Raw genomic sequence first — 144,179 nt, 5'->3', positions numbered from 1 at the left:
CTTGTAATCAATATGTTACTGTTGATCAACATGAGGATGTTGAGCATTTGGACTTCTATAGTTGTCTAAGTTAGAATGATGTCTAGTTTGGCTTGTTCAAGCCATTCTGCCCATGGGTACATGTGCATTGTAATGTTGAGTCATGTCAAGTGTAAGTCAAGTCTCAATAGTGGATGTAACAGTCATAAAGTATGATGAGCCTCATCATTGGGTAATTATATGGGCCTTAATTAACCTTCTAGCTTAGTCAAGCCAACTTTTGTCATGGCTTATTACATTTTTTTGATTATATTTTATTTATGAGGTGAGTTAGAGTTGGATATTATGCTTTGTGTTCTAATATGCATTGAATTCAGGATTAAAGGATAAAATCAAGGAATTTTGGCAAAGACTAAGGTCAAAACTCGAATGGGACAAGGGAGAAGGATTGTAGGAGGCAAATCATCCTCATTTACTACTCCTCCATTCAAATATTCCTCCATTCATCACATCATCTTGGAGTGAAAATAACCAAATCATGAGGACTAGAAGGCAACCGAGTAAGTGAGAGACAAAGCACTAGTTTATCTCAGGTTTGAGAGCTAAGCCTCCCTAATTTTAAGGAATTCATTGGGGAATTCAAATGTATAAGTAGAAAGGCCTCGGACCTCAGTAGGATTTGTTTTTTTGATTGTAAAACTATAAACTATTTTCGAGCTGCAAAACTTGTGACAATTCTATTGATGTAATTTGTTGTTTTGGAAATACAAATGAGTTTTTTTTTGAGCTAGCACTAAGTTAACTCAGAGGGCTGAAGCTCTTGGGTTAGGACCCAACCCTAGCAACCAAGGGTCCTCTTTATTGTACATGTATGTTTAGTGTAGATTCATAGTTGCATTGTTAATTTTGTTTTTAGATGCATTTCCATCATAAGTAGTGTAGATTAGATTGGTTGTTTAATAGTTTGCTTCCATTTGTGCCTTATTTCAAGTAGCAGGTTAGTAAGGAGAAAAAGGATCACCACAAGGTTGTTAGCAAGTGTCTCAGCCTCACTTCCTCCCTTTGGGACGATGATTTGAGTAAGGGACCCTTAAGCAACCGCAAAAACACAGATTTCTAGTTCTTTTATGAGCTTTGGAGTTTGTTGTCTTTAATTTAGAATTTGGTTAATTTTGCAAGGTAGATTTCATTGTCATCTTTCTCATCTCCATTTATGTAGTAGATGTTACTCATGCTTTCATTCCTTTCAACAACTTTCTTCATGCATAGTATAGGCAGTTGATTCATTAATTCTGCTTTTCTAGTATATGAAAATGTATCTTGTTGCATAGCTTCTTGGAAGACACACATGTTTTATGCAGGGCAGGTGCTTCAGGAGGAGACTAATACTTCATAGCCAGCATCCATCTTCCACTTAATCCACCTTATCCATCCCTTGTTTTCATGATCACCTTCCCTAGTTTTTCATCATTTTTCATTGAAATTCTCCCAAACACATTGAGCAAATGTAGCCATCTATTATCTTGGATATTGACTCCTGAGTGACCCTAGACCTTATACCACTCCATTCCACCCAAAACACACATTTCCTAAGCCTTCCATCACCTCAAACACCTCACATTTAGCTATCGGTTGTATCTTGTAGGTTTCATGTAATTCCTACATGGTTCTCTTGTAGGTTGCTAGTACATCCTGCAGGTTTTCCTGAAATGACCTGTTTTGAGGCCGAATTGATGGAAAACCTCTAGGAAGTCACCAAAATCCTCCTAGGGACCCTACACATGATCCAACCACTTCATCAACCTTCTAGCCATCCTTAAACACCCTTAATCCACCTGCCACATCCATAAGAACAATTAGTTTGCATACTTTACTTTTCATAAAAACACCAAAAAAAAAAAAAAGCATATTTAGTTTAGTCTCTTTACTTGCACATTAGTATTGTTTGATGCTACTTACTTCTGCAACTTAGATAGTAGCATTTTTTTATGTTGATTTAGCATTTTTACCTAACATAGCTTCTTAAAGGGCGAATTAGGGTATGGTGTGGTTTAGCATTACATGTTGACCTTCTCCATTAATGCAGTAGAGCAACTCTCTTAGAGTAGATTTACATTTCTTCCATCAAAGAATCAAGCTTCTTCTGACTCCATAGAAGTTTGGCTTGGAACCCCACTGGTCTCTCACCAGCTAAACAGTGACAACAGGTAGAACCATCACTTTTACTTATGCATACAACACTGTCACCTCCAAGTTTGTACGAACCTCGGGTTGATAAGTAAAGCTGGTAGCCTAGGAGTTGCAACATCCTTGCTACAATACTGGTTCTCATCAATTTTTGGCGTTGTTTCTAGGGACGTGTCTGAGTAAAATGTGATTATTGGTTTCTTTTCTTCTATTTCTTGTCTTCAATATTATGCCATTAGTTCATTTCTGTAAAAGTAATCTAGTTGTTTCCTTTCTTTCATTTTGCATTGTCTACTTTCCTTTCCATTTTACAAGTAAGATTTCAATTCAACAAGTAGATTTTTCATTCTGTCAATAATTTTCATTCAATCAGCAATTTCAATTTTGCAAGTACTTTCCAGGTTAAAAAAAATACAAAACCAAACCAAAAATATTTCCTTTCATGCCTCGTAGGAATAGGGACAACTTAGGGAATTTTTTTCCAAATACCCCCATTGCATCTAACAACCAACCTTCTCTCTTCTTTGGTGACTATGAACTGGAGGAATCCTTAAGTGAACAACCTCAAATATTTGAAGAACCTACAGGGGAAGAAGAAGAAGAGGAACCCATTCCTACTCAACCAATGGCTGAAAACCGAAATGACTGAGGGAATAGAGAGAGATTTGTGGGTGCCTTCCCCATCAGGGAAACCAATGGGGACACTAAGATGAAAAATGTAAGCCCCTATGCCCTACCTCATATCCATGGATTGACCACAGAGGACCCTAATACTTTCTTGTTTGATTTTTTTGTTATATGCCGAACCTATGTCTATATAGATGATGAGCAAAAGATAAAACTATTTCCATCTAAACTCAAGCATGTAGCAGTGCGCTGGTTCATGGTTTTACCTATTGATAGCATCACAACTTGGGCTCATATGTAGCAGGCCTTTAAGAAAAAATATCGGGGCTACTGTAGGTTAAAGGATACTAAAGAAAAAATTTTCAGGATGACCATAGGCAATGATGAATCCTTAGGATTACAAAGAAAGATTCCAGCATAGTTACAAAAGGGCCAGCTGCACACTTGACCCTGAGTCACTAAAGTTGGTCCTGCTTAGGCGAGTAAGAGAAGATCTTCTGGATACCTTACATTTGTTAGCAGGAGGAGATATCTACCAATTACCATATGAGGATATCAAGACTGTCTTTAGAAATTATTCAACGACAATTAGGAAAAAGGGTATGGGTAGTCAACTTATGGCCAGTACATCATCTTCCAACTCATCCATCAAGGTTGAAATTGGAAACATACTGGAATATTTCAAAAGTGAGATGCTACAAATCCTTGCCTTACAAATGGACACCATGAGTGTTAAGAGGAAGCAGGAGGAAGTAGAGAGAGCCTTGCTCATTTTTTGTCCTAGATGCTCCAAGAGGCATCCTAGGAATGAATTTCCATTGAACTCTATTGAAATTTTCTCAGTCTGTGAAGAAAACCATTCCACATATAAGTTCCCTTCTTTACCCAGACTCAAAGTTGTATATCAAGGAGCTAAAGGGGTCACTAAGTAGCTTTACTACATTAACCAAAGGAGACCTCATGGGCCTAGACCATACTAGTAGGGCATGCGAGGGTCTTCCCATGAATATTACAACCCCAACCAAACCACATCCATACCTTCTTGGGGATCCCCTACTCATCCTTCTTGGTCTACACCTCCTCCTTGGTCCTATAAATATTAGTATCACTCCTAGCCAGCCAACCAGTCATTTCAACCTTATACTCCACCACAACCTCAGTGGAATACACTACTCCAGGGGTGGAGGCCCCAATACAACAATGCTTCAGCTCTATTGCCTCCACCACCTGCCCAACCATATCTCCTACACTCTTCTCCACCCAATCAACCCCAGATGCTTGCCCATCCAAACCTCCACCCGAACAATAGGCAAGATCAGCAAGTATACAATGGAGAGACATCATATCCAGCTTATGCTGTGGAAATCTCGGAGATTAAACTAAGATCTAGGAGATTTCTCCCAGATAACCAACCTCCACCTCTACCTAGGGAGGTTGAGGAAGAAAGAGAGGTTCAACCTTAAAGTAAAACCACCCCTTCCTGACAGATTAGCCAACCACTCCAGCCTACTCCAGAAGAGACTAAACTTTTGGGAGAATTGAAAAATCTATGTGTAAATAACCCACTTCTCGAAGAAATAAAAGATGTTCCCATTTACAATAAGTTGATTAAGGAGAAGTGGTTCAAGAATCTAGGGAGACGAAAAGGGGATGCCCCTACAATTCATGCCATTGGGTAGCTATCCAACTTAATGCTAGGGCAAGTAATCTGTCCAAAATATTTGGACCCTGGAAGCCCTGTGGTAGATGTGCATGTCAATGGCACCATTGTCCCACACACTCTAATCGATCTTGGCGCTGCCATTAATGTGATGACCAAGGACACCATGCTCAAGCTCAACCTCTAAGGATCATTGAGGAAGACCACAACAATTTTGCAACTTGAAAACCATTACACAGTAACCCCTAAGGGAATTGTGGAGGATTTGATGGTATCAATTGACTCTTGGAAGTACCCTGTAGATTTCCTAGTTCTCCAGACTAAGGCTAATCTTACTGGTTACCCTCTCATCCTTGGGAGGCAATGGTTGGCCACTGTGGATGCTTACTTTAGCTGCAAAGCTGGGAATATGACCATCAAGAATGGGCACATGTCCAAGCAGTTAGTCCTATACCCTCCTACTCAACCTTCTCTAGAGGATGACTTACCTTTATGGTTGGAGGAGGAGGAAGAAGATAAAGTTTATTCTGCCCAACTTTATGCTTTAGAAGCAACCATGGGAGGAGGACAACAGGATGAGGATGACTTGATTGAACACATACTCCAAAGTCCAACTCCTGGTTCATTATCCTTAGAAGAAGCAATAAAGGAAACCTAGAACAATCATCCAATTGACTTATGTTTAGCCGATTCCAATCCATTCCATGTCAAAACCATAGAATTCAGCCCAGAGAGAACCTTGAAAACCAATCCATCTCTTTTTGCTCTCCAAGAAGAGAATTTAGGCAACATGTTAAAGGAAAATCTAGAATCGTTTGCTTGGATTTACAAAGAAATGAAGGGAGTACACCCTTCAATGTGTACTCACCATATATACATCAAAGAAGGTTGCAATCCCGTCTGACAACCATAAAGGAGGATGAATCTATCTCTTAAAGATATAGTCAAAGAAGAACTGCAAAAACTGCTAGATGCAAGATTCATTTACCCTATCTCCAACAGTGAGTGGGTCTCTCCTTTGGTGTTAGTTCCCAAGAAAAATGGTAAGTGGAGAATTTGTGTCGATTATAGGGAGTTGAACAAAGCCACAAAGAAGGATAATTTTCCTCTACCCTTCATTTAGAAAGTGCTAGATGGCCTGGCAGGGAAAAGGTTTATCTCTTTCCTAGATGGATTCAGTGGGTACAACCAAATCTAGATCTTCCCAAAAGACTAGAATAAGACCATATTCACTAGTCGGGGGTACTTTTTCCTATAGGCTCCTTCCTTTTGGCCTATGAAATGCTCCTACCACTTTCCAGCGAGCAGTCTTGAGTATTTTCTCCAAATTAATCCATGATGTGGTGGAGATTTATATGGATGATTTTACACCTTATGGTTGTGATTTTCAAGAAGCCCTATCTAACCTAGGCAAAGTACTTCACAAATGCATTGAAATGAAATTGCCTCTCAGCCCTAAAAAATGTGAATTCTTAATGACTGCAGGGACCGTGCTAGATTATTCAATACCTCATCAAGGGCTACAAGTGGACCTAAACAAAATAGCTATCATCCAAAGGGTCCCACCTCCTCAAAAGCAAAGAGATGTCAGAAGTTTTCTAGGGTTAGCTGGATACTACCGAAGGTTCATAAAGGACTTCAGCAAGTTGGCCTCTCCTTTATTTGGTTTGTTGGCCAAAGACTCTGAGTTTATATGGTCAAAAAGCTGTCAAGAGGCCTTAAACATCCTAAAGGATAAGTTAACCACTGCACCGATTCTCCGAGGCCCAAATTGGGCCCTCCCCTTTCATATTCATGTTAATGTCTCACACAAATCCATAGGAGCAGCCCTAGGCTAGATAGATGAAAAAATTCCTTATGCTATCTATTTTATCAGTAAGAATTTATCAAAGGTTGAACTAAATTATACAGTGACAGAAGAGCAACTCCTGGCTGTTGTGCATTCATTAAACAAATTTAGGCATTATATTACAGGCTATCAAACATTTGTGCATACTAACCATGCTGCAATCAAATATTTAATGAACAAACCAGATGTGAATGCTCGAATTATAAGATGGTTACTTTTATTACAACAGTTTGATCTAACAATTGTTAATAAGCCTGGTAAGGAAAATGTGGTTGCAGACTTTTTGTCTAGAGTAAATTTTCCTGCAGGTGAAGAAGGAATGGTGGATGAATAGTTACTGGATGAACACTTATTTTCTATTTCAGTTCTCTCTCCATGGTTTGCTGATATAGCAAACTATTTGATACCAACACAGTTCCCACAAAACTTGTCCTCCAAATAAAATAGCAAGATAGTCAGGAAAACCGCCCCCTTCACTTGGATTGGGGGCAATCTTTTCAAACTTGGCCTAGATCAAATCTTGAGAAGATGTGTCAAGGAAGAGGAAGTATTTGACATCCTTCTGACCTGTCATGATGGGCCTTGTGGAGGTCACTTCACAAAAAAAAGGACAACATTCAAAGTATTAAAAGCAGGCTATTATTGGCCCACTCTTCATCTGGATGTGAAAAAATACACTAGTCACTGTGATCGATGCCAGAGGATGGGAAGGCCTACTTCAAGAGATGAAATGCCTCTGCAGCCTCAAGTGACTTTCGAGCCATTTGACAAGTGGGGCATGGACTTCATTGAGCCTATTGACCCTCATTCAAAGAAAAAATAGTACATTATTGTGTGCACTGATTAATTGACTAAGTGGGTTGAAACCAAGGCAATTAAGGTAGCAATAGAAGAGAAGGTGGCCGAGTTCGTAAGGGAGAATGTATTCTACAAATTTGGGTACCCTAGAGAGCTAGTCATAGACCAAGGCAACCAGTTTACCTCCAACATGATTCAAGACTTGCTCAACCATGACAAGATCAAGTATAGAACCTCCACTCCCTATCAGCCACAAGCTAATGGGTAAGTCGAGGTGACTAACAAAGCACTAGCGGGCATATTGACCGAAGTTGTGAGTAGTAGTAGGAAGGATTGGGTAGAAAGACTAGTTTAGACCACATGGGCCTATAATACCACATGGAAGACCACCATTGGATTCACACCCTATGAGCTGGTCTATAAGAAAAAGGCCTTGTTATCCATTGAATTTGAATATCACAGATTAAGGATGGCAACCCAACTAGATCTGGATCTCAACAATGCATATAAAGAGAGATTGTTCCAGTTGAATGATTTGGATGATTTCAAAATGTAGGCCCTCCTACATACAGAGGTAGTTCAACTTCAAACGAAGATCTGGCATGATAAAAATATCAAGGAGAAGCAATTTCAGTAAGGCGATTGGGCGTTGTTATATGATTCTAGGTATAAAGACTTCAAGGGAAAGTTAAGGACAAGATGGCTTGGACCTTATGTTGTGGAAAGATGCCATGATAATGGTTCAGTGAAAATTAGAACCATAGATGAAGAAGCCATTCCTTTGCTTGTTAGTGGACACCGATTGAAAATTTAGAAGAGACCTTTATCAAAACAAGAGTTCATTGATGATATGAATAAAAAAGCCATGATAGTGGAGCAAGTTCCAGCTCCTCCCTCATCAAATCACTGAGAAAAAAGGAAAAAGAATAAGGACTGAGGTGAAAACCTCCATGAGGCGTCTAAGTGCCATCATTGGGTTGAAAACCTGTTGAGGTGGCTTAGTGGTGTCAAAACAAAAAAAAAAAAAAAAGAAGAAAAAGAGAATAAGAAATATCCCTGGGTGAAAACTTTTCTTGAGGCACCCAGGGAAAACAGCTAGGGTGAAAACCTCTCAGAGGCAGCCTAGTTTTTCTTCAAAAAAAAAAAAAATTAGTCATGAAATTTCCATTTACAAGTCGGAAAGAAGGACAATCAAGGAGCAAAGGAGGATCTGAAAGAGACCCCTATCATTCACATATTTATTTTTCCACTCATTACCATGTATCCCTCCATCATTTTTGTTGTTTTTTTCACTCCATTGCTTCATTTTATAAAAAGACTGTGTTTTCTACATGATCCCCTGAAAACCTATAGGATGATCTGGTAGAAATTACAGTGACCCAGAAACCCTACTGGAAGGAGTCCGAAGGAAAATGATGGACTTGGTAGGCCCCTAAAATTCACCCTGTTCATCATCTATCACCACACATGGTCCACCATCATCATCCATACACTCACCATTAGAAAAAATGAGTCTCAAGAGTATTTTTTTCTAGTCTTCGAAAAAAGAGAAATAGAGAGGAATAAAGAGCATCACCTGAATAATATTTCTTTCTCTCCACATTCCCACTCCTTCTTTCCATCCACGTCACCATCCTCCCAGCCCCAACAAGAAGAATGATTAAAGAGTTATGAGGGAGAAGCATCTATAGGACATCCTGTAGGAAATCGTGTAGCAGCCTATCCCACAGAATACCAATCACACCAGCAACAAGCCTTCAGCATGATGATCCAGGAGCTCCAAAGCAGCAACATCATATCTTCAACCACAAGTACCTGCACAAAAAACAAGCCATTAGTAGACAACAAGAGGAGGAAGATGAATAACAAGCAGAAAATATACAGAGCAACAGCTCTGGTCTTCGAAAATTGCATCATAACATTGGAACCACGGGTAAGTATCCCACTCGCTCTCTCATATGCATCATGTAGTCAAAAAATGTAAGGGTTACGAGATAGTTGGTTTATAAGTGAAAAGGTGGTCAATTAACTTGGCCACCTTCGTTCAGTCAACACATGCACAATCGGGTGTCCTCTCACACATGGTTGCAGTCAACTCAAAGACAGAGAAGGAGTAGGACAAAAAGTGGTTAAAACTATGGATCCATAAGGTGGGAGATAATTACGAGGAGTGGGAAATGATGAGGTGGTAGTGGGGACCAACGGTCCAAAAATGGAAATGTACCTTTGCTGCCAGCACACCACCTCACCCTGAATCACCATAAGAGGAAATAAAACATCGTTCCCATGCATTCATGCATTTCACTTCCTCGAAATGCCATCACTCAAGTCACTCTCATACCCAGGCAACCCACCAGAAGCAAAACTCCATCATTTCACTACATAGGAATTCCTACAGGATTGCACAGGAATTCCAACGGGACCATGGACATGAATTCCTATAGGATACACAGAGACTGTCTACAGGATTTTCAGAGAAGATTTCAGAAGGGATATCACGGGAGTTGGCCATTGGAAACAATCTAAAGAGGTAGGCTCTATAATTACATCCCTCTTTGCAAGTAAATGAACCAAAAATCCTCTAGGTTTGAGTGAATTTAGAAAATGTGTAAGGGAATTACATACATAGTCATCTCCATTTTGGTTCTACATTTGAAAAATTGTTTCAACCCTCTCATTTTCTCCTCAAACTTCACCAACAAGATGATAGGAGGGTTTAATAGGATAGATCCCACGAACACTGTGAGAATCCAACAACACCCCCAAGTGCTTGAAATATTCACAAGACATAATTGGATGGGGTTTTTCGAAAAATTTAGAGGGTATCATGATGAGGTGGCTCAAGAATTTTCTCTCTCCCTCACTCCACTCACCAGAATCCATGCCAATATTGTAATAAGGGGCCTCACTATAGATCTCACCCCTGAGCTCATCAGCAGAGTCACCATACATGCCCTAGGAATACCATGGAGGAAAGAAGAAAATGGACATAGCTAGGTTTCCAAAAGAAAATTCCTTTTAGAAGGTGAGGAACCCACTAAGCACAAAAATGGAGTAAGGAGGGAAAGTCTACCATATCCATGGAATGAGGTAGGCTAGCAACTGATCAAATACATCTCATGTGAGGGTAGATATAGTGTGGTCTATGGCTATCATTCCAGGATCTTTGAAGAATTGAGATTTGGAGCAAAAACACCCCCTCACCAAAGGCTCGGCATACCATACTTCCTGCTTCAATCACTCATAGATGCAAGCATCAAAGTGAAGGAGGGAAATTCCCAACAGTTAGCTCACGATGGTTTATTAGGATCCTCATATAATATTCCCTCTAAAATCTCAGAACTTCTATTACATGGTCAGTTTTCAGAGACATGCCAGCAGAGGATGACATCAAAGCTCTCACTTATGGTATTAGTCCTACAGTTAGTGAAGAGGAAGTAAAATAGGAAGAGGAAGATACAAAAGGAGATAAGGATGAGATGGATGAAGAAGGAGCTAACATAGAGGAACATGATGAAGATGAAGAAGAAGAGGGAGAAGAGAAGGAGGATGATGAAGAAACAGAGGAGGAAATTTAAGGAGGAAACTAATAGAGATGATGAAGGTCTACAATAAGAAGAAGATAGGAAGGACATAGAGGAAGAAGGCAATGGAAAAGAGGGGATAGAAAATATGGAGGAGTAACCTAGGTTGTGTCTAGAAGCCACTGAGAGAGAGGCAGTAACTTCCCTCACTGCTCTTAGCACCCCAATCAAGCAAAAAGGAAAAAGGCATAGGCATACCCCATTATATTTCAAGACAAGAAAAAGCATAAAATAAGACAGGGGAAGCCCCAAGCATCAACCAAAATTCCTATTTTGATTGAAGACTCCCATACACAGAAAGACAAAATTCCTTCCCCTAAGTCCCCTATCACCTATGTGAGGAGGCCTACTACTAGATCAACTTCCACCAAGGGAAAGGTAATCCTATAGGATACACAACAAAATCTATATGAAGCAGAAACAATCCTATAGGATACTCTGCTGAATCTACAGGAGGCACAAAAATTGGAAAGGAAGGTAGGGGAGTAGCAAGAAACTAAAGAAGAGGAACCAGAGAAAAAATAATCCAACCCCCAACCTAACATGGACTCCTATTACTAGTTTATTGAAGGAGGCAGGGTCATACCTCAAAAATTTTCCATCCCATTGTTCTTCGATCTTGAGAAGGAGAGGGACAAAACTCACCAATGGATGTAGATCACCAAATCAAAGGGGGTGGAAGACATTGGGCACATGGAAGAGAAACTAAAACAGATGGGCAACGAGCTAAGTGGCTTGAGGGACATAGAAGCTATAATGAAAAATCAACTAGAGACAAAAAATGCATGGCTGAGGGGACAGTTGCGGGAAAGAGAGACTCAATTGTCATGTATGGCCAGTCTCTCTTTGGAAGCAATCCAATGTAGTATTCCAGCTAAACTATGTTATCTACCTCAAAGAACAATGGCTGCAGTTTCATATTAAGACCCTAGCACAGAGAGGCACCATGCCATTTTAGGACTACAGACAATTTATTGATCTTTGTGATCAAAGTACACTAAAAGATAGGGCCAATATGGCTGAATTTTTTTTGCACAACATGGACCTCACAGACATGAATGTATAGGACCCTAATGCCAAGCTAGGAGATATATAATTATTGGCTTTGGCATCATGGATGAACCATGAGGAGTCAAGAGCTACAGAGATGAAAAGAATATTGGCAAGAGAGAAAACTGAACCTCTTTTGATCAGAGCTAAACAATCAAATCCCATGGCCCTCATCAGTACCCATAATTTGACTGCAAATGATCCTCAACTGGCACTTAGGTATCTTGCTGCCCAAGAGCAAGCAATTTCACATTTTGAGGACATGTTTAGGTTGCTAAGAGATGATAGTATACATGCTTGCCTGAGAAGATGGAACACCTTGCCATACAACTTAAAGATAAGAGAATATACCTCTCCTCAAAGGTTGAGAGAGGCACTCAATAGGACACCTATGTATAAGAAATCTATACAAAGGTTGAAGGTCAATTGGATAGGCCTAAAACTCAGTACACCACTACTCTTAGGGATGCTAGAAGGGAGAAAAGAAGAGGAAAAGAGGTAGTGGGAGGAGGAAGAAAAGAAAGTAGGCTTCTATCAACAAGAAGAGGAGACCACACAAGAGGCATGGGACGTGAGAGAGGCCACTAGATAATGAAGGATATGGATGTTGATTAAGTTGCTCAGAGGATGAGCAACACTTTCAGTAGGGGGTGATGATGAACCTCATCATTGGGCAATTATATGGGCCTTAATTCACCTCCTAGCTTAGTCAAACCAACCTTTCTCATAACTTATTACATGTTTTTGATTATATTTTGTTTATGAGGTGAGTTAGAGTTGGATATTATGCTTTGTGGTCTAATATGCATTGAATGCAAGATTAAAGGAGAAAATCAAGGAATTTTGGCAAAGACTAAGGTAAAAACTCAAATGGGACAAGGGAGAGGGATTGTAGGAGGTAAATCCTCCTCATTTACTACTCCTCCATTCAAATATTCCTCCATTCATCACATCATCTCGGAGTGAAAACAACCAAATCATGAGGACTAGAAGGCAACTGAGCAAGTGAGAGACAAAGCGCCAATTTATCTCGAGTTTGGGAGCTGAGCCTCCCTAATTTTAAGGAAGTCATTGGGGAATTTATATGTATAAGTATAGACGCCTCTGAACTTAGTAGGATTCATATTTTTGATTGTAAAACTCTAATCTATTTTCGAGCTTCAAAACTTGTGACAGTTCTATTGATGTAATTTGTTGTTTTGGCAATAAGAATGATTTTTGTTTTGAGCCAGCACTGAGTTAACTTAGAGGGCTGAAGCTCTTGGGTTAGGGCCCAACCCTAGCATCCAAGGCTCGTCTTTATTGTAAATGTATGTTTAATGTAGATTCATAGTTTCATTGTTAATTTACTTTTTAGATGCATTTCCATTACAAGTAGTGTAGATTAGATTGGTTGTTTAGTAGTTTGCTTCAATTTATGCCTTATTTCAAGTAGCAGGTTAGGAAGGAGAAAATGGATCACCACAAGGTTGTTAGTAGGTGTCTCGGCCTCACTTCCTCCCTCTGGGACCATGTCTTGAGTAAGGAACCCTTAAGCAACCCCAAAAACACAGATTTCTAGTTCTTTTATGAGCTTTGGAGTTCGTTCTCTTTAATTTAGTATTTGGTTAATTTTTCAAGGTAGATTTCATTGTCATCTTTCTCATCTCCATTTCTCCACTAGATCTCACTCATGTATTCATTCCTTTCTACAACTTTCTTCATGCATAGTATAGGCAGTTGATTCATTAATTATGCTTTTCTAGTTTATGAAAATGTATCTTGTTGCATAGCTTCTTGGAAGACATACATGTTTTATGCAAGGTAGGTGCTTCAGGAGGAGAATAAGACTTCATGTCCAGTAGCCACCTTCGACTTCATCCACCTTATCCATCCCTTGTTTTCACCATCACCTTCACTAGTTTTTCAGATTTTTTCATTGAAATTCTCCCAAACACATTGAGTGAATCTAGCCATCTATTATCTTAGATATTGACCCCTGTGTGATCCTAGACCTTATACCACTCCATTCCACCCATCACACACCTTTCCTAAGCCTCCCATCACCTCCAACACACCACATTTAGCTTTGGGTTGTATCTTGTAGGTTTCCTGTAATTCCTATAGGAACATCCTATAGGTTTCTAGTACATCTTGTAGGTTTTCTTGAAACGACCTGTTTTGAGGCTGAATTGATGGAAAACCTCTAGCAAGTCACCAAAATCCTCCTAGGGACCCTCCACACCATCCAACCACTTCATAAACCTTCTAGTCATCCTCAAACACCCTTAATCCACCTACCACATCCACAAGAACAATTAGTTTTCATACTTGATTTTGCATAAAAAGACCAAAAAAGCAAAAACAGATTTAGTTTAGTCTCTTTGCTTTCACATTAGTATTGTTTGATGCTTCTTACTTCTAAAACTTAGATAGTAGCATTTGTTTTATGTTGATTTAACATTTCTACCTAGCATAGCTTATTAAATGGTGAATTAGGGTATGTTGTGGTTTAGCATTATATGTTCACCTTCTCCATTAATGCAGTAGAGTAACTCTCTTAGAGTAGATTTACCTTTATTCCATCAAATAATCAAGCTTATTTTGACTCCGTAGAAGTCTGGCTTGTAAACCTAGTGGTCTGTCGCCAGCTGAACAGTGACAATACGAAGAACCATCACTTTTACTTGTGCATACAGCACTGCCACCTCCAAGTTTGTACGAACCCCGGGTTGATAAGTAAAGCTGGTAACCCATGGGTTACAACATCCTTGCTGCAATATTGGCACTCATCAGAGTAGGTTAAGGGTCATGAGGGTATTGAATGGTCAAAAAGGGGAATGTCAAGAGTCACCCCACCCTTTGTTATAAATAGTCCCTCATAACTCATTGTATGGGCTTCTGGTCAGCCAAGCTTCTATTAAGACTACCTTGAATAAAGCTTGGACAGTATTGTAATGTGCCTTGGCTTCTCCATTGCACAGAGCTAGTACATCTCTTTGGAGGAGCAAGTAGATGTGGCTATAACGTTTCATTGATGGGGCTAGCATGTTTACACTGATGTATTGTATGATTGGAACATACACTTCTTTATATAATAAGAGCCAATACATTTTCATGCATATGTTGTTATTGTAGTTGGATTTTTCCGGTTGCCTTAAGGATATATGTTGTTTAACTTAAGTTTTTGTGTATGAACTGATTCGTATGAAATTATAAGAATCCTGTTGTAAATGTGTTGTTGGTTTAACCATCACTTTGGATTGTCGACTATTTTGCTTTCCATCTTGTGATGCATCCTCGCTCATATGTTCCCTTCCCAGTTGAGTACTGATATAGGTTGTCAAGGGGTGAACTCATCTCACACCCTTTTTGTTAGAACCTTTCATGCATCTTTCCTAACTCACTGCAGTGGTCACACCCTTGCTACTAATGGAGTTATCTTACATGCCTATGTGTGACATCGCGATTAAGCCATTACCTTACGACCCATTGCTGGGACTCCTACACCAAATGGTCTGAGGTCTAATTGGGACTTCGTACTAGGGAGATCCCCTTGATATGTTTGTGGGTCCAACACCGTCAACATTTCTGGCGCTAGAAGGAGGGCCCAATGACAAGTTGTGTCCTCTCATCTAGTTTTGAACCTTTGCACATCTTTCATGGAGTCTTGGCTCTTCTTCCCCCACGGTGTTTTTCAAATTGTGAAGATGTCTTCATCATGGGGAAGCTTTTCAATCTCTTGTCCATTCACATTTATGATGGTGAAGTCGAACTAGCCTGGACTGAGAACTTACATAACTTTCTTTCCATGCTTCATGAGGAAGATGAGTTTTTTGACCAATAGGCCGGTTTTATACTTGCATACACACTTTGCAAATCTCCATTTCATTGGGTGCTCAGCCTTCCGGCTGACACCATGCACTCATTCAAGAACTTATGTGGTCTTATTGAAGACACATTCTATCATTTTGATCCAGACCATCTTGACTAGAAACTGTTACAACAATGGAGGGCTCTGCATGAACCAATTATTGATTTTTGGTAGCACTTTCGGGACTTGCAGTTTCAAGCTCTAAGGAGCCAAATGAAATTTTCTTATCTTTGGGATTGGTTCAATTATTACCTTAAGAAATCTGCCCGTCCCAAGAGAAAGCTTGAAATCAAGCCTCGCTCAACATTCTTCATTGGTGGAGCTGTGCAATCTCATGTGGATGCGGACACCATCTCAACTGATTTTCTACCTTCCTCTCATTGAACAACTCCACCACTGCCAAGTGATGCTGAAGAGCATACTCACATACTTGTTCATCTTGCACAGTCTCCCAACATCACTTCACTCAATTTTCGCGCAGATTTGTTAGTGATTCCTTTGAGTTCTCATATTCATGCTTGTCTACGACCTTCGTCTTCACACTGGGGTGTTCCTTTGGATGATGCCATCTTGTGTTCATCCATTCCGGACTCTTCACTTGCTATGAATGAGGAGCAACCCATTGATGGAGTTGGTGTTGCAAAACCAACATGCATTTTAATTCATGAAGAGTATGAGTGGGAGCTTGAGCATCAACACACACCGAAGGATGACTCCCTTCCATCTAACCCCCTCCATTCTTTCCTAACCTCTTTGGTGAAACTGCCATCTAGGATTTTGCATGTGTGTCTTCATCCACGGATGCACCCATTATTGATCACTCACAGGACTCATCGGATGTTTAGTCCATCATTCAACAACAAAGAGGATAAGTTACTCATTGAAGATCCAGTTGATCCTTAATCTGTCTTTTCTGGAGATACAGAGGATGAGTTTTTTCTCTTTCCATCTACCCCCCTGTTAAATTCATATGATCATGAGGATGTCGAAGAATTCAATGATTTTTCTGATTGTGGCAGTCATGATCCATTTACTTCCATTTTTTATCACGATCATGACTCTATCGCAATTGATCTTTCGAAGCCACCTATTTATGATGATCCACGCGATGATGAAGTGGAGACACCCAAGATTGTCAAGCACTTCACTCTGAGCTGATGCTTATGTTAGGTCCTCGCTCTCTTGGGGTTATTCTCACTTTTGATCATGAAATTGTTCAATCACACAAGGCTCCTCATCACTCATCTGTATGCATTGAAGATCCATCTCACTCATAGATCACACTTCCTCGACTTGAACTGCATGACCCCATTTCTTATGCATTTGAGGAGTCTTACATTGTAAGAACTCGTGCGCGTCACAAGTTATCTTTGTTTCTTTCATTTGCTTGCATGTCACAGTCAAGAGTGTGCTTATGCTTCAAAGTTGCACGTGGTGTCACACAGCACCATGGTAAGTCCACGGACTGCCCGTCATGCACATGCACTCACTTATGTCCCGTGGGCACTTTGAAACCTGAAGTGTGGTTGTCTTCATTGTTATATCTTTCTTGCTTGCTGGTTTGCACAACTGGGTTGCTCGCAGACCAAGCCTTCACCAACATGGGTCTACTAATGCACTGGTGGCTGCATTGGAAGTATCACATCACTTGATCAAGCCCATGCACCGTTAGTGTAGGAGTAGGAGTAGTGTTTTCTTTCAGTTGTTTTCTTGCATGATTGTTTGCTGGTTTGTTTGCTTCCTTGTTTTCTTACTTGCTTTGCTTTCTGTTTTTCTTCTACTCTTGCTTTGCTTCATTGCTTGTTAGTTTTCTTGTTTTGTCATAGGTTAGTTTTTCATGAAACCATATATGACTCTTGAAACGAGCTGGGTAAAGTACAAGAGGGGTTGTACAACTATCACTACTTGGTTATCTTTCATCTTTCCTCTATATGATGAGTTTGTTACTTTTAGTCCATGATACATCAAAGGAAAATACATATTGTTCAAAGTGAACCTTGGTGAAAACACAATGTTTGCGTGCTAACTAGTGTCACCTTCTCTAGTCAGTTGTTTTTGGGTTAACCCTTGTCAGCTCAATCAAGTAGAGCAATGTGAGGGGGAAAACCTTAACAGACACTTCAAAGATACAATAAACTAATTCTCTGCTGGAACAACCTCTTCTGCTCTCAATATGTCAGGATCCCTCTTCTGCCTCCAAAATGAATAAGTGCTATGCACAGTGAAAATGAAAAATGAAAAGTAAAAAAATTTGAAATGAAAAATGAATAAGGTGAAAGAAGAGAAAGGCTTCCTATGCAGGGCGGTGATGCAAGTAGCCTAGTTGGGGTACTGACCAGGCCCACTGGAAATGGACCCATGCTTGTGTTCCTATGTGAATCCACTGGGGTAATGTCCAGGCGTGCTGGCAGTGTAGCAACACCAGAGATGAACCTAAGACTTTGACGACTATATTGCTTGTGCACCTATATACCCCTCAACCCCAATCAAAAAAATTGTGTTTCCTTGGCTTTGAATGTGTGTCAATCGACCAAGAGTTTGGCATATGCTACTTCTTTCAATCAAGATAGTGTGAAGCCAAGATGAGTTGAGAACTGGACAATACTTCCGGAGGTGTTAGACTTGCTTTTCACGAACAAGGTCTATTCAGAGAGCTATAGTTCTACTAGTGTGTCGCCAAGTGTTCTAGCAGCTACAACCACCCTCCAAAATTTTTCCTTAGGCTGTTTTGGAGCCTCCCTACAAACCTTTCACAACACTTTGTCTTTCTTCGTCAAGTACTCAAGCTTCAGTGTTTTCCTCACACAAAGGCAGCCTGTTGATCATAGTTGATCCATTCCACTCACAGGATATTCACCAGGACTTGGTCCAACTGCAGGTTGAGCAACTTCCCCCTAAAAATTGCACATTTCAGGAGGGTAACCAGCCTTCCCTCCAGAAATGGTGCAATCCTCTCTGGTAGCTTTTTGGGCTTTAGGATTGCGCAATCCCGCCAACCAAAACTCCCAGTAGGATTTGCGTAAATTTCCCCAGCAGAGCTTCTCAACCCGAGATTTGCACAAATATGGGTAGCAGTCAGCTGCTCTACCTAGAAATTGCACAATCCTCCTGGGTAGTCAGCCCAGCTCTCAGCCAGGAATGCGCATTTTTCCAAGCAGTTGCGCAACTGCCTGCATGAATAGTCTGTTTGACTGGTTCCAATTGGGACCAAGGAAACTTGACTTGCATGCATGCATGACTTGCTCTTCTCAGAATAGCAAGAGACAACATGAAAAAGGAATCCCATGATTTAGGGAGCTATTTTTAGCAGCCATGGGTTACACGCAATTTTTTTTTTAGAATTTTCCCTCTAAGTCTCTCTTTTTCCTATATTTGTGGCATGCGCATCATGAGAACAAACTTATTTATTTGACACATCAGATATCATTCATTCACATTGATCTTGGAGCTATGACATCCCACAACACATCCAAGACTCTTCAACACATCCGTCTCAGCTATTCATGGGTAAGCGACCTCAACTTGTCTTTTTTTTAGTATTTTTGTCGCTTTTTGTGTATTCGTTTGTGTGAGTGTTGTTTTCTTGATTTCTTTGAATGCTTGCTCTCATTTACATGTATACCACCTTTTCCTAGCTCTGTTTTAGTTTTCATTGCTATCTCACTGCTGTCGCATGCATGAAACTGTCTTACACGGATGTTTGCCAAACTGGCATGTTGGTCTGTTTACTGAATCTTTCATTCATGTTTTGCATGCACTATCAATCACTTCTGCTATCAGTTAGTGTCGCCATGAATTCATTGTCTTATTTACTTTCAGTTTTCCATCGGCGAGTCAGGGCAACCTTGGCCCGAATTCTGCCTTCACCAAGGTTGCATTACGCAATCGAGGGAAGGGAGGCTCACCTTCCTCTACAGAAATGTGCATTCCCACCCAGAACTAGCCTCCAATATTGTTTTGGGCATTTCTGGAGAACATCGGCTACTTTGCCCAAGAAATTTCACAAATATTTCCCTAGGCTAGCAATACTCCTCAGCTCGAATTGTGAATTATGCAATCCCAACAGCCAGCTACCTGACTGGATTTCTCATTTCACAGATCTAGTAGCTATTCCTACCTCCCAGATAGCCCAAACTCCCTTTTTAACAGTTCTGGAATCCAACCACCTAGCCTCCCAGTAAAATTTGCATGATCTTTCTCATCAGTTTCCCAGGTATGTGCTGTGTCCTTCCCTGGATTTGCTTTGTTTCCACTGACAAATTTCTTTCCATGCATGCTGCTTGTTTCCAGATATTTCAGGTGTTCATCTATCTCAATGGCTTCCAAGAGAACATAGTCATAGGACACTGATGGAGTTGCAGTCGGAGTAGCAGTTGAGCAGGTGTTCTCTAGTCTGCCCATCTATGAAGATATGAAGTTGTATATAGAAAAGGACATCAAACTGAAGTGGAAAGAGGTTAATGAAACATTCGCATGCACTTTTGGGAAATACCTTGAATACCGTCAAGTGTACGTAAAAATTCACAAGTTTGGTTTGTACCGGATTGCATGCAAATACCCCGCGTTCCCATGCGTGGACATGATTCACAGGATCATCTCTCACACTAATCCTGAGAGGATGACCCTGATCAGTGTTAGTGGGACGAAGATTGGAACCTTTCGGGCACAAGATTGCGATGACATGTATCATATGTCAGAGCCTGTTAATGTCATGAGTCCTCCATTCAGCTTTCCCAACAACATAAGTAACTCCAGAGACATTCTAAAGGATTGGGTAAAGGAGCCAGCGCATTTCAGGATGACACCCAACTAGATATACAAGACGAATATATTGAGGAAGGCGTATCAATACTTGGTCATATTCACATGTCGACTGAGTGGCCATGCGAGCACTCAAACCTTTCCTAAGAGTTGGGTGATTGCATTGGACCAACTAGCTAAAGAAGGAAGACCATGCAACTGGTTCGACATAGTGGCTCATCAACTGAAGGAAAAAGTCAAGAAGGCTCGACAGTCGCCGGAGGGTATGCATGCAAAGATTTACATGTCTGCCTACATCCTAGATGTAGTTTGTACCTAACATGAGTTCTTGGGCTTGGAGTGGGCATGGTCACTGGTGGAGACTGTTGTGAACACATATTTCAAGTTGTTGTCCAAACACAACTTCATGGGAGTAATCATACAGTTGTCCAACCATTTTGTCACCCCAGTATACAGGATGATATTCAAATAGGATCCATCCTGCATGTCAAAGGAAGCAATGGAGGTGTTGTTAGACATTGCAAATTGGTATGCCTATCCATCGAGCACTTTCATCCGAATGTTTAGTGCGGAGAAGCCTCCACATGTTCTGCCAAAGTTCGCCTTGGACGTACTTGTCATGCAGGAAGTAGCGTATCATATCTCAGCAAGATTGACAACTAGATTGTAGCCGAAGAAGAAGGTACCTTGGCGCACTCTTTCGTTTCAGATTGGGTTATATGAGATTCGCAGTATCAAGCAAGCAGACATCGAAGCAAAACGGATGAAGAAGTACCTGTTTGACCTCCAAAGCTTCAACCTATATGAACCACATTGTATTTTGAAGGATCACTGCATGAGAGTTTAGTTCAACTGGATCCATGGGGCATTTCATTGGGCCAAGGAAGACTCATGGAGGTATTGCTACAATTCCTCTGAACCCAATGAACAGGTCATCTTTGCTGTAGAGTGGTTAGCAAAGCAGCATGAAGCAGCATCACAGAGAGTACCAGCAGTAGCAGCAGCAGTAGAGGTAGCAGAGCCAGGCATACCTGTGTGCGAGAAAGGGAAGAGGAATATTGTCAACCGCATGGACGAGGAGCAAAGCTGCAATTTTTGAGAAGATCCACTTGTAGAACAAGAAACTATGCCTATTCAGGCAAAGAGGTAGAAGAGAATGGAAGAAGCAGAGAAGGAGTTGCATTAGCTGAGGGAGAAACTTTGGAAAGAACAAGAGCTGCGATAATAGGAGAAGGAAGTGCAACAACAACAGATACAACAGGGGGTGCATCATGTGCAGACAGACAAAGAAACACCTGTACAAGTAGTTAATTCATCTGAACAACTCACATAAGGCAAACAGGGTGAACCATCACAGGGGCAAGACTTTGCTCATGAGATAGAATAGGTGCTTGAACAGTTGGATGCAGATATGGAGCAGTAGGAGTTGGAAGAGGACACTGACCTCATGCCTCACCACAAAGAGGTCAACTCACTCGCTTCAATGCATCCACATGATGAGCAAGTCGCAAATGACCAAGGAGGCACTGAGATCCTTGGTGGTGAGCTGAAAGAGGAGGTGCACAACATCTCCTTTGATGAATCTCATCACAGAGTTTTGTAGTCTCATAAAGTACCGACTCTAGAGGACCAAACATCTCCTGCACAAGTTGAAGAACAAAGTGATCATGACTGATGTGCACAAGCATCCAACTGCTTTGGCCGATGCGACTAGAGTGTATGCTGAAGCTACTAGCTCAAGTGTTCACTTCCTCATAGCCGAGAATGAGTGAATGGCGAAGGAACTACAGGTGACTATGCAAGGAGAATACTTGGTGATAATGTCTGCCCCAGATGAACTGAAGAAGGCAATACTAGATGAAGTACTATCCCTTGAAATAGTTATGGGAGCATTGTATTCCAAGTTTGGTACTGTGCACCAAGCAGTTGTTCATCTCCATGGATGGAAACAATGATGTGTGGGAAGAGCATGCATTTTGAAGAACATACATGCTTCTGTTGATAGCATGCAAGCATGGACGATGACGTACAAGGGAGCCCCACTTCACTTACTAAAGATGATGAGGGCCAATGCGGTTGAGTTGCAAGCACGTATTCCTAGTCAGATCTGGATCTATGAAGACATATTGTAACTCATCACTAGAATACAGGCTCCCCATGGATGAGTATCCAATAACATGGATGTTATAGTGCACACACATGTGATCCCATCACTTGGGACTCTCACCTAGGCGAAGACAAAGTATCCGGTCCGACAGGACCTTGACTTGTACTTCGACGAGTTGATGCACACCACCACCAGACCAGACTTGCCTATTAATGTAGACATCATTCGCAAGTATGTTGGTTGTCTGGCCACATTGAAGATAATGATGCACATGCTTTAAGACGAGTTGGACAAAGGAGCCCAAGAAGTGTACCTGGATGCTATGGAGGCAAGGTTCAGGTTTCAGATAGATGTCACAACATAACACATAGACACTATTAAGGACTACCAATCTTGGCATCAATATGTTACTAATGATTAGCATGAGGATGTCAAGCAGTTGGACTTCTATAGTTGTCTAAGTTAGAATGATGTCTAGTTTGGCTTGTTCAAGACATTGTTCACATGGGTACATGTGCATTGTAATGTTGAGTCATGTCAAGTGTAAGTCAAGTCTCAATAGTGGATGTAATAGTCATAGTGTAGGTGAAGATTCATGACGGTAGTTGAATGGTCACAAAGGGGAATGTCAAGGGTCACCCCACCCTTTGCTATAAATAGTCCCTCATAACTCATTCTATGGGATTTTGGTCACCCAAGCTTCTATTAAGACTACGTTGAATAAAGCTTGGACTGTATTGTAATGCGCCTTTGCTTCTCCACTACATGGAGCTAGTACATCTCTTTGGAGGAGTAGGCGGATGTGGCTATACCGTTTCACTGATGGCGCTAGCAAGTTTACATGGATGTATTATATGATTGGAACTTACACTTCTTTATATAATAAGAGCCAACACATTTTCATGCATATGTTGTTATTGTAGTTGGATTGTTCCAGTTGCCTTAATGATATATGTTGTTTAACTTACGTATATGTGTATGAACTGATTAATATGCAATTATAAGAATCTTGTTGTAAATGTGTTATTGGTTTAACCATCACTTTGGATTGTCGACTGTTCTACTTTCCAGCTTGTGATGCATCTTCGTTCAAGTGTCCCCTTCCCAACTGAATATTGATACAGGTTGTTAAGGGGTGCACTCATCTCACCCCCTTTGTGTTAGAACCTTTCATGCATCTTCCCTAATTCACTGCAACTGTCACACCCTTGCTACTGATAGAGTTATCTTACATGCCTCTATGCGACATCGTGGTCAAGGCATTACCTTACGACCCACTGTTGGAACTCCTACACCAAATGGTCTAAGGTCTAATTGGGACTTCTTACTCAGAAGATCCCCTTGACATGTTGGTGGGTCCACTACCGTCAACGGGACAAAGAAGAATATAGTGCTATAATATAACATAACCATCCAATTAAGGACTCAGTGCTCTCAATATAAAGACTCGATACTGCAATAAAGAGTCTCCACTATTCGTACTTCATAGGAAAAATAATAAAGTGACAAAAATTTTTAATAACTCTATATGTCTTGTTTTTTCTTTCTTACCACGATTAGAATTACGTGGGTGAGGTGAAAGTAATGCAGTTGAAGAATTGGCACAAACTGCAAAATACACCGCCGAAATAATTGAAAAACACCAATGACTTTTTCACCATCTGTTGTTGAACTTGTCCAGTCAGTTAGAAGCATAGATGAATACATGTTGTAGAGGGAAAAAATAATATTGAAAAAAGCGTATGAATATGTGATAAGCCGTTTTTCATCAATCTCATAAAATGAGAGAAATTTTTTTCTAGAACCTACCCTTGGTGAGGATGCACATGTTTCCTATCATCTATGATTGCTAGCCAAATCCCTTATACTTCGAGGTGAATAACAATATTCGGTTTCGTCATCGTCTCCCGTTGGGAATCCTAGAAATTAGCATTCAAATTTCTCCAGCAACATCCTAGTGTTTGCTAAGATGCTAATCTATCCATACGACAAAGCGTAAAGGTTAGAAGAACATGATGCTACCTCCATTGTTGTTAAATTGGATGCAAAGTTGAAGATTCAAGATGTGGAAATCCTCCTCTTGCAAACAAATTCCATCAACCATCTTGTATTGCCTTGCCTTCATGGTGATTGATTAATTCATTTGTTTGCCACACTAGATTGTGTCGTATGCATAGGATTTAATGCCCAAAATTGCTAGAGTGCTTGGAGTCTCTTTGCCCAATTAGAAACAATGAAATTGAATCTCATAGTATCTCCATGTGAGAAGAAAATAACTATACCTCCATATTAACTTGATTACCCAACTGATTTAAAAAAATATCAAACCAAGGTCTAGCTCTGATACCAAAAATTTGACACAAGTACAAATAACCGCTAACCATAAACGCACTTACAAAAATACTAAAAGCCAAACTATAAGAATGTATATAAACTCTTAAACAAATGATTATTTAATCAATAAAATAATTACCGAAGGATTTCTCAATTCCACACACTCACTCACACACCTCTACATACTCTCGAATCTTCTCCTATTTACAATAATCATCAGCCTTTCTTACAACTATTAGAAAAATACAATAATTAATTTAATCCTAGCTTTGTAAACAAAACCCAGAAGTAAACACTTAACCTAGGCTATATGCACCTTCATCAAAAGCCTAGTATGTATTTTTTCAATACAAATAAGTTGGTATAGAGGAAACTAGCTCAAACTCTAGATTTACAAGTGGGTTCCTAGACTGTCAAATACATGGGCACCCTTCTTGTCACAAGTTCCCTAGATTCCTCTTGTTTTTAAGAGTTAAAGGATAACATATCAAAATTCTTAGACAACTATACCTTTAGATCACTTAATATTCAAGGTTGTGTCAAATTGTTGAAGCTTGTGTTACAAGTCATCCTGGTATATAAATTATCAATTTTAATATCACTGAAATAGGTCTATAAGAACCTCATTTCCAAGTTTCGAAATTTTTTATGGCTTAGAGGTGGGCTATGGTATTGTGGAGAAGGTTTGTTTCCAAAAATGGGGAGGAGGTATTTCATTGAGGGACCCTAAAATGTTCAACAAAGTCATGGGTTCCAAATTATGGTGGAGATGGATCCAAGGAGGTGAATAAATGTTGAAGAAAATATATACCAAGAAATATAGTTTGGTTAATTCTCAAGTGGAGAAAGTCAGACATCTAGATTACCCAACTGGGTCATCTAGTTGGAACCTAGAATAGGAGCATAAGTCACTCATCCAAAATCATTTGTTTTGGGAAATTAGAAATGGAAGAATTTCCAAGTTATGGGAGGACTCTTGGCAACAACTCCCATGTCTAGAGAGTAGTGAGGAGAAAAGGCCTGTCAAAGTATTAACCGATGGGTTAGGCACAATTCAAGTGGTAGAGATTTGGAAAGAAGTCGTCACTCAATATCAGTGGATAAAGTGTAAAGAAAGGGAGAATATGATCTTTGATCAGTGAGCATAAGAATGACAAATTCAAGATCAACAATTGAAGGAATAAAATATCCAAATTGAATAGGATGGAGACAAATTAAGATGGGGTTATTAGTCACAAGGTTTTTTTACAACCAATGAAGCCTATGGTATCCTAGCTAACCATAAGGAAATTCCTTAGGAATTGTTATAGCAAAATATATGGTGAGGAAAAATTTGGCCCAAGGTTGCACACTTCCTTTGGCGTATTAGTATAGGAATACTCTAAACCTTGGATATCTTGTGAAAAAAAGGATATACAAGGCCCTCCTGGTGTCCTATTTGTAAATATCGTGAGGAAAAAACTAAACATTTGTTTAATAATTATACATTCATGATGGCCTTGTGGCGTAGGGTTCAATATTGATTCGGTTACCTGGATCAATCCCCTAATAGGTTGAGGGAAACTATAGAATCATGGTGTGTATTTCTCTTCAAAAACCTGAAAGTGAATCTAGCCTCGACATTGGTTTTTGGATTTCTCCTTTGGAATTTTTAGAAAGAGAAAAATAGGATTTTATTCAAGGATCAAAGTAAACGTGGTGACATTTTTGAGAAAAATACAATAAACAACATAAAGGAGACAATTCTAGCATAGATATGGGACGATGAAGACTAGAAGGTCAACATAGAGGAATTTAGGATTTTTTGAGAGCTTAAGATCTCTTAGGACCTAGTAGAAATGGAAAAATATCTTGGAATTAGTTCACCTGGTCAGTCCACAACAAAGTTATGTTTTCCCTTGAGGGATTCATTCAACTTAATCTTGATGGACCCTCCAAATGAAATCTAGGTCTAGCAGGGTATGGGTGCATATTTGGTGATGAACATGGTAATCCCCTAAGTTTATTTCCACGAAACTATGGCCATAAAAATAATAACACGACCAAGCTCAAGGAAATAGAAAGAGGCCTATTTATTTCCCATGAAGTAGGATACACTTAGCTCTAGGTAGATGGGGACTCCTAATTGGTGATAAATATTGTTCAAAGGCTTATTAAAGGATCATTGATATCTAAAGCAATTAAAAGTTGGAGTCTCAAGCTCTTGTTTTGCAAGATTAAAAATCTATTACTCTCATGTCCCAATGTAATTAAAATGGACTTGGCAACATTAGGCAATAAAGTTTTTGATTTGCAAGCTAACTAGGGAAACTAGGACCCAAATCTTGAGATCATAATGAATGGCTATGCCAAGCCTTCAACTACTAGGTAGAAAAATTGAATCATATTATCGAGAAGGATAAAGTTTCCTCGATGGGGGTGGTAGAACATGGTGATAGTGAGTTTGGGGTAGGAGACATGCCACCCCTTAACTTAGGTGATCTCTTCACATAGTGTGTGACAGTTTACTTGCATGCATGATTTAATGCATGAAACTCTCCAAACTTTTGGTGTATTTTGTACGAAATAGTTGATAGATTAAAAGATGGTTTTCGAAGAGTTGGATGTAGGCATAAGGAAGGAGGAACACATTGAGCTTTGGTTATGTATGTTGGCAGTCTGGTTGTGATTTTCTGGGCACAACAAACTATGCTTGGAGTCATTGCATTGGAGTTGGAATTTAGCTATTGTGATGTTGGTTATTTGAAGGGAGCACAAAGGTAAAATATTTAGGATCTTGGTGTAGGGTATCTGTGGCAGAAGATTTCTTGTGACCAGATTTCAACTTCGGCAAAGAATCATTTGATTGTGTTAGTGTGTGAAGGAAATCAGAGGCATGAACTTGTGTTTTACAATTTGGTAAGCATCTTGAGACCTTCTTTATGATTTATTGATGTGTCTCTTATCCCTTGTGAGTTGTTTTAGCCCTTTTGGAAATATCGTTGGTTTCTTCCTATTATTCCTAATACTGGGAGTCCTTTAGCCTATATCTATAAGGGCTATGGTTGGAAGGCATTTCACTAAATTGAATTAAGAGTATGGGCCTTATCGCATTTTTCTATTGTTGGCTATCCTATTGTTTTTCTCGTATTTTGGGACTCCCATGTAGTCTTAGATGTAGATGATAGGAGGTATGGGGTCTATAATGGGTCTTGCAATGGTTGTCTATTTCCTAAAGATATCTTGAGCTACCTTTCAAGATGGGTCTTTCACAATTTAGCAAATGGAGGAGGTCCTTTTAAGGGTCAGGGTTGAATCCTCTTGTTTCTTACCACCAAGTCTTTGTTATGAAGGGGTCCCCTCAAAGGTTTGTGGTTTTTCTAAGTTGCTAAGGAGGCATAGTAAAGTGGTGTTGGGTGTTAATATTGGTGTATTTTCCTTTAAGTCATGGGAGTTCATGGGTTTTTTATCCATTGGGAGGAGAATTTCTTCGAGGGGGACATTTTGGTTTGGGTTGGATCTAATTGGCCATAAATGGAGCTATATTAACCATAAAATATGAACGGGCCTTGGGGCTAGGAGATATAATTTCATATTTTTACAGTTCCATTCTATGTCACTTCAATTTACGAGGATTTTCTAGGGGGGACCATGTTTTCAAATTATGCACTGTCAATGTGGCAGGGCCCAGAGGGGCATAGGCCTAAGAGGAAAGATGGTAGGTCACAGGAGGGTTTATGTGCAACTACATGAGGAGTTGGAGCACAAGCTAGTGCTATCTCCTGGTAGGGCATATGTTCCATCACCTTTTGATTCTCTTGAGAATTAGTTGCGGCATGTCACTATTATTCTTGAACTGCTAGGCCAATATTTCCATGACGATCAAAATGTGGTGATCAACTTCATCAATGATTTGCAGCACAAGCCATAGCACATGCAAGGTCAGCTGGTAACATTACAGCAAAGTAAAAGGAGACTCTATGAGATAATGGATCGCTTGGAAGGGAGGCTATATCACATGGAAAATTATTTCCATTGTGTCTTTAAACCCCTAGAATCTCTTGGAAATGGACCAAATAACCCAGCTCCAACTAATTCATCAGATCCTTAGTGGTTTTGGGTTGTATTCTTACCTTCGATGTTTTTTGGTTTCACTCATCCTATGTTGTTATTGGTGTTTTGTTATAAATTTTTGTGTCTCTCTTCTAGCCAACAATTCCAGTAGGAATGACGTGAGAATAATTTTGAAATTTCGGTGAATTTGTTGTAATGTTTTTTTCTGAATTAATAGAATAATTTTGAGTGGAAAAAAGATAAAGGAAGAAGAAGAAAAAAGAAGAAAAAAAGAAAAAAAATGGCATTGGTGGTTATTGCAAAGCTGAGAAAAGATAGTCATTTAACCCTTATAAATTCACCCAATAAGAAATTTATATTGTTGGGAATTTTATGAAGGAAATTTTTAAATTGTATGGTATGCCAAAGGTAGTCATATTTGACCAAGATATGAAATCTACATAGAAGAATTGGTACTCTCTATTTGTGGGATTTGGCACACAATCCTAGTATCCCTAAACAAATTGGTATACAAAACAAACTAATTAGGTGTTAGAACATATTATTCTCATGTATGTCATGAATAATACCACTAAATGGGAGGACTATCCAGCCTTCGTGGAATTTTCTTATAGCAGTTTATGTCAAGAGTCATTAAAGATGTAGCATTTTGAGGAATTATATGGTAAGAATTGTAACGCCGTTATCAGCTAGGATAATTTAGTGGAAAAAATCATGTGTGGACTTAATATGTTCAGATAAATATAATAAAAATTTATCAAAAATTAAAGAATGACCTAAGTTAGCCAAAGATAGATAAAAAATATATATGCAAATAATAATAGAATACATAGAGAATTCAAAGTGGGAGATTACACATATCTTAAAATTGGACATCGATGGAGTACTCTAAGGATGGGAAATTTTTATAAGTTGGAACCTTGATATTTTGGACCTCTCAAAATAGTGGAGAGAGTTGGACCAATAGAATATTGGCTTTCACTAGCTCCAATGGATTTTCTCTTCTTCTTCTTTTTCCTTTCTCTTTTTTTTTTTGGTGACTAATGGAATAAACAACTGGGTTGGGCTTGTACTTATGTGACATGGGTTCAATTATATCCATCACAACTATAACCTTTAGGAGAATCCACACCTCCCCCAATAAATGGCTCATGTTCTAAGTCATGAAGATTTGAACCTTAGATCACATACTTTACATAATACTTGATAAAGAAGCATCACCAATTAAGCTTCCCCTTGGGGGATTCACTACCATCTAAGGTTAAACTGCATAATTTATGTCATATACGTTTACTCATAGAGTATGTATTTTATGGTAATCATATAACTTATTGGATTATAATTCAAGTCAAACCATAGGGCTATTCTAGCCAAAACCTTTGTAAATACTAGACAAGAAGGAAACAATTCTCTTCAATAGAGCCATTGCATAAGTAAAAATGTGATGGAAGCACCTTGGACCAGATGAAGCTAAATGGGAACTTGTAGTGTAACATACAATGTTTTTTTTAAAGTAATAGTACTGGAAGCAATGAAATAACTAAAAAAATAACAATATTTAGGAAAGCCCAAAAGCTAATAAAAATCATGTTTCTGGAAGTAATGAAATAAATCAGAAAATAAAAATATTTAGGAAAAACCACAAACTAATATAACTTATATTTACTTTTACAATTGGGATCACAATGTATAATCCAAATCAACAATACCTAGAAAACCAAAATGTTGTAGAAACACAATTCAAGGATACTTGTTGAATCTAAAAATGCATAAGCTTGATTTTGAATTGAAATACGAAAAAAAACCATAGCAATGTGACTGTAGAAAGCTCTAAAATCTTTTTCGTTTCTACACATATCCTCAAATTTTCTCTAGACTATGGATATCAAACCAACAATGAAGCTCAAATGTGATCTTTGTGTCAAATAAATAAGATAGTCTCCATATTATATCTTACAATAACATGTAAAATTCTACCAAGAAGGGGTTTTGTTGTCAAAATCCAAGAAGGATTGGATGAGTAATCTCCTCTAGAGAATGGCAATATCAAATATCAAAACCAACATATAAAATGAACTCCACAAATTTTATTTTATAAAGTTCCCCATAATTTCATCCTTCTTCATCAAGCCAGCTTAGAATAAATAAAATTACTTTTGGTCTCCCAGTGAAAGGCCCCATTCATTTTTCTTAAATAAAACATATTTCCATCTGTAATTGGCCCTTAGAGTTTTTTGGCTAAGAAGATGGTATTTTTATTACCTGCGGGTTATCTTGTTGGATGTTGGGTCACTAGTATGCAATGGTAGGATCTCTAGCTCCTTCAGAAAATGTTGATGCCAGCCTTATGCTTGAAAAACATCTAGATGCATCTCAGTATCTCTTAGTTTCTATCCGAAAACATGAGGACATGGTCAAAATGCAACAAAATGGTTTCCAACTCTTCTTGGAAGAAAAAATTATCAGGCATCATGTAGGAATGGAATAGTTGATGGACATCTTGCATGAGGAAGTGGATTATCCTAGTGATCATGTCTTCTTTGGAACTATCTAGGGCTATAAACACTCTGGTGATTCTAGGAGGTGATGGCTCCATTGTATTTGTTGAAAGGAGAAGAACTCGCCACATAAAGGGGTATGCTGTCACTAGTAGAAATAATTTCTCAGTCTAGAGGTTCATGACTTTTGGTGGTTCCCTTTGCAAATATGATTTTTGTATGTTATTTTACGATATTTTCTATATACTCGAGACTTTTTACAGATTTTATATTTGACATATCTTTAGACCAACATGAATTTCATCCTATGAGGTGGCAAGCTTCAAGTAAAAACTACTATTAGTAGAAATTTCTTGATAGAAAATCTATGTAAGGGTTCTTTTCCCTAATCCAACGTTTATTAGGATAAAACACTTATTGGACCTTAAAAAAAAACTTAAATCTATTATATTTAAAATTACTAGACTCTATAAAATGTTGAGATAGTCATCGAAATTAAACCCATTGACAATACCAAAAATTGTAACATTGACATTTGACAAAGTTAGTGCTTTAAACTGGCTTACTAAAAATTGTAATTATTGAAAAAGTATCACGAAAACATTTCATAAAATATTATCATGCTCATTGTCCTGATGAGATCTCAACTTACCATCAAACACTACACAACTGCTAACTTAATTTCCTCTAAGGCTCCAGTTGTAGTGGCTACACACCCTCCAAATTTTGGCTTACAATCAAATTTTGGAGCCTACTATGGATCCTGTGACTAGTCATTCCTTAATCGCTTATTGGTCAGCTAATGATTTCAAGATCCCTTTTTGGATCTTAAGAGTCGTTCACACTTTTATCTTTATATAGAAAGTGTCATCTTCAGGGATGGAAATTATTTCCTGTCATGCAAAGGGGAGTTTTGGTTTGCTTCAATGGGAAATATTTGAGAAAATGAATTGTTCTCATCATATATACATGTTTCTCATTCATTTCCAAATTTTCATGCACTATTACACAAGTGTCTTCATGATCCTCACAAAGCCTATCATTGGAGCCGCACTTGTCATAAGTTGCCACAAAGGTTGTAGCACTAAGTGAGGTATGTTTTCATATGTTCTGGATGATTTACTTTGTCTCACCAAGTATCCAAGTGTGTGGTAATAGTAAAGTTCTATCATTGTTCAGATCAGTTCCACTGATCCCACACTTGGCCAAATTCTAGAGGATTCCTAGCAACGTAGCCTCATCCAACCTTCGTAAGCTGCGCACTCCATATCTTCAACATTCAAGGTTTTCCCCTACCTATTGGAACTATGCAATGCGTAGAAATCCTAGCTTCCCTTGGCCTCCAAAAATGCGTAGATGCTTCCTCTAGTATCCTTCCCTTAGCCCGAGCTAACTGCCTCCAGAAACTACGTAGTTTTGTCCCTCAAGTCTCTTAGCTACATAGTTCCGGTTGCCTCCTGAAGCTATGAAATTTGTCCTCCCAGGCCTGCAATCCATAGCAGCCACTTCCTTCTTGAACTACACAATTTTGTCCCTAAGTGGACACTGCGCAAAATTTTCCCGCAGCAGAAACTCTGCAAATTTTTACCTCAGTGAGGACTGCACAAAAATTTCCCTCATTCTGGCTTGAGCTATGCACTACAAAGTCTCAATGATAAATATTTACGCTTGGATGCTTGAATTGCACAATTTCATAATCAGTGGGTCTTCTCCTCTGACCTATCACTTAGTCCCGACCTAGTTCATGGATCCACGTGCTCTATATTAGGCTAGGGGTTTTCATTTTGATGGCATCCCGTTATGAGTGAGTTGTAGATGGAGATACTCTCTTACACTATGGAAATATGATGAAGAATGATGACACATGGTTCATCTTGTCCTGAAGATGAGCCACACTTGTTGATTTGAAACGAGTCGACCAAAATATTCAATGTGATTTCTTCCGAAAAATATTTTATACATTAAAACTTAAGTAGCTAAGGGGGAAAGATAATCATTAGATTAGAATACCAAGGAACAATGGGGTATGATAGATGATCAAAGATCAAGACCGCATGAAGACTCTGTCTGATTCAGAACCTTTTGGAGGGTAGGTACAAAAAACAAAGAACATCTTTCATGAAGTCGAAATACACCTCTTAGTGTTGTATGAATGGAAGCTTATCATTTTCATTTCATTATTCCTTCAATGACATGTATGGTCGCAAACACTGAAATCCATTCCATGTGTTCTCTCTAAGTGTTTTGATCCATTTTGCAAGATAGGCAAGATATTGTCTTTTTGCATGCTTGATTATCGTACAATATTTGTGAGCCTTTTCTGGTGTTTTCAAAGGTTAGTGTTAGTGTACATGAATTTCCCTAATCATGTAAACATCCATCGCACTCATACACAAAAGTCTTGAGCACTAGCGCACAAGTGTTGTCATGGTTTTCCTAAAGCTTATCTTAAGTGTCGCACTTGTCGCATCTTGTCATGAGGTAGTGACAAAGAGGGAATGATTTATTTGCTCATTTTGATGATCTATGTTGTTTTTTGTCAAAGTGTGCTAAGTGTATGAGCATAGTTCAAGTTCATCGCGACTACATCTCCCTTCCCGCAATTAGCCATTTTCTGGAAATCTTCCTAACTGGGCAACTTACCTTCACCGGGCCTTGAATGAATTGTGAACTCCACAATCACAATCCTCTTGAATGTGACCTTACTACTTGGAACTACACAATGTGCAATCACTTTCCTCTAGAGCTATTGTTTTGTGCAATTCTAGAGTCCAACAACCTCCCTTCACCTCCATAATCATATAGTTGTGCTTCCCAGACTGTCTTGAACTTCGCACTTCACACCTTCAACCCTCAAGATTTTCCATTTCTTGTTAGGACTGCATAATGTGCAAATATCCATGCCTCCCTTGGCCTCCAAAACTATGCATATGTTTCCTCTAGTGTCCATCCCTCTACCGAAGATCACTTCTTCTAGAAACTGTGCATGTCTTCCAATTAGGCCTCTACATTGGCTAGTCTTTGCCTCCTAAAACTGTGCAAGTTTTCCTCCAAGGGATTCATCCCACAATAACGACTGCCTGAATGATCTGCAATATTTTGTCCCTCAGTGGGAACTATGTAATTTTTTCTTTCAGTGGGGACTATGTAGAAAAGTTCCCCATTTAAGGTTGAGTTGTGCACTGCATAGTCTTAGTGATCAAGCTCCCCCTTGGCTACTGGAACTACCCAATGCATAGTTACTAAGCCTCTATTACTGACCTGCAACTCAGTTCTAGCTTAGTCCCTGGACCATAATGTACCGTCTTAGGCTAGGAGGTTTTCACGCTAATATCATCTCCTCATGAGTGAATTGTAGATACAATAACCTGGCAGGATGATGAAGGAAAATATGAAGGAGGAAGACATGCAAAAGACACTCTTGGAGCTGAGAAAGTAAGCTAATCTATCAAGGAAAAATGACATCAACTCGCGACCACAACCTAAGATGAGAAACCATTGAAGATTCCTATCACCAAGTCATGATGAGGTTGAAGACAAGAGCATATTAAAGCAGGCATCATTCTAAGCAGCAACAGTGACTTGACATCACCACATCATCAAGTAGTCCATGTTAGCAAGGTCATGTTCTCTCATGTCATGAGTAGTTGTATGACACATCACTATCGTGGACCATGTATATTATTTTCAAATGTAATGTAAAGTGGAAGTCCAAAGGACACACATGAATATGGAGAGTCATGTAAGTTGAGAAGCCATAGGAAGTTGAATAGTCATGAAGGTAGTCAAAGAGTCACAAAGATGAAGCATCACCCCTTGGTTATATATAGCCCCTCATTGTATGATAAAGGGGCTTTTCACCTTGGCTCCTACCACAAGGCATTAGAGAGATCACTAATTCTTTCAGGAGCAAGGGGTGGCTCCAATGTCCTAGTCTTTGGGCTAGTGATGTACATTGTAAACATTAGTCTTGGAACTTTTTCTTAATAACGAAATCCTTTTAAGGCTAGCACATTCTTCATGCATGGACTATGATTGTTTGTAAGACTATTATATGGACATTTGTATTTCATGTCTTCTTTCAGATGTACTAATATAGTTGAACTATTTTGGTTATTTTAGTGCTTATATTATTGATAATGTGCTATAATGGTTTTTATTTTTGTCCCATCCTTGTGGACTATTCCACGGGATACTAGACAATATTTCCTTTTTTTTTTTGTAATGACTGTCGCACCCATAGTGGACTATTCTGCTGGATGTTAGACCAATATCTAGTCCATGTGTGTCTCTTCTTGGGTGGTACTAATACCTCTCTTTTAGAGGCTCACTTTTCTCCCCCCTTTGCAGTAAAATAACCTTGACATAGTTACAACTACACACTCACTAGACACACCTCCCTTACTTTTCTAGGAAACCATTTCACCACTCTCCTGCGCTAACAACTACATCCAAGGAAAATATTTAAGTATTTGGCAATGAGTCCTTTATACCAGATGAGACTTCTACACAAATAGTGTGTGGTCTAATTGGGACTTCATATTGGGGAGATCCCCTTGATTGATGGATTTCGAGCACCCTCAAAAAATGGCACTAGAAGGATGGCGTGATGATAGGTTGTGCCTATTGAGTCTGGTTTGAATCTCTTATCTAAAATGGCTCTTCCCCAAAACATAATCCCAAGATGTTTTTCTAAAGAGCTTAATTGTAACATCCCTGTGGAAGTTAATCATAACCTGTCTGAATTCAAGTTCGATGGTGAAGGTGAATCAACTTTTCGTGAACATTTGTTTCAGTTGTCCGTCTTTGTCTTTTTGACAGAATATGTTCCAAATATTTCATGGTTATATTACTCACCCTCATATTTCAAGGTCATGTTAATAGATTGTGTCATACATTACCCATTTCTTCTATCCATTCATTTGATCAGCTTTCCAAGAAGCTTCATAAAGCCTTTGGTAAGTATAACTACCAAGATGTTTGTGGAAGAAATAATATTTTAAGAGTGAAGCCTGATGAATCAACTGAGGATTTTTTTGATTTATTCCTTCACCTCTTTTATGAAATTCCTAAAAAACATCTGAACTGTGATTTGTTTAAACAAGAGTTTGACCGCTTGGTTCTTGTCTCTTCATACGGTGAACTTGAACCCCCTGATTTTTCTGCTCCCCAAACTCTTGCGAATAATGAGACACCATAAATTTAAGAGGAGGAAATTACTGCCCCTTTTGTTCTTTTTCCTCATCCTTTTCTAGTCCCAATGAGGGTGCCTCCTTACGGTGATTGAAAAATTGGAAATTTGTAAATCAAATCTCCAGTCCATTTTATCACTCTTATTCTCATTTGCATGATTCACATTCAATGGAGGAAATTTTAGAATGACTCATGAAGCCTATGGTGAAGACTTACTCCTCCATTCTGCGAGATGATCACATTGTTTATAAATCTAGTCTCAAAGCTAATCCAGATTTTTGTTATCCTCTACATATCCTCACTCTTTGTACCATGACCCACTTAATCACTATTCTCCACTAGCTATTTCTTCACATTCTCTTGATTCTCGAGTTGCTGGCCCAAATTATGATAATGTACAAATAAATCATAGTGCCTAGGTAGAGTAGCATGAAGGTGAATATGCTTCCAATATTTCTTCTTTGTTTCAGGATCTTCCATGTAAAAACAATGATTTCCCATTCCTCAGTGATTCTCAGTCTACTAATCTTGGTAGATAATCCAATGCAATCAATCATTTCAATCATTCCCCAACCTTGGGCATTTATCATTCCAATGATGATAATTGTATTTCCATATGCCATGATGAATGCCCAAGCACATCATATGATGTTTCAGTTTCTCATGAAGATTTTGATTTATATCTAGAATCAGGTTTGGTCAAAGAAGATGTTCATATGGAAACTTCTTCTTCAACTCACTATCCCCTACATCCTAACATTTACAATGCACCTAATTGTGACGAAGATACTTCATGCACTTTAGTTTCTTCATCCGATGAGTTATCCCCTTGATTAACGCAAGGAAGTGAGGTTGTCCATGATGAAATTGAAAACAGTCAAATCATAGAGTACCCTTCCCTTCCCTCACTATCTTTTCTCCTGCATGAAGGCAACTCTTCATATTAGCTTGCTCATTATATATCATCGATTCATTTATTTTTGAATTTGTGGTTAGAAGGTTCTTACAACTTAATCTGGTTGTTGCTTTTGAAAAATATGTTAAAATATGTGACAGAGATGGGTGCTATGTTATGAGAAATGGTCTTACTAAAACTAGCAATAACAACTGTCCTTAAACCATGCATGCTATCGTCCAAGATTCAAAATGTGATTCTACAATCCTAGAATGTTTCAAGACCTGCTAGGGAGTCGAGGCACTTCAACTTATGTTGATGGTTTTGTTAGGATCTCGCGACTCTCGTAAGTCCCCCGAACTAAGTCATATCTGGTTTGTGTCACACAATTTGTCTCTTTGCATGGTTTCACTCGATGTAAATTTCCTTGTGAAAAATGTTTGGTATTCTGGGTGTGACCTTTCTAATTTTCTAGAGTTTACATTTAACCCAATTCAAGAATCTATTACAGTTCATTCACCTTCATGTAAATCTCTCGCATAAAATTTAGGCTGGGAATGTGCATCTCTCATAGAGTCATGGAATTGCGAGGTTGATCATTTCAAGGACTATATTTTCCTGAAGGAATCATGCTTATTGAATTCATCCCTTAATAGTCAGGTCCTTGGTCTTGTGAATTTTATATTACAAATTTGTCCTCCCATTGCACCAGAAATCCTCTTAGGTAATAATGAATGCACAAGTTGTTACACGAATCAATTTCTTCTTTGTTCACCATGTCCCAACTGGTCTCATATATTTGTGGTGTTGGCATCCTTTTTAATCTCTTTTGATGACTATTATTCTTGTAAAATTTGTCACCAATTGTAGAAAAATGGTTTGTCATATTTGGCTCATAAGGAACTTGGTTGAATTGTTCAGAGCATTCGCGAGACTGTTCAAATTGATTTTTCTTTGTTGATCGAAAACCAGGAATCTAATGCTTCAAGCAACTCATCTCATCATTCTTCTATCCTTAATGAATGTCATTCAACTTATCATTTTTCCATCAGCACATCCAAAGACAGTGGTTTTACATCTCTTGGCCTTGATTGTTCAATATCTCGCTATTCAGATTTCTATTGAGTAGTTGAAACACTTCACCCTTCATTGATATATATGTTGGGTCCTCACTATCTCGATTTGACTATAGAAAATTATCAGATCTATTTTCCCCTACAATATTTTCATCATAATGCCATGATTCTAAATGACAAATCATATTTTCAAAGTCTTCAAGAGGGCCATCATGAATTTTACAATCCAGTCATTGAATGGCTGGAACAATATTAACTAGAAAGCTCTGTAGCAAACAAAAAGCTTTAATTTTTCCTCATGCTTGCTAAGGAGCTTGATGTAGATGAAGACACAACTACAAGAAGCTTTCGAGGCTTGTTGAAAAATTGTATCCGTCGAAAGGGTAAGCATGCGAATGGGATGAAATTAGTGGTTTTGACACACATTTCTTCCCATAGGAAACACCTTCCTTTTCTTATGCAACTTATTCAAGTTCTTATCTTTTCTATTGCACATTTCTTTGTATCTATTTTGATTGTTGATATATTTGTGGATGCAGATCAGGAAAAACTATAGTGTCTTCACTAGAAATTTCATTATACGTGACACTTAACCTTTAGCTATTAGGTCAGGAGTAGGATTAGTTGCATCCTATCTTTCCCTCTCTTGCACCATTCTGCACTGATTCCTTGTAGCATGTTCTTGTTCCCTTATTCTGATTCTACATCATGTTTGCTTTAGACATTTTGTTCTCTTGTCTTCTGGTTTTATTTCCTTATTGTGTGTTTTCTTTCTTTACATATTTCTTTCTTTCTTATTGATTTTCTCCTTTTATTTTCATCATGCGAATAAGTTTTGTGCATGGACATGTTTTGGGATTCTTAGTATGTGTGTGTACGAACTATAAAGAGTCATGTGATACTTTAGCATTTTGCTAGCCTAATTTCTGTCTTCCTTATGTTGGTTACATCTTTTGGCCGATGTGGTTTCGAAGGAAAATATGATCCATCCGTAAGGAGATTTTTGGTTGAACCATGAACCCATGTCTAGTTTGGAAACATCATTTCTGTACTCTTTTGTTTCTACTTTGGTGTTCTCAAGCTTATCTAACTAGTAGAAATGGAGAGGGGGAAAAATATAAATGAGAAAACCTAGATCACAGGTATTTACATGCTTCTTTGAAAGAAAAACCTCTTCTACTCTCAATAAGTGGGGTTCCCTCTCCACCCCAAAATAAATAAGTTCCAATGCACAATTCTCTTTAAATAAATAAATAAAGGTGAAAGAAGAGAAAGGCTTCTTTCATAGAGAGGTGAAGCAAGAAACTTCGTCGGGGTATTATCGAGGCTTGCTGGTAGCAGAGAAATGTTTGTGTTCCTGTGTGACTCCATCGAGGTACTATCTAGGCATGTTGGCAGTGGAGCAACACCAAAGATGAAAATTATAGTCTAAAAATCTTAGGCTCGCGAGTTACACTACCCTTCCCAACTCGAAACATTGTGATTATTCTTAAACTTATGTTGTTCTCAACTGAGAAGGTATGGAGGGGGACCATGTCTAATTATGGGGTAAGTGGGAAGGCCAAGTTAATCTACATGATGAATCAATACTCCCTGAAGAATCAAGGCCCTACACGGAAGGCGTTAACCAAAACATAGAAGCTATATTTTACTAGTGTGTCACCAGGTGTTGTAGCGGCTTCAACACCCTCCAAATTTTGGCCTACACTCAAATTTTGTAGCCTACTGTGGATCATATGATTAGTAATTCCTTAGTCACTAATTGGTCAGCTGATGATTTTAAGCTCCCTTCTTGGATCTTAAGAGTCGTTCACACTTTTATCTTTATATAGAAAGTGTCATTTTTGGGCATGGGAATTATCGCTTGTCATGCAAAGGGGAAATTTTGTTTGCTTCAAGGGGAAATCTTTGGGGAAATGTGTCAATCTCATCATATATCGATGTTTCACACTCATTCACAAATTTTAATGCACTATTACATAAGTGTCACCATTATCCTCACAAAGTCTATCGTTGGAGCCACACTTGTCGTAAGTTTCCACAAAGGTTGTTACATTAAGAGAGGTATGTATTAATATGTTATGGATGATATATGTTGTATCACAAACTATCTAAGTATGCAGTCAAAGTAAATTTTTTTCATTATTCACATCGGTTCTACTAATCCCACACTTAGCCAAATTCTGGAGGATTCCTAGCAACCTGGCCTCATCCAACCTACCTAAAATGCGCACTTCACATCTTCAAATGTCAAGGTTTTCCCATGCCTATTAGAACTATGCAATGCATATAAATCCCAACCTCCCTAGGTCTCCAAAACTGCACATATGCTTCCTCTAGTGTCTCTCCCTTAGTCGAAGCTCACTACCTCCAGAAACTATGTAGTTCTATCCCTCAAGCCTCTCAACTGCCTAGTTCACCCTTCTTCCTGAAACTACATAATTTTTCCTCCGAGGACCCCATCTTCCAATATCCACTACCTGCAAGAACTATGTAAGTATGTCCCTCAATGGGCACTATGTAATTTTATCCCTGAGTACACACTACGCAATTTTTTCCTTCAGTGAGGACTGTGCAGAAATTTCCTTGAGTTTGGCCTGAGCTGCGCACTACACAGTCACAGTGATCAAGCTTTACCCTTCGATTCTTGAGTTTGCAATTTCATAGTCACTGGGCTTTCTCCCCTGTCTTGTCATTCAAACCCGACCCAGTTCATGAATCCAAATGCTCTATCTTAGGCTACGGTTTTTAGACTGATTTCATCTTGTCATGAGTGAGTTATAGATGTAGGTATGCTCGTTCACTATGGAAATATGATAAATAAGGATGATACATGTTAGAGGAGACTTAAGGATATCAGGAGGGAATATAATCATTAGACAATAAGACCATGGAACGCTGCGGTATGATAAAATACGTTGTCATATTATGCAAAATGTGTTTTCACCTACCCATTGTGCAAAATAGAATAGAAGTTTTCACTATCTTCCAAGCCACTAAAAGACCCAAAGCCCAAATCACATCCCCTCCAAAGGAAATTTCTCGAACAATATTTCTAGCGATATCTAGAAGTCCAAAAATGGACTCCTAGATAAAAAGTTATGGATTTCTGAAGTTAAAGGATTAAAGCCTCAAGACCCAAGAAGGAATATATGAGGTTTGGTATCACAGATCGGTGATCGCACGTCAGAGCAGCATCACATATTGGCGATTTCACATAATGAAGCATAGGATATCGATAAGCGCAACTTATTACACATCATAATATTGGTGATCACATAATCAGAAGTGTGATATATCGATAGTCGCAGCCATCATAGGTCTGGATAATAGAGGTTAAGCAGATCAGCAAGGTCTGATATCAACGATCACAAATGGAGAGCGAAGCATCATAGATCGGAAGTTGGCACATCACAAGTTTTGATCATCTGAACATTTAAAATGCATCGATAGTGTAAACTATCGGGAAAGGGCTGAAAGCATTTTACAAAGGATTTCAGCGAAAAACCCAGAGCAGGTGTGTTGTTTTCTCCCTCCTCTAATAGGATGTGTGCTGGCCTGGGATTAGCTCCAAAAAGGACACACGGAAGCTGATGTTAGCATGACATGGAAGTACAGAAGGACATGTGGCAGTCTATTTTATCATTTTGAGGGGGATAGGGGGTGTATCTAGGTGACCTGTGTCACCACTCAAGAAGTGCCACGTGGCCAGGATGACTTCACATCACAGATGACATATCAGAGGTGGATGGTGTAGAGTCCAAGAACTGCCTCATCTTGACATCCTTTTTGTCCATGTTCACCTCCTTTTTCCTATCACTATCATCCAAATAAATGTAATAAACATAAGGTTTTGATAAGGTAAACATCATATGTCCTCTTTTTGATATTTTGTCAATATTCCTTATTGTTTTATTAAAGTTTACATGTAGCTATAGAATTGACTTGATTCTGCAGCTAATCCACAAATCCACAACTACTTCCATTGTTGATAGGGTTCGAGTGCACCATCTCAATAAAGGAGTATATGGGTAGATAGGGAATGATCCTCTAATGGATTTATTCATGTTTACTCAAGCTAATTCATCAAGATATCCGCACTACAAATGGGTCAACCATGACAGTCAACTGCACGATAGTGTGCTAGAAAAGAGTCTGATTTTCAACAGATATTATTGATTTGATTTTTTAATAGAAAGTCGACAAATAAGAGATATGATTTAGTTTAATAAGGATTGTAGCGAAGTCTTGTAGACTTGAATTTCTCCTATTTTTAATTAAAATTCTATAAAAACCATGACAACTCTATATAATGGGTGCGGTGCCATATGTAATTTTGAAGCATCCTGTAGAAACTCTTTTTCATTTAATGAAAAGACCTTGGTTCATACATTTCATGTGTTATTGATTTAAGGTGACTGACTGCCTCGTGGAGGGCCCTTGTGCACAAATCAGGTCTTTGATTCACTGCAATTAGATTTTCTTTTGTTTCATAGATTAATTCATGGATACCTTGTTTTCATACTTTTTAGATGCAGTTCAATGAAGTCTGCGACTAGGTTCACTTAATTTATCTCTGTATCGTTAATTTCGTTTGCTTAACATCTAGTATAAAATCAGTCATTTCATTTGCTTCATACCTAGCATAACTCAGTAATTTTGTTTCATTCATAGCTTAATTATTTCATAGCTTAGTAATCTTGTTTCTGCTTTTCTTTTGCATTGAATGAAGTTGCGGTAGGTAAGAGTGATAGTCTTTCTCAGCATCTGAACAAAAGCACATTTCATTTTCCAAGTTGATAAAATAGGATTCTCTTTGTGTCATTTCATACTTTCATAATTAGCTATGTTTAGTTGTAGCATAAAAATCCAAAAATAGTTGATAAGCTAAAAAGAAGATTAACTTAACATATTCATTGAAAAGAGTTAAAATCATTATCCAACCATTCTAAAAGCTCAATTCAATCAGAACTAATTCTAGAAATATCATTTAGAGTAATTGATTAACAAATCTTAGAAAAACATCCTGGTATATATACTAACATCATCTCAACACTAATTCTAGAATTTGACATTAATTTAGATAACAATAACATAATCACCTTAATGACATAAACAACTTCTAGCACATATAATGTGCTTGTATTTCATCAGTTTACCTGTGCTGGTCGATAATTTATGCTTACAATTTAAGAACATTAAATTGACTAAACATTTTGGCGCCGTTGTCGGTGAAGTGAGAATAGAAGTTAAAAAAAATCATCAAATAAAAACATGATATGCATAGGGAAAGAGACTCTGGAGGTAGATTTGTAGGACCAAGAAGAAGCTTAATTCCCACAAATCCTCTCACTCCACCGTGACTTCGAAGTTCCACACCACCCACTCAAACTCGAATTCCATTCATAGGCCAACAAAAACTTCTTGAAGCCTTAAGATCTGAAATCCAATCAAGAACTTCACCTACTTCATCTATTGAAGCTATAATCGAAGAAACTCCTACATCCCCAACTACAGGAGTAATTTTTCTATCTTCCACTGGTTAACAAATTCTAGGAGAAGAATTAGAAATTCCTAGTGAGGAAGAGGAACAAGAAACTCATTTTGATGATCCATTGATAAAGGAACCAGAATAATTACAAGATCCTTACATTAGTTTTGAAGAATCTACCATGGATGGAGAAGGAGAAGGAGAGATACACAATGTCAATGGTGAGAAAAAACGGAGTGAAGGAGGTAGAGGTAGAGGAGGAGGTGGAGATAGAGTCAGAGGAGGGGGTAGAGGTAGAGGAAATTAATATCCTTCTAGATTCCTATCTTCGATGAAGATAGAACCCTCATAATGAATAATATTTTACCTTCTATTATTCCTAATTTCCATGGAAAAAGAATTGAAGACCCAAAGACATTTCTCTTTGAATTTGAAGTATTATGCAGATCAAATGATTATCTACATGATGCTCAAAAATTAAAATTGTTCCCTTCTACCTTAAAGTATTCGACATTAAAATGGTTCATGAGTCTACGAATGAATTCTCTAAGGACTTGGTCACAAATGAAAGAAGCTTTCTTAGAGAAATATAGAGACTACTCTATGCCTCATAACATTAGAGACGACGTCTTCAAAATGACACAAAACGAAGATGACAATATTGAAGAATTAATTAATAGATTTGTCTATAATCTTGAAAAGGGAAAAAATGGATAGTCTAGATGAAGAAACTTTGAAAACCCTCCGACTAAAATCTATCAGAGATGAGTGGATTAGCCTCCTTAACTTAACAGGAAAAGGAGATATTTCTCAACTACCATTTACAGATATTTGTGATTTATGTGTACATATCTCAAGGGGTAAAGCGCGAGTTGGAAAATGTCCTAGGGATCCTCTCTTATAAAGAATCAATAAATCTGTAGCTGGGACAGTCAGTAGGGAAGAATTAGGAAGTTTGTTTCAAACTTTTAAGACATATATTTTAGGGAGTCTAAGTGAAAAATTGACACCCTTAAACTACAAAACAAGCAAAATTCCAAAAATGCTACATTATCCATTTTTTGTCCAAGGTGTAGAAAGAAGCATGCTCTAAGAGAATGTCCTTTAGACTTAAAAACCATAGAAACTTGTGCCATATGTGTAGATAACCATGATACTAAGGAATGTCCTTCTATGCCAAGTCTTATGGCTCTATTTAATGATGAATGGGTACTAGAACAGGTAGACCCTCTTTATTTTATTGCTAAAAGACAATGGTATAACTTTCAAGCAAACCAACCACAAGGCTTTAGATCACAACAATTTGCTCAGTTTTCACAAAATAATTGGAATCCATCTTGGTAGACTTGGGCTTAGCCACAATCACAATCTTGGAATCAAGGATGGAAAAATCCTGATGGGGCTTATTCTCAATATCAACAATATTCGCATCCTATCGCAATTTTCCACCACAATTCTTAGCCCAATGTAGTCAGATTCCTCAATATAATCAAATTCCTCAAGCTAATCAATTACCTCCAGTCCAAATCCAAAATAAAAATCCACAGCTTTCCCTACCATTTGCACAAAAATCAAATCAATTACCTACTCAACCGCTTCTGAATCCAAATATAAAATATCACAACCTGTTTACAATATGGAGGGGAAAAATCCTCAAACCAATGTAATAATCCACTAGATCTAAATACTGTTCAACTAAGATCTGGTCGAATATTTCAAAGAAAACCCCCTGTTGTTATTCAGGAAGCAAGGACAAATCTTCAAAAATATAAAAATCAATCTGAAGAAGGATAAGTCTCTCTTCCTTAGAAAGAAAATAATCAAATAGAAAATGTTCCTATAAATTCTGGTAATACTCCTATTATAGAACAACCCTCAGTATCCATTAGACCAACCTTTCCTAAATGATTGAAAATTGATGAAGGAGTAGAAAAATAAATCACATTGCCTAATTATAATATGTTGGATGAATTAAGAAATGTTTGTATAAAAATTCCTTTATTGCAAGCTATAAAAGAAATACCAATCTTTGCAAAAACAATCAAGGAATTAAGTACTCAATGATCACGAAGAAAAAGACAAGACAAAAAAGGAATTCAATTAGTTGGGAAAATTGCAGACATCATGATGGGGAAAACAAAAATACAAAAATATCTAGATCCAGGTAGGCCCATTGTGAAAATTCACATCAATGGAATTGAAATACCAAACACATTGATTGATATAGGAGTAGCCATAAACATAATGAGTAAACAAGTCATGGATTCACTAAGGCTTCCTAATATTCAATACACACCAGCATTGTTGCAATTAGTAGATAGGTCTGAAATTAAACCTTTTGGTGTGTTAGAAGATGTTTGTGTATCCTTAGATTCTTGGGAATATCCTATCAACTTCATGGTTTTAACAACCAAGAATAATCTAGGAGGACATCCATTAATCCTAGGAAGACCTTGGTCAGCTACAACTGATGCTTTCATCGGTTGTATACAAGGTGACATGTTTATCTCATATGGAAGTTCTACAAAGAAATTTACATTGTATCCACCTATAAAAATAACAATAGAAATAGAGAGTGGAGAATGGATAGATGATTATGATGATGATATACAACCTGTTTTCACTACTGAACAAGTAAGAGAGGAGGACCAAATTTTAAGTCTAATGGAAAATACTGAATCGTACTTGCATTATGACCATAGTCGAATTGAATATCTATCATATAGACAAATTTCTTTACTTTCTATCGTAAAATTTGGAAACTCTTCAATAGAAAATTTTCAGCCAAAAAATTTAAACATTAATGAAAACCTAGAAGAATTACAAAAAAAACAACTCGTAGAAATTTTACAAAAACATTCTTCTTCTTATGGATGGGAATACACTGATATGAGAGAAATTAATCCTAAAACTTGCATGCATCATATCTATATTGAATAGAGTGCAAGAACAGTTAGACAACCACAAAGAATAATGAACCCAAGTCTAAAAGAATTTGTTAAGGAGGAATTACAAAAACTTCTAAATGTAAACTTCATGTACCCAATATCAGACATTCAGTGGGTTTCACCCCTAGTAATCGTTCCTAGGAAAAATTTGAAATGGAGAGTATGTATCGATTACAGGGAATTGAATAAAGCAACATTAAAATACCACTTTCCACTCCCTTTCATAGATCAAGTCTTAGACACATTAGCAGGGAAAAAGTATTTTTCATTTTCGGACAGTTTTAGTGGATACAATCAGATTCAGGTAGCACCTGAGGATCAAGATAAAACCACATTTACCTATCCATGGGGAACTTATGCTTACCGAGTACTTCCTTTTGGATTATGCAATGCTTCAACAACATTCCAAAGAGTAGTCCTCATAATGTTCTCTCATCTTATTCATCATTGTGTGGAAGTAAATATGGATGATTTCACAGTTTATGGAGATTCTTTTAAAGAAGCACTTGAAAATTTAGAAAATTTTCTAATAAGATGTAAAGAAACAAATATGTCGTTAAGTCATGAGAAATGTTTTTTGATGTTTAATGAAGGAATTGTTTTAGGACACCATATTTTAGGAGATGGAATAGGGTAGACTTATCTGAAGTAGAGGTCATCTCTAAATTATTAGTGCCAAATTGTCAACGAGATATTAGGACTTTTCTTGGTTTTACTGGATACTATAGAAGATTCATAGAAAAATTCACAAAAATTTCATCTCCGCTCATCAAACTACTCACCAAAGACTGTGAATTCAGTTGGGATTCTAATTGTCAAAATGCCTTTGAAAGTTTGAAAAAGAAAATCTCTGAAGCACTTATTTTAAAAGGACCTAGTTGGAAATTACCTTTCCATATATCAACTAATGCTTCAGACACAACCTTAGGCGTTGTGTTAGGAAAAAAATACCTTACACCTTATGTAATCTATTATACTAGTAAAAATTTAACTCCAACAGAGCTAAATTATATTGTAACTAAAAAGGCATTTTTAGTTGTAGTTCATGCCATTAATAAATTTAGACATTATATAACTGGCTATGAAACTTTCATTCACACAGACCATTCTTCCATTAGATATCTAATGAATAAAGCAATCACTAATGGTAGAATAACCAGATGGCTCTTACCGTTGCAAGAATTCAACGTCACCATTCTAGATCGACCTGGAAAACAAAATACAATTGCTAACTTTTAATCTAGAATTCAGAATGATAACAATGATAAACCCATGGAGGATAAATTTACTAATGAGTATCTTTTTGTAGTATCTACTAAATCACCTTGGTATGTAGATATTGCTAATTATTTAGCTACAGGGAAATTACCCTTTCACTTGTCTCCTAGAGAAAATACGAGGATAATTCACAACAATTCTTATTCATGGATAAATGAAGAATTGTAAAAAACATGACCAGATCTCATCATCAGAAGATGTGTACAAGAAGATGAGATACCGGAAATACTTAAAGAATGCCATGATGAACCATGTGGAGGAGATTTCTCTGACATAAGAACTCCTTATAAGATCCTTCTTTTAGGATATTATTGGCCTTCCATTTTCAAGGATACCAAGGAATATGTTAAGAGATGTGACAATTATCGAAGAATGGGGAAATCTACTCTTTCAAATGAAATTCCATTACATCCTCAGGTACTAATTGAACCATTTGAGAAATGGGCACTAGATTTTGTTGGTCCAATCAATCCACCTTAAAGTTGTAACAGATCAAGGAACACAATTTACATCCAGATTAGTACAGAAGCTCGTGGAACAATACAAAATCAAGCATCAGAAATCCACTCCATACCATCCACAAGCTAATGGACAAGTTAAGTCTACAAACAAGGTGATATAAGTAATTCTCACCAAGACTGTACACTTACACAGGAAGGATTGGGCAGAAAAGCTTCCAAAATATTTATGGGCTTTTAGAACTACATGGAGAAGCATTACAAGACATACTACCTATGAGGATATGGGGTCGCCTTATATATATATTCAAAGAAAACCCGACACTAAAGTATTCACTTAGATTCCATGAAAATGAATTACAGAAAATCCATACTTTATTTGCATCCTTATTACGTAACAATGATCTCGTTGTGATGTTTTTGAGAGCTCCTACTTCTTGGCACTTCCCCTCCAAATCTCTTTCAAGTGTTTCTTGACTCAAAACAAACCATGACTACTCTCAAAATAAAATGAGTATCCAGAGCTTTCGGAATGTAGTGGCTTGTAAGTTGGAGTAACACTACATTCATTTAGTTGTAGAAATGACAAGTCATAAATTCAGAATATTTCATTAAAATCTTATCATCCATGTAAAATGAAATATTTTCTATATGGAGTGTGTGAGACTTTACATAGTTGGGCCATGTTGGAAACTACATGACGATCAGTCGTTAGAAACCAACATTAAAACCCTAACACCTCGGCACATATCACCATAGATACCTAGTTTTAATGCTTGTCAAATGAGTTTATTGAGATTATGCCTGTAAGTGACCATCACGTAGATATAAGATCGTTGTTCTAACTCTATTTATTTTTGCTACAACTCTATTGTAGCATATGAATATTATAACTATATTGTAATGTATTGTTATTGCAACTTTGTTTGTTGTTATTATTATTGCAACACTATGGGCTATCACTATTATTGTTGTTGCAAGCTCATGAGTTGTACTTATTGTTAGAATAATAGTTCCCACTTCTCTCAATGTGAGTTTTTTTCCATTATGTAGGAGTTTTTTTAGGCCTAGTTCGAGAGGTGAGATATTCTCTCCAACTAATAGTCATATATTAGTTTGTGGTTGAGATATTATCTCAACCAAATCTAAGCTAGTTTGTATTTGTTTAGACAACACTTCTTGTATTTATATGTAACTTCATTTGATAAACAAGAAGTGTATTGTGTGTATTTTGTATTTATGGGTTAGTATGAGAGGCTACTTAGGTTGACTCCCTTATGGAAGGGCCCACGGGCATATGAACAATAGTCTTGTGTGATGTTAATTTCTTGTTTGTCCATCATATTGTTAAGTGCCTATGGAGTTGATTCAAGAGGAATTTAGTTTGTGTGAGTCAGGTTTTTTTATGGGAGTTATGGAGTGGTTATCATGCTACTTATTGAACACTGTCTCAATTGGATGTGATGGCCCTTGCGAGGTGTGTTTGTAGGAGCATCCAATGACATAAATTAATTGCTTTTCCACAACAACACAAGCACATGGAACCTCGATTAGATGATGTTGTTTATTTCTTTATATACAAGTAGCTTGTTGAGCTACATACATATTAGGAGGCCTTCTCTATTACTATGGATAATTGTTACAAGTTTGATAGAGTGGATGGGCTGTGAGGAGGCACAAAAAGTGTAGAATAGTTGTATGTATTGTGTGGTATGCTCGATTTGAAGTTGTTGCGAAGTGGATTTAACAAAAATGTAAAAATTTTAATTTTGGGAACATTACATATGAGATTGCGCTTGTGAGTGTTGTGAAGTATTATGAATCTGTTGTGCAAAGAATTAATAATTTGTGTGTTGAACGAGCCCATGAAGAAATTATGTGAAGTTTTATTAAGGAATTCTACCATGTTCTAATTTATATCAATGACTACGACTTTGGGAATGAATTATATATCATCTGGAAACTATTACAATAATCTTGGAGTGTTGGCATGTTTAAGAGGCCAAGAATGGTGCATAAACATCATTGTCATTGGAAAAGATGTGTGCATCAAAGGTTCTGATAGTGAGAGTGGAGAGCATGAGTAGTCCAATGAGTGTAGTAGCCAACTATACGACAATGATGGAAGCCTTGGGTGGAGCTCACATAGCTTTTTGGTGAATGATCAATGCAAGAGAAGGGAATGTTTTGAATTGTCCTTATAATGCAACTCAAAACCCATGAATTGATTTTTTCCCTTTATGCTACCACTGATTGTGCTAATGGATATTGTGGCTGAGTATTTGTTGTAAAATAATTGTGATGACGAGTATGCATAGTGAAAGTGGAGTTGATATGTGGAGTGGCCAATAGAAGCATTCAACCATTGATAGATTCAATAGTTGCTGCAAAGAAATCAAGGAAACTAAAGAAAATTTTGGACTATGAGAATATAAAAGCTATAGTTTACTCAAAGCTTGAAGAAATGGTACTCTTTTGCTGATAAAAAGTATGAATTTCTTGCAATTATTAGAGTTTCTCTTTATGTCATGTTTTGGAAATTAATAGAGATAATTGTTGTATTGAGTCTAGCCAATTTATTATGACTTATAGTGGTTTGGTTAGAATTGTTTGCTCTAACAAATCACATATGTAGAGATTAAACATAAATGTTGAAGATGCAAAAGACTGAGGCACCACCTTTGTGCATAATTTTATAAAAAAAAGAGAGAGGTAAAGAAGTAGTAGAAAGTGATGAATTCTGATGAAGTGTAAATGGTATTAATATTTGGATGGATGATTTTTGTATTGGAGTGATGATAAATACTTGTGTTGTTCAATTCTTGTTATAATTGAATTGAGAATATTGTAATGTTGCATAGGTGATTTAAGGGGTACATGATCAGTAGTATATAACATCCCAAAGTATTGGTCCAGGTTAATTTTCATAGGCACCTAGGTGTGTTGTGAGCCTTATGGAGTTAGGAATGTAGTGTTTATCAAATTGTGGAATTAACCACTAGGTAGGTATAGGGTGGTAGGTGTACCTGTATCTAAGCATGATGTGTAATTGAAGAAGTCAAAATGTGAAATGGATTTAGAATGTAAGGTACCAAGTCAGAGAAAGTTTAACATGATTGATGAACCATGTAAATGAAAAGGATTCCTAGAGAACTAACGAGTACATTGTATGGTACCCATGTACCTCGATAGATGGATTTATTTTTATATGGATATCAATAATAAATTGTATGGAAGTATAAGAGAGAAAAGAAGAATTCCCATTGTGAATAAATATCGAGGGAAGAGAAGAATAATTCAAATGCAATGCTTTTGGAGGCACTATAATAGCAGAGGTTGGAATGGTAGCTAAGGTTGAATGGTAAAATTATGTAGGTAAAAATGGGTTGAATAATTGTAGACTCAATATCATATGTTTATAAACAAGTTTAGAGAGTTATGTTTGAGTTGAAGGAGTACCTTGTATCTCCATGAAGGGATATTTTAATTGTACATGAGTAATATCCATATAAATGACTTTGTAGTGTAGGTTTGTGGTTACCCAGCGACCACTTGATGAGAAGACCCTAATCATGGTTGAGGATAGAAAACCCCAAACATGGTTATAAAACCTGAGATGATGATTATGATGATGAAGGGGGAGGTATATGTATAAATATATGTATGTTAAATTAACTATGTATATGAAGGGACATAAGTTGTGCACCCTTGCATTTTGGTGGATAGTTGTTTCTTTATATGTATGTGAACACTATGATATTATTTGTAAACACCCGGGTGTATTAGATGTCTATTTTGTTCTAATTGAGATTGAGACAAGTTGTCATTAAGGGGGAGTCTTAGAATAATAATTCTCACTTGTCTCAATATGAATATGTTCCTATTATCTATGAGTTTGTTTAGGCCTAGATGGATGGATGAGATAGTGTCTCCAACTAGTAATCCTATATTATTGTGTGGTTGATATATTCTCTCAACCAATTCCAAGTCGTTTTGTCTATATTTAGACAAAACATCATGTATTTATATGTAACATCATTTGATCAATAAGAAAAGCATTGTATAGATTTTGTAATTTTGTTTTTTATCATTGCAACAACTCCAATGGATTTTGTTACGATTTGTTGCTTGTTGCTATGAAAAGAATGTTGTATTTGTTATTGCTAAATTAATTGTTGAAAACTTTTCTTTTATATGTAGCAAGTATATATAAATTTTTTGTGCATGCTCAATATATGTTTGTGAGTTGGTAGTTGCAACTACTTATTCCATTGTGTCCTCCTCACTCTCTCAAAAAAACTTTGGACGAGTTTTTCTGTTTTTTGTTTTTTTGTTTTTGTTTTTTTTGTTTTTGTTTTTTTTGTTTTTTTTTTTTTGTTTTGTTTTTTTTTTGTTTGTTTTGTTTTTTTTTGTTTTGTTTTGTTTTGTTTTGTTTTGTTTTTTTTTTTTTTTTTTTTCAGCACAGAAACAGCTATATATTATTATTGGATCATATACCAGCATAGTCATCATCCATCCTTATCATCATAGTTCCATCTGGGGGAGCAAGATTTGCTACCCCTTCAAAATAACCAAGATATACAATAAACATTATATGAACATATATGTCCAGTGAGCAGCATGGATTAGAATTAGAAGGGAATAAAAAGGAGTAATTCATCCATCAGCATGGCCAATTTGGATAAAATAAGTTTTCCCCATGACCACCCATATCTTTAAAATCCACTCTCCACCAGGTTGACTATGTGGCCAACTGATTCAGAAAAAAGAAAAGATGTACAAAATTGTACAAAAAAGATAAACATAGGAATTACCCAGGGAATGGAAATTTCCCAACATCTAGAACATTTTCATCCAAAATTATATCAATGTACATATCTCCCATATTTCCTTGAAATCCCTTCTTTGAAAGTTATTCAGCTAGTTGATTGTGTTCTCTGTCAATGTTCATTTTAAATTTAGTATTATTGAATTTTAGTGATTTTTCACAGCACCTGGTAGGATTGATACTTTTCTAACTTGGCATAAATGGGTCATGTCTTCATAAACTTAACACAGTCCACATGGTTGACCAGTTTCAACAGTAAAAACTGGTGAAAAACTATCACATTCTCCGGTTGAAACAACTGTTTCACCATCATATATTTATGATTACATAAATAAATTTTATAATTTAAATATAGTCTAGAAAAATGCCCTTACATGCCCTTTTTTAATCTCATTATATGATGATAGTTTTCAAATTATGTTCGTGGATCATCACTCTTTCTACTGACCTTTGTAAGATTTAAATTATAAAGGAAATACTCCTTGCATGGTACGAAATTCTTATTCCAATTTGTTTGCCACACTGGTCGCATTGAAAAATTGGAAGGGGATTAAATGTTTAATGTGATTGATGTCAATTTAATGTTTACAAATAAGGGTTCTGAGATTTACGTGTTGAGGGTTTCACCAACTTACCTACCATTGTACTTTTATGTTAGTTGCTAGTCTCCACACTTCATGTCTTTTGAGGTTTCTATCAAATAATTTGAGGATGTTTGAACTCGTTGGGCTTTTGGAAAATGAAAATGCTTTTTATTATGGTATATGTTAATGTTTGCATTTAATAACCAATTTGGAATAAGACCACTGTAGAAGGAAAAATAATTGATGTTTGTCCGCGTGCAATTTTAAAAGATTTCCAGGACGAAACCATGTTAACAAAGGCCGATAAATCATAGAAATTTTAAACATTGTAACACTATGTACAAATCTATGAGATTAATCTCATAAAATAATGTTCTAAGCCTGATATTGGAAATCAAACAAAAAGATTTACGCAAAATGGTGAACCTTCACAATGTCTCAAGACATGTTTGAGTGTTTCTTAAATGCTTTGGGAAATTTTTTTTTAATGACATTAACATTAAAGAAATGTGACTCAAACGCCCTTGAGCCTTCATGTCAAATAAACCATCCCACCATATATGACTCTTTGTGTTCTCAAATTGACAAGCAACGATCTAAAATGTGGACAGTAACAAGAAATTAATGAGTTGAAATATGACAAAGTTATAGTAGTTTGACCAAATGAATGAAAAAAATACTTTCCTTGTAATTTTTTCTTTAGAATTTAGATAACTTACCTAGTGGATAGCTCAATTGGTAATAACTTACCTAGTTTTAGGGATAGATCTGTTGGATTCCTCTAGGTTTAATTAAAAAGAAAAAACCAAGTTAGGGGATTATTCTTGCTACTCTTTTATAAAAGACCTTTCTTTGAGAGGTGTGTTCCACATTCACTAAATAAATTTAAGTTGAAGCTTTTAGTGTCATGCTGGACATGTCTACTCATCTCTACAAACAAACCCTATGTTCAATTATGACCCAGTTTTTAGATCAATACAATGGCCTGAATATGCAAGCCATTATCAATTCTTTTAATGAAGGGTGATGATTTCTCGCATCTGTTATTGTTTAACCTGGCATAATAACTTCATAATTTTTATAGGTTATCTAGAATTTGTTATTTTTTAACTTGGAATAATAAATTCACATTTTTCATAAGTTTTAACACTGTATGTAAACCATATAGCCAAAAAACCTTTCTCAATCTATTAACAGAAACAAAATTACTATTTTCAGCTTTACAATGGTGCTCAATACATGGTGTTAAGCCAACCAATGATGTATAAAATAAAAAACAATAAAAAAATAAAAATGTTAAAAACATAGAATACATTGTTGCTTGCTTAATTATCTCGCTAAAATATATTCTTATAGATTTAAGAAGTGGAGAAGATTCTAACCTAGTTGTTTAAACCATCGTGCCCAGCCAACTTCAATTTTGTTGTAGGTATATTAATATGCTAGTAAATAACCCTCAACCACATTCATGGGAGCTGTCTTATTGTTGTGAACGTAGATAGATTAACCAAAAAATTAGAAACTACTAGGGCTTAGTTGGTGCTTCCGACCATTAAAAAGATAACAACCTGGTATGAAGTTGTTAGGCACTAGTTTAGTAAAACAATTAACTTCCAATACATTTCTATAACTATTATCTAATTATCTATATTGATAGAAACAATTACATTTTACAATTCCTCTTTCATCTCACTTTATATTGCTTAGCATAGTTCATATTGCTAAGTGTGGCACAATGCATATTGTTGAGTATTGTATTTGAAACTCAAAATCAAAAACAATTTTTAATGAAAATGTGACAATTTCTCACAACATGGTGAATGAAGTGATAGGTACTTTGAATGTGATAGGGATTGTCTTATTAACCATATTGCATTGAATTATGATGTATTAGCTCCTGCATATTGTTCTTATGTAGAAGATCTTCATACAAATGCTACTTTCAGATGAAATCAAATTTAAGCCTACATGAAAAGCATAGGTTATATCGTTATCATCAATCCTACCACAAGGTTTATGTTTATGTGTCCCATAATTGTGTTTTGTTCACAAGTCGTTTACCACAATCCATAATCAGTTGTGCTTGCAATATACTTTAAAATTCTTTCTCCAACTTTCTAGAGAGAGTTGTAGTAAGGTACATGAGGTTGCCTACATGCATATTATATATGTTAAATTAACTTTTGGTCCCTTATCCCACTTGCTTAATTTTTTCCTTTTGTAATAAATGTTTTTTTTGTTTGCATTTTTTCATGGTAGAAATCTTTAATATATTTGTAACATATTTTTGTTAAGATATCAAAACGTCTTGAGAAAAATGTTTAAATGCAATTCCGAAGAAGTACTTCAAGAGACCTATGTTTCACATTACAACTTTGGAGTCATCTAACATCATATTTACATTAAATATCATATCAACAAAAATACAAACTGTAAGAACCTTACCTTATTGATCTCATGATGAACCTATTACTAAGAAAATAAGAGTTAATTCAACTATACCAATCTCTTATATCTTGTTTCAATCCATACTAGGTTTTCTTAGCTTGTACCCTTTCTGCTCTTAGAATTTTACTTCAAATCCTCGCGTCTTAGTTACATACACCTCTTCTTTTAAGTTTCCACTCTAGTAAGATATCCATTTTTTTCCTGGGTGTTTATAGCTAATAACTCTAACAATATCTAACCTTACTATCGATCAATGCTTTCATGATAGATAATACCTCATAGTTGAGAAAACCCTTCCACAACTAGCCTAGCTTTATGTTTTTTTATCTTGCCTCTCTCATTTGGTTTCTTCTTATAGGCCCACTTAAGGAAAATTTTGGTTTTATCTACTGAGAAATCAACAAGATCCCATGTCTTGTTCCTTTCAATGGGTTTAATGTCTTGATTCATGACTTGTACCCAATGATATTCTTTCAATAAGTAGGTTGATAGGATAATAAGGAAAAGTGAGATTTTTTATGCATGTCATCACAATGCTCATATATTTCCCTCAAGCTCATTGTCTCTCACTAAAGTTACTAATTCGTTGCTACAAGAAATACATTTTTTTAATTTCTCACTAAAGAAGAACTATTTGAAAGTTCTTCTTATTATCTTTCCATCTATAACCTTAAAGTGAAGGTGTGATACATGCTATGTCTTAAACTTTTCACATGTTCATCTATCTGGAGAAATGGATATTGGTTTTCCATTATTTCATTTACTTGGTCACTCCAAGTTTTTTCCTCCAGTAATTTCACATCTCTACTGACCATAAATTTCTTGGTGACTGGTTATACAATATGTAGGCTTTGGAATATTCAATATACCTAATGATGATATATGTTTCTCGCCTACTTTCAAGTTTCTTTCCTAGATTTTTTAGAACATGTGCATATGAAATACAACCAAAAGTGTTGAAGTGAGAGACACGTAACTTTGAACAAGAAACAATTTCTAGTGAGAATTTTGGATTTTATCAGACCCCTTGACATGTTCATGATGGTATGATTCTTCCCTTTAGCCACTGCATTATGTTATAGAGTATAATTGGTGGTGAATTTATTTCTAATACCTTGTTGTCTATCAACATTTTAAAATCATTTGAGTTATACTCTCCTGCATCTTTAATATGAGCACTTTGATATATTTACTTTTTTTTCTACTACAAATTTGAATTATTTGAACTTTCTAAATGTTTCATATTTGTTTTTGAGGAAATATCCCTAAAATTGCCTTTTAAAATCATCAATAAACATTAGAAAATTTCAACTTCAAACAATGGACTATGTTTGCATTGGTTCACATACATCTATGTCGAATAGTTCTAGATGCTCTTTGGATAATACTATTGGAAATTTGTCTCTTTGATGAACCCAAGGATGTAGTCCTTACAACGTCTAGTTTGTTTATTCAATATAACAAATCCCTTAACCTATTTTTTTTTATAGACTAAGACTCCTAAAAGGTAGGATATTGTACCTAAAATGCCACAAGTCTCATATGTGCTTGGACCTTTTTTGCATATGATCATGATGAAGTTGCGCTTCTTAGATTCAATGGAAGAATTTTGTTCTTGGTCATCTGTACCTTTGTAATAAGTTTTCCACTAGGTGGCTTATGTAAGATTTTTCACGTGAAGTCCTTGGATCTAACATCATAACTATTTTTCTCAATTATCTTACACTTATTAGGTTTTCTCTATGATTAGGTACGCAAAAGACATCAACATTGTCTTTCTTGTTATCTTGCTTAGTTAAGAAAAGCGGACCAACTTTACCTAATTCCTTGACTTGATAGTCACCTCCTAAATTAATTTCATAGCTAATAGAGCTATCAATACTAGAAATTCCTCCTTTGTTACCTATCATAGGATTCGAGGCCTTATCTATCAACCAAACATTCTTGTTGTGATCTTCATCAATGATTTGACATGAAATAAACATTTTCTCATATGTTCCTCTTTCAATGTTGGAGAAATTAAATATGTTCTAGTTCACATTTAACTATCCCCACTGAAGTCTAACTATTTCTTTCTACATTCACTTTATAAGGTCCATACTATTTTTATAGTACTAGCATTGGACTTTATATTTTTCTATCCATTTTTTGCCTCTCCCCATTTGATTCTAAGAGTGCATACATTGATTTGGTTGTCCTCAGTATTCTCATGTTGTTCTTTCTTTAACTTAATTATTACATCTATCTCTTTGACCTCTGCTTCTTTTTTCTCTACTGCTACCTCCACTAATCAATAAAAGGATTGGAGGCATGTTCTAAGGACTCCTCTTTCATATTAATTCTTGATTCATGGGATAAGGGAGAAACCATCAATTATTTTATTGTTAGTTTAAATATATCTTGGGACACTTCTATGGTAATTAAAACCATCTCACTTTGAGAACATTGTCAACAATTTTTGGACACTTCTATGGTAATTAAAACCATTTCATTTTGAGAACATTTTCAACAATTTTATGATCTTCAATCTTCTCTCCATGGATAGTAAGTTGATTTACAACTCCCATCACTCTAGTCATGAACTAATAAATGTTCTCTACCTCCATATTTAAGGTTTCAAATTTTATGTTAGAGTTTTAGGCTTAGCTATGTTCACTTAGTTATTATCCCCATATGCTATATTGAGGACATGCTTTCTTTGCACTCATACTCCTATTATCTTGGAATCAATTGTCATTATTTTTAGATCTTAGGCTTCTATATCATCCCATTAGTTTCTAAACATTCACACTTCCATTTTTAGTGAAATATTAAAATCTCAATGCTTATATATGAATCCTTTTAAATCTTGGATAAAAGCTAATGTTTAGAAAGTAAAGATAAGAAAACCCCATAAATTCATAAATTTTGAAACTTGAAAATGTTAAACATTTAATTATAATTTATTTATTAAATACCATATTTATGACTGGATAGGTTATGCCTAAGAAATAGGTTTTCACTTAAGAAACATATTTTCACCTGAGAGAAGGTCATGAAGTCGTAAATTAACATACTAACAAACAAAGAGAGCAACTTTATACCTGGGTTATTTTTTATGTTTTAGATAAGATTTAAGAGAAAATGATTAAGAAAGCATATATATATATATATATATATATATATATATATATATTTTGAGAAAAAAATAAAAAATGATTTTAATATGGGAAAAAACATATTATCTATTGAATGTATATTGAGTGACTACATGGAATTGTAATCATTCCCCTTTAGATTTAAATTTTATAAGCTGATATATTTCAACTATGAAATAAAGTAACCATATAAATCTAAGTTTCTCTATCTTAACATTGTGAAATCTAAAATAAAGTAACTATGCAATACTCTGAAATAAGTATATATACTGTAAACCTCTGTCTTGTCCCGAAAATAACGCATGTTACTTTATCGGTATAACTGTCAATAACGCATATATATACTGTAAATATCTGTCTCGTCCCGAAAATAATGCATGTTACTTTATCGGGATAACTATCAATAACGCATGCCAAAATTACTTTCACATGGAAAACAATGATCTTTGAGCTGCAAAGCCATTATCCTTGAGGTGATTAGATTTGAATCGATGTGTTGGAAGAAACTATTAACTTCTATTTAGGCCTAACCATTCCGACCCAATACATTATATGATTTTCATTCCTCAAATCACACATGTCGTTAAAGATAGTAAACCAACAGTCAATAAAGCATCGCGAAGCATGGAAATTGATCGCTTCTTGAAGCTATCACTTCATATCTACAGCAACCCATCATTCACTGATACAAGTTGAAAAAAAGATATTTGCAAGAAGTGTTTTAAATAGATATCCATATCTATTCGTTCTCTAAATGTTGTTATTACTTCAAAATGGTCATTCTATAGTTCGAATGGTGGAGATGTTTAAGGTCCTGTTGTGGCTTAGTGTTTAGGATAGAGTGTAATGATGTCAATACCGAACATTTGGCCTCTCACTGCTGTGGGGCCTTCATGGAGCGTTTTAACCTAATCTATGTTTAAACCAATCTATATTGTGATTGGAAAGTGTAATTATATAAATAAGCATTGTTCAAGATCTTTTAAAAAACCAATAGTGTAAGTTCAAACACATAAAAATAAAGAACAAGAACTTTAACTAGCCTATATGGTGGTTGGGACAGGGTGCAGCTATAAGAACAACCTCTCTCTAACGAAAAACCAACAACCCAGATTCAAACCCTGAATAATATATAACACTAACCTTTATCACAGACATAAAAATAGACTTTTAAACTAGCCCTAACCTTATATATTGTGATTGTGTCAGAATTAACCATAACCATGTAAACAATTGGAATTAAAATCTCTATGGGCATAAACCCAACAACCTAGATTCAAACTCTGGAAGTGGTAGAAGCAGAACTGCATTTTGAAAATAAAATAGCGAGTCAAATTTAATGGTTTTAAAACTATCCTCGAGTGTGCAAACAACTAGAATTCAAACCCTTACAGGTGTAGAATCAAAAGCTCACATTAAAGCACCGACAATGAAAGTAGGAGAGGTGCAACTTGTGAGGTGGAGAACTGGCCAAAAACAATAAAGAGCTCTGGAACAATTACAATGAAGAGCTCCGAAACACCAATTATGAACACCAACATTATCCAACCCCTCACCGTTCTCACATCGTTCTCAATAAGCTCATTGGAAGATGAACTATTTAGTGAACACTGATTGAGCTATCTCGGCACCCGATACGAATTAAATAAACTTATTTGGAATATAAGTAGGGTAATTTCCTTGTCTGAAAAAATCGGTTGATGGTTTTTCTATTTATGGATAGGGATAATACTGATGGATATACAGGTTACTGAGGATTTACTTTAACTTGACTATAGTGGTTCACTGGGAAACATGCCATTTAAGATTGATAGCTACTAGCGTTCCCTTCTAGGATGTCTGATGGTTTGCTAGGATTAACCAGGATACCTAAATAGTAGAGAGAGACAGGGGCGTACTCCCAGACCTGTAGTGGCAAACAAATCTTCCAAGAAGGCAGTACCTGAAGGAGGGGTGGGAGGGCACTAGTAGGATTCATACTTTTAACTTCCATATTGAGGACCCCCCCCAGACCCCCATTGTAGTGCAAATATTACAGCTGGTGTTGCCGCCACATTATGAACTGGGGTCCAATGCGGTGATACCTCTGAATAAAGAATATAATCAAGCTCCACACCCAACAATCTCCCACTTGGAGACTAATTATAGAAACTCCACAGCTGCTTCATTCGCTGGAAAATGACTCCACTTTGGACCTGGTTGTTTCTCATCTTCTTCTTCATGCTTGAATACTAATTGAAACTGAGCAGAATCTTAGTTTCTCCCTGGTTACAGCTTTTGTTAACATATCTGCAGGATTCTGGCTAGTGTGTATCTTTTCCAGCTTCAACTATCCATCCTACAATGCTAGCCATATGAAATGATACTCGAGCTATATATGTTTTTTCTTGGAATGAAATGCAGAGTTCTTTGCAAGATGTATGGCGCTCTGGCTGTCACTGTATAATTTTCCCAACTCCTGCTTCTTACCCAATTCATCCAGAAACCTTTGTAACCAAATCATTTCTTTACTAGCCTCTATAGCAACAACATAATCTCCTTCCATTGTTGAGAGTGCAACAACACTTTGCAGTTTTGAAACCCCACTGACAGTTGTTCGACCTACAATAAACACATACCCTATTGTGCTCCTCCTGTTATCTCTATCACCCGCCATATCTACATCAACATATCCCTGTAGTGCAATGTTTGAACCACCAAAGCATAATTCTTGATTTGTGGTACCTCTCAAATACAAGAGAATCCACTTCACTTCCATCTAATGTTATTTTCCTAGATTGTTCTTGTACCTACTTACAGCTCCCACTGCATGTGCAATATCAGGCCTTGTGCAAACTATTGCATACATTAAGATTCCAACCGCTGATGCATATGGAACTTTAGACATATAATCAATTTCTTCCTAAGTCTTGGGACACATTTCCTTACTTAGTTTGAAATGGCTAGCCAAAGGTATACTAATTGGTTTTGTATTATACATATTAAACATTTTCAACACCTTTTGTATGTACTCACTTTGAGACAATGTTAATTTGTGATTCTTCTTATCTCTAGTTATTCTCATACCAAGGATTTGTTTTGCAGCACCCAAATCCTTCATTGAAAATGAGTTTGGCAATTTTATTTTGAGCACATTTAATTCCTGCATGTTAGAACCTACAATAAGAATGTCATATACATATAATAACAATATAATATAGATGCCATCATTTTTCCTTTTGAGATAAACACAATGATCAGAGTGACATCTAGTATAACCTTGTTTAGACATAAACTTGTCAAGTTTTAGATATCACTACCTTGGAGCTTGTTTTAAGCCATACAAGCTCTTCTTCAACCTGCACACTAGTTTCTCCTTCCCTTTTACCTCATATCCTTGTGGTTGCTGCATATATATCTCTTCCTCCAAATCACCATGGAGAAAGGTATCTTTACATTTAATTGCTCAAGATGCAAATCTTCAGATGCTACTAGACTTAAAATAGTTCTGATTGAAGTCATTTTAACAATAGGGGAAAATATTTCATCAAAGACTATACCCTTTTTCTATGCAAACCCCTTCACCATAAGTCTAGCTTTATACCTTTTTCTACCTCCATCTTCTTCCTTTAACCTGTAAACCTATTTATTTTGCAATGTTGTTTTACCTGCAGGCTACCTGACTAAGTCCCAAGTCTGGTTATGTACTAAGGAGTCCATCTCTTCTTTCATGGATTGGTCCCACTTCTTCCTGGTTGCTGCCTACAGTGCTTCTTCATAACATTTTGGTGCACCAGAATTAATCAAAAATACAGAATATAATGAATGAGAGTATCATTCAGGGGGTCTACCTATCCTGGTAGATCTTCTAACACCACTTTCAGGTGTTTAAGGTGCTTGTTGCTGTTGTGGTTGTTGTTTTGGCTGTTGATCATTATGATTTTCAGGCACCATCATTTTCTCTTTGATCTCATCAAGCACTATGTATTCTCTGTTTTCTTTTTCCTGATTCTTTTCCTGCAACTAATCCTTATACAAGACTGTTTCATTGAATATGACATCTTTGCACCTAATGATTTTGTGTTTTTCATAATGATAAAAGCGATAACCAAATTCATTAACACCATATCCAATAAAGGTACATTTCTTTGATTTTGCCTCAAGCTTTGTTCTATTTTCTTTATTAATGTGGAGAAAGGCTTCACAACCAAAAGTCTTTAAAAATGAGTAGTTTACTTTTTAACCTATCCATGCCTCCTCCAGAATACAACCATCCAAGGAACTTGAAGGCCCTCTGTTTATCAGATAAATAGCAGTATCTACAACATCTGCCCAAATTTTAAAGCCAATCTTCCATGAAATCTCATGCACCTTGCATGCTCCATGATTGCCCCATTCATCCTTTATGACACACCATTTTGTTGTAGTGTTCCTGGAACTGTCTTCTCTCTGTGAATTCCACTTTCTGAACAGTACCTATCAAACTCTTTGCTACAATATTCACCTCCATTGTCTGATCTAAGACACTTCAACCTTTTTCCTGTCTCATTTTCAACCAAAGCTTACCATTTCTTAAAATTATCAAATACATCAGATTTATTTCGAATACAATAAATCTAGGTTTTTTTGGTTGCATCATCAATAAAAGTAACATAATAGTGAGAGCCACTAAGAGATGATACCTGAGTAGGTCCCGATACATCTGTATGCACAAGATCTAATTTTTCGCTCTTCTTTTCTTTCCCAAATTTGACAAATCTGACTCTCTTCTGTTTTCCATAAACACAATTTTCACATAATTCCAAATCAACATGCTTCAAAACTCGCAACAAATTTCTTGAGTGAAGGATCTGCATCCCCTTCTCACTCATGTGCCCAAGCCTATGATTCCAGAATGCCGTATCTATCCTGTAGAGGTTAAAGCATTAACATAATTAGAAATACCATTGCATAGATACAATGTACCAACCTTTTCTCCTTTTGGTATTACGAGGGCTCCTTTAGTGACCTTCTAGGTTCTATCTGTGAAAGTAGTTACGCAACCTTCACCTCCCAATTGCCCTGATGAAATTATATTTCTCTTGAGATCTAGAACATGTGTTACCTCCATCAATAGCCATTGATTTCCATTTTTCTGTTTTATGAAAACTATAGCCATTCCAATGATTTTACAGGGTTTCTCATCACCCAGTTGAACCTAAGCAAAATCTCCTTGAACATAATCATGAAAATTTTTCCTATCAGGTGTGGCATGGAATGAGGCCCCTGAATCTACCACCCAGGCATCAATAATATTTTCTAATGAAAGAATCAAAGCATCTTGCAACACATCACCTGTCACATTTGCTTCATGATTGTTTTCTTGTTGCGCGTCTACTTCTTTTCCCTTCTGAGATTTGCAGTCTTTCTTTAGGTATCCTTTCTTCCCACATTTCCAGCACACTATCACCGATCTAGACATGGATCTACCTTTCCTTGACATACTGTGATATCCTAGGCTCTTTCCTCTTTCCATTTTTCTTCCCTTAGTCTCTGTGGTCAAAGCATTACCTGATGTCTCACCGGATCTTTTCCTTCGCATTTCCTCGCTAAGGATTGCACCGACAACATCATCAAACTTTAAAGTACTAGATCTAGAGATAGAGTTACTAATGGCCATAACTAAACCATTCCAACTTTCTGGAAATGAGCACAAAAATAACATAGCCCTAACTTCATCATTAAAAGTTACCCCTACAGAACTTAACTAGCTAGTAATTGTATTAAATTCATTTAAATGATCAGCAACAAATCCACCTTCTGACATTTTCATATTAAATAAACACTTCATAAGAAATACCTTATTTGAGGATGAGGGTTTTTCATATAGTTTGACCAATGTCGACATTAAACCCTCTATTGTCATTTCATATTAAAGGCTACCGACGCCTCTAGGCATAGCCGTATTTTTCCAAGTGCCTTTCTGTTGAGAATATCCCATTCTATGTCTGTCATACTCGTCAGCTTCTTTGCCTTTCTGCTCAATGGTTTGTATAGATCTCTCTAGTACAAATAATCTTTCATCCGCATCTTCCAAAGCTAGTTGTTTTGGCCGTTAAATTTTTTGACCCTAAACCTACCATCTTCAGCCATTGTTCCCACTCGAACCAGGAACCCTCTCTCCTACGATTTTATTAGCCAAATAGACCTTTGGCTCTGATACCAGTTGTTAGAAAATTATATATTACAGGGCAGCAGAACACATAAAATATATTGCAGAAATTCAAACACAGAAAACACATAAAACAAGAGAGACACAAATATATGTGGTTCACCCAATTTGGGTTATGTTCATGGAGAAATAACCAGTCCTTCCTTTTATATTATCCAACAAACTGAAGAGATACAATCTACAACAGATCCGGTGTGATTCCCTCTTCTCTCTCACACAATCTCCTCTCTCTTTCTCACTCATAATATAGATCTACGTAGACACAATACAATTCCCTCATATATAGCGAGGGGTTGCCTTCTAGGGAAAAAAAACCCTAAATTAAACATAACTTCTACCGTTAGATCTCCGCCCAATGAATGGCCCAGATTGAGTACGAAATTACAACATTTTACAAGGAAATTTTACATCTACTTTTAACTTTGGGGGTGCTAGCCCCGATCCCCGGCCAGGGGGGGGCTCCTAAATATCGTTGTTGCCCCCCCCGGGAACCCCCTTGCAGTGCAAATATTATGGGTGCATTGCCGCCACATTACGAACTAAGGTCCAATGTGATGATACCTATGAATAAAGAAGATAATCAAGATCCACACCCAACATCACTTTCAGTGTTCATCATGGAATTGAGTAGTTCATGAGTGCATGCACAAACCACAAAATGAACTTTTTCATTCAAAATTTCCAAACACTTTCTCAAAAGCTTAGCTTGCTTCAACCTATTGTTTAAGACCTTTGAAAGTAAAAACCTGTGAGCCAACCAATACTCAAGGGTTCCAACAATTCCTAAAAAGGTAGCTATTAGATCACCATGATTAGGAATATTAGAGTTATCATTTCGAAAAATGTTGCAATACATACAAAGTTTAGGTATGCAGTGCAAATATTACGGGCGGCAACGAACTAGGGTCCAATGCGGTGATACCCCTGAATAAAGAAGATAATCAGGCTCCACACCCAACAGAGGTAATATCTCCACTTTGAGCAACTTATAGAAAATTGCAAATATGTATTGTGTTCGGTGTGTTTATCGTTGGGATAAATACTTTAATATCATGGTAATGTAAAATGCTTAACTTAAAGCATAGATTAAATGCATTTTATGTTGATCATTGAAAACATCTAACAATCTTATCAAAACATCCAACAATCTTATGAATAAATCCATTTAACTTTTACCCCACTTAGTCATTTTATTTTATCTTCGATTGTTTGACTTACAACTATCAACTTAAGAAATTATTTAAAAGAAACAATGAAATTTTTCATAAACTCCCTCATTTATACATGGAGAGTTGTTTGCAACTTCTTTAAATTAATATGCTTAAGATTACTATGTGAAAACTAATATTTAACTCATGAGGGAGAAGAAAATATTTCAATGGGAGAAATAATGCCTAGAAAGGAGGAAAAGATGGTAACGCATCCACCATTTTGAATTTCTAAGTTTACATTTGTCTAAGTTTATAAGCATGTGTGGGGGCTTTGAATCAGTGTGGGACACTTTCTAAGCTTGTAGAGTGTGATTGCAGCTTGTAGGGTTTGAGGGTTATAGTCAATGAAATAGTTATGCAAGCATGATATGCATAAGGGACATGATTAGTTGAGGGACTAAATGGCAAAAAATATTCTCACATTGGTGTGATGCGATCCAGAATGAAGAAAATCAGATTTTGGAAATCCTGTAGTTAGTAAGAAGAAATCCCAAGTAGAACATAACTAGAGAAATCATGATCCTTCTAAATTTGTAACTAATCTTAGTTGGATAATTATATTGTTTTCATCCATCTTGATGCATTTGGAGTGGAAAGAGTGGAGGAATTAGCTCAAGGGGCTATTTTTACCAGCATAACCTAGTTTGGCAAAACGAGGTATGAAACCTTTTGGGATTGTTTGGAGGCGTCAAAAGATGTTTTTTTTGGGGTAAAACTTTGGCTCTCTCGCACCATACCATTTCATGTTATTCTACACATAGATATATTTCCAACAGTGTAAGAAGTGCGTCAATCAGAGTGTGTATGAAAAATATATGCCACTCAGAAGTTTACCTTCTTGTTTTCATACCTATAATTCAGAAGGATGCTGAGTCAAACCCCATTATTCATGGAAATGGAGCCAACCATGTGTTTATGATGTGAAAGACTCTAGAAGATTCTATATTGTAACTCTAGATAAGAGTTTATGTAGTCAAAATTTACCACTAGTAGGCTATCGAGTTGTATTATAACTAGACTACTAAGAGGAAGAGGCATTCCATTCTTTCAAGAGAATTTTATTCCATAGCTGAGAAAAGATAGCCAGGAGAGATAGGGAGTAGAGAACAAACAAAGGATATGTGCATTGTAGCATCCCACGGGCAACATATATTACTTCTTTGTACCTGCAACCTTATCTTCTAGACAAAAAAAGAGAGCAAAGCGACCTCACCTTCGAGCTAAGTTTTCTCCTGAAATGGTTTCCCAGAGCATATTTTGTGTCTTATGTGGGTGTGTGAGCTTATTTTGTCATCCTCTATTTTTCTTCACAATTTTCATTTGTATGCATGTACAAATTACAGTTAAATCTATGTATATTAAAGTTTAAATAAACTATAATAGTGTCTATTTTTTAGAGCTCTAATATAATATTAGCATATCTATTGTGACGAATAGAAAAGGTTCTCACATTGGTGTGATGAAAGACATAATGAAGATCAGATTGTGGAAATCCTATAGTTAGTAAGAAGAAATCCCAAGTAGAACATAACTAGGAAAATTGTGATCCTTCTAATTCCTAACAAACTAAAGTGTTGTAGATCTTCACATTGGTCGTATCATGTACTAGCTTGCGGGTTGTTAGTAGAAGAAAGAATTGGAATAGTTGTTCATATAGTTGGTTTGAAAGGTTCTCAACCTAGTCATGTGACTACATATAACTATAGTTACATCCTTTGTAAGTCATTTTCAATTTCATTTTCTTCATTATGATATATTAGATCAGAGTCATAAACACATGGTAAGACATGTATGAAAATAAAAACTTGTTATCAAATTTTATAATGGTCCTTATAAATATTGTTATCAAGAAAACTTAATAGATTTCCATTATGCTTTCCTACAATGGAAATACTTGTAAAAGTTGAGTGGTTGAATTCAATCCTTTACCCTAAATATATATGTGCATATATGGATGAGAATATGTCAAGTTTGTGGAAGTGATTATTTATGTTTAGAAATTTATTAGTTGGTTTCATTGATAAAACATGTAGTTCTATAATTTATCAGTTTGGGGTTAACAATTTATGTTTTCAAAGTTTTATAAATTAAAGATAACGCATGAATGATTTATTAATGAAATATGTATGCATAATTGATTTTTCATTATTGTATGGTGGTTATCGTTTGACTCTTTTTTGTTGATTATGATGTATATCTTCTTATAGCTAAAAATATTAAATGTGTGAGAGGGGATGTGTTGTAAATTATACGTTTTGAGCTTTTTAGTGTATACCAGTTTTATTTTATAAATTTATTATATGTCGAAGTTCATTTTTTATTAAATAAATCAGCAATATTTTGAAATTTTTGTGGGCTTCGCACTTCCGAAACATATTAAGAAGAAAACTTCCTTGGTGGACATGTCATCTAGGAGGAGCGTTATGCAAGAAAATCATTAAACATAAGAAAATATGGATCAACGGCTTGAAAATTAGCCTCTTCGAGGAGGAACCTTCCTTTACAGTTAAAAAATGAACAATTCTTAGATGATACAAATGAAAAAACCTCCTTGGTATATATAGGAGTCTAAAGGGTCACAAAATAATCAGAGCCTACATAACAATAATAATTTAAGGGAACAACAATGACCATAGTGGGCTTTTGTCAGGTGTAAACAATAACAATATGGGGGCTACATGGGCACAACAATAACAATAATGGGGTTACACTAACAATAACAATAAAGGTAATACACCAATATTATAGGGACCTAATATGCTCCTCTCCTTTAAAAAAAGTGTTGTTCTCAACTCTTGAGTAGTTCTGGATGACTCTATATAAAATTCTCATCCTCCCATGTAGAATATTTAGCAGGTAAGTTCTTCCACTTAATGAGATACTCTAAATTAATCAATTCTGTAGCTATTGGGTTTTTGTTTTTATGATGGCTTCAGGGTCTAATATGATTTTTCCTTCCTCTTCAAGTTATGGTAGTATTGTTTGGGTTGGGATCTTGTCACCGATAACCTTATTTAAGCATGAAACATGGAAAACTAGGTGTACTCAGGAAGATGCACGCAACTCCAATTTATATGCAATAGTACCAATATTTTGCAACACCTTGTAAGGACCATAACACTTGGGTGATAATTTATTATCCTTCTTATCTTTCTTTATGGACATTTTTGTGTATGGTTGTAGCTGTTAAAAATACCTAGTTCATACATTAAAATTTATTTCATTGTGATGTTGATTTTCCTGTGGTTTCATTCGATTTTGAACCAGATTTAGGTTATCCTTTATGAGTTGGAGAACTTGTTGTTGATGTTGGAAGAATCACCGCACCTCTATAGAATCCGTAATTTCCACCCTGGGGATCCTAGTTACTGTTTGTTACGTTTACCAACACCTGCGGGTTTTGGTGTAACGACAAACCTCCACATGGTATCAGAGCTTGGACCCAGGTTCGATTCCCCCGAGTTGCATTTGAGGGGGGGTGTTGGAAGAATCACCGCACCTCTATAGAATCCGTAATTTCCACCCTGGGGATCCTAGTTACTGTTTGTTACGTTTGCCGACACCTGCGGGTTTTGGTGTAACGGCAAACCTCCACAGTTGATGCCCAATGTGATATTCCACTACTTGAACCTTATAATTTTCTCTTAAATATGGTGTGATAGATAGTGGATGATATCCATAAAGTGTCATAAATGGGTTCATTTTTCTACAGTATGGAAGAAAGTGTTATACCACAATTCAGTCGTAGGTAACCACTTCAGGCATTGTGCTTGTTTATCAAATACAAAGCAACAAAGATATCCTTCCAAACATTTTTTCACTATCATAGTATTCACGACAGATTGAGGATGACAATATGAGTTATGAGTTAATTGAGTAGCAAGCCAAGAAGATAATTTTGTCCAAAAATTTCCAGTGAAAATGGGATCTCTGTCGCTTAAAATGATCTTTGGGTTTCCATGTAGATTTTTAATTATTTCCATAAATGTAGTATCGAATGTACTACCTTTAAAAGGATGAGATAATGCACAAAAGTTTTCATACTTGGCAAGTCTATCAACCACTACCATGATGACAATATTTCCTTTAGACTTGGATAAACCTATGATAACATCCCATTGATACCTCCCCCCAATGATAACTTGGAATGGCTAAAAGTTGTAACATACCTAGAATCTTAATTGTATTAACTCTATCTTGTTAGAAAACTAATCATTCTGCCACACATATATGGATATTAGATTTAAGGCCATCCCAAAAAAAATCCTTCTTCACCCTTTGGTATGTTTTTAAAAATCCTAAGTGCCCTCCAATGAGAGACGTGAGAAATTCCAAAATAATATTTTGTTTGAGTTGGGACTGATTACATAGATATAATTGATATTTTTATTATATTGACTCATTTTTCCAAATAAATGTATCAGATGTACTGGGATCTTATGACAACTTTGGAATAGGTGTCCACACCTCTTCATCATTCTTCCATTCCTCCCTTGCTTCATCTGTCCAGTACATTTGGATAATACAAATTGCATAGATCAATGTTGCCACATCCTCATCCCTTCTTGAGAGTGCATTAGTAAAAACATTTTTTCTTCACTTTTTTGTAGATGATTTGAAAGTCATAACCCAACATCTTAGTGGCCCATTTTTTCTTCTCTTATAAATATAATATTTGTGACAAAAAGTATTTAAAGCTATTATGATATGTTTTACCTTGAAGAGTCTTCCCATTACGTAAGGGCACAATTGCTTCAGGGCATGTAGTATTGCCAACATTTCCTTCTCATAAATAGGTTTCTGTACATATTTTCGCTTGACTAGATGACTTTCAAAATAATTGATTCTCCCTTCTTACATTAAAACAACACCAATTCCATATCCTGAGACATCACATTCCACCATAAAGGTGTTTGGCACATTAATCTTTAAGATGTTCAAAGGACTTAGAAGACTCTGGAGTACAAAAAAATGCATCTTTCTTTAGTAATGTTGTTAGAGGTGCTACTATTTTCCCATAATTCTTAACAAACTTGTGATAATACCCTGTCAGCCTCAGAAATCCTTGAATATGCTTTAGGGTTATGGAGATTTTCCTTTCCTTGATGGATTTAAATTTTTTAGGATCTACCTTGACCCCCTCACTAGATATAATATGACCTTAATATTCCATCTCCTGAACCCAAAATAAGCATTTAGAAGTTTCTTTCATATAATTGTTTCTCCTCGAATAGTTTGAGCACGCTGTAAACATGTTGAACATGATCCTTTCAAGGCTTGTTGTAGATTAGTATATCATCCGAAAATACTAAAAAAACAAATCTAAAGAATGGTTTGGAAATGGAATTCATAAAAACTTGAAAAGGCATGACCAAAAATTCATAATGACCTTCATGAAATATGAATGTTGTTTCCATAATGTCTTTAGTGTTCATTCTAATTTGATGATATGCTAAAGGAAGATCCATATTGGTGGAGTAAATTTCTCCATGTAATTCATTCAAAAATTCATCAATGACAGGAGAGGGAAATTTATCTTTAACAACGAGCTTGTCGAGCTCCCTATAATTTAGACATATACATCATGATCCATGTTTCTTTTATACCAATACTACTAGAGTAGAGAAAGAAATTTGGCAAGGTTGAATTATACCTACCTCTAGCATTTATGCAACCATACATTCAATTTCACTCTGTTGGGCATAGGGATATCTGTAAGGTCCGATGTTTGGATGAACACTTCCTCAAGTCAAGTGAATCACATGATGATGAACACGAATAGGTGGGAGGCCTTTGGGAATCTTAAATAACTTGGAATGATTGTCAAATATTCTTTGGATATTTGGAGAAATAGATTATTTCAATGTTTAAACATCTAGTGAGCATAATTATGCAATTATGCCTCATTATTATTTCTTCAAAAGATTTTCCATTTTGTTAGAGGTGATTATCTTTCCCAATCCCCTATGATTCCCATTAATTCAATTTTGTTTCGTTCCTAAGAAAATTTAAAAAAAAAGTCTTGAAAATTAAATGTATCATCCCCAAAGATTGTGACCATTGGACACCTAATCGAACATCATCACTACCCATTGGAATGGAAAATATTGTAATATTCAATAGATATTCCCCCATGGTTATATTGATGTTATGGCACTTCCCTGAGAAATTAATAGTTCCTCCATTTGCAAGCATCACTTGAAACTCTAGTGTTGGTTATAGAAATCCATTCAATTCCTTGACTATATTACAATTAATAAAATTATGGGTGCTACCAGAATTGACCAGTACTATTATCTTTTTCTTGATATATTCTTCTATATTGAGTGTTTGAGGAGTGGTAATTGTTGCCAGTGAATTACAAGATATGATATGATTCATTTCTTATTTCTTTTGGGTTGGTTCTTGGTGTATATCCTATTCTATTGATGTTTCATGTTCATTTTAATCCTCCTCTTAACAATATATGTAAAATAATTTATTCTCAACACACTTATGACCCTTAGTGTATTTTCTATCAAAACTATAACAAATCCCTTTTGTTCTATTTTCCTCCAATTGTTGTGGTGTCACCTATGTAGGTTGTGGGAGGCTAGGAGAAATAACACTTCTATATTTATAGTTGCGAGTGGTGTACTTCTTTGTTGCCATAATTTTTCTTTCAACTTTTATTTCCACCTTGAATTACTTCTCCAATGAATTAGGTTCCCAAAGGCGAACCTCATGCTGGATGTTATACTTTAAAGTCCCTATGAAGACATTAATCCTATGCTCCTCTAGAATATCATTTACCTTGATATTCAATATTTGGAAGTCCTCAATGTGTTATTCCATTGAAAATTTTTGTTTCATATTTGTCATTTATTTAAAAAAGGTATTTCTTCTTGTATCCTTATAATATGCTACCAAATCTTTCGTAAAAATTGTCCAAGTGAACATTGATTTAGAAGAATAAATCCATTGTTATCACAATAACTAATTTTCATCTAAACATAAATATGCAATGTAATTTTTACGTGTGTAACACACATGGATGGAATTTGAAAGGAAGTTTTCCTGTCACGGGGAATTCTGCATGTATTTGATGACTAATAGTTTTTTGTGCCCATTTTTAAAGATGTGCTTGAAATTGGGGAAAATGTTTTTTGATGGGAAATAATTATTTGAAAACGTTATTAATTCTTGTTTATTTCCACTTTATTTTCTACCTACCACTACCCATTACCTGATGAAGCTCGATACTAGCCACTCTCCAACCCATTTTGACTTAGCGGAGTTGATGTGAGGTATATATTGACTCGCTTTAAATTCTAGATAATGAGCCTGTAGTGTCATTAAATATGTAGAAAGTGCTCCTTTAATGGCATTATTACATACTTCTCATCATTGAATTGTGTGACATGAAAGGACAATAGGTTACAACCTCTAGGTTATTTCTTCATACACAACAAGAAATAAAAAATAAATAATCTGAAATGAAGCTTGTAGGTAGGGGTAGTTGAGTTCAACGCGCACATATAGAACTACAGAGAGAATCATAGGGCTCTAGATTGCACCTATAGGGTGTGAATCTGTGATGAATATGGAATTTTAGGGCCCTCCATACTCAAAGAGTTAAGATTAATTCGCCTCCCTCCATCCATCAATTTATTGTTCGCTAGCAAACTACTAGTCTGTCAATTTGCATGCACAACATTACTCAAAGCTTATGAGCACGTTAGAATTCCCCTTCAACTAAATTAATTGAATTTGAATATATTTTTCTCAAAATGAGACCCTTAAACACATTAATAAACCACAAATTATAATATATGTTGAAGATTGGATGTTGGTGGTGAGTTTTATATTTATTATTTTTTTTAACTCATTAAGAAAACACAAATCATAATATTTTCTGAAGATTATATATCCGTGGTGAGTTTTATATTCATTATATTTTTTTATAAATAAGAGAAGTGAACGTTTAGAAGGAGAGTCATTTTTGTTTTTATTGACTTAGTTTGAATTCTTTAAATGAATTTAAATTTTTTGAAATTTGTTTTTATTATTGAGTTTCATTCTTTGCCTCTCTATAAACAATAATTGTAGGTGGTGTGATTTAATGGGTTTTTTGTTACCTATTCTACTCTTATTAACCGTTTTAAGAGGCCCACAATGTCCAGTGATTTATGGATGTAGCATTACACTCATTAGCTTTTTTTTTTTTTTTTCAATGGCCGCAACTTGGGAGAAGTTTCTAATTAGAATCATATATGTTCATCCCTTTTAATGGTTATGAAGTTGGAAGTGTTGTAGTAATGTGCCTTATTTTATTATGTTGAGGTTCAATGGAAGAGGTTTTTCCTTTGTATTGCAAGACCATTTTGTTTTAATTTGGTGTTTGTTTTCATCTTATCCTTTTACAAATTCCATTTAAAATTTAATAATAATTCATCTTTAGAAGGTCTGAAAAACACAAGGCACTGGCAATTTAAAAGCATAGAGACTTATAGACCAACTAGAAGTGCGCATATCAGGAGAGAGGAAACAACTTCCCTAAGCTAAATCAAAGTTGCATGAAATAGGGATGCAAATGATTTTTCAAACCAACACAAATCCTAAGCATGAGTTCCCAAAACCTTAAGATAAGATGAAAGAAAATTTTGCGTGTTTGTGTGTGTTCTTGTCTTTGCACAAGCAAGCATGAATTCTCAAAAGCTTAATATAAAAAGAAAGCAAGTTTGGTGTGTATGTATTTCCACAAGCTAAGAAAGATCCACAATTGCCTTAGAGTGTTCTATATATTCTCTTTTCTTTTCCATATTACAAATAAGATATAAAGATAGCAAATATTTTTAAAGGAAATATGAAAGAGACAATCATTCTCTCATCTAAGGATAAAAACATCTAGAAAATTATGCAACATGCAAAATATTTTCAAGGCTTTTTCTCACTATAAATTATGAACAATAAATAGAAAGGGTCACATACTAGTTAACAAGAAGAAAATTAATTAGATGAAGAAATACCATATTAATTAATAGCGTTTGATGTTATTTAATTGTTTATGTTGTCATTTTATCATTTACAAATTCTATTTGAAATTTAATAATATAATATTTTATTAAGGTTTGTAATTTTTTATTATTAAAATCGTAGTTTTTAATATAAATTGAATTTAATGTTTTGAATTCTTTTGGAGAATTTGAATTTTATAATTGGGGTCTAGATAACAATAATAATGTGGGATTCTATGGGGAAAAACAATAACAATAATGGGTTTCAATGGGGCACAACAATAACGATATGGGGGATACATGGGAACAACAATAACAATAAGGGGGATACAGTAGTATTATAGGAACCTAACAAAGAAAAATCAATAATAAAATTTGTTTTAACCCACCTAAGGTATATAATGGTTAACAGATGAGATGGGATCTGAAATGATTCTTGGATGGTATATCACAAGTGGTATCTAACAATAATACACCTATTTTGGGACCTCGTAACAAATATATGAAATCCACCTCACCTCACCCTCAATAGGCACTCTCATAAACTGATGTGACAAAAAAAACTAAAATGGACCCCTCTACTAGATGGGTTATACTGGACAAGTCATCAAGATTCCATAATATGGGTAGCCAAGCATTTGTCCACATGGATTCACATGAATATGATATTAATAAACCATGACAATGTAAAGCAAAAATATAAATTTCACATGTCCCTATCCAATTAGAAGACACCGCATGTCAAACAATAAATTGATTGTTTATAAAAGGGGATAATATCATTTCATTTGCTAATGTTTGAAAGTAAAATATAAGTGAAGGATCACAAAAAATAACTATTTGAATCTTGTGATCGTTGAAAGTCACCATCAATCTCGTTCAACTACTTTCCTAGAGAAATTTCAAATATTTTTTCTTTTTCATTTTAATATGAAAATTAAAAAATCAAACCTTGAGTGTGTCGAGAGATCCAAACCTGTCAATTTGAATGATCCAAGCATACTTGATAGAGAAGGATATGTTTTTGATAACCTCTTTGTATTTGACCTTTTTGAATCTAGAGATAAATCCTTACAATAGTTCAAAAGTATTCAAGATATCTGTTTGGTTTATGAGTCTTATTTTTCTTGGTTAAACATTCCCCAAACCTTTCAGTTCTTAGAATTTGTAACCTAGTGTGCTAAGTATTATATGTCAAGCAAGAAAGATGTTATCTAATGATATATAGTAATTTTTATTTTCATAAAACCTTAATTAATTCAAGATATTCTTAGAATATTGATGCCCATTAAAGACCAACCCCTTGATTAAAGACAAATTCTTAATTACCAAAAGTTAACCCTAGAAGGAAGAAGAACATTATTGCAGTGATTTTTACCTTTAGACTCTGAGATACTGAAACCTTACAATCATACCCTAGAAGCATTTTCCCTAAATTATTAGAACATGTTGTGTCAGTTGTATATTATTTGTTAGGATATGATGATGACCAAACTATTGATGAAATAGTTTTGGGTTTTTTCCTTCCTTCTCTCTTGTCAAAAATTCCTTTGTCATGTTTCATTTCAATCAATAATTTCCAATTGTCTTAATATAATTGGGTTGAGTATTTTAGATACCGACCCTACTTAGTCTACATTTTCCATCATTTTCAATTTATAAAAGTCACGTATAAACATACAATTTCAACATAGGCATCGAGTGCAAAACCATATCATTGATTGGAATTCCGTTACTAGAAAAGCATGACATAAGACAATTTTTTTTGAGTTCATAAACTTTATGTCGGACATTTATTTGATAACGTATGAAGAATATGCTCATAGAGATTTTACATAATAAAAGAAAATTTTGTAGCTCAGTCTTGATACCATAGCTAGGATTCGTTATTATTGAAAGAGTATAAAAAAATTGAAATATATAGTCTAGCTACCTCATTAGTTACCAAATTTTCTTACTATGAGGATTAGTGATCCTAAGGGCATTAGGAAAGGTTGATTTTATATCTGTTACATTTCATTTCTAGGAAATATCATGCCATGTTTAAGTTTACTAAAGAAGTACTTACATTCATTTTTAACCCTAGGGCTACTTTCTACGGAGTTGAGGAGATGACGAAATAGATGAACCTTCCCCTAGGGAAAGTCTAGTCATATGATCCTCATAGGATCATGTTTTTTGAAGTATTTTTGTAGAAATGGTGTACCAAAAGAGACTTTCTTAGCAATAGGTTGTACCCTGCAAAGAAAAACAAGCAGTTTCATTGTTGTTAGTGGACAAGCATGAAAAAACAAAGTATTGCAAATGGTGGAAACAATACATATGAAAACATAAACTAAAAAAAAGATATAAACACACAAATGATATGTAATGAAGCAAACAAGTCAACATAATCATGGAAAATGGATCCCTTTATTGACTACTGGTGGTAGAAGATGAATACAAATAGTAGAATATTAAACACTTGAAGAGAACACTTTGAGCTATGGTGTTAAAAATTCCTCATCAACGAGGTTCCTTTCTTCAATTTCTTTGAAAGCTTCTCCTCTTCATCTAAGAAGTATCAAGGCTCTCTCAATGGTGAAATATCTTCCACACTAGAGTGATGGATTGCTAAGAAGAAATTATGCCAACACAATAGTGCTTTACTTCTTCTAATTCAGCAATGAAATGAAGGTTTGATATAATAGAAATTTGGCCAGTGTAACATTTTCGTCCTTTTGGCTTTGCCATATCTTGTTTATATAGAATTTTTTGAATCCCTCTTCCCTCTCTCGGTTCATGAATGACAATGACTTATGAATAGGAGAAGAGGATTCCTTTGAGGGCTACATATCTTTAGGGTAACTCGAATTTGGTTGTCCTTGATTGAAATCTTGTCAGGGAATCATCTGGGATGTGGCCCCAAATTGTTGAGTCGACCGTTTATTTGACTACGTGGCTTTCAAAGAAAATACTGTGTTGACACCTAATCCGAAACGGGTGGGTGAACTGGATATTCATCAACAAGATGAACTGATCCGTCATATGTATGTATATAAATAATAGTTAGCTAATGAATAATATATCAGTTCTTTCTTCCGCTCATTTATTCTGGAGTTACCCTAGCCTGACATGGTATCAGAGCACAGGTCCCAGAAATAGTTGTAACTCCTGCTATCCTGAGAGCTGCTCAGTCCTGAGCGCTACTCTGACATTGATTGTCTGCCTGAACGTTTGCAGTCTCCTGAGCGTTGCACGTTTGCAGTCTCCTGAGCGCTGCCTCTGTCCATAACTGCGCCCTAACGCTTGTCTCAGCCATGCACAGAAATCTGCCCTCGTCTCCATTGTTCAGACGTGCCCCTTTATCCCATAGAACCTGAGCAATACCATCGTTCCTTCCGCGTATCGCTTCCCACAGCGGAACTCTTCCCTCTAGATCTCTGCTGTTCACGTTCGCTCCATGCTCCAATAATGTCTCTACACATTTAGTATAGCCCTCCGCTGCTGCGATGTGCAATGCAGTTCGACCGTTGTTATCTGGTTCATTTGGATTCCTTCCAGACTCAAGTAAATACTTCATGAGTTTCTCGTTTCCCTTCACGGAAACATAAGGAAAATCGAAGTTATTCAGTGTCATTCGAAGTTACTCTCTGTCGCTGGCGTTGTGAAAGAGCATAGAAGCACCCGTTGGAGACCAGCGATTGTTCGAAGGCATTATTCGCACCTGAAAATCATTTCTACGGTTGCGGCTCTTGCAATTTACCTGACCGCGTTATGTTTTTTCTATTGTCCTATGTCCAATGCACTAATTTTGACTGAATTTGAAGGTATCCTCACAGCTAGTTGTGCAAAGAGTTCGGTGAAACAGTACCGAAATTTAATGTTGAGACAACTTGCATAGTTAATACATATACCTATTCGAAACCTAAAGCTAATTCTTGGACCATTTCGTGCCCGAATGAGTTTGGAGTTTCATGCAGGGCCATTGCGGTTTGTTTTATCCATTTTGTGCCGAAGGATGCAATGATTCATCTCAACGTGGAGAGGTATTCTTTTTCAAAACTTGTATTCATTGGTCAGTGAAAGGAAGATCGATTCATATCTTCACGTCAGTTTCAAATTAGAATTCATTCAAACCAAGGAGATTCATTTCAATAGAGAGATGATTTTAATGGCGGTTCTGGTATAATGTTGTGCTTTCAATACATATTTATGATGGCAATTTTGAGTATTGCGTTGTAAGCAGTTTTCAAAGGACTTATGTAAGCAGTTTTCAAAGGGCTTATGTAAGCAGTTTTCAAAAGGGTGTATTTATATCAATCAAAGTGTTTGATATTACGCAATTTATTACACAGTTTTCTTTTTGAATGATAATGTTGCATTGAAAAGTTATCATTTCAATGCTGATGCTTCTAGCAAACATTAGAGGGATTTAAAGGCTGTAAAGTGAGGATTTTTTTAGCAGAAGTAATTTTTATCAGCAAAATTATTTTTCTATCAGCAGAAATAATTTTTGTTACAGTATGCATTCAAGAGAAAGAGGAAGATATTTCAGAGGCAGGGGGGGCAGACATTCTCAAGCAGAAAAAGCAGATCTGCATTGCATTCGCTGCAAACGAAATGGATCACATGATGCTTCTACATGCAAGCTACCATGGGAAAAGATTGAGCAGAAAAGAAATCAGCAGAAAGGTAAAACTGATGACACAGACAAAGGTAAAGCACCTGAATCCGCTCACTATATTGAGGCACAATGTAACATTGGAGTAAATGAAGACTTGTTTAATGCTTCACTTGCTTCTTCGAAAAATGACTGGTTGCTTGATTCAGGAGCAACCTGTCATATGACTCATAGGAAAGATTTTTTTGAAGATTTCACTGACAATGTTGATGGAGCAGTATACTTTGCAGATCAGTCAAAAATCAAGCCATCAGGGCTTGGCACAGTCAGGCTTAAACTGCCTGGTCTTCCAGACTTTCTTCTGGACCATGTTCTATATCTCCCACAGCTCAAGAGAAACTTGCTGTCCCTGGTCCACATCCGCCAGCAAGGTCACTCCATTCATATGTTTGATGGCAAGCTTGAGGTAAGAAAGGCATCTGACCACTCACTTGTCATGAGGGGTATAGAAGAAGAAAGACTTCTTAAACTGCAAGGAACTTCTGCTCATGCACAATATTTCTCATATATTTCTCATCATGAAGAAGGTACACTTCCATCAAGTTTATTATGGCATGCTAGATTTGGACATTTAAACTATGATAGTCTCCGCTTGTTGAAGAAAAATGGTGTTGCTGGTTTGCCTACAATTCCTAGAAAACATAAGCAATGTGATGCTTGCATTCTAGGAAAGCATAGCAAACAGTCTTTTCATGATTCACATTCAAGAGCACATAGGAAGCTTGAACTCATTCATTCAGATTTATGTGGTCCAATGCATGTTCCTTCTGCAAATGGAAATAAATATATCATGACATTTATTGATGATTACACCAGAATGTGTTGGGTTTATTTATTGATGAACAAATCTGATGCTTTTCAAACATTCAAGAATTTTCATAAGTGGATTGAAAATGATGCACAATCTCATATTGGGTCTATTCGCATTGATAATGGAAAAGAATATACATCAAATGAATTTGAAAACTATCTTCGCCAACATGGGATCAAACATCAAACAACTGTGCCTTATAATCCTCAACAGAATGGTGTAGCTGAAAGAACGAACAGAACAATTTTGAATATGGTACAATCCATGCTTTTCTTCAAAAATGTAAAGACAATGTTTTGGGCTGATGTTGTTCTATGTGCTGCATATATAAAGAATAGATGTCCATCTAGTGCTATAAGAAACAAAACTCCTTATGAATTGTGGTATGGACATGTTCCTTCGGTAAAACATCTCAGGATCTTTGGTTCCACCTGTTATGCTTTAATACCAAAGGTACATATAAACAAACTTGGTGCTAGAAGTCGTAAGTGTATCTTCCTGGGGTATTCAAACGCATCTAAAGCATACCGCCTCTATGATGAAGTAAATAAAAAGTTTGTTTTATCTAGAGATGTCATTTTTCTTGAATCATCCAAATCTGAAAGTGTTGTTGAGCGGCAACTTGATCGCTTGGATAGATTCACAAAACCGAAATCATTTCAAGAGTTTGATAATCAGATTCCACATCTTGAAGGGGGGATTCCTATACTAGATCAACATGTGGAATCTTCTTCTTCTGAAGAACAATCTCCCCTCCATGACACTCCAACAACGGATGATGCTTTAAGTGATGTAATTGATAGAATTGGGAGACTTAATCTTGATTCAGACCCAACTCAATCAACAGAGCAGCCTGGACCATCTCAAAAAGGTCCCCCAAAGTGGCTGACAAAGACACTTGAAAGTGTTCATCCTGATGAAATTGGAAAAACAGGAACCAGAAATACAAACCGACAAGATGGAGGTGATGTAGATAACTCTAATTCACCTGTTGATATGGATGTTACTTATGATTGTGAATTGAACTTGTCTACAGATTTTGAACCAACTTCCTTCAAAAAAGTTGCTTCTCATGATGAATGGAAAGAAGCGATGCAGAAGGAGTATGATGCCCTCATAAAGAATGGCACTTGGAAGCTGGTTGATCGTCCATTTGGAACCAAACCAATTGGCTACAAGTGGGTCTACAAGAACAAGTACAAAGCTGATGGCTCACTTGACAAGCACAAAGCTAGGCTTGTGGCAAAAGGTTTTGCACAGAAGGAAGGGGTCGACTATGAGGAAACTTTTGCCCCCACAGCAAAATGGGCCACCATCCGGACACTCTTTGCACTAGCTGCTCAGAACGGTTGGAAAGTCCATCAAATGGATGTAAAAACTGCATTCTTGAATGGAGATCTAAAAGATAATGTTTTTATGTCCCAGACTGAAGGATTTGCTGTGAAAGGACATGAACATAAAGTATGCAAACTTGTGAATTCCTTGTATGGCCTCAAACAAGCACCACGAGCCTGGTATGAAAAACTAACTGAGCATCTTCTGAAACTCAACTTCAATCATTTTGATCTTTATGATGCAACTTTATTTGTCAAGAAAGTTGGTAAAACAGTTGTATATATTGTGGTATATGTAGATGATCTTTTAATGACAGGGAACAATGAAAGCTATATTGCATCCATAAAGAAAGAATTAGGAAAAAATTTTGAAATGACTGATTTGGGCTATGTTCATTACTATCTTGGCATTGAAGTAACCCAACATCCAAAGTCCATATTTCTTTCTCAAAAGAAATACATTGGAGATTTGTTAAACAGATTTGGCATGACATAGTGCAATCCTCTTTCTACTCCAATGGAACAAAACTTGAAGCTCACATCTATTGAAGGAAAGGAATTTGAGGATGCAACAAAGTATAGACATCTTGTAGGAAGTCTCATCTACCTCACTACTACCAGACCAGACATTTCATTTGCTGTTGGAATCCCCTCCAGGTTTATGCAAAAGCCTTGTGAGGGACATTGGTCTACTGCAAAAAGAGTTCTAAGGTACTTGAAGGGAACTCAAGACCTTGGAATCAAGTATACACAGGTGGACGACTTCAACTTGATTGGATACTCTGATTCAGACTTCGATGGAGACAAAGAAACTGGGGTATCTACTTCAGGATATGCTATGAGTCTTGGATCAGGAGCTGTCTCCCGGAGATCACGCAAACAATCAGTACCAGTAGATTCCACAACAGAAGCAGAATATGTGACAGCAGCTGAAGAAACGAAAGAAATTGTGTGGCTCAGGAAAATTCTTGAAGACTTGCAGGTAAAACAAATACAATCAACTCCACTCATGATTGATAACACCTCTGCAATAAAGTTGGCCAAGAACCCAAAGTTCCATGATCATACTAAGCACATCAATACTAAATATCATCTGATCCGACATCATGTTGAGGCCAAAACAATCCATCTCCATCATTGTTCAACAAACGAGCAAATTGCAGACATCTTCACCAAAGTGCTTGGAAGAGAAAAGCTTGAAAGATTCAGAACGATGCTTGGACTCACCAACATCCCTTCAGATTAAGGGGGGGAATGTTGACACCTAATCCGAAACGGATGGGTGAACTGGACATTCATCAAGAAGATGAACTGATCCGTCATATGTATGTATATAAATAATAGTTAGCTAATGAATAATATATCAGTTCTTTCTTCCGCTCATTTATTCTGGAGTTACCCTGGCCTGACATACTGTATGCTGCATGACTATCAAAGGGAAATTCATGCAGTCATAAATTTTTAATTCAATATACATTGGACCTTAGGAGAAATTATTTTTTTTGAACTTCATAATGTCTTTAGCTAGAAAATATTCACTTGGGCATTTTTCTAGATGCCTTTGGGCATCTTTGGGATTGTACAAATATTGTATGATTTTATGGTGTTAACAATTTCCCCCTACTGTATGAGGTTAGGAGAAAATGTATATCTGAAATACATCATGTTTTCTTTCTTGACTGAGAGTCTTATCAACTTCTGGATAGACAAAAATAATTTGTTGCGGAGATGAGTAAAGAAACAACCTTAACAAAGGATAAAATATAACCATGCTCTGAAAAATGTTCTTATCTAAGGCAGGCATGTCCCATGCTCGTTATGATGAATAGTGACTATGTATTACAATCAAACATGAAATATTCATGTCAATTCAGTGTTGGAATGGCTGACATGTTGATAGATGATGATGATAACTTCTAACACCCTCAAGGGTGCCTCTAACACATAAACAGAGTCAAATTCCCCCACGCATCAAGAAAATGTGTAGAACTACTAGAGTGAGGTGCTTATGGATATATGGGTCTTCAACTATGGGTACCTCCCACTTATCAAGATGTAAGAACTATTGAATGATGTGCTAAGTGATGCATGGGTCTTCAACTAAGTGAGAGAACTACAACGGTTATGAAGTATGATACCACGCTGACATGAGAGCTCATGTTGGTGTTGAATGTCAAGGGGACCTATGACATCAATGAGAAATTTTGATTCCCATTGTGCCACCCAAGGATGTCTCTAAAGAGGGGAAGCACCCAATGTATTGGCTCAATCCTAGAAGATGGGTGTTGAAGTCGACAAGAAAGAGGCATTAACCACCTGAATTGCAGATTCAGGAAACTAAGATGTGTGGTGAACCAAAATGTAATAAGGTTGGTCAACAAGGCATGATAATGAAAGTTGAAAATATGAATGGATATGGAAAACTTTCCCTAGGTCAGAACTATAAGGCACGTGGCGGCAATCAAAATAGTTCTTCTAAGGGTAGTGGCCTTGGAGTCAGAAGGAAATCCATGGTAGGTGCAAGTATGCTCTGACTAGGATAAAGAGGGTAAATGAATGTAGATGATGTGTGAGCTCCAACCAAGGGTGACTAGGGAGTACCGTTACGTACAGGGAAAGAAAATATGGATGGGAACAATTTTCCTAAAAAACAATTATACACATGCCAAAAGAATGTAAAGGTGGTTTTGGATGTACATACAAGAGATTGGTGCCCCATGAAAATAGTGACCTACATGATGATGGAGGTAAAGTGTACTTTGCAAACGGCGGGTGCCCATTGGTTGGCCTCAGTGCTCGGTTGATGAGGTGGATGAAGTGACACAAATGACATTATTTTGTATAGAGGAATGATAGGACTAATGTAGAATGTAGAGGAGCGTTTGCCTTTATCTGTCACAAATGAGTAAGGTGGCCCGGGAGTAGGTATGGTTAAAAATAAATGAATAAAAGGAAAACGAGGCTGATCTTCAAGGCATGCAAGTGAGATGGCTCTCGAGCTAGAGTAGATAGTCATGGTTTCCAAATATACTATGGTAGTCTATAATATGAGGTAATCCATGAGTGGTGAGGCTCTATAGAATAACATGGACATTTACCATGTGCAAGGGGAGGTGGTGGTAAACGTGGTTGAAATGGTGGACCCTATGGTGAATTTTGGAGAAATGACATTAGGATATGCAAAGATTTGTAGGAAGGCTATCATGTTGAGTGATGAATCATACCTGCCCTATCAATGGTCACTGGTGTGCAGTCTATGGTAGGAAGTTGCTGACAGAGCTTCAACCTTAAATACCAATACCCCAAGTGAAAAATATCTTATTAAAAACATATGTATGCTCAAGATGGGCTAAAGAAGATGAATAAATGAATGGGAGAAGTCACAACTGAAGTGATACTCTGAGTGTACGATAGACCCAAAAAATGAGTTTGGGTTTGAAATGGAATGAAGGGTACCATGATGAACACAATGTGGTCCTTATCCTTCTGTCTCTCACGATTTTGAAAACATAGGTCATGGGCTCTTGTACTAGGCTCCGAAAGACGACAAAGAGGGTGATATATAGGGAAAAGTGGGCCATATGCCACCTCATTTGTACTTTTTATTTTGGAAGGGAACAGTTTCTCCAGGAGTTGTTTCATGCCATTCTGGTCACCCTGCACACCTGGGTAGTGCGTGAGGGGAGACAAGTTATAACATGAAACCCTAACTTTGTCATTTTGGTAGACTAGTCTAGGTAGGTTGTATAGGGGGTGGCCTGCATGACCTTTTTTAGGAAAAAACATTTTGATCATGCAGGCGATTGAGTTTCAATTGTGCGGCTCTCGTGGGTTCCCCTGGGAAACCCTCAGAGCCATTGTGTCTAGAATAAGGTCAATCGTGTTGTCAATATGGTTTAGGAGAACAAAGTCGCAGTTTTGTTGTTTCGACAACACCGTGTCTAAGTTGCCTAAGGCAATTCCATCTGTGCTCCTGTAATAAGAATAGGCACACGGACAGTGCATCTCCTCAATGAGAAGATGCATGGCCTAGTATCTGGTGTCACCACAACTAGTGGACTGGTAGATGCATGGCGGACGCATATATTAAAGTGGTTTTTTGGTAGCCCTTGAGTTTGTTTTTTTGAGTTTTAACATCCTTGGTGGAAGGATGTGCATGTTGTGGAGGAAGTGTGATTGGGAGCCTATCCGCACATCCATCGTAGGCAATGTTGTTTCTAGTAGGATGCTAGGAGGTTGGAGGTTGTTGAAGTTACTTAAGAACCTTATTATGAGGTCGCAGGATGCATTCCTGCAGTTCCTGATCTAGTGCTGCGATGAGGAGCGACATATATTAGTCATCAGATGAGCTAATCTACATATTTCTGCTAAGGTAGATGTATAGTTTGTGCCTAGTTTGGTGCCTCATGGGGAGGTATTACAGATGCCCCTCCCAAGTGGGTAGGTATACATTCATGCGTAGGCATACAGACATTTTTGGCCCAACCCTTTTGATGAGGGGTGTATTCGCACAGCTTCTATTATAGATCTTGCTAAGTGAGCAATACTGGCAATGTTTGTATGGCTTTCTGGGTCAGCGACCCCTCACAAGGTGATAGGGTCGCAAATTGTAGTGATGCAGAGACTGTAGGTGAGCCACTATTTTGACAAGGATAGTTTTATGTATAAGGGTATGGTGTCCCATCTGACACATGTATGACAAGGTTAGGAACAGTTCTTCTGCTATACCATCATTTTGTGCAGCATTTTATATGATATGGTAGTGATGCTCCGACCATTTTTAGCAGTGCCCCTAGGACCTGCTAGTGACCCACGGATTAGGTGGTGGGCTCGAATGATGCCTCATGTTGGTCATGGTGTGGCAGAGAATTATTGAAACACCACCACGGATGACTAGTTTAGATCCAACTTGTTAGCACTATGTAATTTTCCTAGGCTGAAGAGGGAAATTCAGAGGTAACCACAAAACCACTTGTAACCTAGAATATAACCCTTTCTAGCTTTAGAGAGGGCTCTCTCTCTCTCTAAGATGTTCAATTACCTAGATGTTAGGCTAGGTATAGTTCCCAATAAGGTATGATTTTCAAAGGTTTGATGGTAAGAAAGAAGACAGATCCATTGGGCATGGAGTCATGCTAAATTTATTATTTGTCTAGTGATAGGATGAAAAGGGAAAAGGGTATTCTGCAAGGGAAAGGTAGGTAGTATTCGTGATGAAATCAAGTTAAATTGTTCTAGGAGGGTGAGTGTAATAAATGTGGAAAGAACACATAGAGCATCAAAATTGTATATGAATTCCAAATGTTGTTTTAAGAAGAAAACATAGATTGCTTGGAAAACTAAATCAGAGCAACTTTTAAATGAATTCTAAACCACGTTTCTGGTTAGTCCAAGCATGAAGACATACATTTAAGGCATGAAAATAGCATAAGGAAAACTTAGAACATGAAGGAATCATAACACCATCAATATCTGACACAATAATCCCTACAAATCACCTTCTATCTTTTGTTCACTGATAAATTTCAGAAAAAATTGCAACATACACAAGTCCCTTCCTCTCCAATCTGACCAACCTCTTGTTTATGAGATTTTCCAATATATATATTAAAGACTCATACTAAGCTTAAGGAATCAAATTCATCGAACTTACCCACAATATATTTTAGTTACAATAATACAACAACAAATTATAAATTATCTACTAGAAAACAAGAGTCAATTTTGACTCATTAAATGCAACATGACAACTTGATAAAATGAATCTTTGAATTTCTATCATGATGATTCTTGACTCTTGAATTCAATGTATATGATATGGCACACCTACTAACTTGTTCTCACTGATATCGAGTCATTCTAAGTTCTTTGTCATAGTTTTGCAGCGTCTGTTTGGAAGCAGAGCGCCTCCTGCTGTGCAACCTCCTAAAACTCCAGAAACGCTGAAACGCAACACAAAAGTGCATTTCTTGATGGTTGAGTTGCTGCGAATCAGTTCCTAAGTTGATTGATGGCTCCAACAATTGAAAAAAAACCTGCATATGGACGTCTTTGTTATAGACATTTTTGTGCCTAACAACATAGAGCATGAAATGTCAATAATCTGAGGGATCCAAAGTCCCTAAACATGTTGTTCCTACCCCTAGAGGAACAAGGTCAGCAAACCATAGCACTACAGTTCAGTTCTCCACTAAAAACACTCAAAAACAGGTCAGTTTTGGATCATTGCAGCTGCTCCACTAGGCATCTGCACTGCATAGCAGGTACAACAAAGGCTACCTGCGTTGCAGAGCAAGTAGGACAAAGGCTACCTGCGCTGAGCGTACTTGGACATGTGGAGAATCTTTTCTCAATGTGCCAGTGCCCAGGAAGCTTCTAAATTGACACTTAGATCAGAAGATTCGCCTAATGATGAGTTAAGAGGTTCTAAAACTCCAAGTGGAAGGCAGAAACTCTGAGTGAAGGACTGAAGAACAACTGGAGTTGAAGAGGACAACAACTCACACATCAAGCTGACTTATCTTCACTCCAAAACTCTATATAAGGATCTCATCCCATGGGATCTGGAGGCCGGAATTTAGTGCAAAGAATTGCTGTTGGTTTACAGTTGTTAGTATTGGGTGATTGCTTGAGGGAGGTGAAGAAGAGATTTCTCTCCGTCGGGAAGGTGATGCTGGATTGGACCTCTCATGGTTGTATCACCGCCTGAACCTTACTTCCATATATTAATAAAGCATTTGAGGTTTCTTCTATTCGCATGTGTTTCAATGATGGTTTGTTTCATTTGCGTCTTTGATTTATGCTAATCCTTGAATCGATTATACATGCATGCTTCTTGTAGTTTCCTTTTCTTGTCTTATTTGCAGGATCTTGTGTAGTTGGGCCCGTGAAAAGACTTGGAGCTGGGAGCAAGCGGCAACCAAAGGAGATTGGATCGACCATTTGCGCAAGACATCGGTAAGTGGATCTCTTCCTTTTATCTCTTGCATGCTATAAAGAAGAAACTTTAGATTGCTTTGCTTTCAGCTGTTGCTAAGGAACTGTCACCCTTAGAGTGGGTTAGGGTCATTCCGAGTTGGATACTTTTCCCCACAACAGACTGACGACTCCGCTAGGGAGCGTGTCTTGTTGGTAGCTTGTGTATTCTTGCTATTTATCTCTTGAACAAAGGGAGTACCGAATCGAACTGCATTCGAATCCTTCGAATGCAAAGTAGAGGGCAGCTACTCTAGCCCAGTGCTGGGCATGTTCATGATTTAAAGAGCTGATCCACAAGGACTCTTTTTAGCTCTTTTGTGATAGTGTTCATCTTCCTCAATCATCCTCTAGTGTATACTTGTCTGATAGCTTCTGATTTGGCCAAAAACCGCTCATTTTTGAGCAAACTGTGACCCGGAATCTGAGAGAGACGTGAGTTGTCTCATCAGTGCAGCTGCAACAAAGGCTACCTGCACTGCAACGCAGGTCCCGAAGGGGCTACCTGCGCTGCATCTCAGATTGACAGTGCAGCACCTGCGCTGATCCAGTTTTGCTTTGTGCAATTTGGATTCTCCACTGTCTGTTGCCCAGTTTTCAGTATTGTTTTTGCAGCCTGTTGTCAACCTGTATACCCAGCTGAAACCACTTCTCTTTGCCCTCATTCCGCCTCAGTTGTATGTTGAAACCGTGATTGTTCTTATTGTATTTCTTGCTTTCATTCACAGTTTCCCATAGCGAAAGTGAACTAGTCTTGCTGTGACCTCTTGGATCTAGACCTGTGAGAAAGTGTCGTTGTGATTCTAAGAGCTAGTTTATTGCTGTTCATAGCTACTTGAGCATTTGCTTTCGTTATATGGTTCGAATTTCAGTATTTCTTGTGTAGAAACGAGTAAATCTTAAGGTGTTCTTTTGATTATTGGACAATACTTGTTTGCTTTCGCTTGAAGTTGAATTCGAAATCGTACAACAGCTTTCTTTTTGTCATACACTAAACATTAAGAGAGAAGAAAAGAAATACTTGCATTGTGCATGTGCATTTTGACAGTTTGCATGTCGATTTAGGAAAGTGCATTAGTGTGTGCTCCATGATCTGTTTGAAAAGATGATGTCTTTCTTTTCCTTCAGTAGTTAAGGTTTTCATAAGTTGAAAGAATTGAAAAAGCTTGCTTATCATTCTTAGACTGCATTTAGGAGTTGTCTCATACATCACGTGGTGATCCATAAAGGCAAACTGCTAAGCAAGATCAACCTAAAAAGAACTGAATTTATCTAAAAACGCTTTGAAACATAACGAAACACAGTAGAGGTCTAGGTAGAGACGTGAACCGACGTCGTTAAACATAGTGATTGTTGATCTCTACGAAGGTGGGTGATTCCTCCTGAGGGACGATAGCACTAATACGGACTTGTGCCCCGCGTATATTGGGGGACCCCTATAGGAACAAAGCCTTTATCCATAGGAAGCCGTGTCGGCCACCCTACTGATCGCGATGCAGTGAACACAGCATTCACGAAGATCGACCACTCGTACCGTAAAACGTATTCTGTGGTTTCGCGAAAGGTTTGGCACACCCTTGCCTAGAACTCCAGAGTAGTTTCTTTTGGCCTTTTTCAAACTCTATAACTGAAAAAGTCCATCCGAGCATTTGTCACTTCGGGCTCGTTAATACATCGAAGGAGACTAGAGTCATCTTTAGCTTTTTCTTGACTCTTAAAAAGTGAAAAAGCAAGTTGTGTCTAAAGCGTCGTCATATAAAATTCATCTTAAACGGAACATAATTACCCTTGATTCCTACGTTGATCTTTAAAGTTGAGAACATGGAACACACCAACCAAGGGATCCCACAGGGGGGGACCCCTAGCCCTTTCTCCTCTTGGGGAGAAGTTGGTGCGCCCCACATGGCCACATTGTCGCTTCCAGGACTGACAATTGGCCTGCCAGTTTGGCTATTCTCAACCGCTGTAGTTCAGACCACCACAGTTCCTGAACAGTCGAGTCAACAGTTAGACCAGTCTAGCGCTATCCCCCAGCCCTCCACTTCTTATGAATCTTCCTCCGATCCTTCCTCTTCGAAGGGGCGAGCCACTGAAAGCAGTGCTCCCGTAGAGAAGAGGGAGAGGAAGAAAGAATCTAATCCTTTCTCTTCGAAGGGTCGAGCCGCCGAAGGCGGATCTCCCATAGAAAAGAAGAAGGAAAGGAAGAAGAAAGAAAAGAAGCAGAAGGAGCCAAAGGCGCCTGGGGGCAAGCAGAAGGTATCTAACGAAAACCCACACACAGCACGGACCGGGCCCAAGTCGCCATGTGTCATATGTAGAGGGAACCACTTCCATAGTGATTGTCCCAGTATTCCCCGGATACTAAGGGACTGGTCCCCTCGCTTGCACAATTCGGAAGCGTCAACCTCTGACAGTCAGGTTGAATGCTTACCGTCGACCAACCAACGTGAAGGTACTAGACGACGAAGAGGATGGACATCCTCCTGCGAATTGTGTGAAGGCAATCACACCCTCCGCCGTTGTCCCTTTTTAGACGAAGCAAAGAGAGTTTTGGAAGATCAACCGGTTGCACCGTTGCTACTTCCTCCTGGATATCAAAAACTCGCGCCAAGTCCTTCGCTGGTCGAAAATACAGCTGCCCCGCTCATAGGGCCAGCTGAAGTGTCAGTCGCTGAAAGTGAACCTACTGAATCCGGACCGGACGAAAGTCCAAAGGTCGAAACGGCAGTTGACCCGGTTCTCCCTTCAGAAGTTTCATCTTCAAATACCACAGTCACTGAGGATTCATCTTCAGCTGACACCCCTACCGAAGAGAGTCAGGATGACACCGTCCAGATTCTTTTCATTAACACCGATTCTGATGAACATCAGGGCAATGTGCCCACTCCTTTATCGCAGGAAGGAGCATCGTCAGGATCATACCCGGCCGTATATTCGGTCCCACCACCAAGCAACCTGGTTGTGTCCTTTGATTGGAACCAACTAGGCAGACCCCGGTTACCAGCCAGTATACCATTTAGAATTATAGTCCAAATATACAAAATGGTGATGGCTGGAACTATCATTGATGAAGGGGCGTCTGTGAGTATCCTGTCCTCTATTGCTTGGAAAGCACTGGGTTGCCCGGCGCTTTTGCCCGAGACAAGGCGTCTCTCGGGTTTTGACAGAGGAACCAGTCGACCATTAGGGATTCTACCTAATGTGCCTATTACACTGAAAGGGAAGGCTGTCAAGATGAATTTGATGGTCGTCCAAGGACCCTTGGATTATAACCTACTCCTTGGACGAGACTACATATATTGCATGGAAGCAATAGTCTCCTCACTCTTTCGAATAATGTGTTTTCCATACGAAGGAAGAATGGTCAAGCTCGTAGACCAACTTTCATTTCTGGGATCACGCATTGCCAATAGTCACATACATACCCTAAATGATCTTTTCGATCAAGAAAGGTCTCTTCCCCCGGTTCTTCTTCCTGATGAAGGCGAGTGATTTGGGAAAGGAACGCAGGAGCCCAGGGGGCATGCATCCTGGTCTGCTCTGGAGGCAGAAAAAACCTTAGGTGTAAAGTAGGATTTCCGCGGGAGAATATGACTAGTCCGTACCCCGTCCCCTCCTTCATCTTTGTGAGCTTCCTCTGAGCCATCTTCAATAGAGAAGAAGGCCAAGAAGGCAAAGAGAGATTGGGCATCTCAGAAGGGGTAATTGGGACCGGGGTTGTTCTGGAATAAGATTCTTTTGTTAAAGTTAAGTGTCTGACGTTAGTCACGTCATTCACCTTTGTCTAAATAGGTAGGCTCTAACAAAGAAGGGGATCCGTTTGTGGCAGAAAGTAGGTACCGGCTTTGGGTAAAAGGCCAGCCTCACCCATTAAAACAAATGTTTTAAAGGATAAGTAGGGGCAACCCCCAAAGATAGAGACGCTGTTGTTGCCACAGATTGTAACCATCTTTGGATAACCTAATGATAGACATCGCCGAAGAAAGTTTCTGTTTGAAAGATTAGCAGAACAATCTTTGGGTAACCTGAAAGAGGTAGGCCTCACCTGTTGAAAACAAAGGTTTTTGACAGATAAGTAGGGGCGACCTTGAAGTTAGACTTACACCTGGGGGCATGCAAACCTCTTGGAATGCAAGCGCGGGTGGCTTTTTAGTTTTAGGTAGGACTAACCCCTCTAACCCGTAGGATGGGCCGATACCCAGCTTGCACAAAGAGAGGATATGGAGCAATACGTAGGAAGATGAAGCTCCTTAAAAAATAGCGATCTTCCATGAGACCTTCCTACTTTATGACTGGTAAAAACGAGCAGTTTTTGGCAAGGTTCAGGCTCGTTAAAAAATAAACACAAGATATGAGCAGTTTTGGCAAAGTTCATGCTCGTTAAAAAATAAACGCAAAACCGAGCAGTTTTAATGCGGAAGTTCATGCTCGTTAAAAAATAAATGTTAAGCTTGTGAGCAAGCTTCCCCCAGAGTTCAAGCTCACTGGAAAAAATGAACCGGTAAATAACCATTTGAGACCTTAAAATCATCAGCCATAAAAGCCTTGGTCGTGTTTGTGCACCATCACCTCCACCTTTCATTTGGCCGATCATTCACCTCCACTTGATTGTTTACCTATTTTGAGGAACAGCTGCGAAGAGTGATTTCACCTAGCCATCCTTGTAATACTGCCGTGATTGGAAAATTCCAACCTGTACCTGGAATCTGCTGCTATCCCTGTTTATCACTCGTTCCTCAAAAGACGAGTCTTCTTTGAGCTCTTTTCACTGACTCGTAAAATATGAAAAGTTTGCCGAGTTTTGGCCTTCCAGCTCGTTAAAAGGACCGGAAGAGCTATCCCTCCTCTAGATTTTAATCTTTTTGGACCTGAGGGATTATTGCACAAAAAGATCGAGCGCTTGTCTAGTTCGGCTCGATAAAGATATCGAACATTCATCCCTTCTGTATTGTTTTATACTTTTTTGGACTTAAGGGATTAGGTGACGAAAAAGGACCCCTGGAGTCTACTTTATGTACCCTTTTCAGACTCTCTAAAAATGAAAAGGACCGAGTTGTCGTTGTCGCGGGGCTCGTTAGAAATATTAGATAGCGATAAACTTGTCTTTAGACGAGAACGAGTTTCCCTATCGCTAAGCTCATTAAAAACATAGCGATGGGCTTGCCCGAAGGGCAGGTTATAGATCAAGCATATGTTATCCTCCTCAAGCTTGACAAAAATAAAGAGGTACTGGTCAGAAATGACTGGGGAAAAATTGGGAAGAACCTCAAAGCTTAATGGTAGCAGGTCGCTCTTGAACATGACACTTTTGCCTCCGTAAATATCGGGTTGGGTTATTATCATTCACCGGTCCCTTCACCATGGTCTCGCCATACCATCCATACATGGGGTAATGCTACCAATCCATCACATCAGTGTCGTTATATGTTCAAGAGATGTCATTCAGAAAGTGTCAACCGGGTCCCATCCACTACCATACATCATCTTTCATCCTTCCATGATCGCCACCCTGAATCATATTTCATAGATCGTTTTCACCATCATCACTACCTCCGTTCCGTGTCACTGATGTGGGATTAATTAAGGCCCTCCTTTGACGGATCGCTTCTTGTCGACATCAGCTCATTATCCAAGAAGTTGATCTAGGAACACCCCCTCAGTACTTTGAAGCTTGCATGCCTCAATGGCAAGTTTCTCACCTCCGGCGATAGGTATACATTAATGACCTTCGACCGGAAGACTTTGCGTGGTGTTCGACGTCAGATCCTATATTCACACCACGTGAATTGTGTTGTAGTACCTTGAGGGTCATCATCATTATCAGTGATTCCTCTCACGCTTGTTAATGGTTTACATTAGTGACTGGTAATCAAGCGATGTCTTTCCATGTTCGACTTCAAGAAATTCTCACATGGATCGACTTGTACTTAGTGTGAAGATCGGAAGTTTGAAGACCCCAGATCTAGTTTCATCCATCCGGGCTGCGATATATATTCAGGAGATAAAGACATAGACATGTGCAGCAGATGGTCATCCTACTAAAACGATGATAATTAAAAGCAGAGAATTATCAGTCTATTATCAGACGATCGTCTGTTTATGTACAGCAAATGTATTTATAAAGCTGAGCATGGGAAATGCCCGCATCAGCTAGATCATGAAAAGAAAGTATGAAAAGATAATGTATTGTATTGTATTTTGTTACAGGTCACCTCCCGACGATTGAATGAACTTCGGACCCTCCTAATAAAGCATTTCACCCGATAAACGACCTCATACTTTAGGGGGCAACTGTTATAGACATTTTTGTGCCTAACAACTTAGAGCATGAAATGTCAATAATCTGAGGGATCCAAAGTCCCTAAACATGTTGTTCCTACCCCTAAAGGAACAAGGTCAACAAACCACAACACTACAGTTCAGTTCTCCACTAAAAACACTCAAAAACAGGTCAGTTTTGGATCATTGCAGCTGCTCCACTAGGCATCTGCGCTGCATAGCAGGTACAACAAAGGCTACCTGCATTGCAGAGCAAGTAGGACAAAGGCTACCTGCGCTGAGCGTACTTGGACATGTGGAGGAATCTTTTCTCAATGTGCCAGTGCCCAGGAAGCTTCTAAATTGACACTTAGATCAGAAGATTCGCCTAATGATGAGTTAAGAGGTTCTAAAACTCCAAGTGGAAAGTAGAAACTCTGAGTGAAGGACTGAAGAACAACTGGAGTTGAAGGGGACAACAAGTCACACATCAAGCTGACTTATCTTCACTCCAAAACTCTATATAAGGATCTCATCCCATGGGATCTGGAGGCCGGAATTTAGTGCAAAGAATTTCTGTTGGTTTACAGTTGTTAGTATTGGGTGATTGCTTGAGGAAGGTGAAGAAGAGATTTCTCTCCATCGGGAAGGTGATGCTGGATTGGACCTCTCATGGTTGTATCACCACCTGAACCTTACTTCCATATATTAATAAAGCATTTGAGGTTTCTTCTATTCGCATGTGTTTCAATGATGGTTTGTTTCATTTGCGTCTTTGATTTATGCTAATCCTTGAATCGATTATACATGCATGCTTCTTGTAGTTTCCTTTTCTTGTCTTATTTGCAGGATCTCGTGTAGCTGGGCCCGTGAAAAGACTTGGAGCTGGGAGCGAGCGGCAACCAAAGGAGATTGGATCGACCATTTGCGCAAGACATCGGTAAGTGGATCTCTTCCTTTTATCTCTTGCATGCTATAAAGAAGAAACTTTAGATTGCATTGCTTTCAGCTGTTGCTAAGGAACTGTCACCCTTAGAGTGGGTTAGGGTCATTCCGAGTTGGATACTTTTCCCCACAACAGTCTTTATCCTTTAAAGATTCCATTCGCCATAGAAAACCTCAAACTTTGACATTTCTACGGATTTCAAAAAAATCAAAAAATGTTTATAGATGACGGTGGCCAGTTTCTCAGAAGCCGTTAAGTATTTCGACCTAAAATTAATTGGGTTTTCTCATCTTAACTATGTACATTTCATGTAAAAAATTCATGGAAAACAATTATAAGGTTTAAAAGATATGTTTAAAATACAACGACTATGTGAAAGCGCAGCGCAGAAGCGCAACACTCCAAGATTTTACTATGTTTGGTCATCTCTGACATGCTCAAGGTACTAGGATGGCATGGAATGAACCGTTCAGTGTTTTAAACCTGTGGGATAACTCCTAGGAAAAATCAAAACCTTCAAACACCAAACCTTCTTCTTGTGGCAAAAGCATAGTGCCTCCCCTGCCTCCTTTGCGCAGTGAACAAGAATGACCACACACAAAGCTTTTGATGGAAGAAATTGAGATATGGGAGATCTTATGTGAAAATAACTATGAAAATAACCTCCCACAATGACTAGGAGTAGAGTTGATGGTGATAATCATGATTTGAACTTCGAAGACCAAACCACGACACTTAGCAAAAGTGTAACAATTGTCCTCTGGATCATTGTCCTGTTACTCAAATGAATAGAAAGTCTGAAATGACAAATATTCCTATAATATAGGACCCTAACACAACCCTCAGATAATTCTAGAGTACTCCTATCATGGTGTGGATTTTATGGGCGATCCAGATATGGGGCTTCCTCCTAATGATGCTTGGGGACCAGCAAGTATGTGATTTGTGATATCTACATTTGTTATCTTTTACATGTATAGATATGATGCACTTTTTGATGATGTTAATACCATGTATGTTTTCTCGCAGATGTAGAACCTCACAAATGACCATTGGTCTAATTTACAAGAAATGATCCTTATCGCATGGGTGTGGTAGGTGTGGCTGCAATGCTGCAATGAAAGAGAGGTTTCGGGGCTTAGGAGGATATTGAGAGACTAGCATAACGCCATTAGCTAGAGCTTAGTCATCCCTCTAGAGAGGGAGGTAACTCCACCACATTAGAAAATATGATCCAGATGTGGGAGCGTGCTCAGGCGGAATAGGCTCGAGCAACAACTGCATAGGATCAGGTAAAGATTGTAGAGGCTCAATTGAGGTAGTCAAAAGATGTGTGGGGTTGAGCAGTCAACCTAATGTGGGGGATGACTGAGGAGGGGAGGGCTGGCTTGGGGGAATGAGGTCATGGAGATGGTTTTGGGGCATGACATTACATGAAATCTGTCTCTTCGTCACTTCGTGATGGCAGTAGTGACTGTATCCCCTCCTAGTACCATACGTGGTAGTGGGATCTCTAGTAGGACTGCAGTGGAATAATGCTAGATAGAGTTTATGTATGTACCAGGGAAAGCACCCATTATGAGGATTGTCCCATATTTTGATGACCTATTTTGCCTGGCCTTGAGTGAGTGGATGTATATATATTGTTTGTATTCACATACATATTTTATGATATATATATATATTATATATATATATATATATATATATATATATATATATATATATATATATATATCTATATATATATAGATATATATATATATATATATATATATATATATATATATAAATATATATATATAGATATAGATATAGATATATATATATATATATATATATATATATATATATAGATATAGATATAGATATATATATACATATATATATATATATATATATATATGAGATGTGCTTTTTTGTAGCTCATATGATGTGTCTTGATGTGCATGCTTCTATATATGTGATGTGTGTATGCATTTATGTGATGGATATAATTTGATTCCTCATGTTTTTTTTGTGGCGATATATATGCGATACATGCCAATATGGTATTTGATTAGCTATGTGCTCAACTATATCGTTTTGAATTCTTGATATATGAATAAATGTGATATGATTGAAATCCTCGGGCTAACCTTTGTGCGTGTTGATATTTCTGAAAGAGGCTTGGATCGCAAACCTTGAAGGTTCTATTCAACTGTGACACAACAAGATGGAAATCAAAGAATACATACAAGTGAGTAATACCTAAATGGGAGGCATTGGCCAAGAAGCCTATGAAGACATCGTACTCTCCTTGATTGTTGGTTTCCAACCCTATATATGGTCCATTGGTGAGACATGGTGTGTTGTTGGGAGAGTATATGACCCAGGCTATTGCAACGAGGTTTTGCGACCATCGAGAAGAACCATTAGTGAATCCATTGTGATAGTTTGGTGGATGATCCATTTGAGACACATGATGAGAGAAAGCTTTCAGAGTGTATCCATGATGAATTGGGCATAATAAAAGTAAGTCATGGTCCATACATTTGTATTCTAGGGCTACTTGCAATGTTATGGACGAAACTTTTTAAGAAAGAGCCCATTTGCGATTCAATAAAATTTATACAAACCAATATGATTCAATATGATGATGTCAACCATGGGGGACGATTCACCATTTTTGGAGTAAGAAAGTAAAATTATTAAAAATTAATAAAATAATAAACCTACTTTTTCAACAGGTATTTGAAACTTATCTCCCTAAGGTTTTACTCAAATTGCGAGAGGCAGTACTCGTTGGATGCAAAATTTAGTTCTTCAGCCAAGGAGTACCCATGTTGAATACTTTCGATGGTCCCTGCTACATGAAAAATGAGAAATGCATGACGAAATGTGATTGTCATCACATTTTTCATGTAGTTCTCATTTTTCATGTAGCAGGATTGTTATGAAACCAACTCACAAAAAGATATAAAACATAGATCAACGCCTTAGAAGTAAGCCTCTTCGAGGGGGAAACCTCCTTTAGATTACACAAATCAACAATTATTGGATGATACAAATGACAAGACCTCATTTCTACATATAGGAGTCTAAGGGCTCATGGTATAATCAGAGCCGACATAACAATAATAATGTAAGGGAAAAACAATAATAATAGTGGGCTTCTATGGGGCACAATAATGTTGGGTTGTCTTATATTCTTTCCATGACTAGATACCCTAGTTAACCAGCAGGTTAGAGGGGGGGCGGAGCCCCCACTTCGTTGTGCTGATTACGCAGCGGGGGGGCAGTAACCCCCCCTGTACAGGGGGTTTGAGGGGGGCAGGTGGCCCCCCTCTACGGGGTCCTACCTACCAATATTAGGTGGATAAACCCACCTATGGTTTTTTCCATGGTTTTCACACATCTTTTTGGGTGCGATATTTTTTGGTCCATGGTATTAGATGCTTCGGTATGTATAAATATGTATTGTAACATTGAAAGGAACATAATGAAAAATCAAGCTAGTAGTCTCGGTTTTAGAATTCGCATGCAGGTAATTTCTGTACGCAGTTAAAACCTACATTTCCTATTAGAGTTTTTTTAGCTTCAAGGGGATGCCTTTGTTGCTGAGGGGTTTCGCTCAGGCCTGTGGTAGACCCTGTTTAGTGGGAGATCTACGAGATTGATTCTGGTGGTGAAAGAAGACGGCGAGTAGTGGAAAAGATAGAGATTGACAAATTTAATTGTCATAGTTTTGAGTTATGGAAACTAAAGATGGAAGATTTGTTGGTAGATAAAGATCAGTGGACTGTGGTTGATCTGGGTACTAAACCAATGGGAGTGTCCGATGAAGAATGGAAGAAGTTGGATCGAAAGGAAAAGAGCACAATACGACTGTGTGTCTCAGATTCAGTATTGTTGAATGTATCAGAGGAAGCTACAATTAAGGCTTTGTGGGTCAAGTTAGGGACTTTTTACCAATCTAAGTCTCTTGTGAATAAACTATTCCTACATAAAAAGTTGTATAACTTGAGGATGAAAGATGTAGACTCAATGAAAGAGCATCTGAATGCATTTAATATTGTGGTAAGTCAGTTATTATTTGTTGATATTAAAATTTCATATGAAGATAAGTGCATCAGTTTGTTGTGTTCTCCACTAGATTCGTGGGATAGTTTGGTTATTGCAATAGGTAGCAATGCAACTGCCTTGCAGTTTGATGAAATTCTATCATCCTTACTCATGGAGGGGATGAGATGGAAAAATATGGAGAGCCAAAATGGTGATGCACTGTCTATACAAGGACGGTCCTAGAACAGAAACAAAAATAAGTCATCGAGTGGGAGACCTAAATCTAGAGGGAGATCTAAATCTCCAAGAAAACCTGTAAAGGTGTCCTAGAAATGTGGAAAGGAAGGGCACTACAAGAGGGATTGAAAATCTAAAGCTTCTGACAAAGGAAAGGGATCTGATGGTGCTCCTTCTGAAGAGGCGAAAACCACCTCAGATGAAGGTGGGGATGTGTACTTGGCTTCTTCAAGTACACATGTAGATCATGAGGCATGGTTGATTGAGTCAGGTGTATCCTTTCACTTCACTCCCCATAGAGAGTGGTTATGCAAGTATGAGAAATATGATGGTGGTGATGTCTTCTTGGTGGATGACAGAAAGACTAGAATCATTGGTCATAGAAAAGTTAAATTGAAGTTGCAAGGTGGAAGGATTAGAACACTTCTGGGTTTTCTGCATATTCTTACATTAGCCAGAAATTTGATTTCTATAAGCAAGCTGGATGATGCAGGTGTAAAAATAGTGTTCGAGAAAGATACCTACAATACGATTCAGGGAGCACTGGTATTGTTGCGGGGAGTTTGGATTGGAGCTTTGTACAAGCTGCAAGGAAGCACTATTGTTTATGGGTGCAACAGTTCCGTGGTTCCTAAAAGTGGAGCAGAAAATCTAGTGGTCTCTAGAGAAAAGACCATGCTATGGCATCAAAGGCTTGGACATATTGGAGAGAAGGGCCTTTGAATACTTCATGGTAAAGGTATGGTAGAAGGTATGACTAATAGCTCTCTAGATTTTATTTCTGTGAAAATTGTGTATATGGGAAGAAAAATTGGGTGAGTTTCCCCTATGGTGGTAAGAAGGTGAAACAAATATTAGAGCTTGTGCATAGTGATGTGTTTGGACCTTTGAGGGTTCCATCAATGGGTAAGTCTTTGTACTATGTATCATTTATAAATGACTTCTCAAGGAATACATGGATATATTTACTCAAGAAGAAATCTGAAGTCTTTGATAGGTTTAAAGAATTTAAGGCTCTGGTGGAAAACTAGATAGAGAAAAATATAAAGGTGTTGAGGACAGATAAGGGTGGAGAATTTTGCAACATGGAATTTGAAGAATTCTGTAAGAAGTGTGGTATAGCACGGCAGAAGACTACTCCATAAACACTTGAGAAAAATGGAGTTGCAGAAATAATGAACAAAACAATGATGGAAAGGGCAAGAAGCATGCTCAGTGGTGCCAGGTTAGGACAGGAATTCTAGGCAGAGGCAGTGGAGACAGCATGTTACCTGGTCAACAGATCACCTTCATCAACATTGGAGGATAAGACTCCACAAGAGGTATGGGCTAGTAAGAAACTCTCTCTTTCACATCTGAGGGTATTTGGATGTGATGCATATATACATGTTCCAAAGGATAGAAGAACCAAGTTGGATAGTAAATCTGAAAAGTGCATCTTTATTGGGTATATGGATGGTTTAAAGGGTTATAAGCTTTGGAACCCAGTAACAAGGAAGGTTGTGTACAATCAAGATGTGGTGTTTATAGAGGTGAAAGATGTTATTAAACATGAAGTCCAACCAAAGGAACCTAAGAAGATAGAGTTTCAGCTTAAGGTGGAAGAATCAAACTCCACAGCAGAAGAGGAATTAGAAGATGAAGAGCAACAAACTCCGGGTGTGAGAAGATCAGTTCAAGAAAGAAGGAAGCCAGAAATGTATAGTCCATCTACTTCCTGTTCAAATTTTTCTTTATCAATTACTAATGATGATCCCAGAACTGTGAAGGAAGAAGTAGATTCAAAGGATGGCAAACTCTGGAAAGAGGACATGGTTGATGAAATTGCATATTTTCACAAAAATGAGGCTTGGGATCTGGTGGAGTTTCCCACTAGAAGGAAACCCATTGGCAGCAAATGGGTGTTCAAGAAGAAGACAAATACAGAAGGAAAGGTGGAGAAATACAAATCTCAGTTGGTAGAAAAAGGTTATTCCCAAGTACTGGGAATTGATTTTGGTGATATTTTTTCTCCGGAGGCCAAGGTAGCTTCTATTATATTACTGTTATCTGTTGTTGCTGCTTTTGATTTTGAGGTCAAACAGATGGATATGATGACCACATTTCTTCACAGGGATCTGGAAGAAGAGATCTACATGAAGCAACCTGAAGGTTTTGTGGGGAAGGGTAAGAAAGAACCGGTATGCAAGTTAAAAAAGTCTCTTTATGGGTTAAAACAGTCACCAAGGATGTGGTATCAGAAATTTGATACATTTATACAGGGACTTGGCTTCACCAGAAGAAAAGCACATCACTTTGTGTATTTTAAATTAATTGGTAACCATGTTATTTATCTGGTCTTGTATGTGGATGATATGTTGTTGGTTAGAAATGACAAAGAAATCATCCAGGATTTGAAGACCCAATTGTCCTCCAAATTTGACATGAAATATCTTGGTGCTACAAACTATATTTTGGCAAAGAACCCTACTTACCATTCAAAGACGAAGCACATTCATGTTCAGTATCACTTTGTGAGGGATATGATAGAAGACAAAAAGCTGTTGCTAGTAAAGGTGGATAGTTTGAAGAATACTGCAGATGCATTGACAAAATCTGTGAGCTCTGAGAAGTTCTCTCAGTGTAGAGAAACAATGGGCATTGAAGGGCTGGAAAAATGACTAAGCTCTCCTGTGGCCCATTGTGGAAATAAAACAACAAGTGGGAGAATGTTGGGTTGTGTTATATTCTTTCCACGACTAGCTACCCTAGTTAACCAGGGAGTTAGAGGGGGGCAGAGCACCCCCTTTGTTGCACCGATTGCTCAGGGGCGGGGTCACAAGGGGTTCGAGGGGGGCAGGTAGCCCCCCTCTATAGGGTCTGAGGCAACACCTTGGGGAGAAAATTTTTGGAAACCATATTAGGTGGGTGGACCTACCTATGGTCTTGTGCATGGTTTTCGCACATGGTTTTGGGCGCGATGGTTTTTGGTCCATGGTATTGGATGCTTCGGCATGTATAAATATGTATTGTAACATTGAAAGGAACATAATGAAAAATCAAGCTGGTAGTCCTGGTTTTGGGATACATGGGAAAATCTCTGTGTATATGTGTTTCATGTGTTATGCTCTTGCTATTGTTTATTTTCTGTGTTTTAGAATTCGTATGCAGGTAATTTTTGTACGGGGTTAAAACCTACATTTGGTATCAGAGCTATTTTGGCTTCAAGAGGACGTCTTTTTTGCTGAGGGGTTTCTCTTGGGCCTGTGGTAGACCTTGTTCAGTGGGAGATCTACGGGATCGATTCTGGTGGTAAAAGAAGATGGTGAGAAGTGGAAAGATAGAGATTGAGAAATTTAATGGTCAAAGTTTTGAGTTATGGAAACTCAATATGGAGGATTCGTTCGTAGATAAAGATCAGTGGATCGTGGTAGATCTGGGTACTAAACCAACGGGAGTGTCCAATGAAGAATGGAAGAAGTTGGATCGAAAGGCAAAGAGCACAATATGATTGTGTCTCAAATTCAGTATTGTTAAATGTATCAGGGGAAGCTACGGCTAAGGCTTTGTGGGTCAAGTTAGGGACTTTGTACCAATCTAAGTCTCTGGTGAATAAACTGTTCCTACGGAAAAAGTTGTATAACCTGAGGATGAAAGATGGAGACTCGATGATAGATTATTTGAATGCATTTAATATTGTGGTAAGTCACTTATTATCTGTTGATATTAAAATTTCATATGAAGATAAGTGCATCAGTTTGTTGTGTTCTCTACCAGATTCGTGGGATATTCTGGTTATTGTAATAGGTAGCAATGGAACTTCCTTACAGTTTGATGAAACAGTCTCATCCTTGCTCACAAAGGAGATGAGACGGAAAAATATGGAGAGCTAGAATGGTGATGTCTTGTATGTACAAGAACGGTACCAGAACAGAAACAAAAATAAGTCATTGAGTGGGAGATCTAAATCTAAAGGGAGATCTAAATCTCTAGGAAAACCTGTAAAGGTGTGCTGGAAATGCAGAAAGGAAGGGCACTACAAAAGGGACTGTAAATCTAAAGCTCCTGACAAAGGAAAGGGATCTCATGATGCTCCTTCTGCAGAGGAAAAAGCCACCTCAGATGAAGGTGGGGATGTGTACTTGGATTCTTTAAGTACACATGTAGATCATGAGGCATGGTCGATTAACTCAGGTTCATCCTTTAACTTCACTCCCCATAGAGAGTGGTTCTACGAGTCTGATAAATATCATGGTGGTGATGTCTTCTTGGGGGATGACAGGAAGACTAGAATTGTTGGTTGCAGAAGAGTCAAGTTGAAGTTGCAAGATGGAAGGATTAGAACACTTATGGATGTTCTGCATATTCCTGCATTAGCTAGAAATCTGATTTTTGTAAGCAAGCTGGATGACGCACGTATAAAAATAGTGTTCAAGAAAGATACCTGCAAGATGGTTTTGGGAGTACTCGTATTGATGCAGGGAGTTTGGATTGGAACTCTGTACATGTTGCAAGGTAGCATTGTTGTTGATGGGTGCAACAGTTCCGTGGTTCCTAAAAGTGGAGTAGAAAATCTAGTGGTCTCTAGAGAAAAGACCATGCTATGGCATCAAATGCTTGGACATATTGCAGATAAGGACCTTCAAATACTTCATGGTAAAGATATGGTAGAAGGTATGACTAATAGCTCTCTGGATTCTAATTTCTATGAAAATTGTGTATATGGGAAGAAAAATTGGGTTAGTTTTTCCCTCTGGTGGTAAGAAGGCGAAACAGATATTAGAGCTTGTGCACAGTGATGTGTTTGGATTTGTGAAGGTTCCATCAATGGGTAAGTCTCTGTACGATGTATTATTTATAGATTACTTCTCAAGGAGTACATGGATATATTTCCTCAATAGGAAATCTCAAGTCCTTGACAGGTTTAAAGAATTTAAGGCTCTGGTGGAAAACCATACAGAAAAAAAGATAAAGGTGCTGAGGACAGATAATGGTGGAGAATTTTGCAACAGGGAAGAATTCTATAAGAAGTGTGGTATATCATGGCAGAAGACTACTCCATACACACCTAAGAAAAATGGAGTTGCAGAAAGAATGAACAAGACATTGATGGGAAGGGAAAGAAGCATGCTCAGTGGTGTCGGGTTAGGATAGGAATTCTGGGCAGAGGCAGTGGAGATCGCATGTTACCTGGTCAACAGATCACCTTCATAAACATTGGAGGATAAGACTACACAAGAGGTATGGACTAGTAAGAAACCCTCTCTTTCACATCTGAGGGTATTTGGATGTGATGCATATGCACATGTTCCAAAGTAGAAAAGAACCAAGGTGGATAGTAAATCTGAAAAGTGCATCTTTATTGGGTATAAGTGTGGTTTAAAGGGTTATAAGCTTTGGAAACTAGTAACAAGGAAGGTTGTGTATAGCCGAGATGTGGTGTTTAGAGAGGTAAAAGATGTTATTAAACATGAAGTCCAACCAAATGAACCTGAAAAGATAGAGTTTGATCTTAAGGAGGAAGAATCAGACTCTACAACAAAAGAGGAATCAAAAGATGACGAGCCAAAAACTCTGGGTGTGAGAAGATCAGCTGAAGAAAGAAGGTAGCTAGAAAAGTATAGTCCATATGATTTCTTTTCAAATTTTGCTTTGTCTATTACTAATGATGATCACAGAATTGTGAAGGAAGAAGTAGCTTCAAAGGATGGCAAACTCTGGAAAGAGGCCATGGTTGATGAAATGGCACATTTGCATGAAAGTGAGGCTTGGGATCTGGTGGATTTTATGTCTGGAAGGAAACCCATTGGAAGTAAATGGGTGTTCAAGAAGAAGACAAATGCAAAAGGAAAGGTGGAGAAATACAAGTCTTGGTTGATAGCAAAAGGTTATTCCCAAGTACCGGGAATTGATTTTGATGATATGTTTTCTCCTGTTGCCAAGGTAGCTTCTATTAGATTATTGTTATGTGTTGCTATTGATTTTGATTTTTTGGTAGCATAGATGGATGTGACGACAACTTTTTTTCACGGGTGATGGGCATGGAATCCCCCAACAGCATGTTTTGGGGCTCAAAGCCCAAATTTTGAGTAATATTGTTGTAAAGACTCTGTGAATTGCGGGCGTAGTGCGCGAATTGTATGTTAGAGTCAGAGGGTTGTTCTCCCTCTCTTTTTAATGTAGTGTCAACCTATCCATGGATCGTGGACCATGGGATTGTATAAATAGAGTGAGGCTCTAAGTTGTAAAGGAGTGAACCAATGGATGGAGTCTAAAAGATAGCAAAGCATAGAACAAGAGTCTAAGTGTCTTGGGTCATGGTAGTAGGAAGAGGCTCTACAACTAAGTGCATGGACCCTTGCAGCTGAGTGCGCAGGGTAGTGTCGAGTCTATAACCAAAGGAAGGGAATAATAAAGAGAAGTTATGTTAACAATTATGTGTATTTGTTCTATTACATGTTTGATATTACCTGCAATTATATTGTTTATTTACTGCATGCTCTTTTATGAATTATGAATAGTGTTTAGTATAACTAAAAGTGTATAAATAAGTTCAGTTAATCACCTAATATTGGCTGCAAGGAAGGACTTGGGTAATAACACTATTCAAGCCCCGAGTAGGGCTGCACGAAGGCAACATCCTAGGCTGCGAGGTACAGGTAAGTGTGTGTAGTGACGTGTGCGCAGGGTCGAACCCCGGACCACTTGATACCATCAGACATCTCCAGGGTGTGGAAACCTAGTTCTAGCACCCTCCCATACTACCTCGGGTGAGACCTCAATACACGCTCCATGGACTATTGCTAAAAGGGCCAGTAGTACCGGGATTTGTTTGGCTAAATCATCTCTGAACCTGGGTCAGGCCCCACTAAGCCAACAAATGGTTCTGTTGCCGGGACTGGGATCTACATAAGGGATGTCTGATGTCGTGTCACTAGAATCCAACAAAGAAAGAAATTGAAGGGTGGTTGAACAGAAAGATTCACGAGTTTGTGGCACAGGAAAATAGGAATCCGCGAGTATCAAAGGAACAATGGTTAGAGCGCTACTTATATAAGGAAATCCATGAAATTTTCTGAGTTATACGAGTGGATCGTGAAACTAGCAGACAGTCAAGGAAGGTGTAGGCTCAACAAACTAATTGTGTGGACTCTGGAATTGGTGTGCAAACTAAAAGTGTTAGAAGATAATATCGTGTGCATTGTGGACCATTGGCTCGATCGAATTATATTGGGATTTAACAACGAGTTCACGGTAGATACGACTGTCAGCTACAGCGAGGCGGAAGATCGCTTCCTTAAGGGACCACGAGGTAAGTACATTAAATCATTGAACACTTGGATCAAAATGCTATTGTGTGAAAAGTGGGTTATGCAAATAAATTGATATTTGGGACTACACAAAGTGGGAGGATCTACAGAAATGAAGGTAGCACAGAGATAGAAAATAGCCCCTTGTTTTCGCCACGACGAGAAAGTGAGGAAGAGCTCATGAAAGTTTCTCCAAGAAGCGCAATCAGTCTGATAAGGCAGGAAATTCCGCACATACCACCTCCACCTACGCCACCACTAGTTTCACCATCATCACCCACGTCCCCACCCACACCACCTCCGCCACCACCACAGTTCAATATGGTGAGCGTGATCAAACTGACAGTATTCAGAGGAGTATGGAATGAATATCCGTACCAATTTTGGTTCGTAGTAAGGGTTGTATGGGAAGCACAAGGAGTCGTGGATGACAATATAAAGAAGGCACCGCTAATAAGCGCATTTCAGGATCGCACACTAATATCGTACATTAAGCATTCTAATGACCATCCAAACACAGGGATCATAGATATCTAGGCCGCACTGAACAGGGAATTTAGTAGGAAAAAAATGGAGACACAATCGATTATCGGGTTTAAGGAAATCGCGATGCTTCCATGCGAAACCCCATGGGATATGGACCAGAGACTAAAGAGTATGATTCGCGATGCCAACATGACCTTGACAGACAGACAACACCGCCCATGGTTTGTAGCATTGTTAACACCGCATTTAAGGACAACGCTGTCACAACAAAAGCTATCCATCCAGGCCGAAGCTTTGGAGATTGCAATGAGATTGCACAAGACCCGTATACAAGATCTTGGTCTGGGAGTCCAACAAATCCACGCACAACTGCAAAATTTGTGTTTGGAAATGCAGAGTTTAAAACAGGACAGGACGACTCAGCCAAAAGCGCGCAAGGAGGTATGGTGCATAAAATGTAAAGGCGAGGTGCATGAAAATGACCACTGTCCAGTTTTTGTGAATTACTTGGTGGGAGGAGGGATGATGCCATTAAGACTAGAAGCACAACAAGGACCGAGCATGGCGCCTACATTATGGTGTGCGATTTGTCAAATCGGAGGAAAACACACTACAGATAACTGTCACCTATTGCAAAAGTATACACAAAAATCCCAAAAATTGTTCTGTGATTTTTGCAGGTCGGTAGGCCATGATGAGCACACCTGCAAAAGTTATGAGCTAATGATGGATTGGACCCCTTCCTATAGAGTGCATACTGAAACGTGAGCCCTCGATCTGAATGCAGGGATGGTGCTTGCTGGATTTCAAGGGCGCAAACGAGGTCGAGGTGGAATGGGACCACAAAGGGGTCGCAGACAACTAATTTGTTACAATTACGGAGGGCCAGGGCACTATGCCTACGATTGTACAAATCCGATAAGAGAATCATGTTTATACTGTACCCAATTTAATCATGAGATGGAGGATTTCCCTACACTGATAGCGAGGTTGCGCGATAAAGGAGTACTCTAGCCTCCCCCAACTTAGAACCTACAAATGATGAGGTTTGAACCACGCAAAGAGGATCTGAATGTAAACATAGTGCTTCAAAGTGGTATCACAATTGGAGAAGACAAAGGTAAGTAGCCAGAAGAAAGTGCGTGGGTTCACAAGGCTCCTATAAAGGAACTAGAATTTGATTTGGAGCGTGCGAAGGAGACATTCATGGAAGCTAAGAAGAGCTTCACGGAGGCCTCCACTTCAGGTAGTAAGGATCAACTAGACCCAGGGATGGATCCTTCAATCCTCACCACCTTTTTGGAGACATGCATGAAATTGTTGTGTGATAGCAAGGTGGTAAAAGGATTGCAGGAACTTATCACTAGGTGCACTGGGTCAGGAGAACCCCGCATAGTCCGAAAACTTGGAAAGCATGCATTGTGAACATGAAGGGAAATGATATTGACTGTGCAAATCAAAGAGTACGAAATGTATCAAGTAATTCTGCATCTCAGATCAGATGCAAATGTATTGCCAAAGAAAACATGGGAACACATGGGCAGACTCGTGCTACAATGGTCTCCTATTCAATTGTGAATGGTGAACCAGCATAAGATCCTATCGATGGGAAAATTGCATGGGATAACAGTTGATATCGAAGGTGCTAGCGTTCTGGCAGATTTCGAAGTGATTGAGATTGTCGATGAAAACAATCCCTATCCCGCACTACTAGGAATAGATTGGGCCACCAATATGAATGGAATAATAAATATAAAGAAGCACAAAATGATTTTTTGAGAAAAAGTCACTACGCGTAGTGGTACCTTTAGACCCTATGGAAGGAGCGCACTACAGAGAACTAGTGTGCGACAATGATAGCGATGACAATCTCGACTGTATCTACAAGATAACCAGCAGGATTGGGTGAATCCAACAGCAGATGGTAGGATTTCATCGGAGCATGAAAGTTCTTGCACTTCGGATTCGGATGAAGAAATAGAATGATGGCAGACTCAGCTGCACAAAGTAACCACGATCAATTGCAACATGATGGTAAGGTCACTACGCTGCGTGAAAATAGAGATATGGGATCTACCTATGTATGATGGGTTGATAGTGGTGGATGAATTTCTGAACAAATTTGAGAGTGAAATAACGGAATAGCAGTGTTTTTACACTCTGAAATGGGAATTGCACGTTACGCCTGCAAGATGGTGGGGTATGCATCAAAAACTATTTGAGGATTGGCGCAGATGAAGAAGGATGATGCACCTATGCTTTGGAAAACCACAGATGCAGCTAGAAGACAAGTATGACAGACGAGATGATCCACGTACACACCTCGCGAAATGGACCAAGGTCTATGGCGAAAAGCCACAACCTGAATGGGTGCATTTGTTCTGTCATACCCTGGATGTCATACCCATGAATTAGTATACCAAGACGGAGCTCCGCCATGGTACAAGCAAATGGGATATCTTGCATGAGGGATTTCTGTTAAATTTCATGTTTGAAGATCATTGGTGGGATATTATTGATGATGCGCTATAAGCAGTAAAAGAAGCTATCTTCAAAATACCCCAGGAGCCAATAGACGTGCTTCAGCCAGAATGGGTGACATAGCTGGGTTGCGCACTGGAGTGTTACAATGTAAATGTTGAGGAGGATGATGAGGACCCACAAAATATTAACATTCCAGAAATAGAAGGCTGTCACGAGGTTTGAGTACCATTGATTGAGGACCTCGACATCACCACTCCGCTAAAAGCAAAACAAGTAAACATTGGAACGGAGGTGGAACCAAAGTATGCATCGCTTGGAGACTTTTGAGATGATGCCACGGTAGATAAGGTCACAGAGTTACTTCAAGAATATCAAGACTTATTCCTGACCAAAATTACGGACTTAAAAGAGATCATTGACGACTTAGGAATGATGAGGATCACCCTAAAACCCGGCGTGAAGCCAGTCAAGCAAAGGCCTTACCGCTTGAATCCGAAGTACAAGGAAAGGGTCTGCGTAGAGTTAGCGAAAATGGTCGCCGCAGGAATTATTGAGCCAGTGGAAGAATCTGACTGGGTGAGTCCTATGGTAGTACAGGGGAAAAAGCAAAAGGACGAAATAAGAATATCCATGAACCTCAAGAAGCTAAATGATTCTTGTCCGCATGATCCATTCCCGACACCGTTCACAAATGAGGTGTTGGAAAATGTTGGCGGACAAGAAGCATACTCATTCACGGATGGGTTCATGGGGTATCACTAGATCAAGATCACGCTAAAATATCAGAGAAAAACAACCTTCACAACAGAATGGGGATGCTTTCAATACATTGTCATGCCATTCGGATTGAAGAACGCGCCAGCCATATTTTCGCACATCGTGGTTGCCGTGTTCAAATAATACATCCACAAGCACCTGGAGGTCTATCTAGATGACTGTATGATCTTTGGATTGGTTAAGCACCACTTACAAAGCTTACTTTTGATGCTGGATACTTGCCGCTGACACTAGATTGCGTTGAACCTTAGGAAGTGCACATTTTTTGTTACCTTTGGGAACCTGTTGGGACATGTGGTCTGCAAGCAAAGGCTAATGATCGACCTTATGAAGATTGCCATTATTCTAAATTTGTAAGCACCATAATGTGTTAAATAGTTGCACGCTACCTTGGGACATACAGGGTACTATAGGAAGTTCATCAAAATCTATGCCCAAATAACAGCACCAATGGAAAAGATATTGAAAAAGGATGTTACATTTTGCTAGAATGATGATTGCATAAAGAGTTTGGATGTCCTAAAGGGGAAATTGGCCTCCGCTCCAATCCTGGTCTTCCCAAAATGGGATGTGAAGTTTCATGTACATGCTGATGTGTCATGTATTGTGCTGGGAGCAGTACTCACACAGGAGGGCGCAGAGGGCGTGGATCACCCTATCATGTTTTCAAGTCAAAGATTGTCTAAAGTCAAGAAGAACTATTCCACCACCAAGCGCGAGGGGTTGGCAATGGTGTATGCGCTCCAAAAATACCGACATTATTTGTTAGGAGGACATTTCAAGATGTATACCAACCATTCCACGCTAAAATACCTGGTCAATAAGCCTGTGTTGGGGGGGGGAATATGCAAGTGGTTGTTATTGTTCCAAGAATATGATTTCGAGATCATAGTCGAGCTGGGACACCTGAACGCAGGACCAGATCATTTATCACACATTGAGACACGCAAGGAACCCACTAATCTGGAGGAAGGATTACCTAATGGACAACTCTTTGCAGTGTGCGTCGCGGATGGGTACTTCAAAGATATAATCCATTTTTTGACAATAGGAACTGCACCGAAGGAATATTATGTCCAGTAGAAGAAGGAATTGGTGGTGCGTGCGGCGGATTTTTATGTCATCGCAGGGCACCTATACAAAATGGGGAATGATGAGATATTGTGAAGATACATACCTGAATTTGAAAGAAGTCAAATCCTTGTGGAAGCACATGGGGGTGCTGCAGGAGGACACTATGCAAGATGACCAACTGCACAAAAGATTCTCTGCGCAGGGTTGTGGTGGCCAACCCCACACCAAGATTCGAAAGTGCATTGTAAGTCTTGTGATATACGTCAAAGGATTGGAAAACCATCACAGAGGGATGAGATGTCATTAAATCCACAAATGACACTGCAGCCATTAAAAAAATGGGCAATCGACTTTGTGGGACCAATCAAACCTCAGGGAAAGACGGGCCTACACTACATCATCATCGCGATGGAGTACTTGACACGATGGGCAGAAGAATAGCTGGTCAAAGACTACATGACCGAAATCGCTGCGAAGTTCTTCTTTGACAATGTGTTGACCCAAATTGGCTGTCCAAAGATCTTAATGAGTGATCGTGGAACACACTTTCTGAATGAAACCGTCAGTGCGCTCATGGAAGAATTCCAGATATATCATCAGAAGAGTACACTGTATCATCCACAAGTGAATGGGACAATAGAGGAATTCAACAAAATACTGGAAATCGTGCTGACGAAAGTGTGAAATGCGCAGCAAAGCGATTGGGACCTACACGATGCTACAGTACTATGGGCTTATAGAACAACGTGCAAGAAACTGACGAGACAAACCCCTTTCTAGTTAGTCTATGGCATGGAAGTTGTCATGCCAATGGAATATATCATACCTAGTCTGTGAATAGCAACATTGATAGAGATGTCAGACCATGAAGCTCTGGAAGAAAGACTCGTGCTATTGGAAGAACTTGAGGAGGAATGGTTCTTGGCAAGTTTTCATCAGCAGGTTTAGAAACAGCGTGAAAAGGCTTGGCATGATCTCCATATTAAGTTGTGCACATTCAAAGTAAATGACTTAGTACTACTATACGATAGTAAGTTTGAAAAATTTCTCAACAAATTCAAAATTCATTGGCTAGGACCATACATGGTTAAGGAAGTCACAGATAGAGGCACGGTCCAGCTCATCAAATTAAATGGAGAACCCTTCCCAAGCAAAGTAAATGGCAACCGCTTGAAGCCTTACACAGGTGGGCCGATTGTCTAACTAGCCGATAGCAGTATAGTCTTTGCACTTCAGAGATCCAGACAAGGATGTGAGACTATCAATACATATCAGTACGGATGTATGGGAATAGTTCAGTTACACAGGTCTCAGAAGAGAGAATGCAACAGGCTCAACAAGCAGCAGCTCAGTGCACCGCGGACGTCAAGGCTGTTTGGGACCAGCTGGAGGGACTCCATGCCAAGATTGTCGTGCCAGTAGAGTGACTCAAGGACGAGTCACAATGTTTGTGTTGGGGGATTGTTTGGCATGGAATCCCCCCAAATCCCATGTTTTGAGTAATATAGTTGTAAAGACTCCGCGAATTGTGGGAGCAGAGCGCAAATTGTATGTTAGAGTCATAGGGCTATCCGCCCTAAGTTTTGAATGTGGTGTCAGCCTGCCCATGGACTGAGAACCATGGGATTGTATAAATAGAGAGAAGTTGTAAGTTGTAAAGGAGTGAACCAACTGATGGAGTCTAAAAGATAATGAAGCATAGAGCAAGAGTCTGAGTGTCTTGGGTCGTAGTAGTAGGAAGAGGCTCTGCAGCTGAGTGCACAGAGGCCTACTAGAGTCCGCAGCTGAGTGCGTGGACCCCTACAGCTGAGTGCGCAGGGTAGTGTTGAGTCTGTAACCAAAGGAAGAGAATAATAAAGAGAAGTTATGTTACCAATTTTGTGTATTTGTTCTATTACATGTTTGATATTACTTGCAATTATACTGTTTATTTACTGTGCACACATATATGAATTATGAATAGTGTTGAGTATAACTAAAAGTGTATAAATAAGTTCAGTTAATCACCTAATATTGGCTGTGAGGAAGGACTTGGATAATAACATTGTTCGAGCCCGGAGTAGGGTTGCGCGAAGGCAACATCTCAGGCTGTGAGGTATGAGTAAGTGCACGTAGCGACGTGCACACAGGGCCGAACCGCAGACCACTTGATACCATCAGACAACTCCATTGTGCAGAAACCTGATTCTAGCACCCTCCCATACTACTTCGGGTGAGACCTCAGTCCGCGCTCCGTGGACTGTTGCTAAAAGCACCGATAGTGCCGAGATTTGTTTAGCTAAATCATCTTTGAACCTGGGTCAGGCCCCAACAAGCCAACAATGGGGATCTGGAAGAAGAGATATACATGAAGCAACCTAAAGGTTTTGTGGTGAAGGGTAAGAAAGAAATAGTAGGCAAGTTAAAAAATTCTTTGTATGGGTTAAAACAATCACCAATGATGTGGTGTCAAAATTTTGATACATTTATATGGGGACTTGGCTTCAGCAGAAGCAAAGCAGATCACTATGTGTATTTTAAATTAATTGGTGACCATGTTATTTATATGGTCTTGTATGTGGATGATATGTTGTTGATTCTAAATGACATAGAAATTATCCAGGATTTGAAGACCCAATTGTCCTCCAAATTCAACATGAAAGATCTTGGTGCTGCAAACTATAATTTGGGCATGGAAATTAAAAGAGATCGGGAAAAGAGGAAGCTCTGGTTAAACCAGAGGAAGTATGTTGAGACAATATTATAGAGGTTTAATATGTAGGATAGTAAACCGGTGAAGGTTCCTACTCCTGTTGATGTAAAGTTATCTGTTGAACAGTGTCCCAAGACACAAGAAGAGGAAGAGGACATGTCCTGTGTTCCATGTGCAAGTGCAGTCGGTAGCCTGATGTATGCGATGGTCTGTACTAGACCAGATATTGCACATGCACTGGGAGTATTAAACAAGTTTATGTCAAAACGAGGAAAGGAGCATTGGATAACAGTGAAGTGGGTTTTCAGGTATTTGCATAGCACTAGTGATTATGGTTTGCGCTACCAAGGAAGACCACGATTGGAAAAAGTTTTGAATATCTGTGGCTTTGTTGATGCAAACTAGGTTGGAGATCTTTATCAGAGAAGATCTACGAGTGGGTATATTTTTAACCTATTTAGAGGTGCAGTAAGTTGGATGAGTAAGAAACAATCTCTAGTGTCATTATCAACTACAGAGGCAGAATACATGGCAGCCACTCATGCAAGCACAGAAGAAGTTTGGTTGCAAAGATTGTGTTCAAGTATGGGGTTAGTGCAGGGAGTTATAAGAATAGAGTCTGACAGCCAAAGTGCAAATTTATTGGCAAAGAACCATGTTTACCATTAAAAGACAAAGCACATTTATGTTCAGTATCACTTTGTGAGGGATATGATAGAAGACAAAAAGGTGTTGCTGGTAAAGGTGGACACTTTGAAGAACATTGTAGATGCATTGACAAAATTTTTGAGCTTTGAGAAGTTCTTTGTGTAGGGAAACAATGGGTATTGCAAGGATGGATAAATGACTAAGCTATCCTGTGGTCCCATGTGGAAAGAAAACAACAAGTGGGAGAATGTTGGGTTGTGTTATATTCTTTCCACGACTGGCTACCCTAGTTAACCGGGGGAATAAAGGGGGGGCAAAGCCCCCCCTTAGTTTCACTGATTGTGCAGCAGGGGGGTCACAGGGGGTTTGTGGGGGGTGGGTAGCGCCCCTCTACGAGGTCTGGGGCAGTGCCCCTGGGAAAAAAAATTTGGACCCTATATTAGGTGGGCGAACCTACCTATGCTTTTGTGCATGGTTTTCCCACATGGTTTTGGGCGCAATGGTTTTCGGTCCATGGTATTGGATGCTTCGGCATGTATAAATATGTATTGTAACATTGAAAGGAACATAAAGAAAAATCAAGCTGGTTGTCCTGGTTTTGGGTTCCATGGGAAAATCTCTGTGTATATGTGTTTTATGTGTTATGCTTTCGCTACTGTTTATTTTATTTTTTTAGAATTCGTATGCAGGTAATTTCTATATGGGGTTAAAACCTACAAATAATAACAATATGGGGACTACATGGGCACAACAATATAATAAGGGGGTTTCACTAATAAAAATAATGGCTTACACTAAAAGTATAGCGACCTAACATGCCCCTATCCTTCTAAAAGTGTTTTCCTCAATGCTTGAGTAGTTTTGGATGCTTCTATATAAAATTCTCATCCTCCCATGTGGAATCTTCAGTGGGTAGCTTCTTCGACTTGATGAAATACTATGAAATTGATTGATTTTTTAGTTGTCAAGTTCCCATTTCCGTGACTGCTTCAGGTTCTAATATGATTTTTCCTTCCTCATCAATTTCTCGCAACATTGTTTGAACTGGGCGCTTGTCAACTATAACATTCTTTAAGCATGAAACATGGAAAACTGGGGGAACTCGGGAAGATGCAAGAAGCTCCAATTTGTATTCCATAGTACCAATATTTTTCATCACCTTGTAAGGACCATAGTAATTTGGTGAGAATTTATTATCCTTCTTAGCTTGCTTGAGGTACATTTGTTTGTATGGTTGTAGACGTAAAAATACCCAATCGCCTACATCAAAAATTCTTTCACTGCAATGTTGATCTTCCTGATGTTTCATTCGATTTTTCACCAAAGTGGGGTTATCCTTTAAAAGTTGGAGAACTTATCATTGATGCTCGATGTGATATTTCACTGCTTCAACCTTTTTCTTCTTGATATGTCCTTCTATCTTGAGAGTTTGAGGACTGGTAATTCCTGCCAATGCATTACAAGATATTTTCGGATTCATTTCTTGATGCTCGATGTGATCTTTTACTTTTTGAATGTTTTTCTTCTTGATATGTCATTCTATCTTCAAAGTTTGAGGAGTGGTAATTTCTGCCAATGCATTAAAATATATCGTCGGATGCATTTCTTCGTGCTCTATGTGATCTTTCACTTCTTGAATCTTTTTCTTCTTGATATTTCCTTCTATATTGAGAGTTTGAGCAATCGTAATTCCTGCCAATTCATTACAAGATATGGTTGGATTCATTTCTTCTTTCTCTGGGATTGGTTCCTATTGTATATCCTCTTCTTTTCACATTTCTTGATCCTTTTCTTCCTTCTCTTCACAATCAATGTAAAAGAATTTTTTCTCGGTACACTTATGACCTTTATTGTCTTTTCTATCGAAACTATAATAAAGGTCGTTTTCTCCTTTTTATTCCAATTGTTGGGGTGTCAACCTTGTAGGTTGTGGAAGGCTAGGAGAAACAAATCTTCCATATTTATAATTGTGAGTGGTAGGATTTCTTGTTGCCATAATTTTGCTTTCAATTTGTCTTTCCAACCTAAATGTCTTCTCTAATGAATCAGGTTCCCAAGGACAAACCTCATGTTGAATGTTATCATTTAAATTCCCTATGAAGGCATCAATCCTTTGCTTCTCTAGAATATCATTTACTCTTATATTTAATTTTTGAAAGTCCTTAATGTGCTCTACCATTGAACCATTTTGTTTGAGATTTATCAATTGGCTAAAGAAGGTGTTTCTCTTTGTATCCTCATAATGTGCTATCATTTCCTCCATGAAAATTGACCACGTGACAAGTGTTTTAGGAGAACAGAGCCCTTTATACCATAAAAAGTGATTCGGTTCTAAATATAAAGATGCAATATGTACCTTTTGTAACAGTTGCACCTCATGTAAATAAAAATATTTCTCCATCTGTAGTATCCAATTTACTAGATCTTTTCCATCAAAATTCGTCATATCACCTTTTCTTGATTTTAGGAGCTCGATATTTATATCACTGTAACTCTGTAGTTTCATATCTTTAAGTTCTAAAGTTTTGGCCTGTGATAGCCCTCTGAGTCCTCTTTGTAACCCAATAAGTATAATCACAATTGGATTCTCGATGAAAGCGTTATGCCCAATCTCTCGTGATGACCTAATTATAGACTAGTTCAGTAGAGTGAACTTGTATGACGTGCCATGTGTAACTATTTCAACCTTAGGTTCTAAAAATGATACCCAATATACTGTAGTCTGTCTTCTTTCTGTCACTTTTTACGAAATTTGAATCATATTCTCTGAGAGAGTGTTATGAAAATTTTCCCTAGGTCACTTGTTTGAGATATAATTCGTGATCCTGCAAAAACCCTAAATTCCTCAGATCATATCTCTGAAAATATAGAGAGACAAGATCTGAAATTTGGGCCCGATGTTAAAAACAATTTTGGCTCAAATGGGTTTTGTTTTAGCTTCTGAAACGTTGCATAGAAAAAGGTATCGCAAAAATGCCATAATGACTTGTTTGGAGCAACGAAACCCTATAATCCAAAGCTCTGATACCAAATGTTTTGAAACCAACTCACAAAAGGATAGAAAACATAGATCAACGCCTTAGAAATAAGCCTCTTTGAGGGGGAAACCTCCTTTACATTACACAAATGAGCAATTCTTGGATGATACAAATGACAAGACCTAATTTCTATATATAGGAGTCTAAGGGGTCACAATATAATCAGAGCCGACATAACAATAATAATGTAAGGGCACAACAATAACAATAGTGGGCTTCCGTGGAGCACAATAATAATGATATGGGGACTACATGGGCACAACACTATAATAAGGGGGTTGCACTAATGACAATAAGGAGTTACACTAGTAGTATAGGGACCTAACAAGGATCCATTGAAAGTATGCAACATGGGTACTACTTGGAGGAGGAATGAAATTCTTCATCCAAAGAGTGTTACCACTCAAAATTTGAGTAAACCCATTACGAGATAAGTTGAAAATATGAGTTGAATTTTTTTTTTTCCCCTCTAAAATTTGATGATGTAATCTAATATTATTTTATTATTTCCACTATTAGTTTATAATTTCCTTAGGAGGCCAAATTTAGACCTCAAAAATACCCTAATGGCCCTTCAATAATTTCTCAAATTTCCCTGGTCCTAATGATTGTTTGGCAACATTGTAACGAAGGACTAACTCCCCCTCAGTAAAGGACTAGAGGGTGAAATTGCGGTCAAAATTAGTTTTTGTCCGCTTTTTGTGTGCTTCGTTATGTTGGAGATATTCTCGTCATGTTTCATGAACGTGTTCAATCTGGACCAACCTTATTCCTAATGGTGAAGTGCTGATGAGAAGTTTTGATGGCTGATTGCAGTCAAAAGTGGCTTTCATGCATTTTTTTGTGTGATTCGTTATGCTGGAGAGATTCTCGTCATATTTCGTCAATGTGTTCCAGTTGTACCAACCTTTGTTCTAAAGGTGAAGTGTTGATGAGAAATTCAATGGCTAAGTGTAAGGTAGGGATCTCACACTCAATGAGGAGGAAAAATTCAACCACATACACTAATTAGAAGGGCATGAAACCTGTATATTTTTTGAATGCCATGTAGTATTCCCACAGGGTTGAAAACACCATATGGTGCCAATTGGTTTTGTGGTTTTTCACCATTCGTTGCAACACTGTTTTGAGGAATTTGTTGGCAGATTCTACCTAGCCATTGGACTAAGGGTAGTATGGGGAAGTTAACTCGTGGGAAAAACTAAGGTGTTGGGAAAACTCTTGAAATATTTTGTTTTCGAAATGTTTTCCATGATCAAATACCAACTCCTTGGGAACACTGAATCATGTTACGACATGGTTATTGAATGTGGGCATGGCCTCTGCCCATTTGGAGAAATAGTCAACGAAAACCACAATGTACTTATGGTTTCCTCATGATGGGGGTTTGCACGTCATGAATTCTATGCCCCATTTACAGAAGGGGCTGGCAACAATGAGTGGGTGTAGAGGAGTTGGTGGGGCATGTGCCTTATGAGTGTATCATTGGAACCACTCACATTTCTTGACTACTTGAATACAATTGTGGAAAAGGGTGGGAAAGAAATAACTGGCACAGAGGACTTTCTGAGTAGTGGCCATCCCTGAGACGTGGACGCCAGAAGCCCCACTATGGAGATCATTTAAGACCCGCTCGACTTGTTCGTTAGTAAGGCATCGATGAACGATGGTGTCGATGACTCATCGATAGAGAAAATGTGCTAGAAGGAGGTAAAAGGGGGCTCGTGGCATATGCGTGTCCAGTCACTGTGAATAAGCTAAGGTTTAGAGTTCTGAGTTTGTAAAAAGAGGAGGATGTCACCGTACTAGGTGTCATTCATTGATGCTAAGAACAAATCTTCATCAGGGAATGAATCATTAATAGTGGATCCTTAGATCTATGTTTGGAGATCAGTGATGAAATCAACGAGGATAAGGACCTTCTTACTCTTGGGGGAGGAAAACTGAAGATCGAATTCTTGTCGAATAACAATCCATCGAACGTATTTGTGGTTCATCCTATGATGAGTGAGAAAGTACCCGATAGGGTTGATATTTTCTAATATGGTGGAGGTTCGTAAGATTATATAATGTCAAAGTTTTTTTACAGAGAAGAAAAGGGATAAGGTTGTTTTCTTGGTGGGATCATACTTCAATTCAGGCCTGGAGAGTTTCTTGTTGACATAGTAGATTAGGTTCTCTCTATTATTAGGTATTTCTTGGACTAGTACCCCAATGTCGAATACTTCATATGCTGAGAGGTAAAGGATATAGTCCGTGTTATGGTTAGGAGGACTAATCAAAGGTGCCTGATATAATGCATCTTTTAGAGCTTTAAATGTGTCTTGTGCCTCCTGGTCCCAGTGGAAAGGGATATCCTGATGAAGCAGGCACAAGAAGTCCTCTACATAGGTGGCATAGTCAGGAACAAAGTGGCATGAGAGGTTGGCCTTAGCCTACAAGCATTGGAGTTGCTTTAAAGTTTTTAGATGTGAAATTTCCTTGATGGCCTAGACATTGAGAGGGTCAACTCTAATACCTTGCTTTGAAATAATGAATCCTAGTAGTCATCCTACATTAATGTAGAAGACACACTTCATAGGGTTTAAGTGTAGGTTATATTGTCAACATTGTTGAAGCACTAGGTGTAGGTCCTCAAAATGGTCATCATGCTTTTTGGATCGTACAGTAAGGTCCTCCAAATAGGCGATAATGATATGAGCAACATCATGGAAGATATAATACTTGGCTCGCTAGAAGGTGGCCTCTAACATCCTCCTCCCACATCCACCCAGGTAACCATGCCAACTGGGATTAATATGAGACAAGATGCTACTATTATCAGATTCAACCTCCTAAGTGACCTTAAGGAAGTGGAATTGATGGAACATCACACACAGTCATCCAACCACATCAACAGAACCTTCAGGAGGAAAGTCAGCCACTCAGAGAACTTGTCCCTAGGTCCCACTACTATTCTGGATCTCTTAGGCCATATTCGCTATCACACTATGGGCAAGGGAGTGAAAAAAAAACCAAAGTCACTCTCACAGGCTTAATTGCTACTGACCAGAGACCAAAATTTCTAGTTTTGTGCCAATGACCCCGGGATTTAAGCCACTTTTTTATGCCCAAAGCCCACGCCACTGCCCAAAATGGAGTGATAGCTTACAATCAGTAAAATTACATGGAAACAATGATGCAAAAAAATAAACTGAAAATGACCCTAACCAGACCCCTACTAGCCATGGCAGACATTTCGTCAAACACATCATCAACATGTAACCTACAGGAGTAAGCAACATAATTAAGCATATGGATCTCATACTAATCTGAGGATCGCTATGAACCATTGTTACCTCATGTCAATTGCTACATTATCCTCTATTAGGTCATAGACACATTATCCATCCATATACAAGTAAAAACATGATGAGATCCATACATAGCTTATGTCATAAAATGTACATCTAACCAACATAATAGGAACCAAAATACCATAAACATATCAGCCATCAAAATCCACATATACATCAGTACATTTACACATGAAAATCAAGGAAATGAATTTATCATGAATGAATGCAATAAACCAATCGCAGATGGGACTACCACATTCCACCCAACCATAGATTGGCTGAGTGAAGTCTCTCTTCATCTAATCACCCCCGTTCCATATTCCAAGCATTAATGTGGGAATCATAGAACACATAAAAAACACCAATCAACATGGATGCCACTAGAGTTCTCCGCCTACACCGTGAGGAATTTTAGTGCCTCCTAGTCTCTCAGGCTTTACCGCACATCCACAATCTAATCTAGGGATTACTAGTTGCTACACAAGACATACTCTCCAAGCTTTATCGTTCATCCCATCCTGGGACCACTAGGCCCAACGGAGAGAAAATTCACCTCTTGGATTTACTATATATAACACCATTCATCGACAAGGATTCCTAGGCCCACAGAGGCGTACAATATGACATTACCAAAACCCACAGTCAGGGGTTACTAGGCTAGTGACTCCATGATCCTCAATCCGGTTCAAGGACAAATAGACCATGATTTTTTCAATTCAGAGATCCACCCCACTCATCTTCGAATCCAATCTAGCCATCCTACATAAACCATATGAGATCATCCATCTCATCAAATCTATCAAGAAATTGCAAGGCTAGGCTAAAAATACTATCACACCTAGCAAAACCCATGTGATGGTAGAGAAGAAACACATGAAATCCTATTGATCCCAAATGTAGCAAGGAAAATACACATTCAAGTTGATACCTGCAATGAAGCCTATTGTAGCTTCTTGATCCCACCTTTCCTTGCTTAATATTTGCTTCCTCTTGCATATTTTCATTTCTTGCTTCAATGGTAAAGTTTCTCTAGGAAACTCTAAGTTTCCAAGAGTATGGTAGAGAGAGAGAGAATAATGAGAGAGCTCCAAAATTCAACTAAAAATGGGCTAACAACTGATCCTCAAAAGCCTTTTTATGAATCAGGGCTTTATTTTCTTCATTTTCCTCCTCACATGAAACCTGCGACTTTTCACCTCCTTTTTCTCCTAATTTCCATTATTTTCATAAATAAATGTGCCAAAAATGTCATTTTTCCTTTCCAAATCCTTAGCCATTTCCTTTGCTAATTTCCTTAGCCATAAACAATCAAATTAACACCCCCTAGGATGTCTTTCACAACATTCAACTTGGAATAAGTTTCCCATAAACCATGGTTATTGTTTTTTACTTTTATCACATGGAATTTTCATGATGGATGTTACAAAACCCTCCCCCTTGGGGGACGCCATCCTCTGTGTTCAATGACACATATGCCTGAGCAACCCATTGAAAGAAGACATACTTCTCATGGAGCTTTATAACATAGCTCGATGCAGTATCTATAATGAAGGACCCTCAAAAGAAAAACATCATGACGACATACCACATCCTGGAGCTTTATAACATAGCTCATTACAGTATTTACAATTATCATCCCACTGAGTGCCAACCCACATGACATAATAACATTATGATAACATAAGCACATGATAGAATAGTAACATGATAACATCATCTTAATGGCATGACATCCATACCACACAATGGATCTTTATAACATATCTCGTGGTGGTATTTAGATCCATACATATATGTACAATCACCATAAATATATATACCAAAACATATATCAAATCATATACCAAAACATATGTTAAGACATATACTAAACACCATATCTAAACATAGATCAAAAAATCACAGAGGATACATCAAACCACCATAAAGCATATACCAAACCACCATAAATCATATACCAAACCACCATTTCGAAGTTTCTTTTCCTCAACCGGAAAACAAGGAATGATACATAGCCCGTATCTGATACACCATCTCCCATGTAGGTTCATCGGGCCCAAAGTGTTTCCATTGCACTTTAACTTGCTCGATTGCTCAGTTCTAGAGCATGAGCACCTTTTTCTACAATATACACTGAGGCTCCGACTAGAATTCTCCATATGGTTCCACCTAAAATACAGACCAGTCAATCACATGATCAACATCCTTAACATACATCTTAAGCAATGATACATGGAAAACATCATGGAATTTCATTGTCAGAGGTAGTGCAAGTTGATAGGCTACTGTCCCAATCCTCTCAATGATACTGAAGGTTCCACAAAATAGTGGTGACATCTTGGCACATGATCCAATATGCAAGGAGCTCTTCTTTAGTTTGATGCACAAGTACACTTGTTCCCCAATCTGTAACTCCTTGAACAACCTGTTCCTATCTGCATAACTCTTTTGCCTATCCTGTACTGCATTTAGATTCTTCTTAATCACCTTCATTTCATGTTGCATGTCTGCCAACGTATCTAGTCGAATCAATACCCTGCTAACTGGATCACTGCAACTGATCGCAGTGTTGCAACTTCGCCCATAAAATGCCTGAAAATGACTCATCCTCAATGACTCCTGATAACAGTTGTTTTATGTGAACTCTACCAAAGGGAGATATTCTTCCCACTTCCGATGTCGATGCATCACATACATCCTCAACATGTCATCTAATATCCTGTTGACCCTCTCTCTCTGTCCATCTTTCTACGGATAACACCTGCAAATAACACCTTCCCAAACTTGGAAGTGAACTTCACATCCCTGTCTGACACAATATTCTTTGGAACACCATGCAATCTAACCACATCTCTGATGAATACATGTGCCACATCGCTAGCTAAGAATGTAGACGTCATTGGAATGAAATGTGGAACTTTTGTTAATCTGTCCATAATCACCATAATGGAATCATGTTGTTTCACTATATTCGGGAATCGCAATCGGCCATAATAGTCCACCTAGATGTTTACACTTTGCTTTCACTCGTTGATAGTTGAAACAACTCGCCAAAAACTCTACTACATCCCTCTTAAAATTTGGCCAATAATAGAATTTGTTCACTATTGTTAGTGTCTTTAGATGACCTGTGTGAACTGAATATGGTTTCACATGAAACTCCCTAAATGTCATCTTCTTGAGCTCACTGTTATCTGGTACATATATCCTACCTTGGAAGCTAACCAATCCATCCAATATAAGACAATAATCCATACCCTGTGCAGCTACACCTATACATGTACCTATACCTGCGCTTGTACCTATGCTGCCACATCTACCTATACCACTACTTGTACCTATACCTATGCCTATACCTATACTGCCACATCTACCTATACTTGTACCTACACTCTGCTGCAACCTATGTACAGTATCCATATACATGACATCTTGTTGACCTGCCTATAAGATCCTATCCTGTAAGTCCGTCCCGTAGGAGCCCATAGCTTCCAAGTGATGTACCTATACCTGTCTACTAAGAGCATCTGCCACCCTATTCTCCCGACCTTTGATGTACTTGATCTCGAAATCAAGCTCATTGATCATGGCCAACCATCTAGCCTGCTTGGCATTTAGATTTGGCTGGTCAAATAAATACCTCAGCCTAATATGATCACTCATCAGTACAAACCTCCAAACTATAAGATATTGTCTCCACATCTTCAATGCATGTATGATCGTTGCTAACTCAAGATCATGTGTCAGGTAGTTTTTCTCATTCTCATTTAATTTTTGGGACTCATAACATACCACTTGTCCATATTGCATAAGGACTCCACTAAGTCCTCTCTTGCAAGCATCTGTGCATACCACAAACTCTTTGTCCAGATCTGCAATTTGTAACACGGGTGCATGTGTCAACAACTAATTAAGCTATTTAAAGCTAGCCTCACACTCCTTTGTCCATTGAACTTCTTACCTTTCCTATGAAATGATGTAATGGGATAATAAATCTGCGAGAAGATCCTGATGAACCTCTCATAATAACCTACCTGACCTATGAAATATCTCACCTCATCCACACTCTTAGTAGCTACCCACTCCATGATGGCCCTTATTTTCTCTAGATCTACTACAATGCCTTCCTTGGAGACAACATGCCCCAAGTAATTCACTTCAGTATGAAAGAAAATACACTTGCTAAACTTAACATATAACTGATGCTCCCTCAACAATATCAATATTGCTACTAAGTGCTCGGCATTCTCTTCCTCATTTTTAGAATATCGCATTATATCATCAATTAACAGAATAACAAACTTATCCAAATATGGACGAACACACCATTCATCAAACACATGAATGTAGTTGGAGAATTATTTAAGCCAACTCGAACAACAACAAGCTCATAATGCCCATACATGCTCCTGAATGCAGTCTTGTAAATGTCCTCCTCTTTGATTCATACCTGATGGTATCTGGATCTCAAATTGAGCTTCGAGAACACTATTGGTCCCTTCAACTGACCAAACAAGTCATGAATCCATGACAAAGGGTACCTGTTCTTGATGGTCAACTACATGTATTAAATGCATAATCTGATAGTACCATATTTCTTCTTCACGAATAATACTAGTGTGGCCCAAGGTGATATACTTGGCCTAATGTATCCCTTGTCTAACATTTCCTTCAACTGCAACTTCAGCTCAACCAACTCAACTATACTCATCCTCTAAGGTGATTTCGATGTTGTAGTTTCCCTTGGCACTAACTCAATAGAAAAGTCTACCTCCCTGTGAGGTGACAACTCTGTAATGTCCTCGGGAAATACACCTTCGAACTATTATAAAAATGGGTACCTGTTTCACACATCTTCATCCTCAACCTCCTTACCCTTATGACTAGAAATGTGTACTACAAAAAACACACACGCTTTCCTTCAACTACACTTTTCTTGCATAGCTATCACCATCCTAACTGATGTGGCATTCTTATTACCCTACAAGACTCTTACTTCCCCATTGTCATCAACACAGTCAATATCTTTATCATAGCAGTCTACCTTGCTTCTATGAAGATACAACTAATCCATGCCCAACAACATACTATATGATTGCAATGGTAATACATTGACATGTGTTTCAATAGTCATGCCATTCAAATAAAATGCACAAGCTCTTATCCAATGATGAGCTCGCTTCTTTGTACCTATAACCAACTGCACTAACCAAGACTGTACATGCAATTCCTTATTCAAACCACAATTATCCATCAATTTAGGATTATCTGTGTATTCGTGCAACTCAAATAATTTTTTCATCCCAAGTATCCAAGCCTCTGCATCTCTGGCTTCTTCACATCTTCATAAAATTTACATATAACCAGTATAATAGGAACATAATTACCATAAACATATTAGCCATCAAAATCCATATATACATAAATATATTTATACATGAAAATCAAGGGACTGAATTTCACATTAATGAATGCACTAAACCAACTGGAGATGGGAATACCACGTTCCACCCAACCATAGATTGGTTGAGACAAGTATCTTTTCAACCAATCACCCCTTTGCCATATTCCAAGCATGAATGTGGGACTCACAGAACACATCAAAAAAACCAATCAACATGGATGCCACCAGAGTTCTCCACCTAAACTATGAGGAATTTGAGTGCCTACTAGTCTCTCAGGCTTTACCGTGCATCCACAATATGATCCAAGGATCAATAGGCCCTTGTCGAGACATATTCTCCAAGCTTTATCGTGCATCCCATCCTAGGACCACTAGTCCCAATGGAGAGAAAATCCAACTCTTGGCTTTACCGTATACCCCAGCATTCACCAACAAGGATTCCTAGGCCCACTCAGGCACACAATTCGAATTTACCACAATCCATAGTCTGGTTTAGGGGTTACCAGGCCAGTGGCTTCATGATCCTCAGTCTAGTTGACGTGACCACTAAACCATGTGTTTGTGAATTCGAAGTTCCACCCCACTCTGCTTCAAATCTAATCCATCCATCCCACATAAACCATATGAGAGAACCCATCTCATCAAAGATATCAGGAAATGGAAAGGCTAGGCTAAAAATACTATCACACATGGCAAAACCCATGCCATGGTAGAAAGGAAACACATGTAATCCCATGCATGCCAAATCTAGCAAGGAAAATACACATGCAAGTTGATACTACAATGAAGCATGTTGTAGCTACTTGATCCTTCCTTTCCCTGCTTGAGCTTTTCTTCCTCTTGCCTCTTTGCCTTTCTTCCTCCAATGCCAAAGTTGCTCCAAGAAACTCTAAGTGTCCAAGAGTATGAGAGAGAGAAAGAGAATAATGAGAGAGCTCCAAAACTCAACTGAAGAAAGGTTACCAACTAATCCTCATAAGTATTTTTATGAATGAGGCCTCTATTTTCTTCATTTTCCATTATTTTCCTTCATTTTCCTCCTCACATGAAACCTATGACCTTTCACCTCCTTTTTCTCCTAATTTCCATTATTTTCATAAATAAATGTGCCAAAAATGCCATTTTTCCTTTCCAAACCCTTATCCGTTTCCTTTGCCAATTTCCTTAGCCATAAACAACCAAATGAACACCCCCCTAGGATGTCTTTCCCAACATTCAACTTGGAATAAGTGTCCCATCAACCATAGTTATTTTTTTAAACTTTTAATACATGGAATTTTCACCAGGATTGTTACATGGCCTCAACATTTTTAAGGCCAAAGGGCATCACTCGATATGAAAATGTGCCCCATGGGGTTATGAAGGTTGCTTTATATTGATCGGTGTGGGGAATTTGAATCTAATTATACCCATAGAACCCATCCATGAAGGATACGGCAGTGTATGAGGATACCTCGTTTTGCGAGCAAGCCACCCCCTTTTAGATCTATGCAACTATGTTAGGCTTGTTTCAAATTCCGACCTTAACGGTAGGTGAAATATTTTCCATGTCCCTTCCTTGATAGGATTCTTAAACCAATCTACTTGTCTTGGATACAAGAATTTTTTTGATTATATGCTAAAAATATGAAGGATAGGTGCATTAGTATGTACATATGCTTTTTTAGTTAGAAATTATGAGAGATGGTGCATGGAATTCCGTGGACATTCTTGTTCCATCATGAACTCTAGAATATATTCATCTAAATGAAGAATATTATCTAGCATTGAATTGGGTTGTGTAGGGCCTTGAGGTTGGAGTTTAGGCCTAGATATGTTGGTCGACAAGAAAGAATAGGATTCAATGGTTGATGTTGTAGAACCTAGAGAAGTTCAAAACATGAATATAGTATTGGTTTGCACCATCAGTGATGGTACCACTGATGTGGTGGGTTTAGTAGTCTCGACACCGAAAAAAGGTGACCAAACAAAACTAATCATGGTTCCTATGGATGAGGAAATGAATTGTATGTGATGTTGCGTGTTGTTAGCATTAGGTGGTGGTAGAATTTCTATTATGGCGGGTTGATGATGAGTGGGAGGAATTTCTCACAACCTAGGTGGTTTCCGAGGGGAAAAGTTTTCTTCCTCATGATGAATTTGATGTCGAATCCTAAGCCATCTGAATGTTCTTAACATATGACCTGTCTCAAAACTATAAGAGGTACTGGGGAAAATACTGCACAGAGGACTAATGCTAACACTATAAATGGTGAGGGCGTAAATATCATCCATAGTGTGAGATGATGACACTTGACTAGTGTCATGAGGTCACAAAATCCTCGGTGTCAACAACAACTGGATCTTAGTATCAAGATGAGGCATGTTCCCATTGTGAGGTTATCTCAATACTAATATGGCTGCTCAAAAACAAGTAAGGCATTGACAGTTCTGCATATGGTGTGCTTGAGAGTAGATTCAACACTAATGATGCGAATGTATAACGCAGTTAGGTCGAGGAGCATGGACCAAGAAGTGAAAGACGGTTGTAATCTAGCCCAATTCTCAGCATTTATTTACGAGGTAGTCAAGACTATCACATAGGGAACATGTGTGAGGTGATTTTGAGGAAGTGGCTTGAGGTTGTTTTGTTTTCCTTCTTGATCCAGAATTATGGTGGTGACAGTTGACACATTGATTGGTGTTTAGCTTTGGCTCAAGTGGGATTTTGTCCTCAAATATGCAAAATATGGACCTAGATTTGTCATCCCCCACTGGTGTGGTGTTATCCAAGGATTGGGTATCTATTTCAACTAGATGAAAGTTCTCAACGATGAATCGCCGCATGAATCCTAGAATTTTGTGGAATTGGGAAAAGTGTGGGCACCACCAGGTTTGATGGTTTCCTCAAAAAATATGGAAGCTATCATTCCTGCATCTAGGTCTATTGATCAAGTTTCGGTGTAAGTTAGGGTAATACGTCCTAAATTCTTCTATCTCATGACATTGATTTATGAAATGATTTTATTCCTTGCGTTAAGTGCACATGGAGGTATGTTGGGGTGTCACTGATTCTGGTTTTCTTTGAGCACAGCGATAGCTTGAGGGACTAGAAGACGGATAGGAACAAGAAGCTTCTTCCCTCATCACATAAAAAGTGGTGTTATACCCATCATATTCTTGTAATGATGGTGTCATGCGATTGGCTTGTGCGATTTCACCTAATGCATCTTGATTTCAAGGGATTTCTCAGCAATGATGAGTGTAGTACACATATTCCGTGCATATGGCACATGCATGGTTGGTGCATAATGCCTTATAATGTGCGGGTGTGCTATTTTCTCCAACAAGGGGAGGAGGATTCACTGGACCTTTTGGGGCATGTAAAAGATATTTGAGCTCATATAACTCAGGGCACATATTGGTGGTGTGCCTAACTACTTCACGCAAAGCATAGGGTGGAGGTACCCTAGAGGAGGAAATATTTGAAGCTTTCACCTTCTATCTTTCTTTCTTATCCCTTTCTTTCGCATCAGATGGTTCTGATGTAGTTGTTTCTTATTGTGGGGTGTTATCCTGAGGAGGTACAGGAATGACGCCTATCAAGGTGATACCTGAGATTTTCGACATGGCACGAGGGGCCAAATACCAAATCGGTATCGCTAGAACCATATTAAGAAATGAGAGTGTTGCAATGACTTCGTGTGATGCAAAACCAGGTGGGGGGAATAAGAAGGTTGTTTCGGTCATATCATATGGTAAGAAAGCATGATCAGGAACAAGATTGTTGTTGGTATCTAAAATTGGTTATTAACCTTGATGGGTGTTTGATGAACTCATCATGCACACCAAATACCATGTGGCTAGACAGATATCATCTATCATAGGTGGATCTCCTGGGAATGTCCCGAGGAGTGTTGATGGTTTAAATTGACTGGTGTTGAATTCAATGTAAGTGGTGTCCAATTCAGGAGAAGATCCAATGAAAGGTAACACACCACTAGGTATAGTTAATGTCTTCTTCTTATAATATGTGAGTTGGTCAATTGTAATATTTTTCCCATCGTGGGGAACATCATTACCCTGAATACAAAAGATGTTACTGCTGACATTTCTTACATATAAGTTTGGCCCACAAGAATATTATAATCCAATTGTGCGTCCAATACTTTGATGTCTGTGAGCATATTTCTACTAGTTAGTTGTCCTAGAACGCCTTGGAATAGGCATACAGGAATAGAAGGGCACTTGTCATATGCTCTGAGAGTGGTTTTAGATTGTTTGAGTTTAGGAGATCCAAGTTTTTTCCAAATTCATTTAGGAATAATACATGTGGATGCCCCTTCATCAACTATGTAATGATGCGTGGTGATATTCTGGACTAAGACCGATATTTGAAAAGCGACGACTGATTGTAAACCTCGGGTGGATTTATCCAAGTCAATGACCATTAAAAAATAATTTGTAGGATCTATTTATCATAATGAAAAAAGTAAGGCTTTCCATTGGGTTGGGAATGATTGAAAAGCTTCCAATGCTGATATAGCTGAAGGAGTTTGGGCTAAGTCATCGAATATGTTATAGCTGTGAGCATCCTTTGAGTTATGTCCAACTCACCTTAAAGGGCCTTTAACCATCTTTTGGATAGGCTCCATGACATTTTAGGGGATCGTAGAAGGTGTTGTAGGTGTTGCAGTAGTCAAGGTGGAAGGATTTGTGTTTGCAAGGGAACATCTTCCCATGCCATGTAAATGTCGTGGTTTGAGCTACTTTGGTAACTTCCTTCAGAAGGCTTCTGGTGTTTTTTGGAGTGTTTGTGCTTGGTATTTAGCACTCCTTTATAGGGGCAGGGGTGTTGCATCACTATAGGTTATTGGTTTTCCTCCCTTCCCCCCATTGTCTTTCATCCTTTTCACTCCGAGAGTTGAGGATAGTGATGGGTTTAATGACCATACTTACCACAAATGGCAAAAATGTGATTAGTCCACAGACTCATATTCTTCTATTTCCTTTGTGGGTTGTTATTGGTCGGTCCCTAGTTTTGGTTTTGGTTTGGGTTTCCCCTAGATGGTGCCTATAAAGGTTATTGTTGATTTCTTCCCCCCAGGTAAGGCTCTCCTTTTAGCTCTCTCTTTAGCTTTTTCTTAGCAACATTAGGTGGGTTATATGTGTTCAGTTGTTCATCTGACTGTTGTTGTTGAGCAGGAGAAGGATGCACTAGATTAACCTCTGCATTATCTTGTGCTTCTGGTTTATTATTTGAGGTGCAGGGAAAGAGAAATAATGTTTCCAATGTCCCTGACTAGAATATGAATTGTAGGAAAGAAAAATTGGCTCCATGTTTCTAGGGGGGTCTAGGCCACCTTTCGTGGGAGGTTATTTTCCACCCTACGTGGGTTGATATTGGTTAAACCTACATAGCATGATTTTGCATAGGCAATGGTTGTCCAGGGTAATATGATGTGTGGTTTGGTGGTGTTATGGCACCAAATGGTTGGCCACTAGAATTTTATCGAGCGTACTAGAAATTGTTGTCAGGGTGATTTTGGTCTATGGCTCCAATCAATCCATCAGCAACAATGGATGCACATGGTGTCTCTTTAAAAGTCTGTAGGCACGGGGTGTCTAATATTACATGGTAGAAGTATCCAAACTGGGTGTATATACATTCTAATTATTGAGATTTTCTAATGGCCTCTTCCTCATTTTGTGGGGATGAATTTACCACATCTTTTGATATTTCTGATGTGAGATATCTCAAAAACAGGTTGAGGAGGACTTTCTCTTCAAATTGTGCTTTACACAAGCTAGGGCCTTTTCGCCACTCATGGATATGATCTGATATGTGTATAGAATGTGTTTGTTTGAACTGGGTGAGGATTTCCAGGCCTGAGTTGTGATGACCCAAGAGCTAGAAGAATGTTAGGAATGTTGTGGCTAGTGAGCTAAAGCTTCCATGTGACACAGAAGGTTGGTCAGCTACTATTTTTCTGTGGTTCCAGTATGGGTGGGTTGAAACAATCATAAATGAATAGTATCATCTGTGATACTATTGGATGAGCACCGTAGGTGAAAATTCATGACATGGTTTCTTAGGTCTTCTCCCTACTTCTCTTCAAATTCTTGAATGTCTGAAAGGAGCTTGGTGGGCATGGCTGGCCAATTATGGTAATGTGAAATTTGGTCACTTGTTAGCTTGCTTAAATAAGGAAGGTTTAAAGAAGCTAGAAATGGGACTTGCGAGTTATCTGTCATCATGAAACAATTTTGGATAGCTATATGTATGGGAGTTCCCTAATGAGGATGGTTACCCTAGTGAGCGTCATTTGGACTCCCAAGAGGGGTGTTATGGGTGCTCCCTTGATGGGTAGTGAATGGGGTAATTTGACGAGGAGGAGTGCCAAGAAAAGTTTCACCAATAAAAAAAATATCATATAATGTTGTCTTATGTGCCTAAATGGCGAGAGACCTAGCACTCCTCCTAGTAATGGAGGGAGATTTTGAAAATGTCTAGATTGATGAGGAGCTGTGGGGTCCCCTATCATGTAGATTAGAGTGTATTCTACTTTGTGTGATTGAGGGAAGGAGATGATTCTAAAATAAAACATATCACATATATAAAACAAAGTGAAAATAAAATGATTACTTTCTTTTTAACTTTAGACTATGTGATAAATCAAACAAAAAGAATGGTTTTCATTTGTATTTGCATATGACAAAATATCCTAGGAAGATGTATTCTTGCTTTCCACTCTCAAACTAATTGGGCCTTACGAAGATATATTCTGATGGGTACTTGGGAAATGTCCCAAAATAGCTAGTGACGCCTTCCAGCAATCGAAGAATAAACCAAGGTAACATATGAGGCTTTCGTGTTGCCCACAACTTCACCTATAGGGATGGAGGCCCTATATTTTTTCCCCTAAAGTACCTTCATCCCATGTGAAAATTTGAGTCTTTAGCTTCTTGGAAGTCAGTTACCAGTATTGTGCACTAGACGGGGCAGGTAGCCCCAAATAGTACCACATGTACTAGACCTAAGCCAAACCTCCTCTGAATCCGGTCTCTGCCATGCTTGGATATTCTTTTCCATGGGATAATTGAAGGATATTAAGATCCCTAAAAATTAAACTACTATGTCTGAAAGATGTAACATGACCATGTTAGCTTATGAGATGCCTAACCCCAATGGTCCTAACCTGAACTATAAATTCTTTGGTGGCCCTTGTGGGGAATTTAGTTCGTTCAAGTTATGGTTTCTTTTAAGGGTCTTACTTTTCCATGCAGTGTGAGATGTAAGCTAAAATAAGCAAAGTATAAAAGTCTCTGGAAATGGTTGCCTTCTAATACGAATCTTATAGAAGCTTAGTGTGATGTGCAATTGTGTGCAAGTGAGTAAGTGAGCATGCAAAGTGTGATAACATGTGGGTATTTGGCGATTTGTTACAATATCCTCCTAATTACACTAGATTTCAATTGTTCCTTGCATGAAAAAGAAATGATGTGTGGATAATGGACCACTTACTCTTTCTCCTATTACACTATGTGTGACTAAAGGTAGATGGGAAACACAAGTGCTTTAAGAAGGATTTCATATGCTATCCCAAGTTCACCTAAAAGACATAAGGGAAGTAGAGATTACTTGATTTCTGTAATGACACTTGGCCATAGTCCCACAACTAATGAAATGAAAAAATTATTTTTTTAGTAATAATATCTATGGATGATAGGCCACTTACTCCTTTACTAATTAAGCTATGTGATTTTCAAAAACCTAGCAGAATAGATTGAAGAATATGTATGGAATTTAGCCACTTACTTTCCTCCTAATTAAGCTATGTGAGAATATCAAATAAAAATAAAGATAATCTAATTACCATATGAATTGTGATTAGTAGAGAAATTAAGTAATCTAAGCTTACTAGAAAAAATTACAGAGGTGAAGGTAATTCACTAAAGCCTCCCAATCACCTGAAAAACGCGAAATTGCAAGGAACTTATCGCTTTCTGGAAACTGCATGGATATTTTGTCCACAAACGTGGATACACAACTTTCAGAGAAAATTCTGCAGCCAGAGTGTCTATCTATCAAAAATCCGCATGGTAGATAGAAAAAATATAAACAAGTAAGTTTCTCTGCCACCGACAGGTCTAGAAGATCTTGTAAAACATCCATAGAGTTTATGTACTCATTGTGAGGTGATAATGCAAAGGGAAGGTCCTACAAACACAACCATTTAGAGTAAAGAAAATAAAAGAGTGGAGTCACCAATCTTGTTTTAGTGTTTTTGTAGCGATAGTGTACAAAAATACACCTTTTTAGGATTAGGTTGTTCCCTTCAAAGAGAAATAGGCAGTTTGGTTGTTTTCAGTGGACAAGCATGAAGAAAGAAAGTATTGCAAATGGTGGAAACAATACATATACAAAAATAAAGTAAAACAAAGAGAGAAATGCATAAATAATACTTAATGAATAAAAAAAGTCAACATAATTATGCAAAATGGCTCCCTTTATTGACTATTGGTGGTAGAAGATGAATACAAATAGTATAATACTAAACACTTGAAGATAATTCTTTGAGCTATGATGCTAATAAAACCTCAGCAAGGAGGTTCCTTTCTTCAGTCTCTTTGCAAGCTTCTCCTCTTTATCCAAGAAGTATCAGGGCTCTCTCAATGGTGAAATCGTGTCCACACTAGAGTGATGGATTGCTAAGAAGAAATTCTGCCAACACAACAGTGCTTTACTTCTTCCGATTTGACAATGAAATGAAGGTTTTTTCTTATAGCAATTTGGCCAAAATAACATTGTCTTCCTTTTGGCTCTCCCATGGCCTATTTATATAGAATTTTTTGAATCCCTCTTCCCTCTCTTGGTTCATGAATGAAAATGACTTATGAGTAGGACTTGAGGATTCCTTTGAGGGCTATATATCGTGATGGAGACTTGAATTCGGTTGTTATTGACTGAAATCATATCAGGGAATCTTGTTCTAGGTGTGGGAAGTGGTCCCGAGTTGCTGAGTCATCCATTTCTTTGACCACACGACTATCGAAGGGAAAGTCGCACAATCATCAATACTTAATTCAATATACGTTGCACCTTAGGAGAAATTAAATTTTTTGAAATTCATAATGTGTTCATCTAGAAAAGCTTCACTTATGCATTCTGCTAGATGAATTTGGGTGTCTTTTAGATTGTACAAATATGTGTACAATTTTCTAGTGTTAATAGTGTTAAAGAAAATAAAAGAGAAAGGATATTCTTCCTATATATATTTTAATAAAACCAACTATAGAAAACATGGAAAATATATACACTTGGGACCCTACATAGAATCAAAGGATAGAGAAAATATTATAGGAAAGAAAGTCTTCTCAAACCCCTATTTTAGAATCCCCTCAATTAGAGCGGAAAATATTTAAAATAAACCATGCATAAATTTTTCAAATGATTTCTAAAACATAGGAAAATCGATAATTTGGGAAAAGATAGAGAAAATTAGAAGAGGGTGAAGTGGAAAAATCGATTTAGAATGCAGAGGAAGCAACATCAAGCATTGCATTTGTTAGCAAGAATTTTTTTCGATGGACATGTACAAGCCAAGATAACCAATAAGGAATTTCACCAGCTCCATGGATAAAAAAGTATTTATTCTCAATTCTTTGAAACTAAGAATAGAAACATGAAGACTAAGTAAGATTCGACTCAGAGGTTTGGCCTTAAGAATCAAGTTCATATCCAAAATATACTCTTATTAGCCTTAGACTATGAGAAAGGGAAACCAAATATGGCTATCCTTGAGTGAAAAACCCAAGTTATGAAATCAATTGAATACTACAATGATGTAAAATTCAATGTCGATCTAGAAGAGATACAATTTGTGGATCAAACAGATAACATATATAGGCATGTGAAATGATTTTCAGATATATCACACACAATACACTAAATATCTTCAACGTCGAAAACATGGTCTCAAAAGTCAGAGATCAACTCAAGCAAGAAATAATTTCCATAAGAACTAAGCAGATGAAGGTATATGAACTAGATCAGTGGATTATTGTTTTAGTAGTAGACATAAAGGATGAATCCTTAGTACAACCTTTGATTAATTAAAAATAAGTAGACATTCGAGCATTAAAGAATAGATTGAAAATCCCAAATTTGGACCAACTTTGGGCTATGCAACAAGAAAAAAAAAACAATTAATAGAAATAATGATTGATATGAAAAAACGAATGGATAACTAAAAGAAGAAAATTGATATCCCCAAGAAGGGAAGACATGAGCATGTTTTGTCAAGCTCTTCATCAAAATAAACAAGTAATTTGGATCCATTTGATAAGTTAGATCAAACATTGCATAATTTAACATTACGAGAACTAGAGATTGAGAATATGATTTAAGAATATTTTTTAACAAAAACAAAGAAATTAACATTTTAAGGTAAGATTTACTAGAATGAAATAAATTGATTTAGGCTCACCAAGATTTAGAAGCTAAGTCTCAATAGGGGAAAGGCCAAATGGTGAATCAGTTATCAAGAACTAGTTCCTTAATCAAGGAAACATGCATTTTGTGGGAAGAAATTGTTATTGAATCACAGGAATATGGAATTCATTCAGATTATTTGGCAATCAATAAAAATTGGTCTATAATATAGAGCATGTTATTCAACAAATTCCAAATGAGTTTGGTAACAAACCACAAACTATAAAAACAATTGTTAAACTTATTAATCATAGGATATGGTACCACTTACATGTACGAGGAATTATGGACAAGGCCTCAATTATAATGGAAGCTAACAAGATTTTTAATGAAATGGATATAGTAATGTGGGCTCAAGGAAAATAAAGGATGTTTGGAAATAATATCATATTTCCAACATGAAAACAAACAACTATCTCTACCATCAAAAGGAATAATCATATGCAATTATAACTTTATAAAATCAGCCCATCCAACTCAAATTAAAATTCAAAGGAAAATTAATTTGATTTATCTAAAGGTGATTTATACATATAATAAGATACTAAAATTTGTTGGAAATAGAATCCATGTAGATTGATTGCAATAAAAGAAATAGGGTATAATTTCCAACCATCCTTTATTTTCCTTGAGCCCACATTACTATATCCATTTCATTAAAAATCTTGTTAAAAATCTTGTTAGCTTCCATTATAATTGAGTCCTTGTCCATAATTCCTCATACATGTAAGTGGTACCATATCCTAGGATTAATAAGTTTAACAATTGTTTTTATAGTTTGTGGTTTGTTACCCAACTCATTTGGAATTTGTTGAATAACATGCTCTATATTATAGACCAATTTTTATTGATCGCCAAATAATCTGAATGAATTCCATATTCCTGTGATTTCAATAACAATTTCTTCCCACAAAATGCATGTTTCCTTGATTAAGGAACTAGTTCTTGATAACTAATTCACCATGTGGCCTTTCCCCTATTGAAACTTAGCTTCTAAATCTTGGTGAGCCTAAAGCAATTTATTTCATTCTAGTAAATCTTACCTTAAAATGTTAATTTCTTTATTTTTGTTAAAAAATATTCTTAAATCATATTCTCAATCTCTAGTTCTCGTAATGTTAAATTATGCAATGTTTGATCTAACTTATCAAATGGATCCAAACTACTTGTTTATTTTGATGAAGAACTTGACAAAACATGCTCATGTCTTCCCTTCTTGGGGATATCAATTTTCTTCTTTTAGTTATCCATTCGTTTTTTCATGTCAATCATTATTTCCAACATGATATCAAAAATGGCTAGAACATGAAAGGGAAAATATAGCTGACAAGGTAAATGATGATTTTTAAATTCTCTAGAAAGTTAAAAGAAAATTCTTAATTGTCCACACTTATCAGAAATACGTCCAATTATATATTTCCTACAAAAAAAATGACAACTTTTAACTATCAAGTTCAAAAAAACTAGAATCAACTATCCAAATTTGTGTCTTGAGTGCCCAAGAAGATCGTCAAGCAGATGTACCAAATTGAGGTCAGGTGGTTGAAAAACAACTTGAGTTGTTAAACTATTTTCATTGTTTTGTAATTTGATTTCTAGAAAAAAAAATTGCCACTAATGTTTTTCATACTCATTTTTTATAAAAGAGAGACAAGAACTTAGGGATGGACTTTTTAGTGAAAAGGGAGAAAAAATTTGTATTAACTAGGTGGAAAATAGTTTATTGCAATCAATCTACATGGATTCTATTTCCAACAAATTTTAGTATGTTATTATATGTATAAATTACCTTTAGATAAATCAAATTAATTTTCCTTTGAATTTTAATTTGAGTTGGATGGACTGATTTTATAAATTTATAGTTGCATATCATTATTCCTTTTATATACTCTTTGCAGTGATTTCGTAAGTTTAAATATTTGTGTGAGATATAGTTTGTGTTCAACATAGCTTCTTTCTCGTAGAATTGTGAATGTATGTAAAACAATTCACCTAACTCTAGCTAACTAAATTGTTTGATTTCTACATTTCCATTTTAGTATATCTTCTTCACACAATGATCAGTAAACTAGTTTAATGCTCCAAACCTTTATATTTCTTCATCTTCATCCACCGTTATGTTTAATGCTCCAAACCTTTCTTATTTATATTTCTTGATGGTAGAGATAGTTGTTTGTTTTATTTGGAAAATAGCTTCGTGACTAATCATTGAGAACTTCTTGTCATACTACCAAATATAAAGTTGATCTAAATCAACTAGCTTAATTATTGTTAGTGAATAAGCATAGTTCCCTAGATAGCAACATTTCATGGAAGAATTGGATGTATAAAATAGAACATTTCACACATTTTATAATAGTGTTTCTAAATATTGTAATCTAGGAAATTTAATGGGTTTCCCTTGTGTATGCCTATAAAACAAATCTTTGTATAAGTTGAATGGTTGAATGTAATCTTTAATTGTATAATTATATCTACACACGTGGATGGGGCTAATTCCAAGTTGTGGAAGTGGTTCTCCACATTTACCAATTTATCAATTAGTTTGATTAGGCAAACCTTGTAATCAAATAAGTTGTGAATTCCATATTATCAATTTATGTTTTAAAATTTTATGCAATAAATATGCATGAATGAATAATAGATGCATATGTGATTTAACCTATGGCGATTAATATGGTTAAAGAAAATTCATATTAATGAATTGCATATCATTTTTATTAATCGACGACAAATGATTAATTGCATAATTATAAATTTTAGGAAGTTTATGTTACAACCCTATCATCCCGAGTTTATTTCTTAATAGCTAGAATATGGGTTGAAATGGATTTGGTTGGATGAAACTTTCATATGGAAACGAATGCAACCACCAAAAGCATCAAACACCAACATTATTTTTTGTGAATTCCCTGCTATTTATGAAAAACTGTAGTTGAAGTTGTCTAATCTCTTGGATTTGCTATGGATCTTATAGTTGTTGCCACTAGAAGTTATGTCGTCGCCAATTTTCCCATAACATAGGATTCATGATTTGGGCCAATGTCAACTTTTGCATATAAAATCCTTAAATTAATGTAGAAATGCACACCCAGTGTTGTGATACCCATTTTTATAATTTATGAGATATTGGATGTATAATGGTGTTATATATCATTCTATATGAAACACTTGTAGTGGTTTATATAATCTATAGTTATACAAAGATGTTGTATATGTTGTATTAAATATTATAGTGGCTTCAAATCTTGTTTGAGAAAGTGTATATGTTTTCTAGATTGGGTATTTCAAGTGAATACTCTTAAAATTGGTATACATTGAGAAAAAAATTTGTACCTATTTTATATATTATTATTAATGGAAATAATTATAGACCAATCAGTTTTAAATGTTTGTTGATATAGATATAAGTTGTAAATTGGTATTAGTACTAATCATTGTATTGGTGAACAAAAGTATTTTAAGTATTGGTAAAGAAAAGTTTTTTATATATTGTAATCTTCTTATTTCACAACACAAAGAATAAAAAGAATTGATTATTCAATGTGACTAGTGATAATTAATTACTCAACATCAAATAGGGATTAAAAGTTGAAGAGATTGAACCAGATTAAAGAAGGAATGTCGATACTCCCTTGAAAGTGGCAATAATTGTCGGACAATTGGCATTGTCTGGATGTCTAGTGGCAGTAAGTGTGTTGGTATTGATGTGAACACACATGTTGGGAGATGTGTTGGGTAGTTGGTATTGACTAACAGTTACCAAGTATGTTGCATCGATGTCAACCAAACTAGCATGGATGTATGTGCTAACATATTTGTTCTGGGGGGAGCCCCATGATTGCTACAATCTCTGGTAGAGAATCATCACAGTAGCAGGCCTATTGGAAAAGTCATAAAAAGATGACTCTGCTAGTCGGGGAGTCTAATATTCTAGGCACAAGAACAAGAGTCAAGGTGAAAAGAATGACATAGAGTTTGCAGTCATGTTTCAAGTAGAAAGTGGGGTCAAGGACTGTATTAGAACTTATCCACTAGAAAGTGCTTTGAAAAAAATTCCAAATGGTATGTGTAAGTCCATAAATGGATCTCGGGGTCAAAAGTTATTGATAGTCAAAATAAGGATCTTGAAGTACTTAGGAACAAGTCGAAATTTGAAACCTAGGAACCAGGGAAATAAGCCAAGTTTTGGAATTTTAGAACTAAGAAGTGTTGATTTTTCTTAGGCCTATGTTGTTCTTTTCTTTGATAATTTCATTTATTCATTAACGCATTAACTTCACCCCATAACATCATAACATTACTCATATTTACATCATTATTCAACAACATATGAAACCATGTAGAAAGAACAATATCATCATCATCAATGTAGCGGAATATAAAGGAACAATAGAAGAAAGTCATTCACACATAGAGACCCCAAGATTGGTCAGAGATCAAGGAAAAACCCACTGTGAGGCAAACCTTTTCAAATTATTCTTCTTCTTAGATTATCATCAAATGATTCAGAAAAAGAGAGTACAATGATCCATATCTTTATCTATGCAACTAACTAGCAAAAGAAACTACAACATCCATAAATGAACCCACCAATGCTTGTACTCAAAAATTTGATTCTAAAGCTTGTAATGAATTGTTCCTGTCTACGGTCAACTACCAAACCTTGTGGTCACTAAGAGAAATCTTCAGACAATTGAGATTTCACGATCCCAGTCACAGGGAGGAGGTGTCATGCAACAAACTATAGCTTCCCAATCGCTCCCTTAAGCTTGGCATGTGAGAGACTAGGGTCAGATTTGGACTGCGGAAACCTTAACTCACAGTTGCATGGATGGAGAGTTATTTGTGCCACTGGAAAGCTCTATTTGCATAGACGAGGCTTTGTGTGAGAAATTGTCATCGAATGCTTCTTGAGTTGTGCCTATGACTGAGGCCCAAAACCGTAAATCAAAGATGTGAGCTTCAAACCATGCAATTTCACCTTAGAGTGAACGTGATCCTCCGTGGAAAAGCCTCAGACCCGTTCGAGTGAAAAAATCAAGATAAAAGTGCGTCTCATGATTGTCTCCAAATTAGGTAGAGGTCACTTTTATTTATATCCTTCCAAGGGTGTCCACCTTACATTAGGTCT

The sequence above is a fragment of the Pinus tabuliformis genome, chromosome 3_2 (assembly GCF_031772625.1).
Source record: "Pinus tabuliformis cultivar Carrire ecotype Pingquan chromosome 3_2, CPIR1, whole genome shotgun sequence".
Taxonomy (NCBI): domain Eukaryota; kingdom Viridiplantae; phylum Streptophyta; class Pinopsida; order Pinales; family Pinaceae; genus Pinus; species Pinus tabuliformis.
This window is presented reverse-complemented; position numbering follows the sequence as displayed.